The sequence below is a fragment of the Sturnira hondurensis genome, unplaced genomic scaffold (assembly GCF_014824575.4).
Source record: "Sturnira hondurensis isolate 20B ecotype Veracruz unplaced genomic scaffold, ASM1482457v3 Scaffold0000780, whole genome shotgun sequence".
Classification (NCBI taxonomy): Eukaryota; Metazoa; Chordata; class Mammalia; order Chiroptera; family Phyllostomidae; genus Sturnira; species Sturnira hondurensis.
The window spans coordinates 1,919,865-2,064,043 of NW_028073411.1; the positions used below are offsets into that span (position 1 = coordinate 1,919,865).

Here is a 144,179-nt window from a genome sequence, read left to right on the forward strand (position 1 = left end):
TATTGACAGGTGCCTATATTACCCGTCAATGAAGAATGGGAGAAAAGGAAGTGGGTGGCAGGTAATTTCCAAAGGTATAAATAATCTTTTGTTCCTTGTCTTTTGAAGAAAGAATTCATAGCTGACAGAAGCGTTGCAATTTTCTATGCAATTCACCCAGGGTTAGTGTGATTCTAAGAGAAGAGAACAAATCAGATCTCTTGTATTGCCCTGGAAGTATTTTAAAACATGTCTTCTCCATTAGGTCACCCTATCAGGACATTTCTGATTGCTTTATTGATGTGCCAAACAAACAAACAAATGAAAACTGAACAATTCAGTAAAAAAAGATGTGGGGAGGGGGGTAATAAAAAACAGTCTTCTTTACAAAATGTTCAACCTATATGTATCTGGTATGTTTTTCAACTGAACACATCAAAGTGTTTTTTTAATTTCCTTTACAGAGTTTATTAGAGCATTTACAAGAAATTAATAACTAAAATAATAAATACAATAATTCAATGTTATTGTTTATTAATCTTCCATTTATCTCTTATAACTTAAGGGAAAATGCAAACCACAAAATCAACAAACTCCAACTACATTATGTTAACTGGAGAAATTAATATATGGGCTCTTTCTATATATTCTTAAATTTTTATTTCAAATTTATTTAAAATTTTAAATAAAAAATTTAAATAAATAACCAGATTTATTTACTTATTTTTAGAGAGAAGGGACGAGAGGAAGAAAGAGAGGGAGAGAAACATCGATGTGTAGTTAGCTCTTGTATGCCCTTTACTGGGGCCCTGGCCCAGTAAAGGGGTCCTGCCCTTTACTAGGGTCACTAGTTCAATTTCTGGTCAGAAATTGAACTAGTGACCCTTTGGTTCACAGGCCAGGATTCAATCCACTGAGCCACACCAGCCAGAACTATGGGTCCTTTTAAAAACAGAAATAATCTACCCTATTGGAGACAATGCAATGTAGTGGAATGTATGTTGGAATTTATGAGATCACGTCTCCAGTCCCCTGATCCTGAGACTGGTTTCTCCTTTCCCGCTGGTTTCTGCTCAATTATTACATTCTTACAGAACTTGTCATCAAAACCCGGTCTCAGGCTACTTTGCCTAGTTCAACACATGTACACATCACTCTGTTTCATTGTTCTTTGTACCCTTTTCAACTTAGGAAATTATTACATTTACTTGTTGATTGTCTTATTACAATGAAAGAGTAGAGAAGCTGACTGTTCATTTTTCTTCTATGTCCTCAGTTCATACAGTAATGCCTGGTCCAGACCAACTGATTCTGTCGAATGGCACAACTGTTAGTAAGGTTTTATTAAAAAACAGAAGCTGATCTGACAGTAAATTGGATGGACTCATCTTGACTTTATTCTCCCACCCCGATTTAGGCTAATCACAAATTAAAAAGAGAGGTCTAGAATCCTAAAATCCTTTACTCTTGGTTGCCTACTGTTATTTTCAATTACATGGGTTAAGACATAATCCTTACTTCATTCATATCATTCATTAAAAAAAAGTTGAAAATGATGGCAACCATCAGAATCATGTGTCCAAAAAGCTCTGAACAGGTACAGTGAGGGAGTGAAAATAACAAGATGGCCTGAAACAGTAAAAGGGTTTGAGTGGCTTTATGCTTAAAGCTCCAAGGCAGAAATTGCCATTTTAATTGAAGACTATTTATTATATCATTACATACGTAATTTATTACTTAGTTTATAGTTCTACTTTGTATCATTTGTATAGTATTTATTATACTATATACAATTCAAATTTAAATATATATATTTAATGTGATTCTTTCATATACAAAGAGAGAACATTTGAAGTGCAAGAACACTGTTTAGAAGATAGGTAGAACTGGATGGTGGGAAAACATTTTGACATTAAAGAATGTTAACATTGTACCCGTGATCCATTATGTAAAATAGAAAACCCGCAAATGGGAGAAGATGTCTTATTTTCCACTACCTGACTCAAAATATGATTTGTATTAGATTTAGGAGATGACATATTTTTTTTATTCATCTCATTTTTTTCTCAGTAGGTCATATTGTTTCCTCTCATATCCTCTGTGGTTAAGAATCGAGGCACAGGTCCTTTGGTTTTCTACATTTCATGATAAAATAGTAAGAATAAGTATGTATATTTTGTGAGAAGTTGTACGTTCTTCATTGCATAGAGCTTTCTGGGTCACATGACCACCGTGCCAAGGAAGTCGACAACCATAGGGGTTTTGAAGCACAGCGTATTGGATATTGTCTTTCTTGTTTATCCCACCCTTTTCAGTACCAGTAAACAAGGAAGTAAGGATGCAAAGAAAATGAAATTATAGTACGCAATTTTAATGTAAGCAGTGTTGTTTTAGCTACAGTTATGAAAATGCAATTAGAAAATCGGACAAGAAGAGTAGGCAAACCGACTCTGAAGGAGGGGTCCAACCAGGAGAACATAAACTGTATGACATTTCCAAAAGGCACAGCGCAAAACTTCCTCCTAGAAAGGCATTTAAAGTATTTAAATTGTTGGGTGCAAGGTTCTGCTTAGCGATTCAATGTTATCATGATAGCTCTCTCATGCTTTCCTCTCTCTCTTTTTTTTTTTTGCAAAGTACTATATGTCTATGATCTACACATTTGCTGTGCGTGTATCTTGGTCATAAGCTCTAACTTCTTTATAACACTCCATGGGGTCATCTGACACATTTTATCTATCTACTCTGCCGACAAGGGACAGCCAAGCTGCTCCCAGTCCCGTTCCCTGACCAAGAACTTTGCTGCATGGGTAACCTTGCACATGTCCCCCTATGGCACTGTCTAGGGACTGCCAGTCCCCATAATCGTACCACCAGTGAGACTCACATCTCCACTAACACCTTTTCCATACTTTTGATTATTGCTAGCAGTCTGATAGGCTAAGCTATAGCTTATTGTTGCTTTAATTTTCTTTAATTACTGATGAGTGTGAACAGTTTTCATATATTCATTAGCACTGGTAGCTTCTTCTCTAACCTGAGTTTTTACTTCTTCCCAATTTTTAAAATTTTTATTGCTTGTTGACTTGTACTAGTTCTCTGCCTATTATTCTACATGTGAAGCTCTAGTAATTTCTATAATATATCTAGAAGATATTTTTCATATCTGATAGTACATATTTTAATTTTCACCATTCTTCCACTAAACAAACAGAAAAACAAAATTGTGATATAATGTTATTATTTATTTTGTCTTTATTTTTGTGCTTTTAAATTTTTCCATCATTTGCCCTGGGTGGCATAGCTCTGAGGATTGAGCACGGGCCTGAGAACCACATGATCGTGGTTCGATTCCCAGCCAGAGCACATACCTGGGTTGCAGGCCAGTTCCCAGCAGGGGACTCAGGAGAGGCAACCATACATTGATACTTCTCTCCTTCCCTTCCTCTCTAAAGATAAATAAATAAAATCTAAAAATAAATAAATAGATAATTTTTCCATCATTAATTTTTATTTTTATTTTTAATTGAATTCATCAGGGTGATGATTAACAAAATTATATCAGTTTCAGGGGTACAGTTTTATAAATACATCATCTGTATATTGTTCATTTACGAAGAACATCATACTGTTCTTCTCTATCCTAGGACAGAAAAGTATTTTGCATGTTTATTAATTATATGTTAAGTCTTTAATCCAACTCAAATCCAATTTTACGTGTGTTCTTATAAAGGAATCCAATATTACTTTTTCTCTGTATGCTAATTAGTTTTTAACACCATTAACTAAACTTTCTGAAACTTCCCCAGTACATACTGTTGGTGCCTGCTTTAGAACATTAAAATTTCCACTTGTGCCTTTGTCTACTTAGCTCTTTATTGTTCCAATAGTTCAGTTATTTCTTTTTTAGTTAATCCAGTTTATTATTGTTATCATTGCTATATATCATAACTATGAATTTGAAGTATGAAAGTATGTTTTTGTCTCTGTGCAAGTATCTCTCATTATTATGTTACAAAGTTTATTTAGCTACAAATTGTCTGTGTGTGCGTGTGTGTGTGTGTGTGTGTCACCAATTACTTTGTGGAGATAAATTATCTTTTTCTATTAGTAGGGTATCTCCTGTAAGAGTACACACTCTCTCTCAATTTATTTAGATTAGTGCAGTTTTGATCCCTTGGGGACATTTGGTCTTATCCAGAGATATTAGTTATTTAATATTTTGGCTACTATAATGGGGGAGATGCTGCTGATAGCCAGGTAAAATGCAGAAAAATCCTACAATGCACAGGGCTGGATGTGGGAGTGGAGAAACTGATTTACATAATGACTCTCTTCTTTAATTGTTAGAGTTCAAAATCCCCCTGCCCCCACCATGAGGTGTCTATTTATTTTCAGTAACATAATCCCTAGATTTTAACATATTTTACATGCTTTTATGTATTGTACCTGAATGAGTTGACATTGAGTTGAGCGTGTTTTTATTTTATTTGTGCAGTCTTGCTAAAATGTAATTAGTTCTAATAGTACATTGATTTTATAGGGTTTTCTAGGCAAATTATTCTATCATGTCTAAAATAAGCTAAACTTTTATTTTGTTCATAAATAACATTGGCTGAAGCCTGAATGACAATGCCACAGGAGAAATAATATTGGGTATTCTTTTGTTACACCCGATGTTAAAGGGAATGTTTATAAAATGTCCTTTGAAGGTGCAATGTTTGTTACAGGTTTGGGTAAAATAAATTAGGTATTATATATTTAAGATTCTATTTTTCTACTGAGCATTTTTTAAAAATCACTAATAGATGATAAGCCTATTTGTGTTGTATTTTTCTGAAACAACTTACAAAACAATGTGAATTTTTCTCCCTTATTTTGTTAAAGTTACCAAATATATTACCATATTGTTATTTTTCTTTTGTCATCGAAACATTTTTACATTCTTAGAATTAAGACTCTTTAACAATAAAGTATGTATTCAGTGGACTATTAGAATTGCTTACTGAGCCCTGGCTGGTGTGGCTTAATGGATTGAGTGCCAGCCTGTGAACCAAGGAGTCACTGGCTTGATTCCCAGTCGGGGCACAGGCCTGGGCTGAGGGCCGAATCCCTGGGGGAGGGCACATGAGAGGCAAACACAGACTGATGTTTCCCTCTCTCCGTCCCTTTCTCTGGAAGTAAATAAATAAAATCTTTAAAAAAAAGAATTGCTTACTTAATGATTTGCTTTGAGTTTTAACATCTACATTTCTCAGTGAAATGGACCTATAATTTTTATTTATGTGTTTTATCTTAATCTGGTTTTGGAAACATGATTATAAAGGCCTTTTAAATTAATCTATAATTAGAAATAGAATAATTTTGTAAAAACATTTTTGCACAACATAAAAATCAAGTTAATAGTTCTTGAAGGCTTGATAATTGTAACTCTTAAATCCATTTGTGTTTGAAATTTTTGAATGGTTCTCATATATCTATTTCATTTTCTTTAATGTCAATTCATATTTTTCATATTCTTCTTAAATATCATATTAACAGTGAACCACAGATCTTGACAGTATTTTCATTATTATTGAGTTCTAAATATTTCCACATTTTATTTTTAACCTTAGAGTACTTTTGTAATATGTTATTTTGTTAACATAAGGTCTTTAAAGAAATTCTGCCATTAATTTCAAATTTGATTACCTAAGGTGTTCAAAAATACTTATATAATCACTACTCTGATAGACTATATTTGACAATATAAAGACAAGGAGCAAACAGATATGTCATGAGAATGACTGCTAGAGTGGACCATCCAAGAAGGCCTGTGTACACGTAGACACTTAAACAAGACATAGAAGTTAAAAACATACAAATAAAGCCAGCTTAAGGTCCATTATACACATAGGAAATAACAAGTTTTTAAGCTGGGAAAATCAGATTTTGTTGGAAGGAATCTAAGAGTAAATATTAATTAGTGACTGAGCAAAGGAAAGCGAGGAAGGAGATGAAATTGAAAACATGTTACCTAAACCATCTGTTGCAGTTTATGGTGCGTTTGTCCTAACTGCAGCAGAGTCCACCAAAGAGTCACATGCTGACACAGACATGGAACAGTTTTATATTTCAAACCCTCCTTCTGACTGGTCCCATGTGATGCCATGAGATGCACTGCCAGGATCAAGTTCAGAAAAGGACTCTGTCTTCTCTGATTCTCTGTCTTAGGATGAACATGATGTTGACCATGCTGTTTGTGTGAACTTCTCATTATTCTGTCCAGGACGGGTGGGTTTTATACACTCATTGGTACTTCACTACTTTCCTTTATAAATAAGCAGTAGATGACTCATAATTACTTTATTTTCAAAAATTTCCATTGTTATGTAATTTTATATCATTGACCTCAGATCATATTAAGTCCCATTAGAAATAATACTCATATTTCCAGTGATATATGCTCTGTTAGAATCCTGGTGCTAACAGTACACTTGTTTAGAGTAGATTCAAGTCCATGGCTACTTTGCTTGAAATTACTTTATAAAAAACAAAATCAATATACTGGGAACAGTCTTGTCAAGAATCAGTAAGGGGCGAGAAAAACATTCTATTTCTGAATAACAGAAACTGAGTGAAAATAAACTATGATCTCATGGTAGAGCATGGCAGCAATAGTATGGTGATGCAAACTCTGTGTTTTACAAGGCATTCTTGGTCATTTTACCGTAACATATTGTCATAGTCATGGCCTTCACAAGTGACTTCCCAGAATTGTTATTAAGCTCACAAAAGTTAATGGATGCCAATAATGAACAACAGTCTTCAGTTTCTATAACTATAAGGACATAGAGGAATTACATCATAAAACAAGCCTAATAAGCTTGACTTCAAAATGAATAAATATCTGTTAAGTTTTCCTATTGAAATAATAGGTTATTATTACAAGAGCTGCCATCCTGTAACTGAATAATCGCGGATTAGGGATAGCGCTGAAGAAGATTGTTTCAAAAAGAACATAGAATTTTCTTTTCCTCAAGATACACATTGCATTACATAATATGATACATGTGTAAAGAATCAAGATATCAAAAGAGGATTATAGAAGTTATAAGAGAAATTCCAATAGCTGTAGAAAAGAAAAGACTCTAACAATGCTCGAGATTATTCTTCAGCTACTCAACATGCAACAATTTGTTAAACATTTGTGATAATATAGATAATATAAATGGCTCTATCAAATGACTTGTTCTATGGGGTAAAGAAATTGCAGGGGAGTGACTTGCAAGGAATCTCCTTGCAAACCTCCTGGTACCATGTGGGAACATGTTTCAGAGTTTTGGCCAATGAAGTGAGGGCTGAATTGATGCATACGTCAAAGCTTGCCTTATAAAAACTCTGTATGGTCCCCCACTGTCTCACTCTTCCCCACTATTGACTAAATATTAATGCCGATAATTTTCTTAGAAGTCACAATTCTGACATGGCAGAGATCTGGTCCCCTTGAGTTCCTAAGTGACAGTGTGGAGCAGTTCAGTACTTTGCATCACAAAACTAATTAAACTTACTGGTTATTGCATTGGGTTTACCATAGACTTGTACACTTGAAACCTTTAAAATTTTATTAACCAATGTCACCTCAATAAAGTTAGTATTTTAAAAAATTTAAAAACCTTACTGGTTATTAAGATTAAGGTCAATATAAGTTTTCAAGTAATTCTACCTCTTTATGAATATATGCTCACACACATGAGTATTGTATGATGAATATAAGTGTGCCTGTATATATGTATATATATATATTTATAGATATATGTGTGTGTGTATATATAGTTACAATCTGATACATTCTTCTTCAACATACCCCAAATAAACACTTTTCATGAAGAGCACTTAATTTCAATTCTTCAGAGACCTTTGATACACCTTGGACTGAGAAGAAGCCACATTTTCCCATTTGTTTTCACTTTTCTTTGATTGACATCCACCCTTCCCTCCCCCTACCACACATCTTGCTAACTCAGAGAATTAGATACTTCAGAATAGAAACCATTTTATTTACCTTTTATTTTTCAATGGCCAGCACAATTTCTGGTCCCAGTAATTTAATAAGTATTTAGATTAAATGAATCAATGTGTGAACAAATTCAGGAATAAATCACGAGTCTACTTTAGTTACCTGTTAATTTGTTCCCACGTTATCTGTCTGTTTCTTGACATTTTCTGCACCTTGAGGATTGTAGAGATCTTCCAAAAAGTGTACGAGCTTTGTTCTTCACATTGGCAGAAGGGAGGCATATCTCAAAGAACGAATTCTTTAAGAAGACACAACCAATTCATCCTTCACTTTTACTACTTCCATGTCCTCTTTCTCAGAAATCTTTCTGCTTCTAACACTCTCGAAAGCAAGAAGAACTTCTCACAGGAGTGTCCAACCCATGGCCTAAGGGCCATGGGTGGCCCAGGATGGCTATGAATGCAGCCCAACACAGAATAGTAAATTTACTTAAAACCCTTTATTTATTTATTTATTTATTTATTTATGCTCATCAATTTTTGTTAGTGTTTGTGAATTTAATGTGTGGCCTAAGACAACTCTTTTTCCAGTGTGTCCAGAGACACAAAAAGGTTGGACACCCCTGTAGGGGTTTAGGTAGGCCAGTAAGATCAACTTATAGCATCGAAAGATAGAAGAGGTGCAAGTGTTCGCTGACTTCAAACTTGTCAAAAGGGGAAATATTGTGTCTGCCTATTTTCAGTGATATATGATAAATCCTAAAACTTCTTAAAATACTCAATTATAATATTTTCTTAAAATATATTGCTATTTTTATTTTTATACTTTTAAAATTTTACTTCTTTTACTTTAATTATCTCTTTTTTTATTTTAATTGTTGTTCAAGGACAATTTTCTGTCTTTTACTCCCATCCCAGCCCAGCCCTCCAGCCCTCCCCCCTCCCATTTCTACCCCGCCTTGTTTTTGTCCATGTGTCCTTTATACTTCTTCCTGTAAACTCTTCCCCTTCAGTGTCTGGTTATATTTTGCTTTTTGTTTGTTTGTTTTATTTAGGTTCCTGTTAAAGGTGAGATCATATAGTATTTGTCTTTCACCTCCTGGCTTATTTCACTCAGCATAATGCTTTCCAGTTCCATCCATGTTGTTGCAGAAGGTAGGAGCTCCTTCTTTCTTTCTGCTGCATAGAATTCCATTGTGTAAATGTACCATAGTTTTTTTATCCATTCATTTATTGATGGGTACCTAGGTTGCTTCCAGCACTTGGCTATTGTAAAATGTGCTGCTATAAACATTGGGGTGCATAGGTTCTTTTGGATTGGTGTTTCAGGGCTACTTTTTAAATCTGGCAAGCTGTTTTTATAGAGCTTTAGTATATAATGTTTTTAACTTTTTATGTAAGTGAATTACACAAAAACCAAAATGTTAATGGACCACTTCAGAACAGGGATCCATTCCTCCTTAACCTCTTGGCTAAGGTCAAGTGCAGAGCAGGGGTGGGCAAGCCTTTCTGTAAAGGGCACACAGAAAATATGTCAGGCTTTATAGATGGTAATGTCTCTACACAACTACCTGCAGTGCCATTGTAGTGAAAAAGCACAGATACATAAATGAACATATTGTTTATGTTTCAATGAAACTTTATTTATAAAAACAGGCAGTAAGTTGATTTGTTGCATGGACCCAATTGGGCAGTCCCTGTTCTAGATAAGTTTTAACATGAAATGATAATAGTGGGTACAATTTATGGCTGGTAATATTATGACTCATCTTGAAGTTCAAATATATTAGATTTAATTAGTGCAAATAGGCTTTGTTGTATCAGTAGTTGTAGGAAAACATTTATTATTCACTAAATGTTCTGACAAAATGAAGAAAATGAAAACAACTTAGGGTTGTCAGTATACTAAGCCTGTAGGAGTGAGGTCATCGAGTCACACACATGACATCCTATAAGATGAAGCACAGAGTCCAATTTCGGACATTTTGTTCCAGTCTCAACACTGTGTGTCTAGATTACAAAGCCTTTACACATGTTAATGCTATTATAGTGAGAAAAACTTCAGGCAAAGAAAGTATTAATTGAAGACAGAGTAATGTATTGTCTTGACAAATTCTACCTGGGGAAAGCTTAGTGAATATGTTTCAAGGTGTTACTGAAGTGAAGAAAATACATTATAAAAGATGACAAATTGTAAATAAAAGACATTGAACTTATCATGTGAGTTTATGAACATCTTTGGCAGACCTGCCAACCCCTCACTGAAATGGTCCTCAGGTGGCTAGGTATCAGGGCATCCACTTTGCCTCAGCTGTTCAATATGGTAACGTTACTACATTAGAGTTGTCTTCTCAGCTTGGTGGATGTTGTAAATTAGTTTGTTGGGATATCGGCAATAGTGAAATTTTGCTACCTTGTCGTTCCGACTGCGTATCGCTGCTACCAGAGAAGGTCAAGTCATCTCAATGAATTTCAGAGAGGCTGAATAGAGAATCAACAGTAAATAATTAGCTTAACATTTAGAGTTGTAAATCTCTGCTTGTCATCCAGTTACTCTGCATTAATCTGAGATGGGAAGTCACTAGGATAAAAATCCAAAGAGAATAAATTGCTAAAGGGGTTAGGTTTTTGATTAATGGCAAGAGAGTGCTCTATTAATATCTGTCTTCTTGAGTGCCTATGCTACCTCTTCTTCCAAGAGACAGTAAAAAGGTCTTGCCTGCTAAGTTTTGCTTTTATATAGTGATGATTAAATAAAGATTCATTCCAGGTCAGACAGAGTTCCTCCTTGATAACCTATCATGAATCTTGAAGGCTGCTACGATTATTTCCCACAGAAGTAATGTGATCATTTCTCTTCTCAAAACCCCCCTGCTGTATCAAAATCTCATTCAGTAAGTGGCACACTGCACTGGGAAGAGTTCTGAATTGAGAATCATAAAAATAGCTTCTTCTTCCAGCTCTCCCTTTTACTATGGAACCTTGTGAAAAAGGAACCCAAGTCTCCTGTTGACTGAGTCAGCCAACATTTCTTAGTGCCCAGTATGTCCTGGGCAAGGTGCCCTAGTCACTGCCTTCAAGAAACTAAATATAAAATAAACGATATAATATGTATAAGTGATAGTCTTAAAATATTATTGGACTATGATGATATTCAAGGGCTTTGCAGCATATTTTCATTTTTGCAATGAAAACATCACTTGCCTTTATTTTACAGATCTTAAAAAAGTGTTATCCAAAAATAAAAATTCAGATGAGTTCAAGTTAGTAAAAAAACATCATTTTGAAAGGAAAATCATGATGTAGCTAACTTCACATAAGAACAGATGAAACAAATGTCTTGCCTTCAACAACAATGGTATCGTTACAGTTAAAATGTAAAATTGAATACACTGAAAAATGAACAAAACTCACCATGAAAAGCAGGTTGAAAGGGATAAACTCATGTTTTTAGGAATAAAAGGTTATGGTTTTATCGCACAAATATATGTGTAGAAGAAAATTATTTGTCAAAACATTGCTAAGCTCTTGTGTGTCATTTCTATTATAAAATGTGTTCTAGCTGAAATGACCTTAACAGCACAACATACAGAAGTATCTGAAAGACAAGGCATTGCATCTGTGTAGGCTCTTTTCTACTCTCACGGTCAGGGAGACAGAATGTTCTGTCAGTTTTTTAGGGAACGAGAAATGAGACGTGCAAAATTATTTTGTTCAAGAATCAAATATATATAATCTAGGTATCCACAAAAATAATTTTAGAATGTTCACAGTTACCTCTAAATGTGTATCTCTTTATGTTTAGACCCCGAAGGACTAAAAACATACAAGTCTTGAAAATGAGTAGTAATTCTTTGGTGTAGTTTTTTCCTTTTAAACTATAAGTTTCTATTCTTACTTGGGACCTCAAAAAGTGGTATGTATCTTATAGAAGTAAATATGGAAGTGTAGCCATAGATAAAAGCACTGAATTGCTTCAGGGGAATTGGGTATGAAATGGGGTTCTCTAATATCTGTCATTCTTATGGATGGGCTAACAGCATATATTTTGTAGACTGATGTATGTAGTATGTATACCAAAGCAGTTAAATAATCTGCATTTTGTTGTTCTATTATTTTATTAGGGTATATAGAGATTTAGTATAAAATAAAATACTGTGTTTTAATTTATGAAATTAATCCACTAAGACAGGTACAAGATTATATTTCCTTTCCAAATCCTGCACATATTAGATTATTTGGATTATTGTATTGGATTATTTAAAAGTTATATTATAATAGAAAATCTATGTGACGGAAAAGATACATGTGGTTGAACAGATAGAAAAAGCATGACACAGGGGTGTTCAAACTTTTAGGGTCTCTGTGCCCCCCTGAAAAAGAAGAGCTACTTTGGGCCACACATTAAATACATTGCGACATATAATCACACACAAAGTCTCACAACGTTTTAAGCAAATTTATGATTTTTGTGTTAGGCCTCATTCACAGCCATTCTGAGCTGTTTATGGCCCATGGGCCACAGGTTGGACACCCCCATGAGTTGAATTTTACATCTAATAACCTTTAAACAGGAATCAAAGTTAAATTCATAAAGTTTTATATCTAGGACTAAAAACATGCCTACTTACTTGATTAGCTATAATAATAAATGTTCAATCATTCATTCATTGCCACATTACCATGTGGTTCTATAAACCATTCTCTATGCTTTTAGAGTTACGTTCAGAAACACAGGACTCCTAACTTCCCTTTTTATATAATGTCATTAAGAGATTTCTTAAAATATTATTACATAGCATATTTATAAAATTACTATTCATGAAAAACTTTTTAGAAAACTCACTACTTGCCAGGATCCAAGGAAAGAGAGAAAGAGAGACACATACTTCCTACTAAGGGAGTCCCAACTTTCTAAGAGAAAGAGAGATATTGGGGACAAATTCAAGCTTAGGCTCTAACAGTTAACTGTGTGGGAATAATTAAATCTCCTTGGGTTTAAAATTAAAGAACATTTTTATTTCAATTTATCAAGAGCTTTCTATATATTGCAAGTTCTATTACCATGTTTAATATATAATCTCACCTAGTACTTAAAGCCATGTGAAAAATGAATGATCACATCCATTCTACAGGCAAGTAAAATGAGATTTAAAGAGCTAACGTGTAGCTTACCTGAGGCTTCATAGCCAGTTAGGGACAGAGATGGAATATGAATTACAGGTTATCCTGACAATAAAGCTTATGCTCACAAAATCTATTCATGGATTACTCTTTCTCAGTTTGAGAAAAAAAGTTAAAGGGTGAAAGCAATTTATGCTTTCTTGTTGCATGGTGGGGTGGTAGTATTTTTCATCTCCTAAGATAGAACTGCTTTTGAGATAGATGCAGAGAAATAATTGAGTATGTAATTTTCTGTACAAAATTTAAGACCATTCTCTGAAGGAAGAAAACCTAAACTCAAATACAGGTGTAAGAGTTTCCCGACCTGTTTGATGAAGTCATGTTCTTAATCAAGAGTGTTGAGGGAGCAGGAAAACCACAGCCAGTTGGAACAGTGTCGGAACAGGTGCAGCAGCAAATAGCCTGAAAATGAGCAGAACTCATTTCAGAAGTTTTTGATTATCCTGAATGCAGGTCCTTTCCAAAGTAGATTTTCTGATTCAAATCCCTAGTGCTGCTGTATTTTGCCATACACCTAAACAATGCAAATGGTACAGAGAAGTGGTCAATTTAGCACAACTGGAGTCATTTTATTTGCTTACCAATTATTTCAGATAACATACTAGAAATAAAAAATAAGTTTTCATCTGTGACACAAGTTTACTTCCGATCTGTTTTATGATCTTTGGGGGATTATTTGTCTTTATAACATAACAGGGTCGTTGTCTCAAAGTAAATTAAAATTGCCAATGACTTCCTTACTTTTTAAATATAAATGTCTGGGTCAATGTATAATCCACCCGAATCATGAAATCTGAGTCCTTGTACTCACAATTTTTGCTCTTATAAAAGGAATGAAGTTTCTTAGATGTTAGTGATTCTATTTCTTGTTCATGATTCTGACAACAATGAGGATTTATCCAAACTGATCAGACACTGCAGTGAACAGGGAAAGAAAAAATTCTGCCAAGACACTACCTATCACTGCATGCTGCAAACACACTGCACACTGAAATGCTTTCCTGAACAGGGTTGAAAACAACTGATACAGAAGGATTCAGCTGGTCAGATTGATTCAGAACACTTTCTTTAAGTATTGCACCCCAGATACTCTATACTCACTAAATCATTACAGGTGCTCAAAGAATAACTAAATAAACTGCCCTGAATTTTATTGCAGTCCTGGTCTCAATTCTCAGTGTTAACATATTCTGTGAATGCACGCATGTGTGCTCATACACACACAAAAGACAAAAGAAATAAGGTTAAACTAGTAGAAACAAACAAAAAAAACATAGAGTGGTGGATACATATTTTAACTCATTACACACTTTAACTTGAGCCTCCAAAAAATCATTAGACTTTCCACCCCTGAAAATGTTGAGTCGTTGAATATAAATGTAAATGGGTAAATTTCTTGGGAATTACCACAACCCAACAAAGGAAGTACCTATAAATTACTACGAGGATATTTTGAAGTGTTTTTTGTGGATATATTGTTACACCATTAAAATTGTGCTTTTTTCTTTCAGGATCATTATTTTTTTTGCTGTTTTGAAACAGCATATCTTGTGAACTATTGTGAAAACAAGACTATGCTTCATAGTTTTTAAATAACTTAAGTAATTCCATAAATCCTGCATGAAGAATCTGAACATATTGGCATGATATACAAGTTCACTGATCTCAATTTGGTTGAATGGATTAGTGGAAAGAGCTTGAATCTATAAGTCAGATGGACTTAGGTTTAATTTAGTGATGATATTTAATAAATATCGACCTTTAGAAAAGTGACTTAACGGTTCTTGAGTCTTAAGTTCCTTATTTGTAATACAGACCGCAAAAGCCCCTGCATATGATCCTTGAAGAGAGTGTACCTCCCACAAATTTGGTGGTCCTCTGAAACTGCTTCCTTTGTCTCGCTACTATTGTCCCCACTCCCTGAGTTTTTAAGGTTTCAGTTCCTAGACTACAGTGCTCTGCATGCCAAAAATAGCAAACTACCTTCTCATAAACATGCTAACTATGCCTGTATCTCTCTAAAGTTACTCCAGTCTTGAGTGAAAAAACTTTAACTACCTACTAACCTCTACTTTTCCCAATGCCAGTTCTTCAATGAAATTTTTCCTAGAACCATGGAAACTCAAGTGATATATTCCTTTTAATATTCTCACAGTATTTTAAAATATGTGTATTATACCACTTATGTTATTGGGGAAAATTATTTTATTTTTATTCCCTAACTTCCGGTTATAATGTGAATTTTAAAACATAGGAATAGAATTTTAGTTTTAATTTTCTTTTCAAATAAGAACTTCCTTTCACTTTGTTCTTATTTGTTGACACTATTACAGATGTCCCCATCTTCCCCCCTTTGCCACTCCTGCCCATACTTCGTGCTGAGAAGAAAGTCTAGTCTTTGTCCTCATTGACTAATAGCACAGTTATTGGGAATAAACTAATCATTTCAAACAAATGATTACCCATAATTTATGCAGATCTTCAATATTATACTATTTTTCAAAATAATTCTCTTATAATGTGATGTCATTAGAAAAATGTACCAAAAATATAAAATATTTAACAAAGTTTGCTTCTGGATTTCCTATGTTTAATGGTGAAAGTACAGCTCTTACTTTTAAACAGATAGTATCAATACTATAATTTTCTATTAACACTATGATTACTTGAATTATATTTTTAAAAAGGTTTTTATTTTTTAACTTCCTTTTGAATTTCCTTATAAGTAATTAGTTATCTTAGTTTGTGTCATGTTGCTAACATGTTATGTTATCTTATGTTATGTTATCAACATAAAATATCCTCTGGTTATTTTTAGGGTTAACCCAATAAAATACTGTCAACTATAGTACCACATTGTATGTTAGATGCTTTGAACTTACTGATCTTATAACTAAAAGTTTACCCTTTGACCAATATCTCCTCACTTTTCCCCATCTTCCAGCTCTGGCCTCCACCAATCTACCTTGTTTTTATGAGTTTAACTTTTTTTAGATTCCACATTCGTGTGAGATCGTACAACATTCGTCTTTCTCTGTCTGACTAATGTCACTTAGCATAATGCCCCCATGGTACATCCATGTTGATGCAGATGGCGGCATTTATTTTCTTTTTTGTTACTAATTTCTGTATGATTCTTGTTATAGTTTCTGCGTCTTTGTTGACATTGTCATTTTATTCATGCATTGTTTCACTGACTTCATTTAGCTGTTGCCTATCTCTTTGAGCTCATTGAGACCTTTTAACATAGTTATTTTAAATTCTTTCACAGGCAGTTCATAGATCTGTCATTTCTTTAGGGTTTAGAATTTTATGACCAGGTTATTTTTAGGGTTAACCCAATAAAATAAATATTTTCAAATATTTATTTGAAATTTTTGAAATTATTATTTTGTTTTGAAATTTTATTTTGTTCCTTTGATTGGGTCATATTTCTCTGTATCTGTGAATATGTTTTTTCCCCCCATGATTTGGGCTTTGGAATAAACCACCACCTTTCTCGTCTCTGAATCCTCATTGTACATGGGGAAACTCTGTCTTGCTGGGCACTGTAGGACCTCATGAACCTTTCTGATACATTTTTATCCCTAGTGTCTACCAGCGAAACTACACCTCCCACGTGTGGAGGTGGTCAGCTGTTCCCAGTAGCTTGCAGACTCTACAACTGGTCTTGTCAGGGCTGTGAGCAGAGAGAGAGGAGAGCAGCACCCACACAAGCTAAAGCATGGGGCTCGGGGTCAATTCTTTTGTTTTTGTCCTGAAGGAGGAGCCGTACAGAAGGTTTCCTCTTGGTTGCTTGGCTTTGCAGCTCGGGGAGGGGAGGAGAGGATGTGCCACGTGCAGATAATATTCCTGCCCCATTCACTGGACTCTCTGCTTGGTTTTATAATCGCCTGGGCACTCTAGCTTCTTAGGTCCATATATGGTTGTTTACTTGGTGTCTCTGTCTTGGAAGAAGGTAAACCATTCATGTTTAATTGGTTTTACTTTGGGTTATTTTTGTTAAACCTTATTTTTAATACAATCGTGTTAATATAAGCATTTCAAAAACTATGTGCTTAGAATATTTTAAATGGGTGTATTTTATTTATAAGCTTTTCCTTTTTCTCTATAGGGCCTGCATCATTCTCCATATACACTATGAATACAGTCTAGACAATAATACATTGCCATTCCTACGGATTATCATTTGGCATGTTAATAACTTTTGCAAAGAATACCTCCTTGATGAGTTAAATGTGCGAGACATTGAAGATCCAGTCAGAGCTGCCTCTGTCCCATGACTTGCAGCTTTTGCCAAAATACTCCCTTAATAAAAGCTCCTGCATAATAATCTCCATCCATAACCTCTGGCGCTGTTTCTCAAAAACGACTGGGACATTAATGTTAAATGGACAGAGTTCAAAGTAAATAGAAAGAGCTCAGAAGAGCTCAAAATTGGGAACGGTCGTTGCCTTTTTTTTTTTTTTTTTGCAGGGGGGCAGTGATAAATGCTGTATAGATATTTGATTCAGGACTTCATCTAGTCATGTGGGAGATATTATTTAAAATAACATTTTAAAAGTTATAGAGGCAGCAAAAACATTATATTGTGGAAAAGTAATAAGTTGAGTGGATCAGAAAATAACGTGGGAGAAAGCAGTGGGGAGAGACGACATGGGATGGAAGTTAAGGAAAAACCTGCGAACCTGAACCGACATGGCGCAGAGACTTAGAAATTGTTTGAGTTCTTATTGACATGATTAAATTTTTAAATTAGAATGCTATCTTGGTCGAACCTTTCTGTTCTGGTTAGAGAGTTTCCAGAAATATCGACGTCCTAATTCAGAAACAACCTTGCCCTGAAACTGCCTTTGGCAATATCGTTAAAACTCCTGTTTCCAACAGTTTTATTTCTTGTTGAATAGAATTTGTTCATTCCATGCTTCATGTTACTCTTATAAATATTATGCTCTATCTTCAAGTAAGGAGGTTTGCTGTTTAAGAGTTCAGTTAGGGTTTTTTAGAGAGTATTCCCACTGTCTCAGAACTCACACACTGCAAACTAAACCATAAATAGCAAGTGTTACGGGTTTTGCAAATATTTTGAGTGCCTTAAATTAAAACACATCATTCAGAGGCTGCAATAAAGTGATTATTATAGTAGCCCAACAATATATTTTAAAAATCCAAAGTATTGGAGCAAGAATTAAAGAAATAAATTATCTAAATAGAGTTTAATAGAATTATAGTTGTCAAGAAAAAAAGTAATGTTTTTATCCTTTTAAAATGTTTTTATCTGTATTTTAAAATATGTGTGGAAACATTTTTCACATCAATTTTGTATTAAGGACTCCAACTTCGAGACTTGTATTCAGCCCTCCCAAGGGAGAATTAAAAGCCCCAAGAAGTGTATCTCAGTAGCTGAGAACTTTACAGGGGCCTGCTTCACGTTTAACCCTGTGAACCCTGCATGAGTAACTGATATTCACCAGGTCTTTCTGAGTAATACTGCTCTTTCAGCTTTATCTTGATAAAACGAAGCAAAGAAGATCATGTCTATGTCTCTATGTTTTTCTGAGGTCTCATTCATTGAATATTCCTGACTACTTTTACTATTTTACACTAATTAATCAAAATGCATAACTTGTATATATTTAAATTATCATGGGTATTGTGTCTTGCAACTGTTCTTGAGGCACATAGCAGTGCCTCTACTCTGGTTACATAGAACATGGGTGGCGTGAAACGGTGTGTCTGTTGTATGTTTGTGATCAGGGGTTATTTTGTTGCTGTTCAAGTGCCTTAGTAGTGGGGAGAAAATTAATGTAAACTAGTTCAAAGCATGAATTTTTAAAAAATGGAAAAATGCATAGATTTGATTTGAATACCACCAATAGTGTGAAAAAAAGAAAAATTATAAACATATTAAAATTGAAATCAGGTAAAAATCTGAAGAAAAAATTTTGGCAAAATTTATGCCTCTTCATTTCCAAGTATATAACTGTTCAGTTCACCGCCTCTGCAGGTATCTCAAGCATTGCCTGCTCAAATGAGAGCAATTAAAACAGTCATCCTTATCTTAATGGGAATTAATGTATTTGTCTGCTTCCAGATTTACCATAAAAGCAGATATATAAAAAGTCCTAAAGGAAATGTATGTTCCAGAGAGAAATGGAAGAACCAGGGCATTTTTCTTGGATGAACAAGTTGATGTCGAAAAAATATTAGGAAAATACAATTTTAGAAGCCTGTCATATTTTAATAAAACAGAAAAGATTCACATGCTTCAGTAGCTGCCCTCGATATTTTTTTCCTTTTCCACAAAAATATTTGTTGATTATAATAAACCTATATCAGTAGATAAAGATATATTGTGGTCAATATGTATTTCAATAAATATTTAATTTTATAAAATGTTCTATTGCAAAGTGCTCGTGACATTTCTTGGAATAAGCATTATTTATCTGCAAGATTAAAGGCCAAGAATACTTTGTTTCCTTTGAAATGATCATCTATTTAATATTAACATATAAGTAATTTTTTCATGGTCATATTATGTTTCAGTGAACTGAAATTAGAAAAAAAGTTAAGCATTCAAGAGAGGGGGATATATCTAATTGACTCAGCAGTTTTACTTTTTGAAACATTTTTTTCTTAACGTAAAATTGTTTGAATCATAACGTGGAATGTCAACCTTTTCACAAATACTATAGATGGCAACTAAGATGTTAGTTTGCTAAGGCTGCAAACAGACTACCACAAACTGAGTAGCTTAAACAACAAAATTTGTCTCGCAATTCTGGAGGTCAGAAGTCCCAGATGGAAGTGTGCACAGGGTAGGCGAGGTCTGGGCTACGCAGCGAACCCCTTCTGAGGGCTGTGAGAGAACATTCTTTCCACATCAACCTGCTCTCCGTGGTGTCTGTCTCCAAATTTCCCTTTCATGAGGACATTTGTCATACTGGATTGGCACCCACCCGAATGACTTAGTTTTTGCTGAATTATCTCTTAAAGACCTTATCTCTGAATAAAGTCACATTTTAGGCACCGAGGGTTAGGACATCACCATATAAATTGGGAGTGATACAATCCAATCCCTAGCATTTAACATTTTATGTAACTAAGGAATGTGTTCAATAAGCCATCCTTGCTTGTAAATAAATTGTGTGTTTAACAGCCTAAATATACAATATTCTATAATGTTATATGTCAGAGTGGTTAAAATGTAGTTAAGAGAAAGAAGCTAGGCAAAATATAGAAATCTAGGGGATGATGACCCTGGCTGGTATGTCTCAGTGGATTGAATGGTGGCCTACGAATCAAAGGTCCCTGGTTTGATTTCCAGTCAGGGCGCATGGTTGGGTTGCGCGACAAATCCTCAATTAGGGGAATGCAAGAGCAACCAATCTATGTATCTCTCGCACGTCGATGTTTCTCTCTCTCTTTCTCTCTCCCTTCCCTCTCTCTAAAATATAAATAAATAAAATATTTGAAAAAGGAAAAGAAATTAAATCCTGCTGAGAAAAAATATGCTTTTTATTGTAAGAATCTCATTTTACTTATTAAATAAATTATAATGTCTGCATATGAATTTATTCAAAACAGAAAAACAAAATTAAAACAATTCATTCCTTTATGCAATATTCACCTTGATGTGGTTTGGTAGTTATTTTTTAAAGGTCTAGCATTGTTTTAAATTAATACACTTTCAACCGATCATGTAAATGTCAAAGTAAAAGTGTGTTATTAACATTTAATTTTGAAAAGTGATTTCTATTCTGACAAATCATTGCATGTATCAAATTTGATCATAATAGTTCATATATCAGCTATCTGAATTCATTTTAAAATCTGGTTATAATTAAATGTTGTTAAAATAAAATTAAAGTAACTCTAATAGTTTTGGTGTTTTACTATAAACATTACCTGTCCAAAGTCAGAGTGTTCCATTGTTACACATATGCATTCACTAGACTTATCATTCCTGCTTAATTGTAACTTGCAAACATGCTTTTTTTTACTGCCAGTGAAATTCTTTTTACATCTGACAAATCAAATGTGCAGTCTGACAAAGAAAATAATACTTGACAAGGAATGTCACATAGATATGCCATTAAATGAGACGTTATGTAATTCAATCTTGATAAGGGCTTTATGCAAAATTCATAACCTCCATTTGAGTCAAGCGCTTGTATATTCATTTATCAGATAAGTACCACCTTGAGCAGTCTGTTTTTTATGACTGCGATCTCTGACCTATTTCTCATTTTTTTAAATTATGGTGATAGAAAAAGACTCCCAAATACTTAAAAACATTTTATCCTCAGTGACATTTTAAAAACGGTTCACTATTGAACAGTTGCTAAGTAGACTGTTCCAGAGAGGTATACAGGAAACTAAAAATAGCAGAATCTAGGGGGGTGAGATTTGCATGAAGTTCAATCAAATTTAATCACAGCAGCACCACCTATTGGTGATTTTTATCAGTGTGAATTCTAGAAATGCTGATTATGTTAAGTAACAATATATTTTGAATTAATATTCACATATTTTTCTTATGCTCAATTCATAGATTTTTTGCTTAAACAAGGCAATGATTATCAGGTGCATCTCTGTTTAATAATGATATCTACCTAAATATTTCTCTCTATATGTATGCCCTTCAGTTTAATATTCTGAAAGTACTCAGTATGTATTCTTTCTCACAAAATATTGTGGAGAGGCACATTTCAACATAAACTCCAGCATAGGATACTTTTTCCCCTTAAAATAATGCCATTGTCTCATTGTACTTTTGAGGGACTAAGTAATTTCATTTTAGAATAATCAAAAAGAGTTTTCTTATTTTTTTAAAAAATATTTCTTTACAGGCCTAAGTCACTGTTATCTCTCAGGATGCTAAGCCTGTTGTATGCAAAAATATTCTGACTGAAAGAGGGAGTAGAATTGAACATAATTGCTTCTGTTAACATAGGGAATAGTATCAGTGATGCTTATTTGTCATAATGTAGTCAAACTATAATAAAAGGCTGGTAAATCTCTGGTTATCTAAATATGGAAAATTATAATATAAAACATTATTAAATACTAAGGAAGATAATGTGAACTGCAGACACATGGACATTGCTGGACACTGCATGGCACAGAGGGAGATGGAGCCATTCTCACACAGGAAAGTAGAAAAAGAAGCCCAGTGACATTTCGTGAGACGACTCCCACTGACCTCTCTCCGTTACAGGCCATAGGGCCGAGCCACTGAGACTTTCACACACAATCGATTCGGGACAGATTAGTGTTCAATTGATAATCACGGGGTGATTTCATCAACCCTCATATTCCAAACTCATTTACAGGATTGGTAAATAAAAAATCACTTCTTCTTTTGGATGGTTGAACGACCCCTAAAAGAGAAACATTTTATTTCATAATCACAAAATATATGATCTATGGCATAAAAAAAAGCTATCACAAATTTAGAACTTTAGCTGAAGAAGTGTAATTACAAAACAAGTACAGATGACTCTTTTCTAGATCATTTCCTCTTTTGGTAAGTAAAGAAAAATCAATAATGGGGTTATAGAGCTGGAAAGTTTGCCTAAAATAGAATGTCACACACTGAAGCATTGGAAAGTCCTTGGCTAAATCCGAAAGGCTCTGCTTAGTTCAAAAGCCAGAAAACCCGGATAAGGTGATATTTTTTTCACGTGCTACAAATGTAGGTTACTAGTTGGCATACTTATCTAAATATTTTGTTACCATGTATTTATGAACAAAGAAATACTTGTTTCCTGAGGAGAACTCACTATTACACATCCAAATATTGGATCGTTTTCAAAAAAGGAAAACAAAATGACCCACTATTACTGACTGAATTATGTCTCCCTCAGATTCATAAGTCATAAATTGTGCTGCTATGAACATTGGGGTGCATATGTTCTTTGAGATTGGTGTTTTAGGGTTCTTAGGATACAATCCTACCATTGGAATTGCTGGGTCAAAAGGCAGGTCCAATGTTAGTTTTCTGAGAAAATTCCATACTGTTTTCCATAATAGTTGTACCAGTCTGCAATCCCACCAATAGTGGATCAGAGTCCCCTTTCCCCCACGCCCTCTCCAACATTTGTTGTTTATTGCTTTGTTTATGATAGCCATTCTCACCAGTGTAAAGTGGTATCTCATTGTGGTTTTAATTTGCATCTCTCTGATAGCAAGCAATATTGAGCATCTCTTCATGTATCTCTGGATCCTCTGTATAATAGCCAAGAGTTGGAAGCAACCTAGGTGCCCATCAGTAAATGAATGGATCAAAAAACTAGCCCTGGCTGGTGTAGCTCAGTGGATTGAGCGCGGGCCTGTGAACCACACGATCGCGGTTTGATCCCAGTCAGGGCACATGCCTGGGTTGCAGGCCAGGTCCCAGCAGGGAACTCATGAGAGGCAACCATATATTGATGTTTCTCTCCTTCTCTCCTTCTCATCCCCTATAAAGATAAATAAATAAAATCTTAAAAAATATGGTACATATACACAATGGAATTCTATGCTGCAGAAAGAAAGAAGGAGCTCCTACTTTTTGCAACAACATGGATGGAACTGGAAAGCATTATGCTGAGTGAAATAAGTCAGGTGTTGAAGGACAAATACCATGTGATCTCACCTTTAACAGGAAGCTAAACAACAAAACAAACAAGCAAGCAAAATATAACCAAAAACACTGAAATAGAAAACAGGCTGACAGTGACCAGAGGGAAGAGGGGAGGGAATTTCAGGGGAAATAAGGGAGGGATTTAGAGGAACATATATAAAGGATACATGGACAACAACTGAGAAGGGTGGAAATGGGAAGGAGGGGGGAGCACGGGGGGTGGGATGGGATGGGAGTAATAGACAGAAAACTGTACTTGAAAAATAATTAAATAAATTAAAAAATAAAAATTAAAAAATAAAAAAATTCACAAGTCGAAGCCTTAACCCTCAGTGTGGCTACATTTGGAGAGGGCTTTAAGGATTTAATTCTGGTCAAATGAAACCATAAGGGTAGGCCCTATTCCCTAATCTTATAAGAAAAGAAAGAAATGGCAGAGAGCTCTTTCCTCCTGAGAGAGTTAAGTTACATTGTTTTCCACTGTGTGTATATTTTCTTGGAAAAATGCATATTTATTTGAAGTATGCAAGTTTAGTCTTCACAAATAACACCGTGATGTAGATACGATGTTGTTTCCACAGTCCAATGGCCCTTACACAAGCGCTCCTGTGTCCCTACTTGCACCTGCAGCTCTTTCACTCCCGCGTCTCCGTTTCTCTGCGCCTCTCCTACGCGCACACCCTTATAGTGCAATTCTGTTCTCTGTGCTCACCTCAATAAACAGTTATATGATCTATCCATGCTGCTGGATATCTATTTTATCACTGCCTGCTCCATGACATTGCTGGGAAACACTGCTGTCCCCTTAATACAGAGTAATACCTAGTGCAAAACTGATGGTCAATAAATAGCTATTGACTGATAAATAAAATTATATATACTCTCTGCTAGATGGCTCAAGTACCTGACTTTCTACTTTAAGAATAAACTTCAAAGCTTTGAAATGTTTTTAAATTTTGAAATGAAAACACACTGAAACTAATCCATGATTCGATTTGTGATATAAACTAAAGTTTCATGTTCATGCTGATGACTGATAATGCCACATTTTGAAAGCCTGTCCATTTTCTGAAGAGAGCACTGAAAGGTCCAGTTTCTTACTGGAAGTCCTGCCTGTATGGGCAAAGACCATCTCATGGTCCAAACGTACACACACACACAGCAGCATGTACACACATGCGCGATCATGCATGCCTTGATGAATTATTTTTCCCCGTGTTTGGTTACTGTGACAGTCTGCTAGACTAACTCCCTTTCTCTGGCTGCACATTCAGTCAAGTTCAGATATGCTTCCAGATATGCAGTTTGTTCCTGTGTTTCACTGCTGGACAACCAGACAAAGGGGTTCAAAAAAATTAAATTTGAAGAGATTTAAGGTATTGACAAAAAGATGATATGTACAGTGTCATAGTTAAAAAGACAACTGGTTGGGATTAAACATTAGCAAATTTTATAAGAATCATAATTAATAATAAAAACTAAGAGTGTGATGCCACTGATTAAGCCATTTTAAGGCATATGCTCAAGTTTGAGTCTCATTTTTAATCAGAAAAAAATGACTTTTTTTACAATGCTTCTTCTATTCAGATTTTTGGGAGAAAAAAATGGCAGGAGATCATTTTTTTTCTTGGGTTCTTCCCTCAGAAAGGAGAATAGATGGCTGCAGGCTGCCTCCTAATTCATTTTCTAAGACTTCCAAAATTAGATATTTCTAAAAAAAGAAAGGCATACTTTTTTCACCAAATGCTTCCTCAAAAAGTATAATTTTCTATCATACTATTTTGGTCTAAATTATACAATTTGTTTGACTCACATTATCTAAGTCAGAGGTAGGTATCACATTCCGCCAATGGAAAGTTAAGTATGCCCGTCATCACGTGGACTAGACAGAAATATCGACACTTACAGTCCTAATCTTAGGTGGCTGTCATTCATAAAATTGCTGAAAACAACTTTTGTGCTTTTAACTTTATGCCCTTAATTCTTGAGCCGTCACTTGTGTAACGGTGGAACCTGCTGTCCCCACGGAGAAGCGGAGCCAGTGTGACCGGACACCACGTGGCTGTAACCTATTTACTTTGGATTCGGCTACATGGACTGGAGTTTTCCTTCCCAACTAAGACTCTTTCTGATGTTTAGTGTTTCTCGGTGTTAAAGAGTCACACTGAGCTTTTTGGGGAAACCAAGTCAATTTTTTTCCAAACATCTAATCTTTGAGTAATTTCGAATGTCTCTTTTTTTAATAAGTAAAAATGCTTTAACCATTCTTTGTTCTCAAAATTCTAATTCAAGTCATTTTGCTTGAGTACATTTCGCCAAGCACCCTATATAATAAGCATGAGTTGCCAATTCCCTGCAATTCTGAGGCAATTTCCATATGTTATACTGTTATTATGTTTGTGTAGGCTAATTGGTAATTACGCCTAAATTGGGGTTTTAGGAAATGTTACTTAATTTTGAGAAAAATGTACCTTTAACTTTTCTTCATAACTTTTTCCCCACTTAGGTATTTTATAATTGGTTTACATCATATACAAGACCCTTTAAGCACAATATATTAATTTCTTAGTAATATTAATATTAAGTGAATATAATAAAGTCTTCAGTCAGGAAACAATTCTCCCTCCCTCTCAATCTCCAGATTCAACTCACAAAGATAATGTAAAATATGTCTTACTAAGAAGGCACATACAAAAAACCCAAAACCCTAGTGCTGTTCCCGTGTTTATATTAGATGTAAGAAATGGCTACCCTGGTCTCAGTGCTATAGCGCCCTCCAGCGAAGGGCCCTGGGAGCACACCTGCGGTTGAACACGTTGGGTTTACCACTCACGGCAGATGTAAGGGGAAGACTCACCCCAGAGTTCCTCTGCCCTTAGTGTCGCCAGGCAGAAAACACTCTACGTCCCACTGAGCTCTCCCAAATTCTCCCCTCATCGGAGGTCTTCTGGAGGGGTCACCATCTGTGTAATCTTAGGCCTTCACTCTCTCAGAAATTCAATTTTCTCATCTGTGAGATGGATTTAAAGTCACTTACATGTCTATCACTGTCCCCAGATGCACCAGCTCTCCGGGGAAGCCCAGACCCACTTCCATTAACCCACTGCCCCTAGATGAGAATATCTTTCTGGGCTCCCGGATCCTGCACCACAAAAGGAAAAAAATGGTCAAAGATGGCGAGGTAAGGGGGAAATGTGTCGAAGCCTGGGGCTGCCTTTGTTCTGGCCTTCCCTGCTGGTGTGTTCAGTTTGGCTCTGGGATCTTTCAGAGAGGTGGACACGCTGCTGTGGAGGCGCGGGGCTTGGCCTTGAGCTAAATGATGCTTGAAGTGTGACGGCAAAAGTGTGACATGCGATGGGCATTGAGGGACATCTCAGAGGTTGTTTAGAAGACTTATTAAATTTCCGTCTTGTGTGACACGATCTGGGGGCAAATGCAAGGACTTACAGAGATTTGCTCTAAATGAGACTGTGTTGGGAAGCAGGGATAATTCTGCCATTTACTATCCTAATAAATCAAACCTAGAAGGAAAAAAAAAAAACCAGCTGAAGCTGTAACTGGAAAAGAGATAGCAGTCACTCAAACTAGCAGGGATGGGGGTGTTTTGTCCTTTTGTCTGTGTGCACACATGACAATGATGAGGCTTCATTTTTGTCTTGACCCGCCATGGTGACCAAGGAGTCGCACTGATGTTGTGCGACATTGTTTGTGTTCGAACAGTGGCCAACACAGCCCAGCTGGGCACCGGTGCCTCTGGTGGCAACAGCATGTCTAGCTGGTGATATCCGGCCAGTTCCTACATGGCAGGGCTCCTCTTCTCTCTCTGTGGTCATAATCACATCAAGGTTTCACCCTTTCGTACGATAAGGTCACCCACCTCTTCTGGAAGGTGGAGATAAATGGAGAGACAGTGTGAAGCACTGTTCATTTGCAAAGTAGTTGCCCCTCAGACATTGGTTCTGTGGTGGCCCTCCTGACTTGCTTCCTGTCCCTCCACCACGCCCAGCAACTTCCCACCTAAGGAATTTTTTATTATCTCCACCCAGGAACCTGAAATCATATGCTCATGGTCACTATGCATGTCTTTGCTTCAACATCTCACAAATAACTTCTTCCATCATCTCCCCAAAAGGCAAGTTTCATGAAATCAGAGACTATGTAGACCATATTTACCATTTCTTCTAATACGTTAAAGGTCCATATTAAGTATTTAATAAATACAGAAACACAGAAAGCAAATTTCTGAAGTCCTGTGTCTTTTAATGTTCTCACTGTTAAACGTTCTTCTGAAGAAGGAAGTTTTCCTAGTTAGAAAGGTATTGTTGTAGCCCTGGCTGGTATAGCTCAGTGGATTGAACGCGGGCCTGCAAACCACACGATCATGGTTCAATTCCCAGTCAGGGCACATGCCTGGGTTGCAGGCCAGTTCCCAGCAGGGGACTCATGAGAGGCAACTATACATTGATATTTCTCTCCTTCTCTCCTTTCCCTCTAAAGATAAATAAATAAAATCTTAAGAAAAAGGTATCGTTGTGTAGCAAAATAAATTCAAATCCCCCCATCCTAACAGAGTGTTTAGACAGAATCTTGTATTCCCTGGGAAACAGTGGCAGGGGAGAGAGGATCACTGAAGCCGTGCTGTGTGGGTATAGTTTTGAGCACTATCCTAAACTCTTTTCCAGTGCTCTGTGTCTGAAGCAATTTAATGGATTTTACATTTCAAGAAAAGAGATAATCCTACGGCACCCTCATTATTGTAGGTTGAAGGTTTCCACCTAAGGACACTCGCCAGCAGAACTAAGAAAGCAATTTAGTTGATTGTAGATGATTCATTCTGACAAATGTCATTCTATGACAAAGTGACCCTGCCTAATCTTACATTAGGCAGCACGGTTTCATGTAGACAGAGATAACAAAACCAAAAAGAATGTTCTCTCCTGTGTGCCAGGAATTGTCTATTGCCAGCTTCCCTTTTGGCGCCAAGGTTAGGCAGGCTCTTAGGATCCTAGTACAGGATAAACTCAGGCATTTTTCCAGCTCACCCTTCATATGAAAGAAAGATAAAATGATGAAATTAATATTTCTGTAACTATGTAGCAGGAGAGTTGACCATTATTTGCTATTGCAGTTATATGATAGGCATATTTTACTTAGGCACACAGTTTTCAGACCCCCCCTTTTTTTAAGTATATAAACCTTCAATGTGGGAGAGATACATTGATCAGTCGATCAGTTGCCTCTCACACATCCCCAAGTAGGGACCTGGCCTGCAACTCAGGTATGCGCCCTGACTAGGAGTGAACCAGTGACCTTTTGGCTCACAGGCAAGCACCCATTATACTGAGCCCCACTAGCCAGGCTAAATGCATTCATTTTTATATATAATATTTGCTATTAGCATTTTGAGAAAATATTTGAAAAACTAAAAGAAATTCTTTTTAGTATAATTTATTGATTATGCTAATATAGTGTCCCATTTCCCCCTCTCCTTTATCTCCCCCCTTTATCCCACTTTGCCAATTCTTTCTAGCACCCCTCCCACCTTTAGTTCATGTCTATAGGTCATACACAGAAGTTTTTTGGCTTCTCCATTCCCTGTACTATTCTTAACCTCCCTGTGTCTATTTTGCACCTACCAATGTGCTTCTTATTCCCTATACCTTTTCCCCCATTTCCCCCCTCCACCCCTCCACTGATCATTTTCCATATGATCTCCATTTCTGTCATTCCTTTCCTGTTCAAATTGTTTGCTTAGTTTGTTTTTTATTTTGCTTTTGTTTTATTTTTAGGTTCAACTACCGATAGTTGTGAGTTCATTGTCATTTTACTGTTAATAGTTTTTATCTTTTTCTTAGATAAATTCCTTTAACATTTCATATAATAGGGCTTGGTGATGATAAAGTCCAGTAACTTTACCTTAGCTGGGAAGCATTTTATCTGCCCTTCCATTCTAAATGATAGCTTTTCTGCATAGAGTAATCTTGGATGTGGGTCCTTGCTTTTCACAACTTTGAATACTTCTTTCCAGCCTCCTCTTGCTTGTAAAGTTTCTTTAGAGAAATACACTGATAGTCTTATGGAAACATCTTTGTAGGTAACTGTTCTTTTCTCCTGCTGCTTTTAATATTCTCTCCTCGTCTTTAATCTTGGATAATTTAATTGTGATATGTTTTGGTGTGTTCTTCTTTGGGTCCAATTTTTTGGTGACTCTCTGAGCATCCTGATTTGAATGTCTATTTCTTTAGCCAGATTTCAGAAGTTTTCTTTCATTATTTTTTAAATACATTTTCAATTTCTTGATCTTCCTTTTCACCTTCTGAAACCCCTATATTCAGATGTTGGAACGTTTAAAGTGTCCTAAGTCTCTCCTCATTGATTTGAATTCTTCCTTCTTCATTCTGTTCTGGTTGAAGGTTTATTTTTTTCCTTCTGTCCCAAATCTTTAATTTGAGCCTTGGGTTTGTTCCCGTCACTGGTGGTTCACTGCAAATTTCCTTCATTTCACTTTATAAAGCCTTCACTCCTTCCTTTATTTCGCAGCTGTACTCAATCATTTGAGTGAGCATCTTGATTACCAGTGTTTTGAACTCTGCATCTGATAGGTTGACTACTTCCTCATGGCTTAGTTCTTTTTCTGGTGTTTGGATCTGTCCTTTTCTATTTCTTTGTCTCCATGTATGTTACCTTGTAAGGGGCAGGACCTTGGGTATTCACCTGGGCAGAACAACCCATTTTGCTGTGTTGTGGAGATGTATATGGGAGAGGGATCAGAGAGGGAACATTGCCCGTTGCTCAGTCCTTGCACTGCTTTTAAGAGACTGGCAGTTTCTCCTGCTACCACAAACCCCACAGATTTTTACAGCCAGATGTTCTGAGGCGTTATCTTGCCCTGACTCGAACCCCAGGTTGTGTGGTCTGACTTACTCCCCAGTTGTTCCTCTTTTCCTTAGATAAGTGCCTTTAACATTTTATATAATAAGGGCTTGATGATGATGAACTCCTTTAATTTTATCCAGTCTGAGAAGCACTACATCTAAGACTACTCTATCCAGCAAAGCTACCATTGAGATGGAAGGGCAGTTTCTAGCTCCCCTTGAAGATCATGTTGCAAATGACTCCTATGGAGAAACTATGCCTCAAGGCACTTCTGCATGTCCTATCTCAGCTTTTGTTTTGAACTAACCTTCTGAAGATTATTTACATAGCAAACAGCCTTGGAAGATACTAACAGAGTCTCCTTCTGGGGCAGGGCAGATTGGTGTCTTACCAGAATAATAAAGGTAATGGGATGTAAAGTAAAGCACAGGGAATATAATCAACAATATTTTAATAACTATGTATGATACCATGGGTGTACCTCAACTATTGAGGGAAGTACTTTGTAAAGTAGATGATTGTTGAAATGCTATGTTGAACACACCTGAAACTAATATAAAATAATATTAAATGCAAACCGTAATGGAAAAGAAAAGTATGTTTATCTCTGAGATCACTATAAGAGAGGTTTGCTATAGTTCTTTAAGAGTTAGGTCTTTAAGCTCAGCAGTCTTTGGCCATGATAAACTCCCACGGATATGTATTGTTGCCCACCTATAGATATAGCTGCCCAACTATAGACATAGTTGCTCACCTCCACATGATTTCTGTGAAGCTTGGGGGCAGGGTGCAAGGGGACCCAATGCTATCAGGAAGCTATGAACTCTGCTGTGCCATGAGTAATAAAATCCTTCGTCTCAGGTTCCATGCACCCATGTCTTCTGCAAGCATCTATGAAACTGCAGCTGGCTAATCTGAGAGCTGTCAAGTAGGGTAGAATACCAGACTCTCCGCAGCTCTTGACCGCCCAGCTCACGTTTGAAAACTGTGCCATGAAGTGCAGATAAAAAACAAATACAGCGTGCCCGGGCAGCGATGTGTGTTTTAACTCTGCCTTAGGCATGATTTTTCTTATACAGACTTATCTTTATTATGTAGGGAGAGCAAATAGCAAGGGTTATTTAGATTGTTTCAGTGTAGGTAAAGTCAGTCAGTGATTGTGCACAATTGCAGTTATAGGTCCACAGTTACAGGTTTAGCTATAACTCTATTCCTTTTTTTCTTCCTTCAGGTACATTTAGAGATATTGGTGATGAAGTAAAAAGGATTATTAGTAACAGTCTTAATTACTTCTGTCAGTACACTTAAAAGAAAAGCAAATGTATTAAACTCCAATATTTTAAGGATTTCTAGCTATAAATTACTTGTAATTGACCATGTAGCTAGTTATGCCATATGCCATTAGAGTTTCACAGAAAACATGTGGATGGTTAATATCTAAGGCTTCTGTCAAAACAATAATTACTCTGTGCACAAGTCTGCAGTAAAAATGCATGAACATATCATTTTCATAATTTAGAGATAAATGCATATCTCCTTATCATTAATTTGCTACCAAGAAGTGACTTTTCTTAATGGGATTCTAACTGGAGATTTACTGTGAACTCTGAGATCCTCTTCTGTGACTGACACCAAAAAATAAGACCATTTTTATGTTATGAGTGACAATGATTCATAAGCACGATGGCCAAGGACACAAAGCAGGAGGCCGAAGGTGAGTTAACAGCTACAGTGAGGCACTGCGTTATAATTTTTTAGAACGTAGAAATCACTATGTCAGTTATAATTTTTGGAATAAAGAAATTGTGGGAGAAGAGTGTACTGAAAACTGAGGTTTGAAGACACCAGTCAGTTTCCCAGTTTAAAGTGATATGTCTCTTTATGATAATTTATTCCTTAAGAAATCATTACATCTTTACATGAACTGTGAGCCATGGCACACCATTTAGGGAATATATGTCAAAGTATGAAGAATATAAATATGAATAGTGTTTCTTTTGAAAGAAATCATAAAACTAAGCTATGTAGTCAACATGAGGTTTTAAATAATAAAATGTTTGCTAATCTCAAATCTCTAATACATTCAATGGCAGAACAAATGATAAAGTTTGGCTCTTCATTTGACAAATATGATGCACAAATTAAAATTGCGCTGACACAGAACATATAGAAAACATAATGCGTCCCTTATGCCCATCTCTCTCCTCTTCCCCGTAAGGGCGATGTCCAATCCAGGGCCCTGGCAAACCAATCACACTAGCTTGGCTTTAGGTTACTCTCACTTTTGCAAAAAGTACCCACTCAGTCTGTATACTTTCATGTTTATTAGCTTCACATGAAGGTTACTTGCCATTGTACTTATTTTTCTTTATTTTATTTATACCTTAAAATTTATTTCCACCTGGATAAAGAAACTTTAAAAACAGTTAAGTTCCAGAGGGTTTTAGAACGTGTTGCTCAATGACAGGAATATTAATGCCAAGTATAAACAAAGAAAACAAAGAGGAACTGACATCTAAAGAAAAAGAAAACAAAATCGGAGTGTCAGTTAATTGCACTAATGCCAAGTAACAGTTCTTGTGTAAATTCTGTCTTTCCAATCATCCATTGGTAAACCATTACAGAAGGATACACGCGTTAGGGAAATTTTTCTGGGTTGGTGAAATAGGTCCATCTGTTGAACCACGTGACTGAGGAGAATCTTCTGAAACCAGCTGACAGCCTTTCCAAGAGTTCAGTGCCATGAGTGACACTCACTTTAAATCTGCAGGATGCTATAAGGGTGAGTGTGACTAAGTACAATACTTTGCTATCTTCATAACAAAGTATAATTATTTGCTTCTTACCTGGGGTTGCCAGCAGCATAGTCCTCAATTGGATCACAGGAGAGTTGTTAACTGACACAATAGCAGACGCAGGTTAGTGCGTGTTCTCCGACAGTATTGGTTAATGACAGTGGGGACCACTTAACAATCAGTGCCTTAACAGGCACTCAGCCTTCTTCACATACATGAGTAGAAACGCTGCTCCAAGATACGTTGTTTTTATTTTGGTGATTATGCTGTGTTCCCCCTGTTGGATAATAAATTGAACTGGCAAAAGACAGTTCTCTGGAAGGAAAAGTCTTGTCTTCTGTTTTAAACAATAATTTGTCTTCTAAAGCAATAATTGTGTGTTCTTTTTTAGTAGCCCAACTACAATAATGCAGGGGTCTTATTTGAAAGACTACTTTATACCCCAGTGAAATGCATTTTAATATTTCATTGATTAAGCTATTCTGTGTTTCTCAATATAACATACCAGTGTATAATTTAAAAAAAAATATTTCTTCACTTATGCTTTATTTTGTTTAAAATATATACTACAATTACAAGGGTATAGTTTGACAATGTGAAAAATGTTAAACTAATAAAGATGAAACACTGAGAACCTAAGAATAAAAAAGAAAGTGATTATCTACACATTATATTTTATGAGTTGTTATAAACACATATATTAGGCCACATTTTGTCTCCAAGTTTTCTAGCAGCCCGTGGGATGAAGAAGCCCAACATTTCACAGAATGCGTAAGGTGTAGAAGAAGAAGAAAAATCTGCTCATACAAATCCTAATGGTTTATGAACCTAAGAAAAGGCAAATATACTTCCTAAGGATTCTTCTAGGTAGACATTTTACAACGTGTTACATAACACATACATAATGTATTTATAACTTAGTATAACCCTAAAAGATACGTGAGGCCCTAGCTTTCCCAGGACTCCCCAGTTTTAAAACTGAAAGGGCTTCATCCCTAAGAATTCCTAAACCTCAGGCAATAAGGATGGTTGCTCCCCCTAGCAATGATCAGTAACAAAGTGTGTCCTATGCCTGGAATTTTTCCTTAGTCTTTTATTTTTATCATAGACCAGCAAACCACTGTTCTGTAGATATTTATTACAATCCAAGTAGTGATTCTTTGTACCTCCAACAGATACAGTTTCATATTTTCATAGATTTCCGTTTATATTTCTGTTGCGCATTGTTTCATTCTGGATTTTCCTATGTAACCCAGTCATAACTTGTGAACTCCATAGAGCATTTTGAACAAAAAAGAAAGTTCTACAAATGTTAGATAAAACAAATTAATTTATTAATTCATTCTAAAATACATTTTTCTTTTAAATGTGTTAAGAACTACTCTGACTAAAGCATTTTTGGAAGAACTGGCTGAAATAGTCGTATAATCTATGAGCACAAATAGCTCTGGAGTCACCAATCATTTCTCCTCTTCCACTTGCCGGAGGCTGTCCATGAGTGCTACAGTTTGAGCTTGTGAGATAAACATACGCAGATGTAGAATGATCTGAAAATCCATAAACAGTGCTGTACCGTCATGTACATGGGAGGAAGGCCATCACGTGAGATGCCCGTACTATATAAATAGGGTAATGAGGAATTTCATCAAGAAATGAATTCAGCACTGACCTCTAAAAAAGAAAAATGGTTTTTGGTGGGGCATTTGGATTCACAGATTTATTTGAACAAACGTTTGGAAAGAACATTTTCTAGACAGGACCGGGAACGACCCCTGAAAATATGGATGTTTCCTGTCAAGCACAACACAAAATATAAAACAAGGAGTCATTCTCCTGTCTCATAAGCCAGTTCTTATATTAATTAATTAATTAACTAATGGGAGGCAGCAGAAGTTGGATTGAATGATGTAGGAAGAATTCCCTGATTTTTAATTATAAATGTGTCAAAATTTGCATTAGGAAAGTATTTTTCCCTAATGCATTTTCCTTTAATATTATAGTTTGCATTAAAAAACTATTTCCCCCAGCTTTGATTTATTTTATGTTTGTCAAATTGACTCAGTAAGCTTTGAGTAGCTACTATATGTTAGACAAAATGATGGATACAATAAATACACAGATAAGTAAAAAAGTGGCCTATTTGGGAGAAACAGGTGTGTAATAAAAAGACAGTTATGAGGCACACCCGGTACTCAAGGACCAGTCACATCATGACTTAGGTAATTTTTATACACACAAACATACAGACATAGATACTGAGACAGTTATCACTGTTGTACTCTTTATATACTTGAAGAAACAAGCATAGAAATGTAAGTGATGTAAAAATAAAGTTTACATAGTTTTTCAATGGTAGAGCCGGGAGATATTTCTGGTGAAAAAGTAAAATGGTGAAGCTAGTTTGGAAAATAATCTGGTTGTCCATCAACTATCACACGTATAATTACTAGTCATATATTCAACAGAAATAAAACTATATGTCCACAAAAATACTCATATGTTTCAGCATTATCATAATCATCATAAAGTAGAACTACAAAAAACGTTTATCAACTGATGGATCAATGAATAAAATATGGTATATCCAGCAATAGAATATTAATTCAGAAATCAATAGGAATGAATTTCTGATGCATTCTAAAATGTGAAAGAACCGGTAAACATTGTCGTAAATGAAAAAAGTCATTTAAAAAAGAGCTGATATTGCATTATTTGATTTCATTTGTATGAAATGTCCTGAACATACAAATCTATAGCAACAGGAATAATATTCATGATTGCTAACGGCTGGGGTGGAATGGGGGGGAAATGGGACTGACAGTTAATAGATATATGGTTTCCTTTGGGAATGACAAAAATGATCTGAAATTTTAGAGTATATCAGTAACCCATTCCCATTTATATCTGGTAATATACCATTGTTAGATATGCCATATTTTATTCATCAATTCATGCATTGATTGGAAAGATGGCTGTGTGACTTTATGAATATATTAAAAACTACTGACCTGTGCTCTTTATAAAGTGTTGGATTACAATGTATGTGAATTATATCTCAATGGAGCTCTAAGTAAATACATGAAGACGGCTTTAGAAATTAAGGAAGCTAAATCTTCCAGAAGTGATTAACTTGATAACAAACGATTTTCAGCCCTCAGTTGGTTAGGTAAACAAAGGTACAACCCTCTAAGACAGGGGATATAGGAGAAGGTACAAGAAAAGATTGGGCTTGATTTTTCAAAGTCATCAGTAATCCTTAAATTCCTAAAAAACCAGAAAAACAAAAAAAACCCACAACTTTTTGCATAGTCTTTTAAATATTTTCTTATAGCTGCTGTTTGGGTTTGATTTCCGATTTATAACACTGGACAACCAGTATCAACAGATGTGTTCATTGATTTTTAGAGGGAAAGGAATGGGAGAGAGTAGGCAGAGAGAGAGAGGCATCTATGTAAGGGAGAAGCACTGGGCCAGGGTGACATCTTCATTATTCTTACCATTAGTCACAAGAGATAGCACTACTCATTTAAAATGTGTATGATGAATAGAACTTTGGAAATTTTTATTAAAAATAGGCTACATACAAAATTCTCTGTACTTGAATTCACAATTTCTGGTAGATATAACAGTAAAATATTTTACTCAACTTTCAGCAAACTTAGGTTGAAAGTTTAATGAAGATGTAGTCATTCATGTATCTTTACAAGTGCCTGATGTGACAGCCCTCCTGCTTTCAACATTTAATTCCGGTGTTACTGCTTGAAATCTTGCTAAAATCACCTTCAATTATTTGTCCTCTTCCTCCTCCTCAGATGAATATAGAAAAAGCAGTTATGAGCTTTCTCTTGAGATTTCTCATGAAAAGGATCTGGAGATGAAAAGGACGCTTGTTGTTCCATACTTCTTTTTTAGCAAAGTTTTCTAAATGTTAAAGTAAAACTTTCAATGTATTTCTGTGATAGACCAGAGAAATTGATCATTTCCCCTTCCCCTTGGTGGTTACATATCTCCCAATGACATATAGAAGGTGAATTAAATTGTCTTTAAAGACGTTTAACTTTAATATATCGGGCTTTATTTCAAAGAAAAGGTATCATACCAGTTGAAAGAAAATTCTAGGGAGGAGAAAAATAATTGAGGCACTTGATAATTTTAATATAATTTAACAAATGAAAAAGGTTATCCAGACATTAGTGGATAATTAACTTAGACTGTACCACTTACATGGAATAATTTCCTTCCCACAAACCACCTAAGTGCTATTCAGAGCTCATGCTGTTAGCAGAACAGGTACCAGAGAGAAAATGAAGACAAATCAGACAAGAAGGCATTTTGCTTAAATAAATGAGTTTGCTGCTCGAATTGTATTATCATGCCTATGCCATTATTTCCTAATATACATAAACCTGGCATTTCCCACATTAGTTTTTTTTCCCAGACCACATGATGTAGAATAAAAATATTGGCAAACTACATTCCAAATGTAGTTGGAGAAGATAACCCAGAAAATAAGAGGTAGGTCTCCCTAGATACAGGGATTACTGTATGCAAACTGCTGTGGGGTTCAGCACAATTTCCCCTGTGTGTATTGGAGACCGCTGTGCCATAGTCAATGTAGTCTCCAGTGGTTGCCTACCATAAGTAGTGCAAGCTTGGTGGCTCGGCCCACACATGTTGAAGTCGACTAGCCGTGAGCTGAATTTGCTAGTTATATGATTTCGGGCAAGTTGCTGGACCTCCCTTGTTCATATCCTTAAAACATTGACAATGATTTTATTTCTTCTTTAGATCTTAGAAAAACAGTGCTGATTTACAATCACTGGTTATTCAGTTTTAAATATCATGCATGCATGCTTTAAAATAGTGATGAGAACCATTAAAATATGCATTCGTTTTAATTCATATTAAAAATGTACTAGATTAAGTTTAACGAGTAAAGGTTGGAAAACATTGAGGAAAAACTCAAAAGATAATAAAGAGAGGACCACAGATTATTTACATCATTATAGCCATAATAAAGACCGATCTATTTAATTTAGCTATGCTTTTAAAGACAATGTTGTAGAACAATGAACCAAACTTACATTTTATGTGCACTGGAAAACATCAGGAGACAGCTATGTATTGCTTGGTCAGATAATTCAAAGACTGATGCGCAGGAGAACCAATCCTGATTCACTTAGTGACTGGATCCCGCCATCATGATCACAATACAATGAGAAGTTTCATACAAAGGAGACAATGAGTTTGCAGAATTGAATCCTGTGATTTGGGTATCACTATTTATGGAAAAGAATGAAGAGTTTGGGATGTTTGAGAAGTAAACAATAGTTGAAATCATGAGAGCATGAGCTCATGTGCAAACTACAGAAATGTACTGGGTACCAGTTCAGAGATTTTTCATATGTAATACAACATATGATTATCACAGTGGTAACAGTACAAATAACTAGAGGAAATAATAGCCAAGCTAGCTTTCACCAGTTACTTCTTCTTCTTCTTGAACAGCTATCCTATATAGTCCTAGCCTCTTTCTCAAGTAGATTTGACCATATGACTAAGTTCTAATAAATTTGACGTGAACAGAATTATTGTGCAGCACTACAACTCTGGATATTTCCATGTGTTATTTTCTTTATTCTTTCATTCTAGGCTACTATGAATGCCAACACTGATTTGAAAGCTATTTATTAAAGGTGATAATCTATATCTATAGATATAGATATGGATAATCAGTCTTTGTCACTGCATGACGTTTTGTATTGATGTCCTCCATCTCCCTGAAAACATCTTGGAATAAATCTATATCTATATCTATATCCATATTCATATCCATATCTATCTATCTCTCATCATCTATCACACATACTTCCATTATAACTGAGCTATAACACATAGGTAGATCAATTGTTGGGCAGTTGGAATGTGACCTTGTTTATCAAACTCCTATTCTGAAAGAATTAACCAACTGAAACAATAGAAATGATGCCTATGTGACATTGGGTGCCACCTGCTGCCTAGGTGCCCTATGCCACACTATATATTGAATCTTTTTCACTATTTACATCTGCACAGAAATAATCAGGACAAACTTGTCGTGGCTAATTTGGAAAGTATGCAATAAGCTGTTAGGTACCTTTTAAGAATGAGCTTATCACTAGGTATGCAAAGCTCTGTCCAGAAGGTGTCCAGCCATTTTAATATGAAAAATAGAGAACTTTATTGAAGAATACACAAGAAATATTTTTCATATGACAATGACTAATCAGTTCCCATCAAAGTAGGCACCTTGGGTCCTCACACAGTTCTTCCAATTGCCATCAGCTGCCTTGTGGTATTTGCTTGAGTCTTACTGACAGCCTGATACCTGTTCCTTTTCCAAGGTGATTTTAGTTTGGGGAAAACCAGAAGTTACTGGGCCCCAAATCTGTCTGTAGGGGCCTGAGTCACCTGGGTGATTTGATGTTTTGCCAAAACCTTGCACAAGATGTGATGCAAGAGCAGGCATCTTGTGATGAACCTGCCAATCACCAGTTGCCCATAGCTGCAGCCTTCTGAGTCATCAACAGTTTCTGTGGAGGTATGTTCAAACTTAACACAAGACTTGATGTAGAATCATTGCTCTACTAGCTCAGTCATTTTGAATGTGACAACCACACAGTATACGTGCTCACTCACTCAATAGTGTTTACCGCCCTCACTGACTAGTACTGTGAAGTTATCATTGTTCATACATGCACATTCTGGTCCATTCTCCTTGGCTGCCAGATTATATTAATGTCACACAAACTGCTTTCATTATATTAGCAATGGCTGGAGTTTTTCCTGACAGACCTTGACAGGCCTCACACACACACACACACACACACACACACACAGGACATGTATATATTTCATAGTTTAGATAAATGTCTCTCGTTGCATTGAAAATGTTCTCTCCTGCACTGTGGGCTATCTTTTAATTCCCTCAGTATTATTGTGTTTTGGTGAATAAAAGTTATTAATTTAATGAAGTCAAATGTATTTAATTTTTCTATCGTTAATTCCTATTTGTGCTATAACTTATTTAAATCTAAATATGTTATATATATATATATATATATATATACACATATGTGTATATATTTAGGACAATTTAGTGTAACTGTTGATAGAGTGAACTGAATGAAGGATTAAATAGCATCAATGGGTTTGTGCTTTCATCAATTTCTTTGATAGAAAAAGATATTCTCAAAACTGTGAAGCTATAATAAAATTCACTTTATTTTTTTTATTTTGAGAGACAAAACTGAAATTTTCAAAAGGCCTTCAAAAGAGCACTTATCATGAAATAAAAGTTTCAGTTTAAAAACCTCTAACAACCTCTCTAAATGTATTTCTTTTGCCCCCAAATGGGATAATATTGTCTAAATCCTCTATACATAGACGTTGTCTCTGTGTTCATTTCAATTATCCTAATACCTCATCAAAATAAAGGACACAGTTTGAAAATTATAGATTAGGATGTTAAAAGATATGCAATAATTTGTTCATTTATTCATTCAAATATTCATCCAAACATTTAATAAATACTATTTTTAAAAAAACATTTAACAAATAATTAATGAACATTTGCTATGTGTGAGTCATACTTCTTAATACCAGAAATATAAAAATCAAATACGTGTAGAACTATTTTGGCCCATGATGTCTTATCAGACAAAGAAAAATAAGCAAGTATTATTATAGCCCAGGGAAATAAATATAATATTAAAAGTATAAAATGAAAGGATAATAAAGATTATTTTCTGTGTCCAAGGGAGCCAAAGAAAGCTTAATGATATAACTCAACACTTATGTTTATTTTTAAAATATTTTTAATTTATCTTTATTGTATTTTTTACATTACCATTTAGTCTCCTTACAACCCTTCCCCCCAGCAATCACCATACTGTTGTCCATGTTCATGAGCCTTTTTCCTTTTTTCTCAATCACTCTACCCTCTAACCTCCCCTCCCCACTAGCTCTCATCCTGCTCTCCATGTATGAATCTGTCCCCATTTTCCTTATTAGTTCAGTTTGTTCATTAGATTCCACATACGAGTGGTATAGTATACCACTTGACACGAGTGTTAAGACAAACCATATGGTATTTGTCTTTCTCCAAATTGTTTATTTCACTTAGCATAATGTTCTCCAGGTCTATCCATAGTGTTGCAAAGGGTAAAATTTTCTTCTTTTTTACAGATGAGTAGCATTCCATTGTGCAAATGCCCTATAGTTGTTTTATCCACTCACCTGCTGATGGACATAGGCTACTTCCATATCTTGGTAATAGTACCTAATGTTGCAATGAACATAGGGATGCTTATGTTCTTTTGAAGTAGTGTTCTGTGTTCCTTCAGGTATATTTTCAGAACCAGGGTCACTGGGTTGAAAGTTAGATCCATTTTTAATTTTTGAGGTATCTCCATAATGCTTTCCACAGTGGCTACACCGGTCCGTATTCCCACCAGCAGCATACTAGGGGTCCCCTTTCTCCACATCCTCATTAGCACTTGTTGTTTGTTGATTTGTTAATGACAGGCATTCTGACAGGTGTGAGATGATATTCATTGTGGTTTTAATTTGCATTTCTCTGATGTTTAGTTACACTGAACATATTTTCGTATGTCTATTGGCCATCTGCATGTCTTCTTTGAATAATTGTCTATTCAGTTCCTTTGCCCATTTTTTCAATTGGGCTGTTTGTTTTTCCATGTCTTGCTTTTTGTAAGTTCTTTATAAATTTTGGATATTAACCTCTTGTCAGATGTATTGGCAAATATGTTCTCTCATTTGTGGATTGTCTTTTTATAGAAGTTAACTATTAGTTGGCAAGGTCTGAATAGATTAGTAGGATCAAGATAGATGAGTAGGAGTTAGAGATGGAAAGCATTTAGTGCAAAGAATAGTATGCACACAATTGGATATGGTAATTTAAATGGTTAGATCATGCATTCAAGAGACTGCAACTAGGTAAGAAAATAAATGATAAAGAGTTCACACATTATCCTGTGAGCAAAGGAAAGCCAGAATTCTTTTTCTTAACAATATAATAACTTGATCAGGTTTAGTTTTAAAGAGATTAATTAGGACAAAACAAGTTTGCAGAAGATGACTTTTCTAAATATGCTGTATTAGCTCTAGGATATGTAAGCATTAGTAATGTCAGGTTATTCTATTCTACTATGTATATTTTACAGAGGAATTTTTAAAGGCTATCTTGAATTAATCTTTGAATGACCTTTCATATAATTTTCATAAAATTCTAAACATCTGACAAGATATTATTTATCTGATATCCTATATTGAAGCCTTATTTTCTTATGACTAATAAAGGAATTTTGCTTCCCTTACACACCCAGTGACCATTAAGATTTAAAATACATCCAATTATAAAAATGTCTTTCAACTTAGATTTTGTTAAAAATTTTAACATACCTAACTACAGAGAAAATGTCTTCTACTCTACAATAATTCATATTCTTTTATTAAAATTTTATTCCAAGTAACTTTTTGTATCTGCTGCACCTGTTAGGACTTACTTAACAATTGTTCTAATATGAACATTCAGTTTTCAGCAACTAATGTAATTCAGATCTCTCCATATATAAGAGTGGGAAAATGTTTGGTATAATGTTGAATTGCTACTTTCCTCTCTTTTTATCTCTATGCTGTTGAATTAAATAGTTTTTTTGGTTTTTTGTTTTTTTAAATATTTTATTTATTTATCTTTAGAGAGGAAGAGAAGGAGAAAGGAAGGGAAACATCAATGTATGGTTGCCTCTCATGCATCCCCTGCTGGGAACTAGCCCCTTCTGGGAACTGGCCTGCACCCCAGGCATGTGCCCTGACTGGGAATTGAACCCCGATCATGTGGTTCACAGGCCCGCGCTCAATCCACTGAGCTACACCAGCCAGGGCTAAATTAAATACTTTTAAGAAGTAAACAACTCTATCTACGTAATTCTATTTTGCTCTCATATTATCTCCTGATAGTTTTTTATAATAGATCCAAGTCATTTGAGGTCTTCTGAACATTTCCCCTTTTGATCAAAACTATTAAATTAACAATAAGTGTTTGAGTTAGAAAACTTAAACACTTTTAGTCTGAACTAAACCTACCCACATATGTGATATAGTAGCTTTTACATATTCATATATATGTGTATAAATTTTCATATATAAAACAATCCCTTATTCAACATTTGTGTTTTGGTGATAGTGTAACCATATCTATATTTTTGTTATGCATTAGATTACATAGTATTTCTTTTCTACTGACTAGTTGTGAAATATTAGTCATTTAAAATAGCCAACAATAAATTCATGATCAATACATTGGGGTCATCATAAGTTTTTAAACTGTGCCATAGAGCTTGATGAATGGCTGACTGAGATAACTAGTAGAATAGTATTTGGGAAAGCAAAATGTTCTACAAACATGGAAGATCACATCTATTTGTCATTATTATGGAAGACTCACTTCTTTGAAGATCAATTAAATATGCTGCTCTGATGAATAATTAAATGAATATCTGCATATAACAGTTTTCGACACTAAAAATTCTCCTAGGTGATGTGACAAAATTTTCTGAGTCAAAAACAAGAAAACAAAAAGCAAATGGCCAATGTGCTATGAAATATTTACTTAGTAATTTGTTATTTTTTCCCCACTCAGCTTTTTTAATTAGGACATTTCAATTACAGTTTACAGTCAGTATTATTTTGTATTAGTCTCAAGTGTACAGTATATTAATTAGGCAATAAAATACTTTGCAAAGTGTCCCCCCTGATATTTCCCATGCCCAAGTGGCAACTTATATAGTCACAAATTACAGTATTATTGACTATACATTTCCAATGTTGTACTTTACATCCCCTTGACTATGTGGGTTGCATATTTATAAACCAAAAATGAACTATAAGAAAAGAAAACTAAGTGAAAAATTCTATTTACAACTACAATAGAAATATACCCAGGAATTAATTTAACCAAAGAGGTAAAAGTCCTATATTCAGAAAATTATGACACTGAAGAAACTAAAATAAATAATTAGATAGATAGATAAGTAAATAAATAAATGGAATCAGATACTGTGCTCATAGAAAAAAAGAATTAACATTGTTAAAATGTCCATACTATCCAAAACAATCTATAGATTCAATGCAATTTCTACGAAAATACCAATGATGTATTTCATAGAATGAAAACGAACAATCAAAAAGTTTATGTAGGACCACAAAAGACCCCAAATAACCTCAGCAGTCCTGAGAAAGAAGAACAAAGTTGTAGAAATAATGCTACCTGATATCAAATTATACTACAAGGCCATAGTAATTGAAAAGAGCATGGTACTGGGATAAAAACAAACATACAGATCAATGGAATAGAGAGCCCAGAAGTAAATCCATGCCTGTATGGTCAATTAATTGAGTTCTTTAATTAAATTTTAATTTAACTAAGATCTTTTAGTTTCAAGTGTCAGAAACATAACTCTAATTTGAACTAAATGATTAATTAGTTTCCACTATCAGAATATGTAATATTAGAGAAGTGTGTTTAAATTAGATTGGCTTTCAGAGATCCAACGATTCATTAAGATTCACTATCTTTCCCTGACTTATTTTCTGCTTGTTTTATTCTGTAGCAAACGTGGACATGAATGAATGCCCTACATTGACTTCAGTGACAAGAATTTTAGGAGGAAATTTCTCTTTCCTGAGAGATCCTAGAAAGCTTCAACTCCCCCCACTTTGCCTGAGCCCATCATTAAACCAATGACTATGACCAGAACAATTCACTATTCTAATTGGCCACAAAGAAAGTGTATGCTTTCCCCTAACCTGGGGATGAAGTGGGTATGACCAGACATGGAGGATGGGTGGAATAACAAAGCGATGTCAGGCAGAGTAATGCTTACACACTTCACAGGAAAATGAGCACCTAATAAAGGAGAAAATAAGACAGCACAACCTGAGTTCATGTTACTCCCAGAATTCTAGGAATCTCGGGGTTTGGGATCAGAAAATCCTTGCTTCAAATTTTACTTCCATCACTTTATTAACCAGCGTTCTCAGGATGATGATAATGATAATAATTAATAATAGTAGTAATAACAATAAAGATTATTTTAAAAGAAACAATAGGCCCCAAATAGAGTCACTGGTGCTAAGCCCCATGTCAGCAAACTAAACCAAGATTTAATATTTAACAACCCGGTTGCAGTTTCAACCTTTCCAGGAATGTCATCTTAACCAGTCAGTCTAGAATATCCTGGTCAGCACTAGTGAGATACTCACCCAATAGACCCCGTGGGAAAGCAACCTACATCTGAAACTCTCCACTCTTTGCTATAAGAGCCTTTTCTTTTCTACAGCTGTTTAGAGTCGGTTTCTATCTGCGGGATGGGATGCTGCTTGATTCGTGAATTGTTGAATAAAGCCAATTAGAAATTCAAATTTAATCTGTTAAATTTTGTGTTTAATAGGGTGTATATAGTCTCTCTCTCTTCTAACTACTTATCTATCTATCATCTAGAAATAGGTGCATACCATTTTGGAGCCTGGCAAGTTCAAAATCAGCAGAGTAAGCCGCCAGAATGGAAAATGAAGGAAAACTTGCAGTCTGAGTTTGGAGGGAGTCTGCTGGCAGAGTTCCTTCTTCTTTGCGGAAGGTCAGTCTTCTCCTAAAGGCCTTCAGCTGATTGGATGAAGTGTATGCCACGTAATGGAAGCAATCTGCTTTACTCATAGTCGAATGATTTACATAGTAATTGCATCCAAAATGTAGCTTCACCTATACATCCAGAATAGTGTTTTGCCAAAAATTGGGATACTGTTGCCTAGCCAACTTGATACATGAAAGTAGTTTTTAGTCACTTAGTGTTTATCTACCTTAGAAGAAAAATTTGTTTTACTTAGCTTCGGTTTCATTTCCTATTTAATAAAATTGATGTAATCTACTTGTAAAACTATTAAGAAAATTAAACAGCTATGTGCCCCATTAGCACAGTGCCTGACACATAGTAAATGTTCAGTAAATTGTTGCTATTATTACATTTTAATTTCACTGGCACACTTTTTACTATATAATCTAATGGCATAAAAATGTATGTGCACTAGGTATCTGTTGTACATTTGCATACTTAATCTTTCTATGGTCTGTACTATAAGACAGAAGCATGAAAAAAAGGTATTGGTGACAAAAACGCAAAATGATAGTATATGTCAATCAATGCAAATGGTCATTATTGGTGAAAAGGCCACTTCAAGTACTTTCCCTATTGTTATCTGTGGGAATGAACTATGACCTGGGGGAGAGAATAGCAGGATGTACCAGCTCCAGCATTTAAGAGGATGCATAACCTAATAAAATCAGTTAAAGAGAAAGGAAAAAATGACCCTACTGGAGCAGCAAGTATGAAGTCTATTCATTATCATGAGGAACATTATGAGGGATTTTTCAAAGGAAATAGTAAAAAAAAAAAAGATATATAATAAGTAAAATAGCAAAAACAACAATATCATAATTTACTTAACTACCATGTGTGTCTAGAACTCTATCAACGTTTTCTTAAGATATTATAGCACCTATATTCAGTTTGCAAACATCGATTGAGTAGGTACTTCATTAAATATACAAGTTTCACAAATGCAATGGTTAAGCAACAAGCATGGTGTCCTGCAGATACGCAGGATGAGTTATCTGACTGCTTTCCTTTAAGTGTAAGAAGGGGAAATACATGAGCAACACATAAGCAAACCCCAGTGCTTTCCTTCACAGGACCACACAGTCAAACTCCCACAAGGCATAGCAAACTAAGAGGCCATCTCTCCCTCTTAGCAGGGCCTAGAGGCAGGATAACGAAAGGAGGCAACACAAAAAGGCATTTCTGTCCTGAGGCAGCTTCAGGCTATTGGGCCTGAACAACACACTCACCTACAGCCTCAAGGAACGAATCTTGGCAAAAACAGCCCTTCAGAAATAATTCAGAACTGACTTGACACTAAATGTTACAAAACATTTTCTCCTTCATGGACTAGAGACTTGCTGTTTTTTGTGAATTTTGGTTATTCAATTTTCAGCATTTGAAAGCATCGAGATTCTTTGAAAGCAGTAGAAATTGACCAAATGTGAATTTGTGTATGTGAACTTTTATTCTTGCTCTTAATCGTGGATGCTAAATTATTCCAACACCGTTTTTGAACCTTTATTCTGCAGGAGGACCCTATCTCTGTTTTAACGGACTCCTGTTCACCCTTGTTGAGGCAGGGGACCTGCCTCACAGCACTGTGGGAGTGACCCATTTTCAGGCCACGCAACACTAAGGACATCAAGAAAGGTTTGCCTCTCATAGCCCAGAGGATGAACATGCCACACAGGGCAACGTGAGTGTGCGGCTCAGAAACAGTGACCAGCAGGGCGGGGGCTATAGGCAGCAGTCTTTGAGGTATCAAGAGAAGGGGGTTGCCACACAGAGTGCGATCAGCTTTTTTTAAATAAATCCACAGCCTGGCAGGGAAGTGCACGTGTTGAGGAGTCCACGAGGAGGGTTGTTTCATGAGGGACCTTGTTCTTAGGAGCAGAGCAGAGAAGAAACCATGTGGCTGGGCCCAAGTTTCATCAGATGTCAAAGCACAACCTAAAACCAGGCCCCAACTGTGCACCTTAAACCACAGCTTCACATCCTCTCTCTTCTGTTTGTTTGTTAATTTGTATCCCCCAGCAAGTGCCATCAAAGGCTGTCTTTTTAAATCACTTGTGTAATGTTGAAGTTTCACAATGTCGGCCTTCAGCTGATTTGGGGCCACAGACGTGTTTGCTTCAAGCTTTAATGAAATGTTTAAAACCGAAGTTTTAGCAGGGATGGGTCCTTTCTGGTTTGCCGCACACAAGGTCTCTCTAAAGGAACCCTCCGCTTGTTTATCTTATGTGTTGCACTTGGCATGCACTTGAATTTGAGGCTCTGAGTACCACTGATAATGGCATGACCCACAAGGCCTGTTTCTCTTCGTGGCGTATCAGTCAAACAACACAAAACAAGTAACCAAAGTTACTTTCAAAGGGCTCCCGTTTCTTACAGGTATTTCCCAAATAAAAAGAGTAGAAACACAGAACACAGTGGTACTTCTTAAATAGCTATGATGATAACACCAGGTCATCACATACGGCGGAGCTTTTTTAGTCCTTCTGTCTTTTCAAAATCCACCTAGTTTATGTGACCATTATTCTTCTGTGTCCTTTCCCAAATAATTGGCCACTGACCTTTTGTTGAGAGTTCTTCAGCTATAAACCCAAAGGAATGAATAAAAAAGGCTGAACTTCCTAAGAGATTGGCAGGGAAGGAAACAGAACAATGAAACTTTGAATCCTTTTTAGAAGGATTCAGAGGAAGAATAAAGGCTGGGTTATCTCAAAAATTAATGATAAAGGTGGCTTTTTATGTTTAATAACAATGTTAATTAGTTCATATTAGGAACGCTTTTATTACTCTCACAGGTAACTGGGAGAGTCAATGGTAACAAAAGGAAGAGGAAAGGAAACAAAAAGAAATTAAACCAAGAAGAAAAGAGAAAAAGGAGAATGTAAAAAATCAAGAGCAACAGTGTAATGAAACACAAGATGAATAATGTTTCAATACCTTTTCCTTGCTCTCTAAAGTAAGGAATTAAATGAAAATTTTTTGAATGTAAATATTACTTTGTTCCCATCATTTTACATCCTAAACAAGTCTTAAAGAAATTTAGGATGCTACTTTTTTCTAAGACTGAATTTGAAAGACACTATTAAGCCCTACTACACTATTTTGTGAAATCCAAGCTGTACATCTTTGCATTGAACGTTGATGAAATCCAGCACACTTCCCAACCAGCACCATCCAGGCAGCGGCCCCGAAGCGACTCTCGTCGGAGAAGCGGGTACTTGCAAACTCAGACTCGCATAGTGGATTTTATCAGCCAGAAAAAAAACTCTGAAGAAAATGGCGGCACACTCATGTAAGAAATGCTGCTTCTATAGAATTGTAGACTTGAAAGATATATAATCTTATTAACCAATATCACCCCGATAAATTCAATTAAAAAATGCTATGTTGAAGATGCTTTGATGACACAGAAAAATGGTGCTGCGTGGACAAACTGACATTAACCACCTTGGGATTAAGTGTGATTCAGAAAGACAAAACTCTGAAGGAGCAAATATTTTTGGAAGCTTCAAACATTTTATTTTATTTATGTTTTCATTTGACTTGTGCTCAAGTTGGCTATATGATTAAAATGTATCTCAGACTGAGCCTAATAAAGTTTATTCAACAAATGGGAAATAAAAATTCTAAATGATAAATTCTCAATTCTTATCTAAACAATAAGAAAATATTGCTTTATGTTTTAATTGACAGTGTTTTCTTATAATTACCTAAAAATGGTGAATCACAGAATCAATCTTTACTTCTCTTTGAGGAAAGCGGTTTCTCTGAGCCTTCATCTTATAACTACCATCTAGGTTAAGATAGAATCAGATAATATGAGTGACTAGAGAACAATAAAAGAGCTACCACACTTTTGAAATGGACACATTTTTGTATTCTGTGAGGCATAAACATAGACTTAAAAATTTTGGAGTACTTGACATTACTGTGTATATACACATTATTCTATCTGCAAGTCAACAGAAAATTTTCAATTTGTTCTTATCTTTACTCTGGGAGAAATACATATTTTAAATGTTTGCAAAAAGGTGAAAAGTAGTCGTACATACTTGTCACTCCTTTTTATTTATTCTTTCTTCTTGTCTATGCTTAAGTGGACATGCGTTTGGCTATTTTTTGAAACGTGCTCAAGTGCTTTTTCTTTCGTTTTAGATGGCTTAAGGAATGTTGTTGACAAACTAGAGATCATAATGACAGCAACATATTTTTAATACTTCTACCATATTTTCCAAGCCACAACTCTCAGATAAAAAAAATTCTGAGTTTGCTTTTGGGGTAAACAACACAAAATCAGCACTCTTAACCTTTGAGACTGTGTTGTTCTCCAAGATTGGAAGGATTTTTTGAATCCTTGGAGTTTGGGTTTTCCAAATAAAACTAACTTGGTTTGCAAAATACAGCAAGAAAGATATTTGTCTTTAAACAAAATCCTCTTTTTTTCTACTTCCCATATATCTAAAATATAAAATCAGTCATTATAAGCAAAATTTTTTCCTTAGGGGGGGAATAAATGCTACAGTTTTGCTTGATACAAAAAACCATGTGTAAGAAACACTGAATGAGTAGTAATTTTCCTCTGCAATCTTCCACCGGAAATTGCATCCTGCACCAGTTTCTCCCAACCCCTCTTGCATGTGACATTACCATCTAACTGTTTCTCTTTGTCCCTGTTGATAAGTACCGCCCAACTGACAACACTTCTCAAGAACAATTCTTCCAGGCCCATTTTTGAAACTAGCTGAGCATCCATGGACATCCTCCTGCTGGATCCCCATATGCTTCCCCTCCCACCCTGAGCTCTGCCCTGGAGCATTTTCATGCCCATCATTTGCCAAAAAAAGATGCTATGCTAAAGGTGTTGTAGTTGATTTTCTTTCACACTATTTTCATTATCGCCTAAGACAATGCTTTCCATTTAGATTTAAATTTAAAGAAGATAAAAAATTTAGATTTAAATTTGAAGAAGATAAAAAATGTTAAGGACTTAGCCCAGTAAATGCCACATTATAACCATGATTATACACACATTGAATGAGTTGTGCCTCATAGGAATCAAGCAGGAAGTGACTTTTGTCCTTTCCTGTGCCTGCTGTATTGCTCTTGCTCATCATTTCTTCCCTTCCTCCTCAACTATTCAGGTCCACTTCTACTCCTCCGATTCTTGGCAAGTCTGAGAAGTTTTCTCATTACCGTCATTTAATAAGAAAAATCGACTCTCTTCCAGGTACGCATTTCTGTCCAGGAAAATACACACGCTCCACAAGCTCATCCTCACACTCCATCTCATGCAGTTTCAGCCAACTTCAGCCTGAGAAACCTACAGCTAGGAAGCCAGCAAAGGTAGCATCTCCCTTTCTCTATGTCTCAAGTCAACTCCTAAACAAGAGTAGAACAGCAGGGAAAGAAAAAGAAGACACGTTTACCAGATGGCTACAGGTGTGCCGCTGGAATCTGAGTGTGGTTGATACAAAAAATTGACCCACTGTTTTAATGCACTTTATAATATTACACTCACACAACACACACACACACACACACACACAGACACACACACACACACTACTGGGGACGTCTCTTCCTTCTGCGGCTCCTATGGCACTGGGGGTTACCACTTTGAAGGGTACCTTACAACCTATCGGCTCTGTGTTAAATGCTCTTCCTCAAGCTGATTTCTTGTGAGGTCACAAAGATCATGAAACTGTCACTGGACTAGTTCTGTGCAAGGGACTGTCCTGCCCTGGCATGATCCAGGACCTTCTGCATGCTAGGCAACCTCCAGGTTCTTGACTCAACCAGGAAAAAAATTAAGAGTGAGTTATTGGTGGAAGTGGCGCCTTTCATGGGATTCCAAGAAAAGCATTTCATGAACCCACACATGGGAGATTGTGGTGTGGCAAGATTTACTTGGGTGGAAATAAAAGGCCGCTCCTCTGTCCCATCTCCAACCACCCCACCATGGAAAAAGTCCAATCGTGTCTTTGACTAGGCCAAAACAAAGGCCAGTGTCCAGAGTTGCTGTTTCGTTGTTCCAGCATTAGCAGTTTCAGTCCCAGTCCAGGTAGCTTAACACTATTCCGAGCTCTTCTGCTGTACCCAGGCTCCCGCTAGGAGCCTGTGTTTGGAGTTCACGTGACAGCCAGCCACAAGGCTGCTAGATGTGCTGGGTTTCTATGCAGAGAACACTTAACAAATGGGGTGAGTGCGTGTTCCTGAGTGAGGAGAGATTTTTTTTATTAATCTGGGTTATATTCTCTGAGGCCTGGGAAACACCAGGAGCTTTCTCCAAATAACCAACCAACGTCCCAAGCCTTCAGGGTTTCTGATGGGCTACTGCAGACCAATCGGTCCCTTTCCCAGGTTAGACTGGCAGGTCTCTGTGGTCAAGCAGCTCCCTCTGTGCCACTTTGACTTTTCTTGCATATGTGCTGACCTCCCCACGTGATCTAGGCAATTGGACCAAGGAGATTGAAAAGCCAGTCCTTCTTCCCTATTTGGAAGGGGGTGGGTTGTTGATCCCTTTTGCCAGGCAAAGCGGTGATCCCCTGGGAAGTGTATGAAGCTGTAACTTCCTGCTGAAACAAACAGACTTGTGCTCCCTGGTTGATTATGCTCAATGTCTGATCCCTTTAGCTTCCTTCCTTTATTAATAACTAGTTAACTACCTGTGGCCACAGAAAGAAGTGCAAAATATGTAGCATGGTGGAGTGAACACTGGCCAATTCAATAATGAGTTGTGAGTTGTGCATGTGGTCACTTAGTTTTGGGGATTTTATGTTTCTGTTTTTTTTTTAAATTTTATGGTAATGAATTCTGTGTTCACCTTCCGTTTGGGAGGATGCTTGTTCTTCATATGGTCCATTCAATAACTGTACTGGCATTTGTTCCTCTTGGCCCCCCTTCTAGTGGAGGTATAAATTTCCATTATAACGATGGTACAATGAGCTTTGGGGTTGGTTTCTGGTCAATTTTTCCTCCATCTTGGACTGACTTGGTTTTAGCCCGTGCTTGTTGCTGAGTTCTGCAACCGCGGCAGGGGTTTCCTGCCATAAACCGTTTTCCCTTTGAGCATGCACAGAGGTGAGGGCTCTGGTGAGAGGACGTAGGCGTGGGACATCGGCTCCTACTTCCTCACTCCACCTGTCCGGATTTTTTCCTCACTTCTTTCTAACCTGCCTCAAAACTGTCGTAGAGAGGATTTTTCTTCCCAATGTAATTCACAGTGAGTTCTGTCGTATGCTTGGTGCTTCTCCTGGCAGCTTTGCCCAAACACAGCCCTATCTCTCTTTTCTCTGTTCAATCAGGCTGAGTGAGCCAGGTCACCCGGCTGAGACCTTTTCCTGGCACATACCAAATGCCGCTTCTTGTTTCCACAAACTCTACAATGAGGTCCCATGCACTTCAATATGTCTAAAGAAATTCTCTCTACCAGTACCTTCAAACTTCCAGTGAATGTTTTAAACTCTGTAATGTTCTCCTTATAATATTTTATTAACTTTGTAAACTCTGACAGCATTGCCGTCAATGTCCCTTTCACCTAATCATGCCTTCTTGAAGTAAAATCTTAGTACAGGCTACTCTGTCAGTGTGACATTTTCACTAGCTTTGTCATTTTTGTTGTATTTTTGCCATTACCAAGCAGTCCCCATACAGTATTGTATTCAGTCAGTACCCATGTAAGTTGCCTCGATTTGGGTAAAGAATATTGCTAGCAAAAGCAGTCATCTTTACTTAAGCCTGTTTTTCACGGATATAATTCAAACATATAATCTTAGGGTGGGAATACTTGGCATCCACTGAATTACACTGAGCTTTGTAGGACTCGACAGAACAGTGAAACAACAGAATAGCCTGGTTTATGTTTCTACTTACAATCTATCTTTATAACGATTTGTACACACGGGAGTGTGTAGAAAAGCAGGTAGAGATAGAAAAACTAGGAGGAAAAGGAGGATGAGGAGGAAGAGAAGGGCAGGAGAGAAAGGCAGATGGAGGAATAAGGAAGAGAAGTGGAAGGGAGAGAAAGGCATATGGGGATGGTCTGGCAGTTCCCCCATAAAGAAAGCCCTCCATACCCTCTTACCCCATTTTATTCTTTTCTCAAGAAAATTGGAAAAGGCTTGTCACATTGCATGTCAGGCAAAAAGTACATTCTGAAAAACTGCTTCACAGGTATAGATATTGTAGGCAAAAAGTCTTTCCACATGATCTGAAGGAATGCATTCCACAGACCCACGTATGGGAGACTGTGGAGTGGCAGGGTTTATTTGTGTGGGGACAGAAGCTGCCCCCTTGGTTTCTAGCATCCCCCTTCCTCCATTTGCCCCACCACAGAAAGAATCCAGCTGTGGTTTCAGCAAGGCAAAGGCAAAAGCTAGTTCTGAGTCTATACTTTATAGTAAAGTACAGTCTAATCCAGAATCTGGCTAATTTGCTGTGTGTTTCCAGCTCCTGTCTCTTTCAGGCACCCTCCTGGAGGCCATGGACTGCCTGGCTTCTAGGGCCACATGGAGACAGCAGGTGAATGCACTGTGTGAGTGCAGGTCATGAGCAAAAAAGAGAGCAAGAAGGAGAGCTTCTCTGTTCCCCTGGGGTTACAACCAGGAGCTTGAGTTTGGTCCAATCACCAGGTGCCTTTTTCAAAATGAGCAATGAAGCCCTGGCTGGCATAGCTTAGTGGATTGAGCGTGGGCCTGCGAACCAGACGATTGCAGTTCGATTCCCAGTCAGGGCACATGCCTGGGTTGCAGGTCGGTTCCTTGCAAGCTAACTACTAGCAGGGGACGCACAAAAGGCAACCATACATTGATGTTTCTCTCCCTCTCTCCTTCCCCTCTAAAGATAAATAAATAAAATCTAAAAAAAAAAAAAAAAAAAGAGCAANTGAATGCACTGTGTGAGTGCAGGTCATGAGCAAAAAAGAGAGCAAGAAGGAGAGCTTCTCTGTTCCCCTGGGGTTACAACCAGGAGCTTGAGTTTGGTCCAATCTCCAGGTGCCTTTTTCAAAATGAGCAATGAAGCCCTGGCTGGCATAGCTCAGTGGATTGAGCGTGGGCCTGCGAACCAGACGATCGCAGTTCGATTCCCAGTCAGGGCACATGCCTGGGTTGCAGGTCGGTTCCTTGCAAGCTAACTACCAGCAGGGGACGCACAAAAGGCAACCATACATTGATGTTTCTCTCCCTCTCTCCTTCCCCTCTAAAGATAAATAAATAAAATCTAAAAAAAAAAAATGAGCAATGAATTTCCCAAGCTTCTATGAGCTCCAGATGGGGCCACCTCCCAACCAATCCCTTTTTCTCCACACTAGACTGACAGGCCTTTTGGTCAAGCACCTTCTCCTGAACCATTTTGACTTACACACTGTATGCACCAGTCTTGCCCTACTCCTACCTGGCAACCTGTTACTAGAAGGGGGCAGTGGGGAGGGTTACTTCCACTAGAAGTGGATGTAAAAAAAAAGAAACACTTATGTGCCCGCACACTTGCTTATGCTTATTTGTGAAATTAATTGTAAGAGAAATAGAAAATACTAACTTATATTTCCTCTATTTTCTGAAATCCAATGAAATACTAATCCCCATGAACATCTTGTTAAAAGCTGGAAACAGAATTACAAATACAGAAGCAATTTACTTCTGATTTTATTTCATAGCACCCCATTTGAGAAAAAATATGGTGAAATAAACACACTCCTTTGGTTGCATTCAGATTGAAGAAAACACAAATTGTTTTTATTTTTAAATACTAGAGAGAGAAAGAATAGGAATAATTTAACCAGAATGACAATTTCCAAAATTCTTTCACATCAGTTCATACACCAAAAAGTCTTAAATACATTATAATTAACATTGATTAATCTATTGAAGTCTGGAATCCTTCTTGGAACAATTCCTAGAGATGAATGAGAGTTACTCTTGAAAGAGATGTGTCTTCAAGACATTGCATCCTATTTCTAAGAGCTTGCTTCTCGAAATTAAGTGATAGACATTATGCTGTGAAAAGCTTAGAATTTCCACTTTGATATATATTTTTCAATATCAAATTTTTATCTATAATACCATTGTACTAAATTCAAAATCATAAAATGAATTTACATAAGGAAACATATTGGATGGTGAGATAAAAATTTGTCCACACATACTTACTTTTCCTTTTAAATTAAATATTTAATTCTTAACATGTTTCCAAAGTTGATATCAGTCATCTTAATGCTTTCACATTTTACGCATACTGACCAACACTCAATTGACATAGGTGATCATCGTACCAGAGAAATCTGAATACCAATGTGCTGTGGAAGTAGAAAGGGTGAACAAAAGGTGCAATTCTTATAAATAAATTACTTAGTTATGTATTATTTATGTTACACAAATTTAAACAATGTATAATACATGAGGAGAAATTTACTATATTTGGAGGAAAAACAACTGAGCTGTCTCCCAGGACCTTTATTAATATTTCAATATCAGTATTATTCTGCTGTATAATTGATTTTTGAAGAATATTTTGCATATGTTTTCTGAAATCCAATGACTAAAACTCAAAATTGTGAGAATACACATGAGTTTGATATTACTTGTTTGGGGGCAAACTTCAGTCTAAAGCCAAGGTGAGAGCCTTGTCAAGATGGGAGCCACTTCCAACAGCTTTCAGAGTGATGCCCATTAAGAGTTCCTCCCCACACATTTATTCTTTCCTTTATGTCCCTTGCCCTAAGGGAGATATCAGTGAAAATATTGCTGTGTGAAATACCTGAAATTTTCCTACTCATGTTCCCCTCTAGGACTCTTATGGTGTTGTGACTTGTATTTAAGTCTTTTATCCATCTCGAGTTAATTTTTGTGTATGGTAGACAAAAAATTTTGTGTTGGTGGTTGAGTTTCATTTTTTGCACGTAGCTGTCCAGATCTCCCAACACCATTTGTAGAAGACGCTATTTTTACTCCATTTTATGACCCTGCCCTTTTTGTCTAATGTTAATTGACCATAGAGGTTGGGGTTTATTTCTGGAATCTCTATTATGTTCCACTGATTTATGTGTCTGTTCTTATGCCAGTACCAGGCCGTTTTGATTATAGTGGCCTTATAATATAGTTTGATATCAGGTATTGTGATCTTTCCTACTTTGTCCTTATTTCTCATAATTACTGTAGCTATTTGGGGTATTTTATGGCTCCATATAAATTTTTTAAATGTTTTTTTCTGTATCTGTGAAATATGTCATTGGTATTTTAATAGGGATTGCATTGATAGATTGCTTTGGGTAGTACAGACATTTTGATGGTGTTAATTCCTTCACCTCCTGCTCACAATCAATTGTATGAATGGAAAAAGGATCACAGTCTATTATTTTCCCTTGTATTCTAAGCTTCATGGGTTTTTTTAATTTCCTTTGAGGGGAAAGAGAGAGAAGGAGTGTTGTTTTCAATTTCTTTTAAGGAAGGCTTGGCTTCATTATTTTATGAAATAATGGGAGAAAAAAGGAAACATAGTCTAAATGATCTGCCTTTGATTAATGCTCTGGATTACTGAATTTATAAACAATCCCAAGAAACTTTTTCCTTCTTTAACTAGTATTTGATCTCTCCTTTGAAAGAGCAGGAAGTAGGATTCAAAGTTTTATTAAGCTAAGGTGAAATCCTTTATGTATGTAAAAAGGAATTTAATAGCTATCCGTGTAAAGAATGACTAAGTACAATGATTTTTTGTGCCTTTATTCTATGAGAAGAACTGTGCTAAATTTTTAAACAGACCTAAAAGGAAATAATCGTATACCTTTATGGTATACAGCCTTTATGGCAAGATTGAGATCATGGAAACACTGGCAAACTCGTATTGAGTGTTAGACATCCATTCTTTCTGCGTTACCTTTGTGAATTCTCAGAACAAACTTATAAGATACACACTTTTATTATTATTATTAACAGTATTGTTACTGTACTTTTACAAACTGAGACTTATTAATCTTATTAATTGTTTGACTTTGAGCAAGTCAACCTTTCTATGTTTCAGTCTCCATAACCTTAAAGTGGGGGTGATATGGGTACCCCCACTCTGTGTTAGGTATGTATTTATTATTTATTTTTTCATAATTAAAACAAACAATACACAAATGTGTGACATATGGTTACTATACAACACATGTTTATGAGACTCAGGAAAGCTAATCACTCTATACTCAAAATTTGTATGTAGGCAATTTTGTTTTAGAAGAGATGTATTTATTGCCTGTGCTATGTTGCTTCTCATATCACATAGCATTACTATTATTTTTGACAGGTGAAGTTATTGTTTCCAAAAATTAAGTTTCCAATTCAGAACCACAAGATAATAAATAAGTAGGTCAGGGATTGAATTGTGGGAGGCTTATAGAAACTTAGAAAGGTTCTTCAAGATAGAGGGTAGGCTTAGCTCTGCATCTCTGAACATTCGTTATGGTGGTCATGTGGAACATTCCAGAATGGAACAAGAAAGCCAGAAAAAAAAACTACTTAAGGACAGAGGAATGATAAAAAGGATGTTCCAATGGAAGTAATGTGACTACAAAGGTGTTTTAGGACTGTGAGAGCATCATGCTAAGTGAAGTGAGCCAGAAGGTGAAAGACCAATACCATATGATCTCACCTATAAGTGGAACCTAATCAACAAAACAAACAAGCAAGCAAAATAGAACCAGAGACACTGAGATAAAGAGCAAACTGACAGTATGCAGAGGGGATGGGGGAGGGAAATAATGTGGAAAAGAAGGGAAGGGGTCACAAATGAACATGTATAACAGATTCATGGACAAAGCCAAAGGGGGTAGAATTGAGGGTGGGAAGTGAGGGTGGGTGGGGCAGAGGAGAGTGGTGGTGGGAAAATGGAGACAGCTATATTCAAACATTAATAAAAATATATATAAAATAAGAGGAGTGTGTGAACACTGGGAATCATGGTGGATGGGTCAGTCAAATAAAAGCTTGGTTGATAGACTGCTTCTCAGAACAGTTTCAAAATTTGTTCTATAAATTTTCACAGCAGGAGGTATACCATTATGTCAAAGTAACTGCAATTATAGATAAACCATAGATATGGGTAGGAACATAGATATAGATGTATAGATACAGATAGTTTCCCAAGTGTCATATGAACAATGTTTTCTAGTCTATCCAATTAGGTAAGTCAACACTTGAGTTGTGATTTTAAGACACTATGATTCGTGGTATAGTTGACACATCTATCCAAATAATGTACCCTTTCATCTCAACTAACCATATTAGGATAAATATAATTTGAGGAGAAGACATAACTTTCTTTTGTTTTTAATCACAAAAGGTAGCTCATGACATGTCTATAACCAGGAAGCAAGAAAAGAAAAATACTGTCTTTATTTATTTTTTGACTAAAGTATAGCTATAGGGGAGGGCAAGGCAAACCATTTAAAAATATTGAAAAGAAATTGAAAAATAATATTATATTAGTTTCAAGAATACAACATAAGGATGTAATATATGTAAATACTGTGAAATGGGCACCATGATAAGTCTAGCACATGTCATTCTTGCTCTAAGAATGTAGGGTTTCCCAAAGGGCGGTGGTAACTATAAGCCACCGACTTGATGGGGGTACTCACGTGCACCTCATGTGCACCTGTGTGCCCAGCTCTGTTGTTCAGAGATGGAAAACACTCCTGTTGGTGAGTTCCTGTCCAAATGAGATCATTACGTAGCTTCAACATTGCCTTTATATTTGAATTCAGGACGACTCTTGCCCTTACATTCTCAAACACGAGGTATAGCCTTACTTCTTTCCCATTGTCATCAGGAAAAGGGTAGAAGAAATAAGAAGGATGGAGGAAGTATGATTAAGGTTATCCTAAATCTGTTTTGCATGTACAGTATAAAGCTTTGTGACTAGAATATTTCTAATATGCTGGAGGCAATAATGACATGTCACTTTATAACTGACACTGACAAATGAACCCCCCCGATATCCCCAGAAGTTTCTAATAAAATCTTGCTTTTTGTTAACTTTTTTAAAAGAAATGTAATGTGACTGATACTTGCTTTAGCTCTATTATGAATCCTAAAAGAAATATGAAAAAAGAATAAAGTGATAACATTAAAAAATAGCAAACACCATTTCTTTCAATCTTTCATGTTATCTCCTGAGATTTCATATTCAAGCGATAGAGGAACTGACCCTAGTCAGCTTCTAAGAACTGACAAGATCACAGCTCAAGAGAGTATGTCTTTAGAAAAATGATACTTTTTTTCTTCCTGGTTATTGTTAGTACAAATGTCTCAATAAAGTTCTCAGAGTTTCCATGCCTCTCCTTGAAAGTTCTCAGTTCTCCATGTTCTTTTGAAGAATGAATTGTGCAGGCGGACAGGCCAAAAGTCAAAATGCGTGCACACACACAATCTACATATTTCGATAAGCCATGCCGAATAACTTATAAGCCTAGTGTTTAAAATGTTTTGCTGAAGACTGCTAACTAAAATTTAAAGACGCAATAATATAGAAAATGATGGATACATATTGGAGCTAATAAAACTTAATTCTCTGGACCTCTTACTTGCATAGACCTTTACAAGGCTCTGAATCTCATTTTGCAATTTATAATTATAATATTTTCCATTTATTTTCTAAAGGAGAATACTCAGAATTGTATCATTCTCCAGCCCACAGAAACTTGATATGCTCTTGATTATAAAGAATTACCAGTTACGAATAATGTTTTCCTCCTTTTCTAATGCTGGTGGNACTAAAATTTAAAGACACAATAATATAGAAAATGATGGATACATATTGGAGCTAATAAAACTTAATTCTCTAGACCTCTTACTTGCATAGACCTTTACAAGGCTCTGAATCTCATTTTGCAATTTATAATTATAATATTTTCCATTTATTTTCTAAAGGAGAATACTCAGAATTGTATCATTCTCCAGCCCACAGAAACTTGATATGCTCTTGATTATAAAGAATTACCAGTTACGAATAATGTTTTCCTCCTTTTCTAATGCTGGTGGAATTATTAGTAGTATTAGCAGTAGACTAACACTCATGGGTGGATTATTTTGCCACGGTTAATTACATGAATGGGTAGATGGAGATTATATATATGTGTGTGTGTATATATATACACACACATACATTCACTCTTTATGTATGTATATATATATAAAGTCTAGCAACCACAAACATTTTTATTTCCACTACTACCACATAAACCCCCCTTGCCACCCCTATCTACAACCCTCCTTCTGCCTCATGTCTTACATGCCAACTTTTGGCTAGCCAATACTATGTTCACAAATGATGCCTACACAATGCAGAAAACCAGTTCATTGACACTCAGGGCTACACAGACACTCAGAAACCAACTTTACATTCAGCTATTCCCGAGAAACTACTCATCATATGCCACATGCTCTCCTACAGACTTTTACTGCCCACTTAGCTAATCACTGCAATTGCAGTAGCCACAATAATTAGAGGGTGTCTGATAATGTCCCAGCTTTACCTTGAACAAAAATTGTCTCATTTTTCATCATGTTCACATGATTACTCTGAGTAATGCACCATACGTCTTCTCAGGAATGTTGCCCTAGTTCTTGATCCTGTATGGTCTCTTCTCAGCCCAACCGTAGGAAATGATGCAGTTGCAAACTGAATAATTTTGTGTTACTCTTTATCAGTAACCATTCAAAGGCTATCTGATTTCGAGCGAGGTCCAAAGTGCCTGAAATGGCCTGCAATCCCCTGCCTGTGTACAGCACGATCCTCACACCCTGCCCTCTTTCCACTCTACCCCAGCCACATGACCACCTGGCACTGCCTCCAACAGTCAGAAATGCACACTTGCCCAGAGGCTTTGTAATTACTGCTCCCGGTCCTGGGATTCCCTTCCCCTGGACTTTGAATGCTTACCCTCAGCTCTTTGCTCAAATGTCATCATCTTGGTGAGATGTTTTGGTTCATATTTTTGTTTAAAGTACAAGAATGAAAGCTCCCATATGCCTGTCATTGTTTCATCATTAATGTGTAGGAAATAGCCTGGCTTGTAGTAGGAACACAATTCATATTTATTAATAAATGAATGAGTTATGGTTATATATTTCTGTACAATGAGGAATCATTTTTTTTAGCTTTCATCATTTGACAAACATTTTCCCTGATAAAACTTTTTAGTTAATTTAAGCAATTTTTAAGAAAAAGAAAGCACTGAGAGAGGAAAGATCTTCACAACGAGACAGAAGAAAATGTGTGAAGGTTAAAGCAGAGATTTAAGATGGAAGAGTTTAAAGTCTCCTTCTAATCTTATTAATTGTTTGCCTTTGAGCAAGTCAACCTTTCTATGTTTCAGTTTCCATAACCTTAAAGTGGGGGTGATATGGGTACCCCCACATACCTGTGTTAGGTATGTATTTATTATTTATTTTTTCATAATTAAAACAAACAATACACAAATGTGTGACATATGGTTATTGTACAACACATGTTAAATATTAATATCTTCAGTATAACATGTTGCAGAATATAACAAAAAAAAGAACAAAACTCTTAATGGTCAGTATCCTGAATGGGTTTGCACACTAGCAATGAACAAAATCCCACCCCTCAGGTATTGTTGAACATTGGTCTCAATTATGACTGTTCTGTACTAGCAATTGCAGTAATATTAGTAATTGATAAACACAATTTCTGTAAGATGTGCAGATACTGATTTATTTAATCTCTATAAGACATTTAAGAAGTAATTACTATTGTTTTCCATTTTTTTACAAATGAAGAAATTGAGACATAGTTTTTTTAGCTTATCTTAGCCAGGATTCAAACCCCTGTAGTATACTTAACTACTACTTTGTATCTACTACATCTTCAGTTATACTTAAGATGCTTTGTCTGGGATTGTGCAGATAAGAAAGGTATAATCTGCTTACAGATTCAAGATTGATTGTGTCTGTCCATGTGTGATATGCCTACTCTTTCAGAGGCTGACTGTTAATTTCTTCTGCCCTTACCTGTTGTCTACAATGTTTTTGGTAGGATTTTCAAGTGATTTCTAAAGATCTACAGAAAGACAGGAGGATAGTTCTTAAGAAATTTTATTTGGATAACTTCTACTCCTAATTTTCCTTACTTTTTCCCTTTATCTGTATTTTTAAATATTGAATACCAGTGAGACATTAAATGTACTCTGGTGACTATTTCATATTGTAAAGATATGCGTATGTACTTCAAATAATTTTATGTGTTATCTAAAATCAGGGATATGATTGTCATCTCTCATTTCCTTGTCCAGGAAAGTTTGACCTCTGTCTGCAAGTTTCGCACACAGATATGCTTTCATTATTTTTACCAGATTGAGAGTGTGAGATTGGTTTGGTATCCTCTTTCATCTCTCCCCCCTCACTCTTGTTTGTGGTTTCCTACTGGTTAGGTTCATACAGTGCTGAGTAAACTGAATACCTAAAAATTATTTTGAATCTACATAATGTTACCAAGGTTGTTAGTGACCATAAAAATCTCACACTTTAAAAAGATTCAAAACAAATTATATAAAAGCCATAAATATTTATGTATATATTCACTGCTATGGCAAAAGTAGAGATACATTTCTTCACTTCTGGTGCATTACAGAACTTCCATGTTCTGCACTGGAAATGCATTCGAATAATATGAAAAATGGCACTGCTAAATAAAACAAAGTTGGCAGTCCTGAATTTTCAGGAGTCAGGTATTTGGGGATTTTAGTTTTATTAATTCATTTATCCATTCATTACATGATCTTTATTGAGTGATTGTGATGTACCCAGCAAGCTAAACGTAGGGATTTCCAGATTATTAGAGGTTAAAGGGAAGCTGACCTTTAATAGTGGAGAGTATGATGACTGTAAAATACATAGAAAAATCAAATAATTTATTTGGGAGAATAAAATAATGTTTCCCAAGAGCTAACACGTTAATAAGAATTAGCCAGACAAAGGCATATGAAGAGATGGGTTGAGAACTTAAAACCAAGTGGAATAGGCAAAAATCTGCTTACCAGAGAGAACAAAATTCAGAGAGCTGGGAAAGAGAATATTAGGGTCAGGATTAGAACTTTATAAAATCCCAGAGTGTAAAACCAATGCATCTATCTGACTAGCTCTTGAAACTAATGTGGGAAAGACATTAAAAGTCCAGTATCTACCAGTGAGGATGTGGCTTTGACTTCATTTTGCTGCCTAACGCTAGTTTCTGATGTTCCTAACCTAAGTGATTAGCAGTCATGTGCCACTAAGCTACAGCTTCCTGCCCCAAATACTTGTGTCCAACCTTTATACCATTTATTCACTAATTTATTCATTCATTTGCTCATTCATTCTCTCACTCCTTCATTCATGCACTAATTCGTATAACACATACTGCTTTTATTAAATTATTCACTCATTTTATGAGTATAAAGCAAATGTTCATTGAGTTTCTACTATGAGCCACATAAGATAGAGAAAATTCCTGCCTTCGTGGAATATTTTAGTTTTAGAGAATAACATAAGCAGGCACAAGAATTAAATGTATATGAATATTTGATATCATTATAAATACACACATATATAAATTCTACTATCTCACTTCAGGTAGGAGACTGACTTAAATCCTAATCTATATAAATGAAAGCAGAATACTTTCTCTCCTCTTGCCACTTTCTGTTCCCAAGAAAATAGACTGGTGTTGAATGGAAACTTTTCCTAGTTTAAACTTTCTTGTTTTTTTATAGCAACTTAGTTCAATTTCCAGTGATCTTTAATACTAAATATGACCCCTGGGACCAACCTACTTTATAATGTGTCATCTTAACCACTTCTATGCCATTTTCTTGTTACTTAACTATCCAGTCCTTTTGTTCCTTGAAGTCCAAGCATGCTTAACATCCAAACTCGGTTAGGTGTCTTCAATACAGTGATTTCTCTTTGGTCTGGACACTCAACCAAGATTGTTTCTAGACAATGCTTCCATCATTTATAAATGTGTATTTATGTTATAAAGCCAAATTAACTTCTAAATCTCAGTGGCATAAAACAAAACTTTGTTTCTCACCTCTCTGCTTGTGTCATCCAGGTAGTTGGGAGCTTGCTTGGCTACTCAATCAGGGACCCAGGAAGTCAAAGAACCCACCATCTTGTTATTCCAACATCTTAACACACAACACCATGCCAAGCCAAGGAAAAAGGAGCAAAAATCATGCCTGTGCTTAATTGCCTGAAATCAAGGATATGTATTTTATTTAAACAAATCTAAATTTAGGCAACTCAAGTTTTATTTGAGACCCAGTTACATTTGATATATAAATGTCCACTTGTTACCTTTATGCAGTGTTTAAAAAGTGTATTTCTATGTTTTCTCCAATTTATGCTTTAATAAAAACATATTTACCAAGAATTATTATACCCTCTTTAAAGAGGAGAAATAGCAGTCTCATTACACTTGTCAAGTCTAAGATCACAAGATCAGAAGGGATAAGATCTAGCAGACATAAAGATTAAAACAAGGTCTGTTTCATTCTGAAATAAATTCACTTCTCTTCCCATTATATCATTTGTACCTTACTTAGAGTTTGTTTGTTAAACATATGTAAAGCAACATATTGTATGAAGTTTCATGAGAACTTTCAGACAGTATGATTGAATGTCCTCATTTGATAGATGAGAGCACCAAAAGCAAGGAAGGTTAAGAGTCTCAGCCAATGTACTCAACTAACTTCAACTCATCTAACTTCAAAGCTCACGCTTTTTTCTACTACTCCACAATACCAGTAGGTTAAGTGTTATTGAGTATGAAACACTCAATGTATTTATAGTCAAAAGAGGTTTTATCACTGATGTATTATGTAACATCTTACTAGCCTGGTTGGAGACGTTCATTCACACCTTATGAGATTTCCATTATCACTTTATTGCCAAGGTTACGGACCAAATTAACACGAAAACATGCTGTTCTTCTCTCTTTCTATCCTTATATGCCTCCGATTCTGCCCTGCTGCTAGCAGTTCACCTGTCCATTTCTGTTCTAAATTGGCTCTTCACTAAGAAGTGATTCATTGATGATCATATTCTTAGTATTTCAACCTGCTAAAAATTGGCAGTCCAGTCTTTTTATAAGAGGGCTACTGAAAAGAGCCAACACAAGGCATATTCTGAAAAACATTTAACTCCCCACTCCATCACTCTCTCACCATTTTTTTCCTTCCTAAATTCAGAATTATTTCAAACTCCTGACTCCCGGGATGTACAGAGCTGATAAGAGAGTTGAAATCCTTCAGCTGAAAATTTAAGTGCTCAAATTTGAAGATTCTCCAAATGTAACCTTGATCTTATCCAAGGATGCTAAGATGCCATCTCAAGGATATCATCCTCATTTTCTTGCTTTATCTTTTCTTATTTTTCTATGATTAACTTAGTCTCACTTGGAATCACTGAAGTGTTACTTTTGGCTAATGGTGGAGGGACATGATATGTAATTCACAGTTTTTCTCATATAATTGTCCACTTACAACAAGCTGTATTTGTAGCACTGTATATTAGAAAACTATTAGCATTAGCTGGTGTAGCTCAGTGGATTGAGCATGGGTCTACAAACCAAAGGGTCACCAGTTTGATTCCCAGTCAGGGCATATGCCTGGGTTGAGGACCAGGTCCCCATTAGGAGGTGCATGAGAGGCAACCACACATTGATGTTTCTTTCCCTGTCTTTCTCCCTCCTTTCCTCTCTCTCTAAAAATAAATAAATAAAAATATTAAAAAATATTAATTTTATACTACAATTTAAAAAATATTAATAATAATATCCAAGAAGCATGGGAAATAACATTTTAAGGTAACAGAAAAACATGATAAAAGTAATAAATTTGAAAGCCAGTGATGGTATTTGTTCAAAATGTAATATACCAAATATCTTCTGTGGGTAAAATTTGATATATAGTCACAAGTGAGCATTTTTGTAAATTCATTAATATACCTCAGTTCCACTGGACATTATTACATAGCAGTTATATAGTATTGTTCTTAATAAAAGCTCTGATTAGATTGCATCTATTCTTTGCAATATGAAAGTTACTTTCCTGGAATAAATACTTTCGTTGGGTATGTCCTGTCCACATCTTCTATAGAAACCAAATCTTAGTTATATTTGGGAAGGCTGAGTAAATTTAAGTAGTATACAGAAGAATGTTCCATATAGTATAACTAGCAGGTAATTAGTGACATCCAAGATTTATTTAGGTGTCACAGATATGAGGACCTTAGAATTATAAATTATAATCATAAATCTATTTAACATTCATTTAAAAAACATAATATAAATTAGCCAAGGTTGTGGTAGGCTATTAACAGGTTAGTAAAAATTGTTTAATAAAAGAAACATACAAAGTTGTGGACAGAGTTAAAGATGAGAGTGATAAAGTACTCACAGCTGAGCAGGAGTGGGAATGCCTTCCCTCCCCCTGGAACTGGTGAGGCAAGTGCGAGGAAGGTGAACAGAGACCTACTGCTTTAGAAGAGAGTTGTGACCTTGGGTATAGGAATCTGGCAGCTGACTTCTTGAAAAACGGTAAAGCAAATCAGGGCAAGAAATAGCTATACCTTACCCTTTTCCCATTTTTACTCTCCAAAAACTGAAGCCATACAGAAACAGAAGTAAAAGGAGTTTAACTGATATGGTCCATCACCACAAAAAAGGGTAGAAAAGAGTAGAGAGTAAGTTAATATGATCTAAGAGTATTAGCTAAAGAGGCAAATTGAGAGTATCAAGCGCATCAGTTTTGTAGTTTTAGGAGGTATTGTTGCTTTGATAGACATATAAATGAAAATGAATCTTTATTAATTTCGATTGGAAAGAAGTTAATTTCATTTTCAAAAGTTGCAGTGAAAATTGTAGGGGTGAAACTTTAAGAAAAATACAATTCGCTGATATTATTAGAATCAATGAATGAACTCAGCTGTATTGCTGGGCAAAATAATAAAAGAGAACCCTGGAAATGAATGCTATATTTCATTATTAAATGAAAAATGGTTTGAAAATATAATTTTTATAATGACATTACAACAGCTGCAAAAACATGAAATATCAGGAAGAAGTTTAATTTAAATATATGATATTTAATAAGCAAGTTTTAAAAGTATGATACACAAACTCATTTTTATGAAAGATCAAAATCATTTTTATGAATTGGAAAACTCATTAAATTTATTATTGAAAAAATTTTGTCATAATTCACTTTTAATTCCAATGCACTCTAAATTAAAATACACATATCAGTATTTGTCATACTTGGAATGCTCATTTAGATTTTATATTGATTTCAAAGGGACAAGAGTAGCCCCAGTCGCACTAAAAAAAGATGAAGTAGGAAGACTGACGTATCAAGCAATAGTGAGTACCTAAATTTGTGAGAGAGAGCTATAAAGTTTTGTATATGATATAAAACAGAGGATGATTGTTTTAATTCTTTTAATCCTCACTCAAGAACTTTTTTATTTGCTTTTTCTTAGAGAGAGGGCGAAAGGAAAGGAGCGACACACACTGATATAAGAGAGATATATTGATTGGTTGCCTCCATACCCACCCAGACCAGGATCAAACTCACAACCTAGGTATGTGCCCTACCCGGGAATGGAACCCGCAATCTTTCTGTTACAGGAAGGTGCTCCAACCAACTGAGCCACATGGGCCATGGAAACGTAGTAAAATATTTTTTATAGTCTCACTTTGAAAAAGATTTCTTATGGAAGACAAAAAAATTACTAATCATATTTCAAAGAATGTATTTGATTATGTTACAAGCAAGAACTCTTGATAAAAATTATTACTAAGGAACTAAAAAGACTTAGTAACAACATATGTGGGGGGAAATAAATAAAACACAAAATGACTCTCAAGGAAATACAGTAGTCACCCCTCTCATTTGCAGTTTCAAGTTACCCACTGTCAATCTCAGGCTGAAAATATTAAATGGACAAATCCAGAATTAAACCATCAGTAAGTTTTAAATCCTGTGCCATTCTTCATGGTGTGCTGGGATCTAACGATAGTCTGCTCTGTTACCCTCAAGGTGTGGATCCTCCCTTTGTCCAGGGCACCCACGCTCCACGCACTGCGCATGCGTCAGTCACTCAGTTTACCAGACTGACTGCTGCACTGACATGGTGCTTGTGTTGAGGTAACACTTATTTTTTATTAATAATGACCCCTCAGCATAGGAGAAGTGATGATGGCCCTTTGGACATGCCAAAGAGAAGCTTTAAGTGCAAACTTGAGGGCAGTAGATAGAATAAGATATTTTGGGAGATAGATACTATACTCATGTCACTCTTAATACATTATTCTAATTGTTCTATTTTATTATAATTACCGTTAATCTCTTACTGTGCCTAATTAATAAGCTTTATTATAGGTATCGATGTTTAGGAAAAGATACAGTATGTATAGGGATGGTGCTATCCTCAGTTTTAGGAATCCAAAGGGGGTCTTGGAACACATCTCATGCAGATAATGAGGGAGGGGCTACTCTGGACAAATAATCCACTAGAATAACAGGTAGCAGAAAACTCAACCAGGCACTTCACAAATGGGTAATATAAATGGCCCATCATTTCCAGCCTCATTAATAATCAGGTATATACATATCACAACTTCCAAAAAGTACCATTTTATATTGTTTTAAGAAGTTTAAAAGTACCAAATTTTGATGAGACTGCAGACGTGTTACAAATTACTGGCCTCAATGTTTCACCCCTTCCCATCCCTACACCTTTTGCCATATAACCAAGTAGTATCTCCCACTAAAGGTAGAGCACCTTTCCCCACTTTTGATTCAGTGATTAACCAGGTGGTCTGCTTTGACCAATGGGATGTTAGTGAAGGTGAGATCACCAGACGCTCCTGCTTCTGCGATCACCAGGGAAAGAGCAGGCCCCTGTAGCACCCTGATCTAGAAGGGATGAGAGGAAAATGGAGCAGACATGGGCCTCTACTACTGCAGTGTCAATCAGACACAACCCGCAGATCATATAGAAAATCAATGAGAGCTGTGTTTAGCTACTGAGTTTGCAGTGGTTCAATGAACAGCATTGCTACAGTGACAGCTGACCAATCCAGATGCAATGGGACCTCTCACGAACTTGTGGTGATGGTATAAATTGGCACAGCATTGTGGAAAATAATTTTCCATTATTCACCAAATATAACTAAGTATTTAGTCCCCTAAAATGCAGAAATTCTATCCCTAGGCAAATTCTTCAGCGAAAGTCAAGATACATTTAAAAGAATGTATAAAACTTCTGTAGTAATCAAAACTGGAAAATAAATAGAATAAATATATACATTGTAATGTATTCATAAAATAGAATAATGCCACTCTGGAAATCAACCTATTTGGCTATACATATCAATATGCATTCTGTGAACATAATGGTAAACAAAAGAATGTTGTTCCAAAACAATATACTTCAATTCTGTTTTATAACATTCCAAGACAGGTCAAACTACATTGCTCCGGAATGCATTATAAGAGATAGGTCATCATCTTGACTGACATGCCTTTTGGCTTCCTTCTATTCAAGGGTGTTTCCACCATGAGAATCCTGTTGAATCCAGCCCCTGGATGAGTAACTGAATACTTCTGCTTCCATCTTGACACCTAGGTCATGAGTATCCAGCCCAGGCTCAGATGGTCAAACTTATAGTAGAAAGTGAAGGTCGGGCAGTGAAGAAGTTAAGCTGCTATAAAGTGTCTTTCTTAGGCAAGGTTCTGTCTAACATTCCAGAAGGAGTCTAGCCTCCTTTGGACCTTGATGTATTTTTTACTTTTTTTAATGCTAGTCCACTAAGCTCCTGCAACTTTTCTGTGCCAACCACTACAGATCCAATGAAGGCTTCGCCTTAATGAGCCAGAGGTGATCCCTGGGTCTCCCCACTAGGAAATCTGTGAGGTACAATCTCCCAAGATCTTAAAAGAGACATAGACAATTTAGGATCTGTCTTTTAAGTCTGGGTCAACAAGGTACTTAAAAAAAGAAGACATTCACCTAACCTTACTACCAGGTATGTGAGGTCCTGGGCAAATCTGGGTCAGGGATGGATTCAAGTTTTCATGAAAGACACTATTACATGAATTACTTTGAAACTATGTCAGTGAGAAAAGAGGCCTTTGTTTTCTTTCCAGAATGTGCCATGAGGTTTGCTCCATGCTGTTTTGTCTTTCCACAGGAAATTGCCTCATTAATTTCTGTGACATTATAAAAGCAACCACATTACCTCATGTGGTTGGACAGTATATCCAACCAGCATTCAATTGCTTAACTTAAGCATCCTCTGTGACTACTAAAAGGGAATTTGTCCCTTTGAAACTGTTACATACTTTTAGTTTTCATATTTAGTAATACAGAACCCTTTGAAGAGCCTGGAAGGGTTTATAAACCATGATAATTTGTAACAAACAAAAACATAAAAGAAAAATGTTGCGCAGAACAGAGTAAATCCACATGAGACACTGGTTTCACATTCATTTTGACTCTGGCAGCAAATTAAGAACACCAGAGAATCAACAAAGGGAAAATAAAAGGTAGGAAAAACCAAAGGGCTGACAAAAGTTCTGAACATGAAATAAAGACAGCAACACAGAGGGAAAAAAACAAAGCTTAATAAGGCAAATAAAATGAAAAACAAACAAAGGTACCTGTCAGGAAAATAATTGACCAGAGCAGAAAATAATCAAGTGAAGCTGAATGATAGAGAATGAAAGGAAAGGAAGAAAACTTCAAATTCAGGTTTAATTCTCTTGAACAAGAAATGATACACTAAAATAATGAAGGGAAGAGACCTTAGGAAAAGAGAAAAACTACAATAGTGTGTGCAAGTTCTACTCCTTAAATCTTAAGATAATTGAGAGATCTGAGATATGCTCATTTCTTATTAAATACTCACAGAGACATATTTTGCTGTTCTCAAAACCCTACTCACTCACCAGTACCCTGCACTTTTTGAGTGTCATAGGATATAAAGGACTCAAAAGCAGAAGGAATCCCAGGTTGAGTTTTCAGGGTTAAGCTTTCCTAAGTGCTTTTGTATGGGCATGAGACTGCTTTGAGAAGAAGCACATGGTAGCATAGCACATTCTCAAAATCACGGACTTGTCAGTCTAGAAACCTTTTAATAGTTTATTCAGCAACATATTTAATTGACAGATGCTTTCCGTCACACTGGTGTGGGCCACTCTAATCGTAGGTCATTTCCAAGATATCTGATTGAACACAATTAAATTTAAATAAGTATTTATTTGTAGTGCATGGGGATTTTCAAAAGAACTTCACAGATATTAAAAGTTTCTCATTATTTAGGATCTCACAGTGCTACCGCATATTTAATGGGAAGAAGTAAGGGGTATCTGACTTCATACTGAGTTAGTTTCTAGCAGCCTTTGTCAATTGAATATAATCATCCATGGCAGCATCTGTCTCCATGTCTGCTGAAGTATGAGAGAGGAGAATAGTTTAACATGGATGGAGTATCAACTGAATCAGTAAAAAAAAAGATAAAATAAAAAGTATAAAAAGGACATGTTCCAGAGCTGGAATGTATAAAGAATGCAAGTAATCTTTCATCCCAGGCCAAGTAATCTGATTTTTTCTTTTCTTTTATGGGCAATAGAAAACCATCAAATTTGAGAACAGCTTGAAGAAACTAAGAAGCATTGAAGAAAAACAAATGCGAAATACTGTTGCTGGCTTTAAAGAGAAAAAGAATTAAAGATAAAAGATGTGGTGAGTGATGCATTTGTAGTAGAGCGAACAGATAAAATAATAAGTCCTTCTGAACTATGTTGAAGGCAACATCAGTTTACTTCCCTAATTTAACTGAAGGCAGCTCTGAAACCAGTTGGTACCCCAAAAACCCAGGCCTCGCTGACAGCAGCCCAAAGTTCTGGATTGGCCGTAGCATTGCAGAAACTAATCTGAAATTTTAGGTGTACTGCAAACTCTATAGTTCAGGTACAGTATATTTTCCTCTCTTGGAGGAAAGCTATTGTTCACTTTATGCATGATTGATTGATTGATTGATTGATTTATGTCAGGGAATAAATAAAATTATCAGTTAATCAACCTGAAGTTCAGATTTTTCTTGAACAGTTAAGTTGAGAGTATGAGGTATACTGGGAGAAAGAGAGCTCATTATTTACTCATTTACTCACCAGAAATTTAACATGTTGAGGAACATCTTGTATTATACCTAGACACCATCCATCATTAAATTAAAGTGAGAAAGAGGCTATGATACACAAATGTGCTAATGCCAAATGGATACAGGTATTAAAGGCAGTGTAACCATCGAGACTCAATATGGGGCCTGAAATGGTCCTACTTATCAAATTATAACCTCCATAAAATATTTTATACTTGTAATTCAATGTTGATAACACAGAATTGTTTTCAGTTTTTCAAAGTGGGCCTCTGCAATAGTGTAGAAAGTTAACACCTTTATCAGAGAGGGTAAAAAATTGTGGAAGATGGAGAACTTTACTAAAATCTCTTTGGTTTTGTAGCATAAGTAAGTACAAGGACAAATATTAGTCACTATCCAAGGAGCATCAGAAAAAAGAATAAACATATTCAAGGATTATTCTTATCCCCAGCTGTTTGAATTCATTTCCCAATCTTCAAATTGTTTTCCCTTCTCATTATTTACTTGAATATTAAACTGATTTCAAAGTTGAATTCAAGCTGCATCTCCCCCATGAAACCTTCTTCATCATTACCATCTACTCCATAATAATAAGGTCTCCCTTCCTAAAACTGGAAACCAATCAACTGGTTTTTAACACGTGCTATTAACATGTGCAAGAGAGGTCTTTCCTCCTTTCTTTCTTTTTTTCTATCTAGCTAACACTAGCTAACAATTTCCTTCTCTTTTTTTTTTTTCCCTTGAGGAATAATTTCTGTTATTCAAAATTGTATATTAAACATAAATAAAAAATAAGAATAAAATAGAGAAAGAGCAATAAGGTTAGGTCCTGTACCTAATCCAGTAGGCTTGTCTTGTACTTGGAGTTTCCCCATTAAAACCTCAAAATATTTCAATAGATCAGTAACAAAATCTGGAAAAAATGAATTAATATAAATCATTCTGTTTTAAATATTGACATTATCTTTACTTCCTGATATTGCTAGTTAGGATAACCAATATTCCATTTCCCCCTGTTCTTGGATAATTTCTGGCAAGAGTACTCATTCACAGGAATATTCAATCTATCTGGACTCCTTAGCTCGTCTAAGGGCTAGTCCAGAGAGAGATCTATGATGGAAGAATTAAATGTATCTATCAACCTGGAAAGCAAAAGAGAAGTTGAGTGAATAATCAATCCCCCAGAAGCTCCTTCTAAGATGCCCTAGAATTTCATGGCCAAATTTCCATAATTTCCTAAGTCTTCTTGCTCCCTGAAATATGTCATTTTTTCTTCAGTCCCTGAGTTTCTCAAAGGCCAAATACTAGAACTCAAAGTTTCAATTCAATGTAATTACCACCAAAGCAGTTATCTGGTTTTTATCATATTCTCCATTGTATTTCCTAATATATTAGTATATATTAATATTTTTAATATATAAAACATTTTTATTCCTAGACATTTATAATAGAGAAAGTAAGATAGGGCAGGAAACTAAATCATGTATTTCTTGCCACTATCATATTCTTTCTAGGGTTAAAATCTATTTTAAAGCTCATAATGATAATGTACTTACAGAAAAAACAATTAATTGATATGTATTGACTACTTAAAATATACTATGTGCATCTTTCTGAGTGGTATACATTTTATATCACATTTTATATGCATTTTATGCATATAAACCAAATGCATTTTATATCACATTTATAATCACTGTCATCCCACACAGAAAATATGGTTTAACTAATTGTTCACTGAATGCATTGGATGACATTGGTTAATAAAATTATAAAGGTTTCAGGTGTACAATTCTATAATACAACATCTACATATTGTATTGTGCGTTCACCACCCCGAGTCCAGTCTCCCTCCATCACCATTTATGCTCTCTCTTCCACCTCCTCCACCCCCTTCCCCACTGGAAATCATCATTTTGTTTTCTGTGTCTATTAGAGTTTTTTTTCTCAATCCTTCCCCTTTTTCACACAACCCCCCACCCTCTGACAGCTGTCAGTCTGTTCTAGATGAGTCTGTTTCTATCATGTTTGTCAGTTTATTTTGTGCATTAGATTCAACATATGAGTGAAATCAAATAGAAACTGCATGTCAGAGAAGTTAAGTAGCATTTTTCAAAGTAACATTTCCCCTCTTAATAGAAGAATTAGGTTTTGACTTCAGACTTAGGCCTCTTCAAAGTCTATATCCATGTTAATGCATTTATAGATGAGATTATGTCACTGAATTTAATGCCAAAGATAAGGGAGGTGAAGCCTATTGAAAACCATGAGCTATAGACCTGAAAGGGGCTATTCTTCTAGTTCATCAGATAAAAGTGTAAGATTAGAGACTAGTTGAGGAAATTTGCAACACTCACACATACTCTTTCCTTTTTGCTGGCACCTGAACTTTCTTTTTCACAGCAACATTGCAAGGCATGACAACTGATATCACTAGCATTTTCAGTGTTCACTGACTAACTAAATTCCTATGTGATACTGAACCTTACATGCCAACCAGTGAATCTACAAACATGGTCGGTCCGTTAGCTGAGACAGCCTACTATGGCAATTTTATTTTTATAAAATATTTTCCATTCTGAATTTTAAATCTTTGAGGACTGATCTGTGTTACATATATCTTTGAACAATTGCCTGTAACAGTGAATATCTCATAATAGACTCTCAGTAATATAAAGTCTTTAGATTGGCATCTAAACACTTTCTTTTATGACAGAATTTTAAAATTTCACTTGGTACATGGTAAGGATGGGGTTTCCTATATGAGGTCTGCCTAGAAAAAGTCCAGCCATTATTAACGTAATAAGAATGGTTTTGTGTGACATCATGGTAACCTGGCAGCCAAAGAGAGTGGACTGGAATGAGCATGTGTGAACCATGACGACTTCACTGTACTAGTCAGTGGGGTTGGTAGATGTCATTAAGTGAGCATGTGCCCTGTGTGGTCATCACATTCAAAATAACTGAGTGAGTAGAGCAAAAAGAATCTGCATGAAGTTTTGCATTAACCTTGAACACTTTTTTGTGGAAACTATATCGATGATTCAGAAGGCCACAGCTATGGGCAATTGGCGATTGGCAGCTTCATCACAGCAATGTCCCTGCTTATGCGTCACATCTTATGCAGAGGTTTTGGCAAAATGTCCAGTCATCCAGGTAACTCAGAGCCCCACTACAGCCCAGATTTGGTGGCCTGTGACTTCTGGCTTTTCCAAAAACAAAAATAACCTTTGAAAGGGAAGCTATTTCAGACCATCAATGAGGAAAATATGATGGGGCAGCTGATTGCAATTGGGAGAACTGTGTAAGGTCCCACGGTAAAATTGAAAATTCAAGGGGACTGAAGCATCATTGTGGACAATATTTCTTGTATCTTTTATCTTCTTCAATAAATGTCTCTATATTTGATATTACATGGCTGGATACCCTCTGGACAGACCTTGTATATGCTGAGACAGTTGTGATGTTTAAAATATTTATATTTGTTTATGTGTCTTTCAAGAAGTATATGAACAGAATTCATAATATTTAGAATATTTTCATTTCTAAACATGTGTCAAAAGGGGTATATTTTATTTTATTTTTATCAAAAATAATTGCCATATAACATTGTATTAGTTCAGGTACACAAGAAAATGATTCAGTATTTGCATATGTTGTGAAATAATCCACATAATAAATGTAGCTGACATCTGTCCCCATAATCTGACTGTAGCCCAACTCTCCAAGCAAGCTTATTTCTGTTGGATGTTACATCCTTGGGCAGTGCTGGAGATAAGACTTGGGGAGTTAGAGCAGGGCTTTGGGGCTCTGAAAATAGGAGTGAATAAAGTCTGGGATGCATGATCAATTGTGGGTGCAGGTGTGAGTTGAGGGGCCAGAGTGGAGGTCCTTCTGATTGAGCAAAGAAAAGGGTCCTGAACTCAAGACTAAACATGGGTTTGTTGAGAAATACTGTCTTACAGTACTTGGAATTTAATGTGGCCCGAGCCTGAGATGGCACCTGATATGCAAAACTGGGTGACTAGCCCACCATCCAGCCTCCTGCCTTGGGATCATCGCTATCCTCAGTTGACATCAGCAAGGTGCAGGCTCTAGGTACTGCTCACCTTCATACTTAGCAAGAGTGAGAGAAACACACAAGTAACTGTTGGTCTGCTGTGGAAACCTCAGTCTCCCAGCAGCGGTTGTGGGGTCCCAGCCAGCAGAAACCTGTAGCGCAGGATCTTACATCAGTGCTGGGTGGGGAGGAAGCCTTCAGCCCTGGCACCTCTGAGAATTGACATGACCTAGGAACAACTGCTCTGGCCATTCAGGGGTCAAGACATACCCTTATGTATCTTATATCCTTAGGGGGTTCTGCGTCCCCCATGACAACTGAGCAGCTGGAACTCCCACTTATACCACACCTGGTGTCCTCTCAGGCCCTCAAAAAAAGTAAAAGAATTAGATAGATGTATTTTTAAGAGATGATCAATTCAACCTCATTGGCTACTCTCAGACTCCAAAGGTTTGGTCCTAAGATTAATTTTCTTTTCTTTTTGTACTAACTTCCTAGTTTTCTTATTTACAGAGCACCCAAGTTTAAAGGTTTAAGTTCAAGTTGAGCTAGTACATCAAAACTGAATTCCAGACAGGTATATGCAACTGCTTTTTCAATATTTCCTTTAGAATATATAATTGGCAACACTATGAAACTCCACCCAAACTGTGTATCCTACAAATATTCCTCATCTTCATAATGGAATCTCTTTTATTCCAGTGTCTCAGGCAAAGATTTCAGAGATACCTTTGATTCTTTTCTTTTTCTTCCATTCGTTATTCAATCCATCAGCAAATTCTACAGTTCAATCACCAGAAAACTTCTAAAGTCTGCTTTGCACCAATAATACCTAAGCAACAACATATTGAAATATGACCATTAAAATTTCTTCTTAAATGGCCTTTCATTTCCCAATTTTACCACCCCTTACACATATAAACCTCTAAGCCCATGTTTTTGAAATGATTATTTTAATATGTGAGTCTCTTGCTTATACTCTTGTAAATAAAGTTCTCCAATGGCTTTGCAGCATACTTAAAAACTTATATACATTTTCTCCTTGGCCTATAAGTTCTGACGTGAGCTGGTCTCTGACAGCCTCCCCTTCTCATATCCCATCACTTCTTTTTCATGAAGTTCTTGTCACACTTCTAGTATTTAAAAAAACTCTCCTGCGTTGGGGACACTGCACGACTTCTCCCAGTCTTCTTTTTTCTAGATAGCTCATGACTGCTTCCTCTTTCATACAGATGCCGGGTCAAATGTTTTGTCACCAGCAAGGCTTTTTCAGAGATCTCCGCAACTACACAGAGATCTTCTAGAATAAAAAAAAAAGTTCTTCCTTTAAAAAAAAAAAGTTATCTTGCATGTGTTACTTTATAACAGCATATAAATAAAATATATATCTCTACCTACACATAAAAATGTCCTTTGTGTTTCTCATCTTCTAATTTTTCCAGGACAAATCTATGTTAAAATCCAGTTGATTTAGGAGATTGAGAGTGATCAAATGGACCGCAATCTTATGTTTACTTAATCTGAAGTTTGAATGTGGCCCAGGGTGCTGTGTGGTCCATGCATCTGACCAGGAGGATCATGCATGGGAACTCCAACCACGGGTCTGGAGAGGATAATATATTATTAGCTCAGTGTTGTCACTTTCTCTGCTTTATCCAACATCTTGCTTATTTGCGGGGCTGGAAGGATGTGGTCTAAAGCAGAATTTAGATATTTTAAGGTTTTCTCAATCATCATATAATGGAACGATGAAATCTCATATTAAATCCAAATATTTTGTGTGTATGCTTATCTGTTTGTATACCCAAGATGAAAAAAAAGTCAGAAGGCATAGATATTTGGTATATTAATTAATTGAAAAAATGAAAGTTACTGTAAAAGACATAAGCATTAGATCTCCAACTAAAAAAATGCTCATTGAGCATGAAAGAAAAAAGAAGAAAAAATCAATCTACTAATGCTAATGCATATCTTCATCAGACAAATTTGTGTCATGTCAAATGGCAGTTAGACTTACATTTGCTCTTTAGGAAATTCAACTTATTCTTTAAAGCCTGGTTCGATTTTCCTAAAACTGGGTCTAACTTTTCCATGAGAACATGTGTCACTCAAGTAATTTCAAAGTTTGCTATATGACATCTTTCTTTATTTTTTAAATTTTCCAACTGTTATTCGATTACGGTCATCCCAGTGTTTCTCCCTTTGGCCTCCTCCAGCCAGCCCACCCCCCTCTTCCCAGTCAATTCCCACACTGTTGTCCACGTCCGTGGGTCATTCATACATGTTCTTTGTCTAGTCCCTTCCCCTTCTTTCCACCATTATCCCCCTCATCCCTCAACTCTGGTCACTGTCAGTCTGTTCCATGTGTTCATGCCTCTGGTTCTATTGTGCTCCTTAGTTTATTTTGCTCATTTGATTCCTCTTACAAGTGAGATCCTATTGTATTTTGCTTTCATCAACTGGCTTCTTTAATCAGTTCTTTTAAAATGAATTTAAGTCGCCCTGGCTGGCGTAGCTCAGTGGACTGAGCACGGGCCTGCGAACCAGAGGATCGTGGTTCAATTCCCAGTCAGGGCACATACCTGGGTTGCAGGCCAGTTCCCGGCAGGGGACACACAATACATTGTGTGTCCTCAGCAGAGGCAACCATACATTGATATTTCTCTCCCTCTCTCCTTCCCTTCCCCTCTAAAAGATAAATAAATAAAAATATTTTAAAAAAATAAATAAATAAAATGAATTTAAGTCATTCTTATGTTGCCAAATTAATTGAGTTTGTTGGAATCATTTATTCAAGAGATAGGTAGCTAGATAAACAGACAAATAGATAAAATGTATTTAAAGAGAAAAATGTATCTCTCTTTCTCTCTCCGTCCATCTAGATATATAGCTAGTCCTTTCCCACTTCTATCAAATATTTCTTATAATTATATATTTAAAAACTGATCACTTTTTTTATCACACTCATTAGTTGTTGGCTTATTGAGAGTGATTAAACAATGTGTTTTTGTTATCTTTGTACCTATTAGTACTAAATTGCCTTTAGCACAGTAGGAGCCAGGTAAATGTTCTTTGAATAAAAAATAAGTGAATTGTTACTGCAGCATCTTTGCTCAGACTCTTTAGCAGAAGTTTCACCTTCATTCATTTTCAAGGAGACCACATTTCACCTGAATTTTTTTCCTTTCCCTACGAATAGTAATCAGAAAGAATCTTTCCCTCGGGGTCTTTCTGCACCGACTCACTAATAAGTATCAATTGCCCGTAACTGCATAATATCTTTGCAAGAAAACACTTATAAATTTCTCAAAATCTCAAATGAAATACTTATAGACATCAAACACTGTTACTGAGTTAGAAAGGGGGATTTTTAAAGGAAATCCATGTGCTTTTTGGTGCTCTTGTATTATAGATCACAGGAAAGAGTCTAAGCTTTCTACATGTAAGGTGGCTTAGTCTGAAGCTAGTCATAATTGAATTACTGATTCATTGAGAAAACTTCAATAACAAATGAAATACTCATACATTGAAGGTAAATGATGCCAATGAAGAAAACTGTCATCATAACCTGCAAAAGAAAAGTTAAGATTCCTTTAAAGGGAAACACTGTCCAAGTTGCCTTAATAAATTTGCCTGCCTGTCAGGTACTTCTCCAACAGGAATTGAAATAAAAAAAATGATACATGAAAAAAATCACAGAAAGTATCATTGATTTTGGCAGAGAATAATGATAAGGGAACGTAATTCTATGCGATAGAAAACATAAGGTGAAAAGAAATCGAAAGGAATTAGCCCTTCTCAAGGCCTAAATATGTAAAAGGGAAAATAGACATCTATCCACTTTTAGCAAATTTCAAGTATATAATGTAGTACCATAACCCTCATCACCATGCCATACATTAGATCTCCAGAATGCATGCATCTCGCATAACTGAAACTTTGTATCCTAGGCCAACATCTCATTTTCCTCTTTTAGCTCCCAAACTTTGGCAACCACCTTTCTAGTCCTTGGTTCTATGACTTTGATTGTTTTCTATTTTACATGTAAGGGAGTTCATGCAATATCTGTCTCTATGTATCTGGCTTATATTTAATCTTCTCACCATATATCTACACACATGTGTACACATACACACTTTGCTTGTATTACACAGGAATAATTTAACATTTCTGACTCTGTGTGAAGAAATGGCTGCTGGGACATCAAAAAAGAAAAACAAACTCATTTTGAGGGAGATTGTGAGAGGGACAGTATCTTAAGATTAATATTCAGAGTTCTTGGAAACTTTAAAAAATATAAAATGTTATCAGGCTTCATTGGGAAAGGAGGTGCTGTTTCACGCTGTATGTAATAACACAAGAAACAATGGAGGTTTAGTGTGATTAAGTAACTTCTCATGTGTTCTTTCTGGTGGGTTGAAGTTTTGTTGTAATCCCATAGCTGATTTCAAAATCCTTGCAAATTAACATATTATTTTGATTTTTATATAAAGAATGAGAGCATATATTTCCATCATTATATTTTAAAGCTGTTTTTCTATATAACAATGCATAACGACAAAATCATAAGGAGTTTGATATTAGAGACTTAGATTTGCGTCTGAGGTTTGCTGTCAAAGGCTGTGGATCTTAGAAAAATCTCTTAGACTCTCAAAGGTTTAGGTTCCTCATGTGGAAATTTATACAGCAAGATATAGTCGCAGAATTGTCAGGGAATAAGAGATGATATGTTTAAGAAGCACTTTTAAACTAGAAGGTACAAAATATACTTTCTACTATGTCATATCAAAAAGTTACTTGGGAAGATTTCATCAAATGCCTAGTTAAATTTTTTTAAAAAGTCAAACAGAATGATTTATTTTGCTTTTAAAAAGGCACTTCATATCCAAAAGAACTGCTTTCCTAAATGATGCTATGAACTCAGAATTATACCCAGCGGGGTGGGTTTCTCCAAGAGCTGCTGCCTCTGCAAGACGTTTGATAGGTGTGAACACATTTGAGCCCTGCTCCTAACTATATATAAAAGACAGGAGAGAATGGCAACATCAATAGGCTCCTTATTTCTCTTGCTTTCTAATGGCACTTTATACTGTTGAGATAATATTCAGAGCTGCGGACAAAGATGGTATTTTTCTCTCACAATGAAAAAAACCTCAGCGTCAGACTTTGACAGTACTTAAACAGTCTCTTTTCTTGACTGACAACTTTTAAGCCAACACTACTTTGCCCAAGGAATGACTGAGATACCGGACTTCATAGTTAAGGATGTTATTTAGGAAATCCATGGGGCTGGGATGTTCTTACTGTTTAACAAGTGTAAGCAAGAGATCCCACAAGGCTGCTGTACAAAATCCCTTTTTCATTCCACTTAATCCCCTTCACCCTTTCTTCTCCTGAGCCTTAGCTTCACGGCCACTTTAGTTCTTTGAAGATTGTTTCTCTGCTGTCCATCCATGCGAATCACTGCAGGCCAAATTTTGCTCTTACAAATACAGGGCAGACGAGGGGAGCTGCCAGTCTGGATCTAAAGGCTGAATTTAGCACCATAGGTGGTGGCTGTTCTTAAACAAGTGTAAACAAACCCATCAGGAGTAGCTAAACCAGGCAAGTGTTCGGGGGTCTTTGGCGGAGGAGTCAGATAAATATTTTTATAAGACCTTACAGAATTCATTGCATTTTTTCTTATTTTTTATTTTCTGTATTTTCAGGTCCACTGTGATTTAAAGAAAGAAATAAAAACTCTCCAGATTGCTTAAAAGGTTGTAGAGTTCTAAAAAAAATAACATCTAATAAAACAGTAATATCACTCTAGTTTATATTCAAAAATATTTTCAAGGTCTCTTTTCATGACATACTTAGGGTGGATTATAATATTAAATAAAGTTGATACATTTAATTTTATGATTATAAAAGTATGGGCTTCAAAGTATTTGTCAATGAAAGAGCTAATTCAATTATAAATCAATCTGATTGCATTCATTGTATTCAACAAATATGTGAAGGATTATTTTAAATAACCTAATGGGACTCTTACTTTGAGTTAATACATTTTCAGTAGCTTATTCACCCCCTTCTTACAATGTGGTAGGTAATAATTTTTTTGCTACATGTCCAGCATCTGTGTAATGCTCTTACTCTACAGATTTTTTCCTATTAGCTCCAGGAATTCTAACACTATATATAAATTGGCAATAAAAAGATATTTAAGCATGCCACTTACAGCAGAGAAAATAAATTAACTTAATTGCATACATCTTGAAAAGAGAACAAAGGTATAAATCAATATTTCCCCCCAAAACAACTCAAGTACAGCACTAATTCAGTAAAAGCTACCAGATGCTTTGTCTAAAAGAGGGTTGGTTCTATTATATTATAAATTTATAAACTCTGAATTAAAGTCAGAACCATTTTCCATTATTTCACTTTGCATAGCCTTCACTTTTTCATCTATTTTACAACTAGATTCAACCATTTCTGTGAGCATCCTAATTACCAGTGTTTTGAACTCTACATCTGATAGGTTGGCTATCTCTCCATGGCATAGTTCTATTTTTGGAGCTTTGATCTGTTCTTTCATTTAGGCCATATTTCTTTTTGTCTCAGCACACCTGTTATGTATAAGGGGCAGAGCCTTAGGTATTTGTCAGGGTGGGGCCACCCACATGTCTGTGTTACGGTGCTGTATGTGGGGAAGGGGTCCAAGAAGGAAGAATGCCACTTGCTTGATTCTCTGCCATCTTTTAGTCACTTCTCCCACCCCCACAAGCAAACTGGGCCCTTCTGGTGCTAATTCTCAGGTGTATGTTCTAGAACCCTGTGAGTCTCTCCAACGGACTCTCCTATGGAACTGAAAGCTTCTCCTGCAAACCCCACGTTGTTTCAGTCAGAAGTTTTGAGCCTTTATTTCCCCATGCTGGAAACCTGGGTTGCAAGGTCTCACTCCTCAGTCGTTCCTCCTGGTTTATCCGCATGCAAATGTGGCACTGCCTGGTCCTCCAGCCATTGCCTTGCCGTGCATCCTCTCTTTCTTGGCTACCCATCTCTGCCCCTCCTACCAGTCTGGATGAATGTTTCTCCTTTAACTCCTTAGTTGTCAGATTTCCATACAATTTGATTTTCTGGCAGTTATGGTTATTTTTTGTTTTTAAATTTGTTGTTGACCTTTTGTTGGTTGTGCGAACAGTCAAAGTGTATCTATCTATGCCTGCATTTTGGCCACAGTTCATCATCACCAAGCCCTTATTATGTGAAATGTTAAAGAGACTTATCTAAGAAAAAGAAGATGGCCAAAAATATATGAACAGTAAAATGGCAACAAACTAACAGCTATCAACAACTGAATCTAAAAACAAAAACAAAAGCAAACTAAGCAAACAACTAGAACAGAATCACAGAAATGAACATCATATGGAGGGTTATCAGCATGAAGGGGGAGGGGAGAACATACAGGGAATAAGAAGAACAAATGCTTGGTACAGAATAGACAAGGGAAGATTAAGAATAGTATGGGAAATGAAGAGGCCAAAGAACTATACGTAAGAACGTGGACATGAACTTAGGTGGGGGAATGCTTGTGGGAGGGGTTGTGCAGGGTGGAGGGGAGTAAAGGGGAGAGAAAAATGGGACAACTATAATAGCATAATCAATAAAATATATTAAAAGTGCAAAAAAATAAAAAGAATAAACATTTTAAATCAGATGAACAAGTTAAAAACAAACTTTAAAAGGTTTAATATTCTAACATTTGCCAGATTTTAATATACTAATAGGCATTGTGAATATCTAAGACAAGAATGTAAAATCCGTTGTTTCTTTAAATCATTCGTTGTTAATACCCCCACTTCAAAAGGAGGGTTGGGTGAAGTGACATCATTGCTAATATCCATTAGCAACGAAATATTCATTGCTAATATCCATTAACTCGTGAAATTTGTGTTGTATAGGAAATATCTTCAGAAATGTTGCTTTATATCATGAAAGCCTTTATTTGTCTATTTGCATGAAGTCATTGCTTAAGGAAGCTACGTATTATGACAGACCAGATATATTATTAAATATACACATAGTACAGTCATACATATGAACCTACATGTATAGCATGTTGATTTATCATGGATTGTGCATCATTCCATCGTGTATCCTTGTCATCACTGGACTGCCCCTTATGGTTTGGTTGCAGTCCTCTTGCTGTACCACATAGTCATCTTTTCTTGGGTAGGTTGTTATCAATACTGAAGCTTGGTTTCTGTATTTACAAAATAAAGTGCGTAGATTGGATTAGCAGAAACCTCACCCAGGGATTTTTTAAAAAGTAATTTCTAAACTTTGCCTCTAAAATGTTTTATTTCATTTGTCAAGGTATTTTGCAAAAGGCCCCCAGGAGATTCTAATGTGCATCTAGGCAGACACACACTTAGATACTATGATGATTTATATCTCTCAAGTATATTTATATCATTGACCCATTTAATTCTGTTATTAATCCAAACTTATTAGAATATTTATTATGTGTTTCCACAAAGCTTTTGATGTTGTTCAAGGTCCATCTAATTTCTACCGTTTGGATGATAACTATGTGAAAGTAATGAACCAAAGATAGTTGGTTGAATATGACAAAGCCCCTCATCTCAATGTGTGCGCCAGAAAATTGACTTTCTTCTGAATTTTGAGCCATGACATATGGAAATATAACTAAAAGAGCTTCACTTGCAGCCTTGACTCACTGCTGTTGCTCAATGCTTTTTTTTCATTCATTTTCTAGATTCATAAGGAGAGCAACCTTTAGTTGCTTGTTAGCAACCAAAGAGTCTATTCTGACCCTACATTGATTTACCATAAAACGCAAGGAGGTTTGCCTAAAAGAAGGAGTGGTCAGAGTTTGAAGAGAACAAATTTTAGCTCTCATGCAGTGACCTAAAGGGATCCATTGTCTTAAAGGTGGTTTTCAGAAACCTTGGAAATAGTTTTTGGAGGAGCCTAAAAGGGAGTGAAAAAGCAAGACCAAACAGAGGCAAAAAGGTGGGTTTAGAGTAAGTGTAGCTGTTACTGTAGGTAGTTAACTAGGGAAGAATTAGACATTGGGAGCCTTGTAGCCAGGAAGCTACAGCATTTACGGAGTCACTCAGGCACTGCAGTGGTGCCGCTGAGGACAATTTCTTAGGATCCTAGGAAATTTCCCCAGGTGCACTGTCTGTCCTCCAGTACTGATTTGTTGGGGGAAGCAGGAGAAAGTGCTTGACCATAGAGGCCTGTCAGTCTCACTAGGGAGTGGGCCCATCATAAGTCCACAAAATCTTGGGAAGTTGATTGGTTATTTTGGAAAAGCTCCTGGTTATAACGCCAGGAAAACAAAATCTCTCTCTTTCACTTGGTGACATGCACTTTCCCCATTCATTCTTGTGTTCGTTCTTGATCACATGCTAGTATCTGGGTATAGCAGCCACCAGGGTCCCGGCAGACTGAATAGGATCGGAAGAATTAAACGTTAATATGCAGCAGAAATTACAGACACTAGCCTTTGCTTTGGCTTTGCTGAGAACATAGTCAGACTTTTTCCATGGCAACACAGAGGGTGATGGGACACTGGAAACACAGAGGCATCTTTCAACCCAAACAAATCTTACCGAAAAACCACACCTCCCATACAGGTCGCTGCAATGCTTTCCTTGTGTTCTGTTGGAAGAGTCCGATTTACCCTGACAACGTCCGGCTGGCCGGCCAGGACTGGGGAGAGTGGCGGCCTGTGGTAACTGGTCGATCTCCATTCTATTCGTCTCTCACCACCTTTCTGTTAGCAACGTAAGCCCATCTTCACGCAGCAGGAATCTCGAACGCATCAGTATCACCAGAGTTGTGTCTTCTGTTGAGAGAAGGGGCCAGGCTGTTGAACTCCTTTATCAGTGCATCGCTGACCCACACGGCTTTGGGATTGAGGGGAGTGTGAAAAATCTCACAAACATCTCTGAGAAAGGTGGTTCTAGGCCAGAGAAATTCTCCAAAAAGGAGTGAAGGCATGAACTATCAACAATTACTACTCAGCAACAGAGAGGATGGACGGTGTGCTCAGGAAGAATAATCTAGACGGGGCACTAAAGCACCTACAATAGTCAACAAATAGCTTTGCTCCTGAACTTCAGGATTCTAACTGGTCATAGTTTCTATATATATTTTTAACTAAAAATTGCACAGTGAGATGGGTTGGTATACATATACACAGTGAAATGATTACTATAGTCAAGCACATCACCTCCTTGCCGTCACCATTTTCGTGTGTGATGAGTAAACCTGAATTCCTACTCTTTTATCCTGCTTCCAGTATTTAATACAGCAGTATCATCTGTAGTCATTGTGCTTGTATATTAGCTGTCTAGAATTATTCACACCGCCTAACTGCATCAGTTCATACTATCTGACGAAAAACACTCATTTCCCCCGCCTCCCTGCCCCTAGTAATCACCGTTTTACTCTCTGCTTCTGTGAGTTTAATGTATGCACCACCATTACAATATTATTCTGAATCTGATTATATTCTTACCTCAGAGTTTTATATTTTATATGTTTTCATGTTTCAGTACTTTTATTTCAACTTTAAAATTCCTTTTAACATTTCTTTCAAGGTAGGTCTAATAGCTATGAACTCCCACAGCTTTTGTTCATCTATGAAAGTCTTTATCGCTCTTTCGATCTTTAGCTCTTCTGAAGGTGGCCAGAGATGTTGCTCAGTATTCTACAATGCACAGGGCAGAGTTCAACGTCCACAGTGAAAAAATGATCAATGCCAAAACATCAACAGCACTGAGACTGAGAAATCCTTGTCTACGACTTTTGAATAAATATAGTCAGCTATTCAATTTTCCAGAGCTATATGGTAGATTTTTTAGGGACTCCTATTTTTTTAAGATTTTTGGTATCTTCCTCCAAAGTGGGTCATGGCAGGACAGGAATCTCTACTGCATTTAATGTGCACCATCCCTTTTCCCATTCTTTTAGGTGTCATCTCACTAGTATGTTAAAACAAGATCCAGGTACCCCTGCCAAAATGTTGCATCCTAAGGCATGAAATAGTGTAACTATATCAACCAAATCCCCTTTCTCCACTTCCACATTCTGTTCCCCTTTGATCCAGTACTAAAGGATCCTTAGCTAGTCTTCCTCAGACACACCCTCCAAGCACATGTTAGCTATATGCTACAGCCTCTTTAGCGTAAAATCCCTCTTTTAGCAGAACCAGCACTTTCCCAGTCAGATCTTGCTGAAATCTGGCCTTTGCTATTGCTTTTATGCCATCAGAGAAAGGGAGATGTGTTTAGGAAGGCTGGGATTGAAAGACATTCACCTTATTTGAAGCTTCTCTTTCATTATAGGGTTGAAGAAGGCTTGTTTTTTTTTTTTTTAACAATTGTTTAACAAAGCAAAGGAAGTCACTTTTGTTAACCCAGAAGGTTCAGAAAAACACTTTAAGGTTCTCACATGCAGCTACACAGAAATCTCCATCAACTCACCCTACTTCTTCCCTATCAGAACCATGACTTTGGCAAGAAACAGTTGCCTAGACCAGCGATTTTCAACTGGTGTGCCACAAGAATTTTTAGAACATGCAATACCTGACTGGTCGGGGGCACTGACCTCTTTTCACTTACATTGTCTGGTTAAAAAATAGCAACAGCCAACACAAATATAGCCACTGGTATAAATGAGCCAAAATTATACCTATTTTTGGTCAGATCAACTAAAGATACATTTTTGGTGTGCTGATGAATTTGAGCAATTAGTTTTTGTGTGCCATGAGATGAAAAAGGTGGAAAATTGCTAGCCTAGACTGTGATTTGACCTTTTTTTCCTGTCGATCTTCCAATAAAGCACAATTTTTCAGTTTAGTCTTCTGTGATAGAGACCGTGAATCAAATGTTTTAAGTCTGCTGACATTTTTCAAGCCTAACATCTCCATTCCTTCCTTTCTGCCCACCGTCTTGTATGAAAGCTTGGGTGCCGCCTTAATTAGTATGGGTAGGACTCAAGTCATATGCATGACTCCACGGCCGAACTGCAAGAAAGCTTGGAAACCAGCATCTTCCCCTGATCTCTCAAGACATTTTGGATCTGCTGGAAAGCTATACTGTTTTCTATGCAAAGTCCTATTATGCAAATAATAAATTTTTCGTATTTTCTTGGTGTGTGTATGACGTCATCCATCTCCATACGCAAACCACATTTGGGGTAGTGATACTTTCTACTTATGTACAGAGGCGGTCATATCTGCCCTCCAGATATACAAAATTAATGTATATTTGAAAGTTTTCAAAATGCCTTTGATGCTCAAATTTTTAAAAATTGTGAAAATAGATGCCAAAAAAAAATCCATGTCCTTAACAGTATCCACCCAACTCCATAGCGCTTGTGGGAATTATTTCCCTCAGACATCTCCAATGTTAGCAACGTTGCACAAGGTAGAATATGTCTTCTACTTTGATCTCATCCTGGTTTACAAAAATGGAATGTTTCCGCAGTCACACTTCTAGAGCGTGCCAGTGACTGTCAGTGCTTGACCTAGTGCCCCTCCTAGGGTGGTCATGGCCATCCAGGAAACAAGTTATACAAATCTAGAATTCCCTCCTTAAAGTTCACTTTCTTGGGGTATGTCTAGTACCAACCCTCTCGGGGCATATTCTCTGAGCAGCGTCTCAGATGGAATTTCTTACATGAGTTCTTTTCAAAACTGTGCTGTACGTGAAACAGGAAACGGGAGGGAAGAAATAAGAGTTGGTCAGGATAAGAAGCTAGGTACAGCCTGACCCCACAGCTTCGTAGCATGAATGTCTCTCCAGGATTGTTACCATCTTGAGGCCCAAGGGCTGGACTTCATACTCCCATATCAGTAGTCATTGGCTGAGGCTGTCTCTCTTGGAAAGCAGAATTACCACCTGGCCATATATGGGCAAAGTGACTTCCATTGCTAAAGACAATTTTTCAGAATTAACAGCTAAACTCCAAAGTGGCTGGTGGATAGGTGAACCAACCTAGTAAAGGGGAATCTGTGTGAAACATCAAGAATATGTACTACAGCATTAGACAAATGAAAGTGAGACAAACACTCCAGCTAGTTATTGGAAAGACATATGTTTTACCAGTTCCAAGAATAAAAGGCACATTGTGCTAAAGCCCAATGGGCTAAGGGAGAGTGATCTGAAATGAAGTAGAAAAGGTAGGTAGGGGTTATTCAGTTAAGCTATTTAAGGCTAAGATGAAAGAGCAAATTTATCTTAAAGGTGAAAGGAAGGTATTAAATGAATTTAAGAAAGGAAAAGGAACAATCTGATATTACTCTTTTATAGCTGATGTATTGAAGAGAGTCAATAAGCCTTTGTCAGTGACTTCTTAGCCTGATGAAGAATATTAAAAAGAATTTTCAAAGGAGAGTTAGGGAGTAGGAGTTGTGACATACTTCTGAAATTGTTAATGTTTTGATATTAAGATAAAAGACAAGGTAGGAAATGATAAAAAATAATTGCAAAAACAAAAATGTGACAGACTTCTTACTTAGTTTGATGAGGAGAGATCAAAAAATGTTTAATGAGAAATAAATGTTTTTCAAAAATTTTGTTTGCACACTGCTAGTTGTAAGACAAATCACACTTATTAAATGTGGAAGTTACATCTAAAATACATGTCACTCCTGGGAGAGGCCTATGCTGTGTCATTCGGAACATCTCAAGAAGTTGTTGGCATTATACCTGTGACAGAAAGACAGGTGTTTCTCCTAGCACAGGGTCTCAATATGTATGTAAACTTGGTTAATATGATTTTATTTCACAGAAGACAGAAAAAAATATGAAAACATATTCTGAGGTGTCCCTATTATTTTATTTCGTGACACTCATTACCATATACCTTCTTTACTAAGTTTAATATTATGCTGACCAAACATATTTTTAAGAAGTACTTCCCCATAAAGTGGCAAATTTCAAATAATGTTATATATAGCTGCCTATAGTTTACTTTAATAGAAAATGATAGTTTTTATACATTGTTCTCATTTTAGTCTAATCATTTATAATATGTCAATAGTCTTACTTTTAGGAAGAGAGACATATTATAGTTGGGATAAACTGTTGCAGTAATTATTAATGATGTGCAGTATGTAAGATGTTAACCATTGAATAAAATATAAAAAATTAATTTTTGACTTTTTAATTTATGTAGATAAATAAACTTATGGTTTCAGTGACATTGATGATAAATAAATGTCATGTTTAATGATAGAATTATAGTAGAATACAAAATGAATAGATGAAAAGTATACTGTGCTATATTTAAATATAAATAAAATATACCTTTTACATTTTATGTATAGTAATATGCATATATCTTATAGATACATTCAATATCATAATGATTGCAATCAGTTTTTTATTTAACTGGAACATTCCTACATTTAATTATTTGCAATTGCTCATGATTACATTCCAGTCAATTAAAACACAGGCCATAAAGATAAAAGATAAATAAGTTTTTTCCCCCTATGATATTGATATTCTGAAATTAATCATTCTGAAGGGGATGTGGGCATCCCAGGCTACAAACAGATCGATGGTCATGAATGTGAAATCTCAGCTATAGGATTTTGAATTGAACTGTGAAATGAGTGAAGATTCACAGATAATGAAAGGAAAACAAACATATATTTTGGAGCTTCACTGTTCCTGCAGTTCCTCATTATCACGTATGCACCGACTCTCTTGCACCATGCACTCACTCTAGGAAAAGATCTAGATTCCACCGCTAGAAAAATAGCCCAGATTTTTAGTTCAACTGAAATTTTATGTAATTCAGCATTAAAGAAAAAGAAAACTTCTTTCCAAGATGATTTTTATAACACATGTTTCCATAGACAACACCCGTAGCTCTCACCCAGCTTTCCATCTCTTATAATTTAATTCTGTATAGTTTTATGTAGTTATGGGAAATAAAAAGTGAATAAAACACTTACTACTTGTGTTTAAAAGTGTTTGAGACAGAAAAATGAGACAGAATAATATTAAGTATTATCAGTTGGATTTTATCCTTCCCACCAAAAAGAGACATGCTGAAGTTCTAATCCACAGTACCCCATTACCCCAGAGAGGGAATTCACTTGGAAATAGGGTCATTACAGGGGTAATCAAGTTAAAATGACATCATTAGAGCAGGCCTAATACAATGGGACTGAAGTTCTTTTAAACACAAGAAATAGGGATGCATAGATACACATAGAGAGAAGATGCTATAGAGAGACAAAGGTAAAACATCATGTAAAGATGGAGAGAGATTAGAGTTACGCTGTCATAAACCAGGGGACATCTGGGGCTACCAGAAGCTAGAAGTGACAAACAAACATTTTATATATAAATATAAATATATACCTATATATAACTATAACTATAACTATATATATATATAATTTTTCCCTACAAATTTCAGAGAGAAGTACTTGCCAATACCTTGGTATCTGATTTGCAACATCCAAAACCTAAGGAATAAATCTCTATTGTCTTTAGCACCCAATTAACTAATTAGTAAACTAATAGGAAGAATATAACTCTGATGATTAAATGATGAGATTAAGGTAGAGAAATTCAGACCGAAATAAAGAAAGCAAGTGCATTAGAAAAGGAATAACTAATAATAAAATACTTTAACTTTTTCTTATTTGAATTAACAAATAAAAGTTGTTTAGAATAATAACAGCAGCAACTGATTTAATGACTGTAGCTAATAAGTAAAATGAGTAGCAGTAATGACACTAGGGAAGGAAGGTAGGAATTAAGAATGTAATTAGGAGGAGCAGGGCTGCAGGATCAAGTGGAGGAGGAGGAAAAACAACAGGAGCAGGACTGGGCGGTAGTCGGGGAGCTGAGGGGGGTGAGGTCAGGGTAGCAGGGGTCCATGATGGCACTGTGGTAGGGATCACCACCATCAAGGCGGTGAAACTCAAGTTCCAAGTCCTACAGCAGTAGGCCCATGATGCAGAGGAGAGGTCCGAGCACCTCCCGTGGGAACTGGAGGGAGAAAGGTGGGTCCCGCAACACCCTGAGGCTAAGGTGGCCTCCTTGACCTGCAGGACCCAGCTTGTTGAAGAGGAGTTGGACCGTGTTCAGGAGGGCCTGGCCTCTGCCCTTCAAAAGCTGGAGGGAGCTGAGGAAGCTGCTGGTGAAAGCGAGAGAGGTATGAAGGTCATTGAAAACTGAGCTTTAAAAGATGAAGAAAGGATGGAACTCCAAGAAATCCAACTCAAAGAAGCTGAACACATTGCAGAAGAGGCAGATAGGAAGTACGAAGAGCTGCCTTGTAAGCTGGTGATTATTGAGGGAGACCTGGAACACACAGAGGAACAGCTAAGCTGGCACAACCCCAATGTCGGAGACAGACGATCAGATCAAACTGATGGATCAGATTCTGAAGTGACCGAGTGCTGCTGAAGGAAAAAAATACATATATATATAATAAAGAATGTAAATAAATAAATAAATAAATAAACAAACAAACAAATAAAATCTTAAAAAAGAAAACAACAAAAAAGCACAGACCTGTGATAAGGTTGGTAGCCAAGCTGGAAAAGACAATTGATGATTCGGAAGGTAACCTGAAATGCACCAAAGAGGAACACCTCTGTGCACCATGATGCTGGACGAGACTCTGCTTGACCCAGAGGAGATGTACAGCACCCCAGTCCTGCCCTGCTGCCTCTCCACCCTCTGACCCTGACTCTGCCTGGGGCCAGCCTTCCAGAAGCTGACCTTTAAACTGAGGGCTGATCTTCAACTGCAAAGCTGCTTTCTCCTTTCCCTTCCAGCCACACTGGCTCGCTCAACAGTGTCTACCACTGCCCGCTGACAGTAAGGTGAAGTTGTCATTGTTCACACATGCACATTTCAGTCCACTCTCCTTGGCTGCCAAGTTACACTGATGTCCCACAAACCATTCTCATTATATTAACAATGACTGGACTCGTTCTGGACAGAACTCATATAGTGTTTATATATTTTATACTATGTGTTATTGGTAATTATTTTACTCATATTTTATATGTTGTGTTTTGTATTTTATATTGTTATGGTCAATAACCCAAGATGTCTCCTAGAAAAAAAACTTTATTACTTAAAAATGTTTTATTGAAATAATAGTTCTGAGTTGTCTTGAAATGCCACTCAAGGTATTCAATCTGCTTTTTTTTCTAGATTTTCAAGCACACACATTTTGTTTCACTGTAATTGAGAATTAATGCAATAATCACAAGATATTTCCCTAAGTATTGTATTTGCAAAATGAAGGTGTTAGAAATAATTATCATTGTGAACATTGTCAGTTTTAAAGTTATTTTTGCTATGCTTTGCTTTGTATTATTTTCAATTCTTAATAATGATAATATTTCATCAACAAAGTGCTCAAAATGTTAAATTTATTATCCTCATTTTAAAGATGAAGAAACTGAGGACTTACATAGTTCATTACATTAAATATTTGAACCAGCATTCAAATTTTGCAGCATAAACAGTAATAGCCTGCTGTATAGTAAGTGCTACAGGACAAGGGAAATAGAAATAGAGGTCATGATAAATATGAGTCCAGATCTTGTGTTTTTCTCCTAATTAGATGTGTCCTTAATCAAATTTTTAATCTCCCTAAGCCTCAATTCCTTCACTCTTATAAGCAGACATTTACAGAACAAATCTTTGTTTTTTATTTCCTTCTAAATAAGTTAGAACTCAGAGTTGATTATTTGCCGAGGAATCTAAGGGGATTTATTCAGCTGCAGAATAAATAACCAATTCTTCATGTTTTTTTATCATGCAAGTGGATTTTATTGGCTTCAAAGCAGAATGGTTTTAAATGCCCGAGTTTTTTTCCAAATTTAAATTATTTTTAAATTGCTAGCATATGGATTTTTCCAGTTTATGCTCAGGTTAGTAATGCCATGACCAATGTTTGTCATTTTAATGGCTTCTAATTGTACTTCGGTCAATATTAAAATATGTTAAATGTGACTTTTTTGCAATTGGTCCACATGTAGTCATCATTACTGGAACATTCAAGTATGTAGAGAAAGCCGAATAGCAGAATCACAATCAATTACTTCCTTTTATTTTTTTATTTTTAATTATAGTTTATTTTTAATACTATTTTACATTAGTTTCAGGTGCACATTTGTATTTTACTCCTGCTTAAATGTCACATGTAATATAAGTCACAGAATTCTAAAAATAACTAGTCTCATAGAGACCACTAACTCTATGAACTTCTTTGCATAGAAAACAGGTAAAGACAAATGTAGGAGTTATATTTAATCACAGAATGAAGAGAAAAATACAGAATAATGCATCTGTTTCTGTACCAGCCTCCAACATTTTATTTATTGCATATCCCATATTTCAGCAACTTAACCCCAAGAGGTGTGGGTGAACCTAAGATGTGACTTTGACACTTCCCTATGAAAAGAAAATACAGTAAAATAGTAAAACATATACTTAGTGATTAAAACAAACCATGACTGTTTAATGGATAACTAACCTCTATAGATTATTACAAACTACCATTCTGACAATGCCGTCGAGAATTTTTCAGCAATTAAATTAATATTTACCTCTTACTAGTTTACTGATGACAATATTTTCTAGTTCCAGGCGTTAGCAGGGTTGGTTTCTCCAGAGCCCTCTCTGTCTTCTAGATGGTCATCTTCCCCCAGGGTTTTCAGATGGGGTTTCTTCCATGTATACCTGTGTCCTAATCTCATTTTCTTTTTTTTTATCTTTTTTTTAAAGATTTATTTATTTATTTTATCTTTAGAGGGGAAGGGAAGGAGAGAGGGAGAGAAATATCAATGTATGGTTGCCTCTCGTGTGTCCCCTGCTGGGAACTGGCCTACAACCCAGGCATGTGCCCTGGCTGGGAATTGAACCGCGATACTCTGGTTTGCAGGCCCAAGCTCAATCCACTGAGCTACACCAGCCAGGCCTAATTTCATTTTCTTATAAGCAACCCAGTTACATTGGATGAGGGCCCACCCTAATGACATCGTGTTAACTTAATCACTTCCTTAAAGACCCCATGTCCAAATACAGTAACATTCACTGGGGATTAAGACTTCAATTATGAATTTGAGGACTGGGGATACAATTCAGCCTTTAATATCTGGCTACCTACAATAGCACAAGTAGGTACAAGTGGAAATTCAGTGAGGCAGAAACTGGGGTACAAATGAACTATTGCTGCTGGGAGAAAGTCTGAGTGGGTGTCAGGAAATAGTGTTTAGGAATTAATGCTAGTAAGTAGTTGTCATTGGGAGGGAAAAACAATTTTAAAATGAGTCCGGTTCAGTGGTGATAATGTGGTGAAGTTCACACCAGAGAAATTAGTTAACTTATAAAAAGATACAAGCCAAAAGCAAGATTTCATATGCAGGACTAGAATTCTCTAGACTTAACCTGGCAAAAACAACTTATTAAACCAATTTTATATGAAAAATACAACAAAATTAGTCCATTTATAAGAAATGGGATATAAAATTAATACTGGATATCAGGAATCATGGCACATGGGATTCATTCATTTATTCATTTATTCACTCATTTATTTAGTGAAAGTTATCAAAAATATCTACAAACCACCTACTATTACTATTATTTAATTGTTATTATAAGCACCAGATTGGACAAAAGGTCTATTTTTTCCCATAAAATAAAAGACACATTTTTCATTTTCACCAATAACTTTATTGACTTGGGTATTTTGAGTATGTCGACAATCTTCTGCATGGTATAACACTGATTGTTCTCAACGTCTCGATTTGATCACTCTCGACTTCAACTGGTCTCCCCAGCCATGGAGCATTGTCAGGTGAGAAATCTCTAGCACAAAACTTTGCAAACCACTTTTGACACATTCGATCAGTCACAGCACCTTCTCCATACACTGCACAAATCTTGTTGGGGGTTTCAATTGTGTTTTGGCCTTTCTTGAAATAATAAAGCAAAATGTGTCAAAACTGTTCCTTATTTTCTTCCATTTTCAATATTAAAATAGCTACACAAAAATTCACAAATTATGCTGTTTTTTAAAAGCACACTAATATGACAGCTGTCACAATACAATCTAAAAAAATGTTTCAAATGAAGTTAAAGACAACTAAGTGTTACTAGCACCATCTTAGGGAGAAAGCAAATGAACATTTTGGCCATCCCAGTACAGCTGAGGCATTTATTATTATAATAGACAAGATGGATATTTGCATTCTCATTTAACAAATGAGGAATCGGAGCCTTAAAGAGATCAGCCTATTGGTCAGAAGTAGCTGAACTGAAGGCTGATTCCTTGTCCTTATTTTGAATACTTTAAGAGGTTTGAAAGTAATTCTTCACATTGCTGTCCACCATTTTTTAACTATGTGTAGGTAGAAGTGAGGACCTAAAGCAAGTTTTCCCAAGGTTGTGTAACCTTTAGTATTAGCTAGGATCTAGTATAGGTTTAGTAGTTTTAAATATAAAGAGATGTCACCTCCTACCTGTTGGGATATCTATTATCAAAAAAAAAAGATAACAAATGCTAGCAAGAGTTTGGAAATAATTTCACAATGTAGGTGAGAGTGTAAATGGGCACAAGCTATTATGGAAAACAGAAGGGGGGTTCATCGAGAAATTCAAAGTGCAAGCTAAACTTACTTGTGTCCTGCCCTATAGATGGCAAATAATTTATTCATTTTTCTGGTATTGGTCACCGGACTTGTTTGTAGATTTTTGTGGGTGGAAACGGTGCTGCTGGGAACAACTTTGTGCACGCCTTCTGATGCATGTACAAAGTTTCTGAAAATATATGACTGGTGGTATAATTGCTGGAACATTGAATATATTAAAAATTTCACCTTTAAAAGATAGTGCCAAGTTATTTTCCAATAACAAGTTCTACCAATTAATACTGTTGTCAGTGGTGTTTAAGAGATATTTAAACACTTTCTTACCCTTGATATTATCAATATTATATTACAAACTTTTGTTTGTCTAGTGGATATAAATGTTATTTTATGCATTTTCAGATTGTTAAAATTTGAGTTTTTGTTCATATTTCTAGCACACAAGAAATGGAACTATCACATAATCCAGCAATCTTTCTCCTGGGTATATATTCAAATAAAATTAAACTTTTACCTTGAAGAGACTACACTCCTATAATCACCATAGCTGTATTCTCAAGAGCTAAAGTGTGCAAACAACCTAAGTGTCTGCCAATGGATGAATGAAATAAAAATGTGATTTTATATATACACATGTACATATACAATAAAATATCACTTACCATTAAAGAAAGAAGTAAATCCTGCTATTGCAACAACATGGATAGACCTTAACAGCACTAACCTAAGTGAAATAAACCAGACAGAAAAAAACAAAATCTACATGATATCACTCATATGTAGAATCTAAAAAAAAAAAAAACAAGTTGAATTCAAACAGAATAGAGAGTAGAGAAGAAGTTGCTATGGGTTATGGGTGGGAAAACAGAGAAGTTAGGAAAAGAGTATAAGCCTTTAGTTTCGATGAATCAGGTTTCAAGATCTAATGTGTAATATGGTCACAATAGTTGACAGCACTGTATTGTATAATAAAAATTTGCTAAGACATTAGAACTTAATTGTCCTCATCCTTCCCCCCAAAAAAGGAAACATGTGAGGTGATGGATGTGTTATTAACTCACTGTGGGGGATCCTTTTAGAGTTGATACATATATCAAATCATGTTGTACACTTTTAAGCTTCTTATAGTTTTGCCAAATATAGTTCAATAACAATACAATTTAAAATATAAATAAGTATAAAGATTTAAAAAATATGATAGGTTATAGGCTCCTTGTTTTGTAATTATTCCAGGGTAAGTTGCAGACTAGTACACTGGAAAGATGAAAATAACTAGTTAGGATATACATGTCATCTGTCCTTAACTATCCATCAAAATGTGATCTGATCCTACAGATGGGGGCAGGGAAACAGATGGGTGAGGATGGATTCTGCTTATAGAGAGGAAAAGGGGTAAGAAAAGAGCAAAACGAAGTAACTTATTAAGAACCAACCTTTACATTTAGTCATTTAATTTGTCTAAAAACCCAATGTTATTTTTTCAGATGAGTATTGGAAATCTGGGAATGATTAGAAATCATACAAATAACCAGGCCCGTTTTAGTTGTCATTTTTAACCCAAGGACATATGTCTCATTTGCTCATGGTCTTTTCAAATTATATGTCTAGGAATCAAGTAAAAAGTAACAGAATCTCTCTCACACCATCCTCTGTATATTCTGCTGCCAAACGTGACCTCAGTGTGACTGGAATGTAATGACTTCATGTTTTCCCTGCCTGGTGGGTTTTGCTTTTCCCATTTCACTCAGTGATAACCCTACTGATCAGAAATGCATTTTTTCAGTGAGATATAATCTTCTTTATAATTTCTAAAGTGTATTGGTAGAAAGAATAATATTAACAAAAATATTGATGATCAATCTGTTCTAGGCCCTCTTTTAAATGCTTTTTATTTCTTAATTTATGTAACCCCCTTACACTTTATGGTTTATATATGGCTTTTATACACCACACACTATGATGTATATACATACACTATGTTACAGATTGCAATCTGAAGTTTAGAAATATTAAATAACCTCTCCATGATCACCTCCCCGCTAGACTCCAAAGTAATGGAATCACTGTGTCTTTTGTGCTACCTTATTTTTTTTCTGGGGATTAAGAAATAAAGACATAACACAATTATCATTTTATTGTTAGTATTCTTTTAAAAACGGATTTTATTTATTTATTTGTAGAGAGAAGGGGAGGGAAGGAGAAAGAGAGAGAAAGAAACATTGATGTGTGGTTGCCTCTCACTCACCCGCTACAGTCAGGCATGAGTCCAAAGGGAATAGAACCAAGGACCCTTTGGTTCCCAAGGAGGCTGGCACCCCCATCCACTGAGACACACCAACCAGGGCTATTCTTAGTATTCTTTTGTAAACAAGATTTCTTTACTGAAATCCCCATGGTAGGGAAATTTATTGTTTCTCAGGAAACATGTTGTGTGCCTAAATAAACATAAAGCTAGAGTTTATGGCACATAAAATGCATAGGGAAATAATCTAATTAAAGAAAAATAATAGTTCAAAGAAGAAAGACATCAGTTTCATTGGAGTCACACTTAAAACTACCAAGATTTTCTGTTGAGTCCTTTATCATAGGAAAAAATCTAAAAAATTAAAAATTATTCCATGATGTTATTAAAGCTTCCCTTTTGTTTGTAATAATCAGTCATTTCTGTGTTATACCTAAACATCTATTTGAGGGCTGGGAACAAAAAATGTTTCTGGAAGCCAAAAAGTACTCATTATTCTGATTTTTTTTATGTTTGAACTTAACTTACAATTAAAATTTAATATGGATATTTTCTATTGATAAATGGACTCCTCCAATAATTTTAGCTATTGAAATTATATATCTTTTTCAAGACATCATTATCATAGAAAGTAAGCATTTATAGCATCATTAAATGAATGGCCAAGTAGAAATTAACTTTATCCATTCAACATTAATTAAGAAATAATTTTACTGAATGTTACTAGGTACTAAGTTACAACGATGAATAAAATAGATGATGATCCTTGTATTGCCACAGTGCCTTCAGCCTAATAGTCCTTACTTGTATGCCTAAAATTAAATCAATTTTAGGTGTCCACAATATGTGAAATAAGCTTCTTAGGAAAACATAATAATAATAATCTTTACTATTTATTAAGACTTTGGTAAGCAATTTTAAGTGTGTCAATCACATTACCTCATTCAATAAATACAGTATCCCCTCAATGTCACCATTTTTAGTGAGAAAAAATGAGTTTTGAAGTAATTAGGAATATTATTCAAAAATCACATAAGAAACAAATAGTAAAATTGGAATTTGAGCATGGGTTTTCATATTTCCAAAGTAAGACCTTTAAATCCCACTGCGATAAACTAGTCATATCATTTAACTTCATAAGCATTATAAATTATAATTTTACTTTAATGTCATAAAAACTATAAATTTCGTAAATAAAAGTGTTTTTTATATCAGAAACTACTCACACATGAAGTGTGATCATCTATATCACATTTAATAATCACCTTTTTTTCTCTCTAGAAAAATTAAAAAATCAGAAGAGTTTTCTACTTAGTAAAAAAAATAAAACATTTGCAAAATATGGTAGTCAGCTAAAGAGCTTACCTAATTTTAAATATAAATGAATTTACTACTTGAAACTGAAATCTACATTCTGGAAAAAGTTAGATTTGCTTGTATTCATTGAACTGCTAATCTAGAAAGAATATTAAGAGAAATCTAAGATAGGCTTTTTTTTGAAGGGAGATGCAAAAACTTGAGCTAATGTTGGAAGGCAACATTCTGATACCAGCATGTGGAAGTCAGCCCTACACTTCAATGCACAGAATGAGGAACCTAACCCACTCAACACTTTCAGAGTGGGATTCTTATGAGCTAAACCCTGATCCCACTAACTCATCTTCTTATTTTTTCTAGCACTATCACAAAAATTATCTGTACCCCTGATCTATCAATCATATACCGCCTTTAGGTCTCCAACCTGGAATGGAGACTCATAATCTTGGATAGAACACTTGACTTCATTTTAAAAATTAATTTTTATTTAAAAAATAAAAATAATAAAAAGATTGTTTCTTTCTTTCTTTCTGCCTCTTTCCTTCTCACTAACCAAAAAAAAGCAAAACCACAATTATTAGAATGACTTCCTTTTTTATTTTTAATGTCATTATTTATTTCTTTTTTATTTCAGTTCTTTTTTTTATTTAATTATTTTTCGAGACAAATACCATATGATCTCACCTTTAACAGGAAGCTAGAATGACTTCCTTTTGCCACATCCCACACAAATACAATTGACTGATTCAATTCAAAATATGTTTATATATCTTTTTTATTGAATGCATGGGTGATATTAGTTAATAAAATTATACAGGTTTCAGGTGTACAATTCTGTAATGGTGATGAAGAGAGACTTGGGGTGGTGAACACACAATACAATGTACAGATGATGGATTGTGTTCAAATGCTTTTTATTTCTTCTTGTCCTATCACTGTGGTTAGGACTTCCAGTACTACGACGTTGTATAAGAGTGGTGAAAGCAGACACCCTGCCTTGTTCCTGATCTTTAGGGAAATGCTTTCAGTTTTTTCCCATTGACTATAATGTTGGCAGTAAGTTTTTCATATATGGCTATTATTATGTTGATGTATGCTTGTCTCTATTCCCATGTTGCTGCACGTTTTTATCATAAAAGGGTACTGGATTTTATTAAATGTTTTTTCTGCATGTATTGATATGATCATGTGATGTTGTCTTTCATTTTGTTTATGTGGTATATCACATTTATTGATTTTCAAATATTGTACCACTCTTGCATCCCTGGAATATATCCCACTTTGTCATGGTGTTTGTTCTTTCTGATATATTGCTGGATCTGGTTTGCTAATATTTTGTTGAGGTTTTAACATCTATGTTCATCAGAGATACTGGCTTATCATTTTCTTTCTTTGTTGTGTCTTTACCTGGTTTTGGAATTAGGATAATATTGGCCTCATAAAAAGAGTTTGGAAGTCTTTCCTCTTCTTGAATTTTTTGGAATAGTTTGAGAAGGACAGGGTTAGTTCCTTAAGTGACTGGTAAACTCACCGTGTGATGCCTATGGTCCAACACTTTTGTGAGCCTGGGGTTTTCTGATTACTGCTTCAATTTCACTATTTGTATTGGTCTATTCAGGTTTTCTGTTCTTCCTGATTCAGTTTTGGAAGATTGTTTCTAGAAATTTATCCATTTCATCCAAGTTGTCCAGTTTTTGGCATATCGTTATTCATAGTAATTTCTTACAATCCTTTGTATTTCTGTGGTATTGGTTGTTACATCTTCTCTTTTGTTCTGATTCTATTTATTTGTGCCCGCTCTCTTTTTTTTTCTTGAAACATCTAGTTAAAGATCTTTCAATTTTGTTTATATCTACAAAGAACCAGCTTCTGGCTCTTTTGAATTTTTTTTCAGTCTCTGTGCCATTTATTTCCACTCTGATCTTGATTATTTTTCTTCCTTCTATTTGCTCTGGGCTTTACTAGTTTTTGTTTTTCTAGTTCTTTTAGGTTTAAGGTGAGGTTGTTTATTTGAGATGTTTCTGTTTTCTTTTTTTGTTTTTAATTTATTTATTTTTCAAGTACAGTTTTCTGTCTATTACTCCCATTTCATCCCACCCCCCGTGCTTCCCCCCTCCCTCTCATTTCCACCCTTCTTAGTTGTTGTCCATGTATCCTTTATATTTGTTCCTCTAAATCCTTCCCCTATTTCCCCTGAAATTCCCTCCCCTCTCCCCTCTGGTCTCTGTCCCCCTGTTCTCTATTTCAGTGTCTTTGGTTATATTTTGCTTGCTTGTTTGTTTTGTGGTTTAGCTTCCTGTTTTCTTTAGATAGTACTATAATGCCATGAACTTCCCTCTTGGGACTGCACTGGCTGTGTCCCATAAGTTTTAGATTGTTGTCTGTCCATTGTCATTTGTTTATAGGTAGTTTTTGATTTCCTCCTTGATTTCATTTTCCATCCATTCATTATTTAACAACATGTTATTTAGTCTCCATGTGTTTGAATGATTTTTTCTTTAGGTTGATTTCCAGTTTCAATCCATAGTAATTTGAAAAAATGCTTGTTATGATCTTGAATTTTAAGGCTTATTCTCTGTCTGACCATGTGGTCTGTCTTTGAGAATGATCCATGTGCACTTGAGAAGAATGCATATTTTGCTTCTTTGGAGTGAAATGTTCTATAGATACCAATTAAACCAATTTGATCTAGTGTGTTCAAAGACAAATACTACATGATCTCACTTAAAAGAGGATTCTAATGAACAAAATAAACTAGTGAGCAAAATAGAACCAGAGGCAAAGAATCATGGAACAGACTGACAGGTGTCAGAGGGGTGGAAGATGAGTGGAGTGGGGACTAATTGAAGGAAGGGATTAGTCAAAGAACATATATGAAGGACCCATGGACATGGACAGTGGTGTGGTGATTGACAATGGGAGTGGGGGTGGGCTTGGTGGAGGGGGTGAACGGGGAAACATTGGGACAACTATAATAGCATAAGCAATGGGAGGGAGGGGGGAGCACGGGGGGTGGGATGGGATGGGAGTAATAGGCAGAAAACTGTACTTGAAAAATGATTAAATAAATTTTAAAAAATACAGTTTTTGCATACTCACCATTGTAAACTTACTTTTGCCCCACTCTGTATATATGCACATACACACTCATACATGCATGTGTTATTATGTTTTTTTTAAATTTCGTGTCTTGCTTTATCACTACAATATACATATTATAAAAGGTCAAGTTGCAAAAAAAGCCACAAATTCCACTAATAATTTTTCCCATATTCCTTTTTCCCACATCCCTGTCAGTCAAAAGTGTTTGGGGACTATCTGTAACAGGTGCCCGCATATTTTGGCTTTTGCAAGACAGGTTCTCAAATTATCAAGGGTATGTTTGACTTTGAAGTTCTGCATTAGCTGAGCTATGTGAGTAACATATACAGAAAAGATCCTTTTAAGAACAGAGAATTTTAAGTTCTAAATAACTCCCTTTTGTATTATTTATTTGATTTTCACTAGAAACTTGTACTATAAAGAAAGCAACACAATTATGTCCACTTCACAGAAGAGGGCACTCAGCAGTGAAGAAATAAGTTTCTTACATAAAGTCAGAAAAATTGGAACAAAGAACCAAACCTTTGTTTGTACCCTATAACTATATATTCTACACACATAAAAGGAACAGTTTACCAATGCCAGAAATAGGAAATATCTCATGTAAAATTTGCATTTCATTCACAGTAAATCAGATATTTTATTTTTCAGTCTATACATATGTGTGTGTGTGTGTTTGGAAATTTATCTTTCTAATTATTTACAGAATATTAAATATACCAGGGGCATGAAAGATTTAACCTAAGCCTTGAATTCTAGCTATGGCAACATATATAGAGGCAAGATAGTTTTGATAATTTTTAACTAGTCAGTAGCTTACAGCATTAAAAAATTAGTTTCCTGACTCCAATGCCAGTGTTTTAATCCTGTTCCACCACTGACTTTTAGCCATTTAAAAAGGAAGTTATTTCTGTTGAGACAGGACTAAATAGTGAACCTGGTCAAAAAGAGAGCTGCTTTCACGTCTAAAGCATAGTGATAAATTTTGATTGACAACCTAAGAGAAAATGGGCCCCAATTCTATTACTACTCTAACAAACTACCCATTACTACACTAAACAACTTTTGTCTTTTAATGAGTCATTGTTCAATATGTCTACTAAGTGTGCATCTCATAGCATCACCCAGTTGACTGGATGCTACATAAAAATAATATTTTATTTTGACCAAAAAAAAGAATATAAATGTTTCTTTGGATATTTGTTGTCCCTCCAAATGAAAAATGTAATCATTTTATGTTAGTTTTATTTTTCAGTTTTTGCCCCTAAGGCAAATTTATAAAAATGACTTAACTAGTTCTACATTATTGCTGTAAAAGGCAATGACCAAACTCTTTAATTCTTTAACAAGTTTGAATATTTTCAAGTTGGAGGTGCTTTTCACCTAAAGAATTCACTTATCTAAAAATATAGTCAGAAAGAGCTTTTCCAACCTCGATGGGGCTGGCATACAGGCATGTTGTGCCCAAGGTTCAGCATGCCTGTCAGACATGCACATTGGGGGAACCAGTCCCTCCTATACCTTCCTGACAAAGGGGATAGAAATAGTCTGTATTTTAAAGGCCAAGGTCCTGGTGGTAACATTTCAGTGTGTGATTTCCGGTGTCTTGCAGCGATAGCGTCTCACTGGGCCCCACAAGAGCCATCTAATGGTATGATTTGGCCATTATTCCTGCCTGAATGGCCCTCAGGCCTATTTCTCTATCTTTTGGGGGATTCTGTGAGCTGCCTAACATTCTTTATCATATTCACTGTCTCAACAAACCAGCCATAGGAGCTTTCTACTTTTTTGCTAACGAAGATACCCATCTGATATGAAGAATAACAAATCAATAGATGGTGGCCAATGGAGCTATTATCACTTATCCAGATTTTCAAACAAGCTATGGAAGGTGGGTTTGTTAATATAACCATTTTTTAACCAGGTTCTGTGTTTCATGTGAAAATAAGAGTGAAACATTTAAAAACTGTCCAGTTTTCAAGTTGTTAACAGTCTACAAAAGTAGACAAATATGCAGTTCACTAATGTACAGCATGATATGTTCTATGATGATGCAAATATGAGTTTGTTGTGGAAGCACAAGAAGACCTTGAAAATTGTGTCTGGATTTTGATGCAAAATACATAGAAAAGGCATTTTATGAAGAGAGAAGAGCATGAGAAAATGCACATAGACTGGAAGTGAATATTGTACTGACAGTCCAATGTGTAGCCACATACGTAAAAGTCACAGGTACAGTTACAATATTCAGGACCGACAGGAGAGCAGTGAAAGGCAGTTGGAGACCAGATGCTGAGGGACCTTAACAATATGCTTAGGATTTGAATATATACTGTGGTAGGTTGTCTAATGGCCACCCAAGGATGCCTGCACCCTGATTTCTAAACTCTGTGTTACTCAAATGGTAAAAAGAACTTTTTGGATATGATTAAGTCCTTTGAGAAAGGAAGATCATCTTATATGAACAAGATATGTATTATTAATATACTAACCTGTACTGTCAATTATAATACCTGTAATCACAAGGGTCCTTCTAAGAGGAAAACAGGAGAATCTGCGTCAGTAGTAGGAAACGTGACTACAGGAGCCAGAGATCAGAGTGATGCTTTGAAGGAACCAAGAGCCCGAGATGTGAGAAGCCTCTAGAATCTGAAAGAAAAGGAAGTGGGTTTGTCCTTGAAGTCTCTGAAAGGAACAGAGATCTGTCACCACACTGATTTTAGATTTCTGCATTTCAGAACTATAAAAAATTAAACGTGTTGTTTCAAGCTGCTCGGTTAGTGAAAATGTACAGCCGCAATAGGCAAGTAATACATATAACCCAGAAGGAAAGGGGACATTATTAAAATGTTTGTAATTTGTATGAGAAATGTGCCAGTTCATCACTTTAGAAAGCAGACTTGAATGAAGCACGAAGGCTTAATTAGAGGGAAGTTAAGACTTAGGGAAAATAGATGGCCTTTGCAATAATTAGTATCAATTCTCCATAAGTGAGAAAGGAAGGGAAGAGAGAATTTAGAGAGATAATAGAGTGGTAGGATTTGTTGATATAAGGGATGTGGCATGCTAAAAAGAGGAAGCTCTTCAAGGTATTAATCATGTTATTCAAAATATAGTAAACATGTACAAGATTGCAGGTATTGCACTAAGAATTTTACAGGAACTGCCTTGGTTGACTTTTATATCAGTTCTATGAGTTAGATACTATTATTACCATCCCTGGTTAATAAAACTAAAATAAAATTGTACATTGGCTAGGCAAAGTAACCTGCCACAAGTCTCAGAGCAACTGAGCTTTCAGGTTAATTGATCATCACAAACAGAAATAAAGACACCATGTCTGGGACAAAAGAACTACTGAGGACATAACCATGCTCTTGTTTATTTCAGGAAGGAAATGGAATCTGCAAATACTCTAAGGGGATGGTTTGGCATAATGTCCCCTCGGTAATACAACTACTTAGGAATACATAACTTGGGGGGAAATATCAGTCTCCGGAAACAGAGTCCCAAAGGCCTGCTGAGCAATTCTCAAAGCAGAATTCATCTCTCATGCCTAAAGGAGCCGTACAGGAGTGTCTTGGGAGTGACACTCTGAAAGTTTCCTCAGGTTCCATTGAGCTACACACTTGCTAACCTGTACTTAGAAGCTATCTTCCATTGCAAACTCAGGCTGGGCAAGGGGTCACGTACAATTTGTCATATAGGAGTTTGCATTTTTTCTTGTCATGAAAGAACAGTGATGAAATTAGGAAATCTTTAAGGTTCATCCTTTGGCAATTCCGGGTTGCATTATGGTTGAAGATTTAATATTATAAAATAAATACATTTTAGTATCCTCATTTTCATAGAAGCACATAACACAGAGCTAACTACTGGTGGTAAGGCTCTGAATTTTGTTTCAAAAACTATTTGTGGGATAAAGACTAGTTAAAAGCAAGATGTTATTTTTTAATTGAATCAATGGAAACTTGATGAAATCTTAAAAAGGGAAATAAAATGTCAAACAATAAAAAAACTTTTGAGAGCTGTTTTAAAATTATATGGATCTTGTAAAGTGATTTTAATGTTTAAAATAAAAATGATTATATTTTTAATATATTACTTTAAGCACCATGGAAAAACCATCCTATCTATTTATGATCTTAGGAAGGATACTTATAAAGAAGTGCATGAAATACTTGACCTAGAAATCTTTTTTCTTACCAACCAATCAATTCTAAGGCAATAAAATCTGGCCAATGAAATTGAATAATCACTTCATGTTTTTACTGAATATTTGTTTGTGAGAAAACTAGAGTATATTTTTGGCCAGTGCACGGACATGTTTGAAAGGGCACAAAATGTTGACAAAAGCTGTTATTCTGATGGATCAAAGAATAGAATGCCCCAGATGAAGTAATGAAAGGATTTTTCACTAAATACATAAAACGCCTGTTTGGGAAAAATAATACACTTACCAAAATAACTTGAACATTGCAGTAGATTAAATTTGGCTGTGAATTCTTCATTAAAGTGTAAGATTCTCCACTGATCTCTTTCAAAGTTGGAAAGTATTCCACCCTTTGAAAGTGTATAGAGGACCCACGGACAACAGGGTGGGGTCTGACTGAGAGAAAGGCAGGGTAGGTGAAGGGGAGAGCAACAGGGGGAAATTTGGGACGATTGTAACTGTAGAGCAATTTTAGGTTCCTGTTAAACAACAAAACAAACAAGCAAGCAAAGTGTAATCAAAGACACTGAAATAGAGAACAGGCTGACAGTGACCAGAGGGGAGAGGGGAGGGAATTCCAGGGGAAAAGGGGATGGGTTTACAGGAACAAGTATAAAGGACACATGGACAAAAACTGAGGGGGGGTAGAAATGAGAGGGAGGTGGGGAGCACTGGGCGGGGCTGGGATGGGAATACAAAACAAAAAACTGTACTTGAACAAGAATTAAATAAATACATTTTAAAAAATTGTTAAAGAGATGAATAATAAGTTCTAATTTTTTTAAGAGCAATTTAAAAAATAAGGAAGACTGTGTGACCCCTTTGACCAACGGAGCACAGTGGCAATGATGCTGCCCCAGATCCAGGCTTTGGGTGGCTTTGTCCCGCCCTCTTGGAGCTCTAAGCCACCATTTTTGGAATCTGTACTTTTTGCTGCAGAGACCGTGTGGAAAACATATAAAACTACATGATAGATAGGGAGCCCATCTGAGCTTTATCTTTTAGTCGTTCCTGCCAGGCACCAATCCTGTAAGTGACACCATCTCCACGCCTCCAGGCCAGACCAGCTACCAGGTAAATACTACCGGGTCACCCAGTTTATGCCACATGAAACATCAAGATATGCCATCCTGTCCCTTCTGATATCCATGACCTGCAAAACTGTGAGAGAGAACAAAATGGCAATTGTTTTATGCCAGTAAGTTGTGGGTGCTGATGTGCAATTTGCTGAACTTCTCTGCTCCTCACTTCCTTCAGCTATAAAAAATGGCTCAACAGTCATGTAGGTTTGTTTTTGGCATTCACTGAATTAGTGCAAAGAAAAAGGTCAGACTGTAACCTATCGATTCTTATTCATTCATTTGGCACATAGCAATAAAGACGGATATTTTTGGAGAATTTCCTAATGCTAGACAGTGTGTGGAGAATCAGTATATGGTTGCCTCTCATGCCAAAAGAAGTTGCACTGCTAAATCTCTGTGGTTGAATATGCACTTCAATTTCCTCCATTTGTAGAATTGGGTCAACATTGATTCATCTGTGTCCAATCATCTTGTTTCATTTTATTATTGAAGATGTTGAAGAGCAACATTATTATTGAATGTTGAAGAGCAACATTTTGCAAAGCAGTTGATCATGGTTACAGGAAACCTAAACATTATGAATGAATATATGACTCTCACTAAATCAACAAAAATATTTTCCATTTGTAAGACTTTCTAACATGCCATGTGTTTTGAGTCTAATGAATAAATCCTGTGAAGCATACAGTGAAGAATTATTATTCCCATTTTGAAGGTAAAAAGCATAAGATTCAGGGATAAGAGTGATATGTGCAAATCAATGTTAAATGTATGAGTGAAATGAGAATAAGTTTAGACCATTTTCTGCACATTTTGCAGTAGTCTTCCTTTGTAGCTTCTCTAATGATTTTCCTCAGTTTTTGATATCCAGATTATTTTCTTCTAGAAAAATAAATACCAATATAAAATACTGATTTCACGAATGCAAGTTACATTTGCTTAGAAATCACTATCAGGTTCAGCATTTGCATAACAAATTCAAAGATAAAATTCCAAAACAATACTCAGAGCAAAAATCTGAGTAGACAATCAAAAACTTCTTCTGTAAGTGTAGTGCAAAGTTCTTTATTCTAAGAAGGAAAAAACAGTCTCATTTATAGTGCCTTAACATGGATGCTTAATGTGTGACAAGTGTCGTTTCCAGGCAACCTCTGGGGCAGGTGTTTACCAGTGTTCCAGCCTCACAATAAGGGACACTGTTGTGCCGTCACACACTCGAGACGTTCCGGTGGAGTCTGTGCCTTGAATTCCATATAACGCATGTAGAAAGGGAACACTCAGTAATGCATGCAACTAAACAAAGTGCCTCTTTTGAAAATCTTAGTGTACAATTTAAAATTAAAGTAGCTTTCATTTTATCAAATTCTTTGCTAAGAGTGAGTGTCTAGATTTAAATTACTGGGCTCATACTGAAAATGAAAAATAAATAAGTAGAAGAAAATATCTCCCTCTATAAAGTACCTCAACACCTGCAGTTTTTTAATATTAAATTGTAAATGTGTGGCAGTGGAGAGAATGAAGTCCTTCCTGTGAGTGCCCCTTTACATAACATTTGTTAGTCATATGACTGCTATAATGTAAAAAGTCTACATATGGATTTGCCATTCATAAGGCATGATATGTAATATTTAGTTCACTACATTTTATTTATGTGACTACAAATGCTAATGAACCCATTTCAGCTTTAGTTTTCTGTCAAACAAGACAAAAAATAGAGCCCAACTCAAAGGCAAGTAGTAAGTATGGTGTAAGATGCCCTCATGAATGTTCAGCATATTGTTAAACACAAAGCTTGTCTTACGTGAACGCAGAAAGCCTGCATGGACAGTGTTTCAGAACATGCATTCAAGGGGTCTGGATCTAAATCCACGTTCCACACCTTAAAGCGTGTAACTAAAGCAAAGGAGTTGTCCCTGCCAACTCATTTTCATCTGCTGAAGAGTGAGGAGAATAACAGTCTACCCATAAAGCTGGGATAAGAATTGAGTTGGAGCACATGCAACAATACCTGATCATGGGAAAACCCTGATAAATATTGTTATTTTAAGAGAAATAGTAAAAAAGTTTACTGAAAATACAGTTTTTACAAAAATATTTGATGCGTGGGTGACACTTAACGAATGAAAAGTGTACAGGCACAACAAGAATTGAATAGGTATACTAAAAATATATAAACATATTTGTATACATAGATATATAAACATTAGTATACATAGACACTATATATAGTATATATAGTGTCTATATATACACACATACACATTATGTCTATATATCTATTATCTATTATCTGTTATATCTGTCTATTACCTGATATATATATATATATATATATATATATATATATATATATATAGTTCTGGTGACATTAAGAGAGATAGCCAAGTCTGTGGCAATATTCAATTTCAGATTATAATTAATCTTTTCTGTATTTTCTCTTTGGCTTCTCATAGACCTAATATCTAGATACTGAGACTATACAATCACAAAATTGACATATTACTAAAGTAATGTTCACAATTTAAGTTACAGATGTAAACATTAATATTGCCATTTGTTCACTTATTCCTTTATTAAATCAAAAATATTTCATGAATACCACTTATACACTACAGACCTTGACACGCACCGGGATTAAATAGAGAGCGAAAATAAACCATCACTCCATTATTTGTTAATGATACCCAAGTGCCATGGGCTCTCCTACTACTCAAGGGGTCAGTGTTAGGACAATAGTAATTCATTTGAAATGCCCCTATTTGAAATATAAACCATTCTCTTTATAAGACTTGCAATTAAAACCATAGAATCTCCTGAGATGACTAAGTTCTTTCCGAATCTCATTTGTATCGCTAACAAAGTCCACCTACAGAGAAGAAGGTCATGACTTACATGATCATGTCAGAGATGGGTGTGCTTGTTAATGGCACCACACATGAGATCTCCATCTCGCACAGCGCCCAGTGCACAGGAGATGCGCATATAAACACTGATGAAATGGATTAATGAGTACATGCTTCTAATTACAATAGCAACTACCCTAATAATTTCTGTCCAGTAAATATACTTCACATATTTTATTTCTAAATCTTACGGTAACCATGATTATTAGATATTATTTAAATTTTATGTAAAATTAAACTGAGTAACATAGACCTTAAGAACATATGGAGCAATCCTTAATAATAAGGGATCAAGCTTTTCAACTTGCAGTTTGAGGAAAATAAGCAGAGTGAACTGTAAAGACTCTGGACACTCTCTAAGAATATGCTTTGACTAGACAATCATGAACCAGACTATAGCAAGATGGAAGCAGGTAGTAAGACAATCTACTGCAGGTAACCCTGTACCATCATGGGATCCTCATTTCAGAACATTAGCAAGAGACTTAGAAAACTACCAGAGTTGACCCACTGGCAGGCTCTACTTCCTCTCTCTAGGAGGCAATCATTCACTGATGCCAAGTTCTCTTTAGGTATCAAAAAAGCTAGATGTCTGTAAAAAGAAAAAGAAAAGTCACCCAAAGTTGACTGTATCTGTGATCCAAAGAATATTTCTCTGAATGTCACCCAGAGTTACGCTGCATGTCTGTAAGGCATGTCTCTCTCTCCCTCTCTCTCTCTCTCTCTCCCAATTTTCATGGCTACATACATGACTTTGTTACAGGGCATGTCTGTAGGGTGCCCTGTGACAATAAGCAGCCAGCCCACTGGGAATGTTCAGCATGGTGCATGGAATGTAAGGCAGTATACAAATGTGTTTTGGAGAATTCATGAGACTGCTGAAGTGCAATGCAAAAGTGGCCATGCATTTTCTTTTGAGTATTTTTAAAGGAAAAAAAAATCTCTTATTAAGAAGCTCCAATGATTTAGTACACCGAATGCAGTCTATTGGGAGACATATAGGATAAATACCTTTACATACAGAGCGTGATAGAAATGCACAAGGGTTGCCATGGGATTTGAGATTAGAGTCACCTGGTTCAGACAAAGACATCACAGAACAATTCCAGCAAAAAGTAATGCTTAAAATTACCTTTAAATGATGAGTGGGAGTTAACAGATTGCTGTAAGATGGAAAGAACACTTTTAGTGACAGAAAAAGTAAGTGCAAAGATACTGAATTGCTAAAGACCTTATTCTTCATGAAAATGGCAAATCGTTCACTATGGTCAGAATTAAGGGTGAAAATAGAATCACTGTAAAAAGTAAAAGCTTGTTTCCTGGCTTAACTGTTAAATTATTCCAGTTCAAATTCTTTTAAAGCACTTTTTAAGTGACCAAATCTGTTGTTATCTGACCATCAGCCTATGGCAGCAATTTTCAACCTTTCATGAGAAAAAGGAAAAGGTTGAAGACAGCTGGCCTATGGGGGAGGATGCTAAAGATCAATAACAAAATCCAGGTGGAGAGGGCAGGGTATCAAGAAGATGCTCATTTCAATTTGAGAAAAATACTCAGTTTCGCCCTGGCTGGTGTAGCTCAGTGGATTGAGCGCGGGCCTGCGAACCACACGATCGCAGTTCGATTCCCAGTCAGGGCACATGCCTGGGTTGCAGGCCAGTTCCCAGCAGTGGATGCATGAGAAGCAACAATATATTGATGTTTCTCTCCCTCTCTTCTTCCCTTCCTCTCTAAAAGATAAATAAAATCTTAAAAAAGAAAAATACTCAGTTTCAATAAGTATAGATAAGATGACAAGACCAAAAATTTGAATGAAATTGTAATATTAGAAAAGAGATATTTTAAAATGAATGAAATAAAATACTGACTTAACAAAGGTCAAAATACAGTAAAATTTCAAATGTTTTATAGTGTTCTTAGTAACAGAACTATGTAAAACTCAATTCAGTGATGTAGAGAGCAAATCTAAATTCATAGTTGAGAATCTGTGGTGGGAATTTAAACATAAAAATCATCACAAAGAAGAGATGACACCTTGAGTAGGTGAATAGTAGGTTTAGAATATTTAGAATATTATTTTGGGGGGATGGGAATGAAAATTAGAATTGGAGTAATTTATTGCAAGGGATAGGATAAAGTTAGGTTTTGAACGGCATGAACAGATCATTTAAATGAAGAGTGAAGAACAAATGGGAAGGGTAAAATATTCAAATTACTGTAAAAATATGTTTCTGAGTTGAAGAAATCCCTACTCTGCTGACAAAAAAGATCCTTGATTTACATGACGAATTAAAGGAAGGGAACAAATACAGAGTATCTTAGTAAAATACTTGGCTTAAAAAAAACTAACATGCAGGTAGAAGAAAAGTTCATAAAAGGATCTGAGCTATAAATTTTCATAGAATTAGTTAATTTTCATGTAATATAACTAATTCATTAATTACAAAATTTGTGGAAAACTCCCCCATTTGTTTTTTAAAATACACAGGATCTTAACATCAAAAGCGGTTAATAGTAATCATTTTATAATGAACTTGAATGGATTTAATCTGGCCTCACTGTTTATTTGCTTTGTAACAATGGGAAAGTTCTTTCACTTCTGGGTTGCTTACTCTATGAGTCACCTCATGACATTGGAAAAAAAATGTACTGGGTGCTTTACACAACAGAGGTTTATTTTCTCAAAGTTCTGGAGGCTGAAGACTGGGATCAGGATGCCAGCACAATAGGGTTCTGGTGAGAGCCTTCTTCCACACTCGCAAATGGCTATTTATTTGTTTTTATTTATTTATTTGTTTGTTTGTTTATTTATTCATTTATTAGAAAGAGGAGAAGGGAAGAAGAAAGAGATAGAAAGAAACATCGATATCTGTTTGCCTCTCACATACCCCACACTGGGGACCTGGCCTGAAACCCAAGCATGTGCCCTGACTGGGAATTGAACCCACGACCCTTTGGTTCTTAGGCTGGTGCTCAATCCTCTGAGCCACACCAGCCAGAGCATGTATGGCTACTTTCTCACTGTGTCTCTACATGGCAGAGACAGAGCTCTGATGTCTCTCCCTCTTCTAATAATAACACTAATTACATTAAAACTCCTACAACTTCATGCCCTCATCTAAATCTAATTATCTCCCAAAGACACCATCTCTAAATATCATCACTTTCAGAGTTAAGGACTCAACATAAGACCTTTGCAGGGATACAATTCAGCTCTTTTCACTCACCCTCTTCACATATAAAACAGATATCTATAGAACATCATTTTTACATGGCTGTTGTGAAGAGCAAAGGAGATAATAGATGGAATACTGTTAGAAAAGATGCTAGTGCATGGTTTAATGCTATATGAGTGCTGGCTAATAACTCCCAGACACTATTCCTAATAAATAAGCATAACCAAAAAGTTCAAAGACATACAGGTGACTTGAATTGACCAGTTATTTTCAAGGTTCCTGATTTTTATTTTTAATATATTCTATTAATTATGCTGTTACAGTTGTTTCAATTTTCCCATTTTGCCCCCCTCCACTCAGTACCCTCATTCTCTCCAGCATTCTCCCCTTAGTTCATATCCATTGGTCAAACATATAAGTTATTTGGCTTCTCCATTTCCTATACTGTTCTTAACATCTCCCTGTCTATTCTGTACCTACCAATTTGTATTACTTAATTCTTGCACCCCTTCCCCATCCCAACTCATAATCCTTCAAATGATGTCCATATCTATGATTCAGTTTCTGTTCTGCATGTTTGCTTAGTTTGTTTTTTAAAGTCAATTGTTGATAGTTGTGAATTTATTGCCATTTCACTATTCATAGTTTTAATGTTTTTCTTAAATAAGTCCCTTTAACAATTCATATAATAAGGGCTTGGTGATGATGAACTCCTCTAGCTTTACCTTGTCTCTGAAGCACTTTATCTGTCCTTCCATCGTAAATGATAGGTTCACTAGGTTGTAGTTCCTTTCTTTTCATCACTTTGAACACTTCTAGCCAGTCCCTTCTAGCCTGCAAAGTTTCCTCTGAGTAATCAGCTGACAGTCTTATGGGAGCTCCTTTGTAGGCAACTCTCTTATTTTTCTCTTGCTGTTTCTAAGATTCTCCCTTTATCTTTAACCTTTGACATTTTAATTATGACATATCTTGGTGTAGACTTCTTTGGGTCCATCTTGTTTGGGGCTGTCTGTGTTTCCTGGACATGTATGTCTATTCTCTTCACCAAGTTAGGGAAGTTTTCTTTCATTATTTTTTCAGATAAGTTTTCAATTTCTTGCTCTTCCTCTTCTCGTTCCAGCATCTTCATGATTAAAATGTCAGAATGCTTGAAGTTGTCCTAGAGGCTACTTACACTACCTTTGTTTTTTTTAATTCTTTTTTCTTCTTGTTGTTCTGATTGCTTCTTTTTTTCTTCCTTATTTTACAAGTCATTGATTTGATTCTAGGCTTCATCCACTCCACTGCTGTTCTCCTGTAAATTTTTCTTTATTTTACTTAGTGTAAACTTAATTTCTGCCTAGGTCTTTTTTATGCTGTTGAAGGACCCAGTGAGTTCCTTGAGCATCCTGATAACCAGTGTTTTGAACTCTGTATCTGATAGTTTGCTTATCTCCATTTCATTTAGTTCTTTCTCTGGAGTTTTGTTCTGTTCTTTCATTTGGTCCATATTTCTTTGTCTCCTCATTTTGGCAGCCTCTCTGGATCTGTTTCTGTGTACTAGATAGCACTGCTTTGACTCTCTGTCTTAGAAGTGTGGCCTATTTTAGAAAAGTACACTGGTATTTTGGATGGGATGAAGCATTGGGTAACTGCCAGGGCTTTGCATAGGAGGGCTCAGAGAAGGGCCAATGCTACAAACCGGCCTCTGGAGTTTGGGAGGAAGCTGTCTCCTGGCACTAACCCCGATGCCATGTGCTTCAGTTTCTCCCCGTATTCCACTGGTGACCTTCCAGCTGTTTCCCTGGTGCTGGAGCCCAGAGAGTGTAAGTCTGCAAAAGTCCTAAGTCAGTTGAAAGCCCTTTAAAAGGAAACTCCTGAGAATCCTGCAGTTTCTTCTACTGCCTCAACCCCCACTGGTTTTACAGCCAGAAGTTATGGGGACTTACTTATCTTCCTGGCACTAAAACCCTGGGCTAGGCAGTCTGGTGTTGGGCTGGGATCCCTTGCTCCCAAGGTATCCCTTGTGGTTTTTATACACCACACACGGGTGTGGGACTGCCCATTCCATGTCTCCATGCCTCGTCACATATCTCTGCTTCTCCATCCCTCCCACCCATCTGGATGAATGTGGCTGCCTTAATTCCTTGATTGTCTGACTTCCATACAGTTCAACTTTCTGATGATTGCCGTGATATTTGTTTCATAGTCTAGGTGTAATTTTGCTGTGGTTTGAATTCAGCAGTTGTTAAAACAGATGATAAAAATTATTTGAATTTAGGACATTTTAAAAATTTATTAAACAGTATCATTTTATCTTATTGCTATTTTGAAATATCATGCCTATATTATCACATTAATGGATCACAGAAATATAACTAAAGCAATTTAAATAACTACTTAGAGAGAATACTAAAGAACTAAGTCTGAACACCATGCATCATTCTGAAAACTCTGGGGCACTCTCATAAGAAGCAGAAACAAGGTAACTATGTCATCATTAACTAGTATGAATTATTTCTGCCTCAAATGCATCAACCCCTGAAATATTAGATAATAAATTGCCACCCCACTCATTCTATTAAAAAAACATGTCTAGGTGTATAATTATTAATATACATTGAAAACTTATCATATGTTCAGACAAAATTCTTATCATATTGGGAATCAGATTAACTTTACAAATTCTTAGAAATAATGAGATGGTATTATTCGATTAAAATTTTTTTAAAAGAAAAATTATTATTAATATGATACCAACATTTAAAGAAATACTGACCTTAATATATATCCAGTGAATTCATTTTTGAATAAAATTATAATGCATCTATTTTTTTTAGTTCTAAGTTATAATTTGAAAAAACAAAGGAAGAGGGTCAAAAGTCACCTTTTTCTCACTGTTGTAACAAATTATCCCAAAATAGTTGGTTAAAACACAACAGATATATTAACTTCCAGCTGTGCAATTCAGAAGTCTGGGATGGGACTCAGTGGCCTAAAATTAAGGGGTTAGCAGGGCTGAGTTCCTTTGTGAAGGTTTCCGGAGGCAAATTGTTTCCATGCCTTTTCCAGATTCTAGAAGCTGTCTAAAGTCTTTGGTTGAGGGTGAGGTTCAATACAATGCTCCACTTTGAAGTTAATTCACAAATTTCTTGACTGACATAATAAAGCAGTATATATCCTGAAAGTTATACATGTATTCTAGTTTTAAGGAAGCTTTATAATAACCATTTTTGATATGTGTTTTAAAAAGTATTTATTGAAGGAAATGACAATTCGTAAATTTGGCAAGTTGTTATATATTCTTCCTTTCACAGGGCTTCTATTCCTTCTTTTCTCAATTTTAACCTTGTTTAAAACCCCAAGACTGTAATATTCTGCTAGGACTTCTCCATAAGTAACTCTGAAATTGCACAGATGAGCCAATTTGCTTTACACTATCGCAGGTATGGAATGTGATAAACTGCTATCTCTGTAATACACTGCTTTCTAGTTTCTCTAAGAAAATTTGGCTACTGTTGCTATTAATGTATTTAGTCCCCCATGAGAACAATTCTGCTGACTATGTTGCTAACCATTTTTAGGAATAATCACCTGCATTAAAACCATAGCAGCCTGAGAAATGGCAGCAAGGTAAGTGGTATGCTTGCCTCAACAAGGTGAGCACCACGGTGCAACAGCCTCCTCCTTACGGTTAGTGAGACCCAGAGGTTACCTCCCTTTAGGGATTCTCAAGGTTAAAGAAAAATTTTAAGTAGGAGGAAACAAAACTTGGGAGCCATAGAAAAGAAACTGTTTGTGTGTCACAACATTGTTATATTTAACACTTGAACTGTTACCAAAACAATAGCAGCTTGGCATTGGTTCAAAGAATCAATGGAATATGTACCAAGCTGTGATATACACACACACACACACACACACACACAGCTTGGTACATATATATATATATGGTAATACTGACTATATATATATTCAGTATTATCTCAAGGAAAAAGTTAATTTTATATGTATATGAAAACATATACATATAATCATATGGAACAGAGCATTAGTTTTATTCTGTGACTGAAGTATAACCATCATATCAAGGAAAATGACTGGCCTAAAAATGAGATTACTCTTGTCTTTTTATTTACTTTTCCATTTCCTGGCTTTCAAAGTTAAGACAACGAACTTTTGACTGGAAAAAGATCTCAATTTTACCAGTAGTCAACATATAAAATGGTATATTGTTTCATCGCAGATTGATTTAGATAGAAGTGAGTATTGAAATGCTACTTTTTTGTATCCAGCTATTTATGGTTAAAACACATTGCTAAGGTATATTTAATACAGTAAAAATGACTAGATATATTTTAGGTTCAAAACAAGATAGTCTCCTTATGATGTTTGAGCAGACTGTTTAGAAACAGAAAAGGCAATCATGTTAACACCTAAAGAGCTAACTTCTGAACAATTTACGCTTGTTCCTAATTTTAAACCAAAATAAAGATGTTTTGTGACTGCGCTAAATATTAGTATTTTGCAAGTGAGTGAAGCATTTTAGAATTGTTCTCTGTATATTGTTATTTTCATCCCATGAAGTAAGAGAGAAGGTAAAATTCTAATTTGCAAGATATTTACATTTTTTCATACATTTTTATTAATTACATCTGTTAAGTCCTCTGATTTTCCATCATATATTTCAAAGATACTTATAACAAAACATGATGAAGATTTTTCCATATACATTAAAATCTTTCATTCCCTATTAAACTTTAGAGTTATTAAAAAGACTCAAAACAGTAATAATTCATTGCTACTCATAAAACCAATCGATATCAGTTCTGAAGACAACATATCTCTGATATATCTACTGTATTTTGCCATGTATAATGAGTACCCACATTTTTGGCCCAAATTTTAAGAAAAAAATTTCTGCCCTGGCTGGTGTAGTTCAGTGGATTGAGCGCGGGCCTGCGAACCAGAAGATCACAGTTCAATTCCCAGTCAGGGCACAGGCCTGGGTTGCAGGCCAGTTCCCAGCAGGGGACTCATGAAAGGCAACCATACATTGATATTTCTCTCCCTCTCTCCTTCCCTTCCCCTCTAGAGATAAATAAATAAAATCTTTTAAAAAGTTCTGTTATAATTTTTAATTCAATTTTTATTTATATATAAAAGCAATTATCATATTTCAGGGTATTGTTTCACATATAGATATTATTATTGCTCTCTAGAGTCACACTTTTCACCCATAACCATAAATAAAAGAACTGAAAACATTTATATAGATACAGAACTACTACTATCCATGCATAATATGCATCCTTATTTTTCCCTCAAAAATTTGGGCAAAAATGTGTGCATTATACACAGCAACATACAGTATATCTTTCCAACACACTAGATAAGCCCTTCATTACTCTTTTCTCTTTTTCTTTCTCTCTAATCACAGCTATCCTCTATCCTCTTGAACTCAGTAAAAATTTAATTTGCAAAGCAAAAAAAAAAATTAGCTTCACTTCTTTTTGAATTTATAGCTATTTCCAGAGTCAGGCCACTTACGCATTGTCCTTGGGAAACCATTCGTAGCTGCTGACCGCTCTTCGGGACACTGTACGGGGTCCAGTCTACTTTGACATTGCTGAGGTCTCTGGGTGATATGTTCTCTAAATTCGAATGATGAGACCATCTCCTTCGTGTCAAAAGGCCAGGAAAGCGAGTAGAATTCTGGCTTTTCTCTGGGCCCCTTCTTTTTTTTTTTTTTTTTTGCTAGCTAAATGCTTTTGTATATGAATTTGAGCTTTAAATAAATAGGCTTTATTGATAAGACAGAAGAGGCATCTCAAAGTGAGAAGAGTATGAGGGTTGGTAGTAGATAAGAGAACTAACATTTTTTTTTCTTTTTATCAAAGCAGACCCAGGCAGGAGAGCAAACAGATGATGTGGGTTCCAGGTGAAACTTCTATGTCATTTACCGGGTGAGACATACTGGAACCACATAACTTCTGAAATTGTGTAATTTATAGATGACTACTGGTACCTTTGGTAATTTGAAGAATTTTTTTTCAGTAATTATATGTTGTGTACCTAATTAATATATATTTTTCTGCTTGCATTCAAGATTAAAGATGTTTGTTATGCATCTGCTCATTAAAATGCTTCATGTCCATTAAAATATAAAAAGAAAGTCTTATGATTTATTTTCTGGCCATGAACACTCACTGCAGGACAAGCAAAATTGCTGTCCTGTGATTTATTACTAATTATAGTGTAATTATTGAAAGCCAAATAATATTGAGAAAAGGAAAATGTAAACATATGTATGTGGGGAGTGTATTTCATTGAGTAAACATATTGTAGATTTCTTCCTTGCTAGTTACCAAAGGAACTATATTATTTTTTCAGAAGACTCATAAATGCAATTTTTAACTTTTCAATCTAGGATGCTTATTGACACAAGTAACAAGAGTACGGATTTAACTGATTTATCTATTAATTTTTAATTGAAATGAAATTGACATAATATCAGTTTTAGGTGTACAGCTTAATGATTTGACATTTGTATATACTAGGAAATTATAACTGCATAAGTATAGTTAACATCCATCACCATACATAATTACAATTTTTTTCTTGTGAAAACTTTTAAGATCTACTCAGAAACTTTCAAATATGCAATACATTATTATTACTGCAATGATTATGCTTTACATTACATCCCTATGACTTATGTATTTAATAACCGGAAGCTGGTTTATTTATTTTTAAATAATCATTGAGCACACACTGTGAAATTTTTATTCCTGATTTCAGGGGCCAATCTTGGAAGCAACTTAAACTTAGCATTCACCTTTTCCAGAATCTTGTTTAAAAGCAGCACATATGAAAGGTGAAATTTGTAAGAGTGAATTAAAGAACACTACTCACATTATAAAAATTTCATATACTTTCAGAAAGTATATATTGGTGCAATTCTTACGCATGAGAGCAATTTCATTCCAAGTTTAAATTTCAAGGCTTCTGCAAGTCTATGGGGGGTTTAAATACTTAGGCTCTTCCAGTACAAAGTGCTGGGCTCCAAAAAATGGTTTATCAAAGAAAAATAAAGGTAGCTACAAGCTTTATTTTCTGCAATAAAATGCTGATTAAAACTGAAAGCTGATACCCTATGCTGAACCTCTTTAAAAGATCTCTCAGCACTCTGGATATGGTGAGCTGCAATCATTATGGAAGTAACCTGAGAGTTCTTCACTTCTGTTTGGCCTGTCTCAGTTGGAGTCTCTCTTGTGAACCACACAAAAGACAATGAATTGAATAACTATTTTTCAATTCTACTGGGGTTGATTCATAACTAATATTATACTAGAGGTATAAGAGGGAGTCTAATTTGGTATATGCAATGGACGTTTAAGAATATTACTGCTTAATTCTCTCCAGAAACCCCAGATGAGATATGCTGAGACCTTTATTTTTAAAGAGACATACTATTAACATTCTTTTGTCCTTTTTTTTATATAAAACTATGAATGATAAAGGCCATACTGTAAGTATGCAGAATATAGCTGTGGCCAAGAAGAAGGAAGGATTTATTGTCATTCTACAATATTTTAAATACAGGGTGGGGTAAAGATAGGTATGGAGTTGTGAGTACATGAAACATGGTCTATTCCTATATTATTATTTATTTTATTGTATTCTTTTCCATATGAACAACTGTGAAACTCCTTTTCCCCCATCCTATCTGTATCATTTATCTTTCAATGCCATGTCTACTAAATCTCTTACCCAAAACTGCAGTTGCTTAACTTGAACTAGTTTTTGTAATTGGTGAAATTTATGATCTGCTCTTCATTGTCAAAGTATAAATGGGAGGCAGAGTTTGGTGAGTATTTTCAATTCCATGTGTTGTTTTTTTCTTTTTGCCACCCTCTACCAGAATCAATTCATGTATTCTTTTTAAAACTGATGGAACACACACAATTTTACATGCACTATTCCATTCACTGAAGATTTGAGAAATAATAAAATAAATCTCTCTCTTCAAGAGAGAGAGTAAGGAGTGGAGATAATGAAACTGATAGAATAAAATGTAACAGGTCAAGGATAAAAGGAAGGAAGGAATAGAAGCAAGAGGACACAGATTTTGTTGAATACTGGGGAGAACCCATTGTGGCTTTGACTAGTCATTAAGGTCATGAGGAACAATCAAAAGTTCGGTATATTATGAAGGTGAAGTAGACCTGAATGCCTAATAAACTGAAAATGTGTTATAAAAAAATGAGAACAATCAATTAAACCATAAGAGTTTTTGAGTATAAGTTCCTTGTACATAAATGAGTATCTTCTGTGTCACAGTTTTCAGTTTTACTATTACAATCAACTAAAATAAGCAATGGGAATCATAACATCTAGCCCCAAATCTCCTTAAATGCAGAATTTCCTTTTTATAATGGTTAGATGGGAGTACCTGGAAATAAAACAAATTTTATATTGTAAGCATTATGCCCTTTAGGAGCAAAATGACCTAGTGATTTTTTAAAATTAATTTTGAATCTCAAAATTTAGGAGCAATCCACCAAGACTCTGAAGTTATCGTTTTTGTACTTCATAATTTTTATTTCTAAGCCGGCCACATGCTTAAAACTTCAATATTTCTAGGAGTGATTCTAATATGATCTGTTATGGATTCCACAATTTTCCTTCCTGATTTATATGCAGTATAATAATACAAATTACTGAATACACTACATTTGAAAAGCTGCAAAATGATAAATTTCAGCAAATAGTAAAATAAATGAATGATCATGACTTCAAAGAAAAGTCAGTTTCATTCAATAAAGAGGTTGCTTCACTGTTTCCTTTCACCAGCTATTTACTAACAGGAATTATTTGTTTTAGGATATTTAACTCCAAATTCTTATTTAATGTTCCAAGAAGTGCAATATTATTTTTATCAAATTGAGAGTCTGAAGAGCTCATCTAAATTCACTTTTTTTTAATATCATACTCTGAATTTTAGCAACACTGATATGTCTCATCTCCTCATTAGTAAAAATATCTTTACTGAACTTAGGGTTAGTAACTATTACATTAAATGCTGTATACTGATGATATTTAGTATAAATACTAATATAAAAAGAATGAAAATGTAGCATGAATCAGACAAAATACAACATTAAATACTCAGAATCAGTTGTGTGATAAACACATAATTATTTCCTTATTTTTCCCTTTTCAGAAGTTTTCTCTTTTGCTAGTAACAGCATTAATAAAACCTATCAGTGAATGCTTTTCACCAGAAGTTATTATCAGACAGAGACCAAATGTTAGATAATGAAGCGATGAGAAATGAGTTCAGTGGTAAAACAAAAACTCATAACCCTCAGTTTTTAAATGTTGACATAATATTAAAGTGATATATTTGTCTCAAGTTACAATCTAAAGAAGAAAGATTATTATTCTGATCCTAAAAATAAAAACAAGCCAGATAAGCTATACATCCATAGTGCTTTTTTCTTTCATTTGATATTTATTCTTTTTAATCTGTAGTGTTCTAAGGGTGCAATGAAACATAACAGAATTAAATGCAACAAGTATGAACTGTTGGGAGAGAGGAGACCAGGAGCTGTGCTGCGTGTGTACGACATCTGAGATGACACTGTGTACGACAGCATCAAAATACGTGAAATACTTTGGGGTAAATCCTACAAAATATATGCAAAATGTGTATTTCCAAATTATAAAACAATAATGTGATAAATGAGAGAAAGCCTAAATATACCTCACTTATGGATCACAAAAATCCACATTGTAAAGATTATCTTCAATTCTCCCTCACAATATTGTCAATTATTTCTGAATTGTTCCATAGATCCCATGCAGGTTCAATAAAAATCCCAACAAATTTTTTTTGGTAGAAGTTGCTGAAATTATTCTAAAATTTATATCATAAACAAAACAAAAAAACTTAGAGTAGCCAAAAGTAATTTTGAAAATAGGAAATAAATTTGGAATACTCATCTACCTGATTTCGAGATTTCCTATAAAATGTACAATGTTCAAAATAGGTTAGCACATGCTAAAACAGAGGCGAATGCATGGAATAGTCAGTAAAAAAATCCCATTTTTATGGTTGAAAAGAATGGAGAAAGAATAATGTTTTCAATATTCAGGCATCAATACTGAAAATAAAGTGAAGCATCCCTTATATAATTTCATTTACAAAAAATAATTTGAAATAGATTACAGGCCTAAAAACATAAAACTTGTTGGAAATTGAGTTAGGCAAAATGTTTCTTAGACTATAAAAAAGCACTAATAATGTGATTAAAATTCAAGAAATAAACATCAATCAAATTAAAATCTGTTGTCCAAGACACTGTTAAAACAATTTGAAGGCTAGACACAGACTGTAAGACATAATTTCCAAAATATATATCTCAGTTAAAAAAAACTTATGTTCAGAATATATAACACTCAAGGCATAATAATAAAATTATTTTACCTGGCTGGTGTAGCTCAGTGGATTGAGCACGGCCTGCAAACCACACGATTGCAGTTGGATTCCTATTCAGGGCACATACCTGGGTTGCAGGCCAGTTCCCAGCAGGGGACTCATGAGAGGCAACCAAACATTGATATTTCTCTCCCTCTCTCCTTCCTTCCCCTCTAAAGGTAATTAAATTTTAAAAAATTTAAAAAATAAAATAAAATAAAATCACAGTTTAATAAAACTATTTTAAATGGACAACAGATTTGAGTAGACACTTCATTAAAGAAATATAGTGCAGAAATGATTTCATAAACAGATGTTTGACATGATTAATAATTCAAAACACAAATTAATTTTCACATGAATTAATGCAAAGCCATACAGAAGCAATACAATGCACAACAACATATGTAAAATGTGCATGGATCATCAATCCATAGTGACATATCACTGCATTGGAACTACAATGGTCAACAGAAAAACAAATCCAGCACCGGCTTTAGCACTGTTGTCTGTTGGCAAGGATGTGGAGCCACTGGAATTTGTTGGTATTTTATATGAAAATATAAAATGCAATAAACTCTTCAGAAAAAAAATGGATAGTTTCTTATAAAATCTAACATCTATAATGAACCCAACCACCCAGTAAACCTCCCCATAGATATTACTTAAGAGAAATGAAAATTCATGCTCTCCCAAAAACTTGCACACAAATGTTTGCTACCTCTTTATATATATACAAAATATTCCAAATTAATGTATCTACTATGAGTGAACCATCAAGAATTTCCATACATCTATAAAACAGAATACTGTTAAAAATAAATAAAATGGTCCTGGCTGGTATAGCTCAGTGGATTGAGCATGGGCCTGTGAAACAAAAATAAATAAAATGACCAAACTGCTAACAATTGCAAAAATATAGGTAAGTCTCAAAAGCAGTACACTAGATGAAAAAAAGCCAGACACAACTTCTTACACATTATATGGTTTAATTTACTTGACATTCTGAATAGGCAAAACTGTAACAGTGCAGAAATCAGAAAAATCTACACAATACCCTCAGATACCTTCAAAATACCTAGAAATATTAAATGTTCTAGGAAATGAGGAAAGAGAAGGTGGCATATCAATAAATAAAACATAAACTATCTGCTTTATTTAGTTGCTTTATGTAAACCAACCAAACTAATCTTTCCTCAGTTTTAGAAGAACTAGCGTATATTTAATCATGCAAAGAAAGTGTCACCAACATAGTTTTAAAAAATCATTGAATTTAGCCCTCACTTTTACTGAAGACTTCCCAGTTAAATCAGCATTTCCACCTTTTAAATATTTTATTTCACTTTCATTGTATAATTCTTGCATACAATTACTCCAGTTTATAACATTTGGGCAGTTAGAAAATTTCTGTGGATTAGTTCATTAATTTAAACCTTTTGCAACATCATGGATGGAACTGGAAAGCATTATGCTGAGTGAAATAAGCCAGGTGTTGAAGGACAAATACCATATGATCTCACCTCTAACAGGAAGCTAAACAACAAAGCAAACAAGCAAGCAAAATATAACCAAAGACACTGAAATAGATAACAGGCTGACAGTGACCAGAGGGGAGAGCGGAGGGAATTTCAGGGGAAATAAGGGAGGGATTTAGAGGAGCATATATAAAGGATACATGGACAACAACTGAGAAGGGTGGAAATGGGAGGGAGGGGGGAGGGGGGGTGGGATGGGATGGGAGTAATAGACAGAAAACTGTACTTGAAAAATAATTTTTTAAAAAAAGGATGACATACTTTAAAAAAAATAAAGAGAATTAAAAATCAAAAAAATAAAATAAAATAAAATTAATCATTTTAAATGTGTAACTAACTTTCAAAGTATGAATGAATATATTAAAAAATAACTGGGATTAACGTTATAACCAAAGTGATTTGTAATAGGAGATTATGTAATGTCAAAAGAGACTGGACTGTGGTTGGTTTTGTGGATTGATTTGAAGTATATTGTCAAAAATTTTTGCATCTTATTATCAATGTAAATGATTACTTTTTAGATTTCAAAAGAAGTATTTTCAGTAAAAAATGTTTACTATGTTGCTGCATGTTTTATTAATTCTCATTTTTCCTCTCCAAACCTGCATATTTCATTAATTTTACTTATTTTTCTCAAAGACAATATAATACAATCTAAAATGCCATGAATATAAGATATTTACTTCTTGATTAAATAGGGTGAACATGACTTATAGCAATTTTTTTAAAATAACATTTTACACTTATTGGACCAAAGCATTTTATCATAAAAATTAGTGGTGTGCCAAAGCCAGCCCATCCTGGCTCATAAGAGCTGAGCATTCATTTTTAAAGAATATAAGACAGAAAACTGTACTTGAACAAGGATAAAAAAACAACAGCAACAACAAAAGAACTTTGTTTTTGACTGTTAAACACAACCAGTATTAAAGTTTAATTACAAAAAAAATTACCAGTAAATATATAACATTAAAAAATAAATTCTCAAAACTCATCATTTCCTAAGCTGTTTTTCTATGTTTTACTATTACTTATGTCCATGGTTATTTACATATAATTTATATGTATAAAGGAAATCATATATACATTGTGTCATTGCAAATTTCCCAATCTCGCTTTCCTTGGTACCTGGAAATTGGCTATGGTGGTAATATTTACATTATAGAAAACAGAAAAGTCCACTAAAAAAAAGAGTCCTTCAACGTGTACTAGCATGCAGCTACATAACGTCTTGCTTTAGATGTCTGTTATGTAATAAGCACAGGTTTTAAAACATAGAAATAAATGAATAAGGTACATCTATCCTAAAGACAAATACAGAATAAAAAGAATATCAGGACTTACTGCGGGCTTGTGAAAAATGAACTCTTCCAAGAGTTCACATGGAAATAGATCATACAAAGAGGGTTCGTTTTGGAGTCGGATCCTAATACGTAAGTAAAAAGTTCATCAAACAGAGAATGTGGGGAAGGTAATCCCAGGCATGGGAAAAAACCTACTCAAAGGAAAGGGACTTGAAAGAAATAGCCCCCTATTCTTAGAAACCCTAATATTTGTAAATCTCCACAACAGAGGGTGTGCTAATTCCATTTTCCTCTCTCTTATAAGAGCTCTTATGACATTAGAATCATCCAGATATCCAAGGTAATCTTGGATTACCTTGTCATCTTAAACCTTTAGTTACTTTTGAAAATTCCCTTTTTGCAAAAAAAAGAACATACATTTCAAGGATTAGAATGTGTCTTTGTGTAGCCATTACTCAGCCTACTGCAGGTATAGTTTATGCAGCAGTAAAAGTGAAACTACAGTCATAGAAGAAATTACAAAGAAAAAGCTCATAGAAAAAGAGATAGTGGCTCAAATCAGTATCCCAGCAGTCCCCAAATCACATGGGTAAACAGAAGAGAAACCAATGATAGACATCAAAAATGCCTCGAGAGCTATGAGGAAAGAAAGGCAAGAAAATAAAAGTTGGAAAATGGATCACAAGGGAATAGAAAGGATACAAGGAAAAAATAAAGAAAAAAATAGCTGAAGTAATTTAAAAATTGAAATATAAAATATAAAAAACTTAATATTTGTAAATGTATTTTAAGTATTTGCACATATTTATTGTAATCCTAAATCAATCCCATGGTCATCTAGCCGAGTATTCAGTTGTGTACAGATTGGCCATTGAAATTATGTGACTGTCATTTCTGAAGCTAAATTGTAGTGCTTGAGGCAATGTTAAAATCAATTTTTAATTTATGAAGTATTCTGCAGGTGTGAGGTATTATACTTAACAGCACCAAGGGGATTCCTCCTCAAACTAACCATGCTTACTAAGTAGATGCTAAACTTGACTGTTTTTATGCTGCTGAAAAGTTAATGTGTAATATGTCAGAAGGTAGAAATAATTAAGTATGAAAATGACACAATTGCTTAAATTATTACTGAAAGACTGTATACTGTTTAAATCTTGGTTGATTGTGGCAAAACCATGTAGCTACAACTTAGTTAAGACTCTCTTTAAATATTGGGAATATTCCAACTTTTATTCCTAACTCTCTAGCTGTGATTCTTCAAGATGTTTAATTATTTTACACACCTGGTTTTATTTTTTCAGTGCTACCACTTGTAGAAATATGCATCATCAATGTACACATCTATATGCATTGTATATGACTGGCATCCTAAACTTAATGCTTGCATGTTTTGCAAAGTGGTCTTCCTGCCCTGGTATTTCAAAGCTTGATTTAAAAACAGGGTTTAAATGCACTTGAAATAATACCTTTGTAATATTTTTTAAAGATTTCTATCCTGTCTGGTCTTAGTTTTCAACTTTTCAAATTGAGAAATCCAATTCTCTTTGGTATATTCTTACGGGTGACTCCCAAGCAGAGGCTCAGACTGGACATAAGTAAGAAACATTTTCTGGAAAGAGGAATCTCTCAGGCACCGCTTGAAAACATAAGCCAACTTTGGGTTGCTGTAGAGAGCAGGACTAATAGAATGGCATTGATTGACCAGGATAGCATAAAGCACATACATATCACAAAGTAGAGTCACTCGTGTCAACCAAAATGGCTGTCAGTCAGCCATGACGCTTTGGTTCAAAAAGTCAGAGTAAATACATCTGGCAAGGAGACACACCTAAGATACTTGCACATGTGATCAGAACAGCCACATCTGTAGGGTGGGACCACCCACAGATAAGCTCCTGGGCAATTTCCACACTTGGCAATAAGGATGCCAAGACATTTATCTGAAGGACCCAGAAGGGTGGAGTGCACCACTCTCCAGGTACAACTGAGGCAGGCTTCAGACCACTGCTGAGACAGCCTAGCTCTACACACCAGAGTGCTCCTCCACATCTCCCCAATCTCCCGTGACATTGGCTGCCAGAGGCTCTGCCCTGATGGACTGAGGACTTCCTCTGCCCTGCTGCCCACCTGGCTCCAGAGAACCTTCCTTGTAAGATGCTGACAGTTCCCTTCCCTGTGGTGCTCTCTCTAGGACCTGCAGACTGAGACTCCGGGACTCGGGTTCATTATCCCCCACTGATTGCTGTGTGTGTGTGTTATATTACTCTAAGATTGTTAGAGTGTGAGTAGGATATTAATGTATGTTGACATTCTGTTTTAAGTGAAACTACATTCAATAAAACCTGAGTAGCATAGTAACTGTGTGTATCTCTTACCTATTCCTGGGTTCCGGGTTGCTCAGCAGGCAGCTAGCCAAGCAGTTGCAGGGCTGACTTACAGGAAAGACTGTTGCAAATGTACACTTGTGACAATTGCTCAAGTAACAAGAGAACTGGAGACAGAACCACTGAAAAGGTTAAGTTGCATGAAGGTTAGCAAGCCTCTGAACATTTCTGTTAATTATCTTATTTGCCTTCAATACGTAGCAGATGACTCACAAGAATAGGCACGATAAAGCCTCGGCAAAATCCAACACTGTAGCCCACATACCTGTCTGCTATCACCTGAGGACAATGGCTTGTCTATAAAACCCAGTTTTCAAATCTCACAATGGCCTACTATAATAAGAACCCTCCTGGTACGGGAGTCTGGAAAATGCAGTTTCCAGGTTTTTAATCCTTAAAGTATGGAGAATAACTTACAGTATTCAGAAGAGATGCTGTGATGATATAATTCGAGATATGATAATTAAACGTTTTTAGTCCCATCATAACAAAGAGTGAATTATTCTCCTTTGTCTTAATTTACCCTGATCAAAATGTGATTTTACACAACAGAACAAAGACAACTATGGCACAGTTGCAAGACATAAAAAATTGCACTTTAGAGAGTTTTACAGTATTTTACATTATACATACTTTATATACGTATCCTTGTACTATTGGTCATTCTGTATATTTATCATCTCTACTATGACTTTAAAGTATCACTGTTTTAACATTCTATAACAAGTTACTAAATTTTAAAATATTCAATGATCCAACTGTTAAAAGTCATAAGATGTGGATCAAAAATCCCTAAAAGCTCCAGACCAAATTGTTTTTTTAAGTTAAGTATGGCTTGATTATTTTTGGAAGAGAACACAAAACTTATGCCGAAATGAAAAGGAAAATACAAAAAATATGTTAAATCACACATGAATATGAAAATTTGCTTTGTGAGCCTGAGTATAACTATCTTCTTTCTCTTTTCAAAATCATCTTTAGTTTTCATTAATGAACTACATAGAAGAAATATGGACTCTGCATTTTTAAGTATTTTATATATTCTATATCTTGTATATACATATACTCATATTTTTCCTCTGACATACTGTTAGCCAGATGTCCAGAAATGGTGTTTAAAAGGAGATGACATTATATAGGAAGATGAAATTATAAGTAGTCTATGATCACATGGTAAAGGAGGCTGATGATTCATTTTCAAATAATTTTGCCACCCCATGAATGATTATGCATACAATCTAAAACTTCCATTCAACATAGTATTGAAGTTCTAGACACAACAATCAAACAAGAAAAAGGAAAAAAAGAAATCCAAATTGGAAACAAGGAAGTAAAACTGTCACTGTTTGCAGATGACATGATAGCATACATAGAAAATCCTACAGACACCATCAAAAAATGACTCAACCTAATAAGTGAATTTGGCAAAACAGCAGGATATAAAGTCAATATTCAGAATCTGAAGGCATTTTTGTACATCAACAATGAAAGGTCAGAAACAGAAATTAGAAAAAGATCCCATTTTCTATAGCAACAAGAAAAATAAAGTACCTAGGAATAAACCTAACCAAAGAAGTTAAGTACTTGTATCCAGAAAAACACAGAAAACTGTAGAAAAAAATTAAGGAAAACACAAACACATATACCATGTTCATGGATTAGAAGAATTAACATAAAGTGTGCATACTACACAGAGCAATTTATAGACTCAATATAATCCATATTAAACTAGCAATGACGTATTTCTCTGATATAGAACAAACATTTCAAAAATTTACATGGAGCCATAAATGACCCTAAATAGTCCCTAACAATTTTGAGAAAGAAGAACAAAATAGGAGTGATCACAATACCTGATATCAAACTATATTACAAGGCTACTATAATTAAAACAGTTTGGTGCTGACATAAGAATAAACATATAGATCAATGGAACACAATAAACCCAGAAATAAACCCATGTCTCTATGGTCAATTAGTATTTAACAAATGGGGCAGAAGCATAAAAACAGGCTCTTCAACAAATGGTGTTGTGAGATCTGGAAAGCCACACACAACAAAATGAAACTTGAACACCAACTTACATCCTACACACAAAAAAAACTCAAGATTGATAAAAGACTTAAAAAGAAGCTGTGACACCATAAAAACATTCTAAAGGAGAATATAGATAGGAAAATTTCAGATATTCCATGCAGGAATATTTTCACTGATATGCCTACTAGAGCAAGAGATGTAAAGGAAAGAACAAACAAGACGGACTTCATCAAATTTAAAATCCTCTGAATGGCTAAAGGAAACAGCAAAATGAAAAGGGAACCAACTGTATGGGAACAAATATTTGCCAATGATGCTTTGGACAATATTTGCCAATGATACTTTGACTCCCCAAAATACATATAGAACTCACACAACTCCACACCAGGAAGACGAGAAATCCAATTAAAAAATGGGCAAAAGACCTGAACAGACACTTCTCCAAGGAGGACATACAGAGGGCCCAGAGACATATGAAAGGATGCTCAGCATCACTAGCTATCAGAGAGATGCAAATTAAAGCTGCAAAGAGATACCATTTCAGACTGGTCAGAATGGCTATCATAAACAAATCTACAAACAATGCTGGTGAGGTTGTGGAGGAAAAGGAACCCTAGTACACTGTTGGTGGGAATGCAGACTGGTACAGCCACTCTGGAAAACAGTATGGAATTTCCTTAAAACACTAAAAATTGAACTGCCTTTTGACCCAGCAGTTCTACTGCTGGGATTATATCCTAAGAATCCTAAACCACCAATTCAAAAGAACCTATACACCCCAATATTCATAGAAGCATCATTTACAATAGCCAATTGTTGGAAACAGTTTAAATAACCATCAGTAAATGAGTGAATCAAAAACTGTGGTACATTTACACAGTGGAATACTACACAACAGAATAAAAGATGGAATTTCTACACTTCACAACAGCAGGGTGAAAGGGTAGTATTGAACTGGAGAGTGCTATGCTAAGTAAAAAAAGCCAGGCAGTGAAAGACAAATACCATATGATTAGGCTCCTATAAGTGGAACCTAATCAACAAAAGAAACAAGTGAGCAAAATAGAACCAGAGACACGGGAATAAAGAACTGACAGTGACCAGAGGGGAAGGAGGGGGAAATAGGGTAAAGAAGGAGAAGGGTAAAGTCAAGGAACATGTATAAAGGACCATGGACAAAGGCCAAGGGGGAGGGAGGATTGAGAGTGGAAGGTGGGGGGTGAGTAGGACAGGGGAGAGTAATGGAGGGGAGATAGGAACAACTGTAACTGAGCAACTATAAAAAACTAAAAAAGAAAAATCTAAAACTTGTGAAACAATGAGTGGATTTGTGACAGAATACATGCATATGTTGTAACAATTCATTCTTATCTTTGGGTTCTAAAGAACTAGTGCAAATCTCAAGACCAACATGTAAATAATTTTAGATCCCTTGTTGATATAAATTTATTGTTTCAGAAGTAAAATGACTATGAACCTAAAATTGTTCCAAACAATGTTTATTAAAAACCATACAAAAGTGTCAGCATGCATTATCTTCTCAACAGTAAATTTCCTTATCCCATTGCATGTATTTGAATGACTAAAGTACCCAAGGTATTGTATAAATATTAAAGATTAAAAAAGTGACAGTGTATTAATAAGGAGAACACATTTTCTGTTAAATGGAGACACAGAGATTTTATCACAACTGGAAATATTTGCTGTATCCTAACACATGTCAAATGTAAGTTCCACTCCCAAGCCATGTTAGGATGTCCTGTAGAAAAAAATAATAAGAATTGCAACTAATTATAATTATGCTATGTCATATTTCTCTTAATTCTAAGATACATAATAAAAACTTTATGATGCCACACAAACAAACAACACTAATCTAGAGTTCAAATTCTTGACTGCAAGAAAAAATCACTTTTTTCTATCCAGGCGAATTTTATGGAACAATCTTGTCTGTTAAATGAGCTGATACCTGTGAAACTACATTATAAATATGTGGCATATAAAAATGAAATACATTTTTAACTTTTCTGGTCAGTAACTGGACAAATAGAAGTGGGTTCCCAACTTATTTTAATAGCTATTCAGTCCAAGTAATGGGCTGTATTGCTGGGATTATTTAACGGTTTTATGTAACAATGGAGATACAGAAATTGCACCTACATAGGATGAATTGGTAAAAAGGTAATCCTTACCAGAGCCATGTGGTATTGGTCACATTTGACCCTCATCTGCTAAAAATAAAATATAATTTTATTAAACCTAGTCCAATTTCCAGGAAGTCAAAATGAGTTAAACACTTTCTAAAGCAAGTTCTTCATACCTGAAAGGTAAATTGCCTCTCTTGAGGCCCAGGGAGGAACTGATATACCTGAGAAAAGGTAATTGGGTAATTTCTCAAGAAGTTTTTTTTTTAAAGAAGAGTTGGTTAAGCAATAGAATATTTTATAACCCAATCTCTTCATGAAATCAAGTTCAATAAAGGCAAAATTTACACTATCTTTCCCTCCAAAGCACTTGAAAGCCTATGTTCTAAAATGAGAGTAAATATATTTACAAATAAGCCGTTTTGGATGGTACTTTATGTTCAAGATATAGTGCTAATCACAGCTGATGACACAGGTCTGAATCACTAGGGAATGCTGTCCTCAAACGCCATACAAGCTTTAACGCCATGTTGAGGCAGACCGAGACCTGCACAGGTGCGTGATATGCACATTGCCTTTCAGGGAATCAGAGTCTTTCATACGACAGGCTGACAGCCACCGTGTGACACAGTTTGCTTTACATTATGTTCTCACTTCTTTCTCCTTGCAAGCTTCTCTTTAATTATGTGGTGTCTTAAGTCTTACCCAAGTGTACTGAATTAACTGACATATTATGACTAAATGAAAGTTTCTGCATAAGATTAGAAAACACATACTTGAATATGTGTATGTGTGTATACAAGCATGCATATACATGCTTACACATACCTACAGATAGACATACCCATACGTATGTAAAAAGACACACACATATGTACAGATGTGTGTTCTTTCAAGTTCACAGAAAAATCTCTCTGTTAGAGAAAAAATGAATTAATGATTTTTGAAATACTAATATAATTTGTGGTGTCTAGTGGTTAAGAAAGCCTACTAAGAAACATATTAACATTCCCTGGCTGATGTGGCTCAGTGGATTGCGTTCCAGCCTGTGAACCAAAGGGTCACCAGTTCCATTCCCAGTCTAGGGCACATACCTAAGTTGCAAGCCAGGTCCCCAGTAGGGGGTGTGCTGGAGGCAACCACACATTGAAGTTTCTCTCCCTTTCTCCCTCCATTCTCCTCTGTCTAAAAATAAAATAAATAAAGTATTTTCAAAATAAAAAGAAATATATTAGTAATACTGGTTAAATATGATGACATATTCTGAAATAAATATATTTAAATTAGATGGACTTAGAATTTTCTAACTTGAATTGTTCAAGGTATTGCAGGTGAGAAAAATTTGTACCATGACTTCAGGTATAATATATACCACCTGTGAAACTCTTTGTTACAGTCATGGAATTTAGCTTCAAGTAGCAAAACACCCTATGAGGCAACAAGGACTATGTATATTTTAAAGTAGATTTAAAATACATATTTTGCCATATTAAAGTCTAAATTATTCTTCTGATATTCTAGAATACACTAAGGAGTTTCAGTTGTGATGCAATCACTGAGTACCCATCTAACAGAGAATGTGTTCTCTTTATTAACATACTGTCACTTTTCTTTACCTTTAATATTTTTACCTCGATATTTTAGTCATTCAGGTACATTCAAAAATGATAAAGAAATTTACTGTTAAGAAGACTTACAGGCTGACACTTTTGTATGGTTTTTAATAAATATTATTGTTTGGAGCCATTTTAGGTTCAGAGTCATTTCACTTCTGAAGCAACAATAAATTTTTTATTAATAAGGGATCTAACATTATTTACAAGCTGATCTTGAGATCTGAAATGTTTATTTAGAATCCAAAGATAGGAATGGATTGTTACTATATATATATATATATATATATATATATATATATGAATTGTATCAAAAATCCATTCATTGTCTCACAAGTTTTAGATTTTATATATACTCTATAAATGAAGTGGTAAAATTGTTTGGAAACAAACCATCAGCCTCATTGACCATGTGATCATAGACTACTTATAATTTCACCTTTCTGTGTAATGTCATCTCTTCTTCAACACCATTTCTGGAAGTATGGCTAACAGTAAGTTGGAGAGAAAATATGTTTTTACATACATATATATAAATGGTACTTAAGGCGCAGGTTCATATTTCTTCTGGTTCATTCATTAATGAAAGCTAGAGATGATTTTTACAAGAGAAAGAAGATCATTTTACTCAGGATTGCAAAGCAAATTGTTCGTACTCTTGTGGGATTTAATACGCAGCAGGTAGCTGTAGTCCACAAAAGTGAATTCCTTTATCCTTCAGGTAACTCGTTAATTTCTTGTCCTCTAAAAACACGCCTCCTTGCTTCTTCACCCCTGTAACTTGCTCCATAACTCCTCCCACACCTTTACTAACAGATAAAATGGAAAGGTGGGAGGATCAAGGGGGCAGGAAAGGAGTTGAGCAAAATAATTTTGACCTTATTATTTTAATGTTTTCTAATTAATAAAAAGAAAAGTCTAATAAAAATAAATATGAAATCAACTCTAAATATCTGAAACACACCACTGACCTATATGAAGCTTCCTGCAAACTGAAAAACTCTGTTTTTAGAGGAACACGATTCATGACAGATGGATGATAGATAATAGAGCCATTCACACAGAGCACAAAAAATGTGTAATGCACTCAGCCAACATATAAATAAATTGTATCTGCCACACAGTTCTTGTGTTTCTGTATTCTGTAGTACATCGTGTTCTCATTTTTGTGTAAATTCCAAGGAAGAGAAGTTTAATTCCTACCTGGTCTACACAACTGTCTTGGTTAGCCTCTGTACCTAGGCTGAAATAATGGATTATTTACTCCAATATTCTATCACACTGGTGAGATAAGGAAAGATTGGTTCTTATGATTAATAAAATTGTGATAGTTTACTTTCATTGTTATGAATTATTTTAGAGCTTTAGCTTAAATGCTATATAAATAAATTGTTATTTTTTATTCCCTAATCAATGTCTTCTCCTCTTCTTTCCAGTAAGAAAATGCTTATCAGGGAAAATTGGCCAATACTACCTGCCCCACTCACATTACTGTGATGCATTTTTATGTGATTAATTCCAAATGTATTCCTGTGCCATGAGCAGCATCCTAACTGGTTTCTTAGAAGAACTCTAGTCTTCTATTTACATCTTTCCTTCTAATAGAAATGAGTACCTGATGTGCAGTCAGAATGGTTCATGAATGGAAAGACAACGAGTTAAGAAAAGTAGAGACTAAAGATTGTTATAATGGGAACACTTGGATGACCGTTGGAGCAGATTCATTATTTCCTCTGATCTTTGTATTTCCAGTTTGACATCTATGAGAGATATAAACTTAATATAAATTGTAGTTATTTGGCCCACAGTTATATCTGTAGCTGAACATATACTAACTAATAAATAATACCTTATCTTTTTTTACTAACCATCTATTAAGTATTAAAATATATATTAAGGCAACTAACTGATAGTCAAAGTATTATAGAACAACATATACAGACTTTTGAAACTTCTGGAACCAACTACCAGTTTACAGGAAATACAGGGGATAGAACTTGGTAAACAATTCTATGATACCTTCAGCAAAATATGCAGTTTTGAAACTCAGATGAACACCTAGTTTAGTGAACAAATAAATGGTAAGAATAAAAGGTGAGGGTGATATAGCTGTAGTAATTGAAAAATATATCAAGCACATGTAATAAGTGGATTTTGTTTTGAATCTTGATTTCCGCAAGGCATCTATAAATTTTATGTGAAATAATTGGGGAAATTTAAATAATTACTAGACATAGGAAGATAATACAGAATTGTTGTTTATTTTTGTGGGGGGTATCATAACAGTATGATAGCTATGTTAAAATAAAGCCATATATTTTAGAGATATAGCAAAATCTTAAAATGAAACTATGTAACATATAGGGTGTTTGAAAATAATACAGAGGCGGTGGAGGGCGTGGTTTGGTGGAGACAGAGATGAAACAACAGCGGTCACCAGATGGGACCTGCTGAATCTGAATGATGGCTACATGGGGACTAGTTAAGCCTGTTGAATTTTGTACTCATCCATACGGAATTTTTACATGACATACAATATATGCTTTGAAGTAAGATCCAAGTATTCTAGTCTCAGAGGTAGAAATCTCAGAAGCTCTGCGCCCTTGGACAGGTTGAATACCTCTCTATTTTTCATTATTTGTTAATGAAAAAGGAATAATTATACTCATGTCACATGATTGTTATTAAGATTAAAGTAGTTCGTGTTTGTAAAGCACTGGGCATATTATAAACCAAGAAATGTTAACTGTTTGTGTTTACACAGTGTCATGCACAGGCATTTCTGAGCTAGTTTAGGAAGCTAAAAAGGCATTTGACATATTTTTGTGTGGTAAAATGGGTTCTGAACTCACACAAATCAAGCTGGAAGACATAGCCTATTTAGAATTTGGGAATTGCTAGGATCAGAGGAACTGGAAATGAGTAGTTAATATATTTTCCCATGTAAATTGAATCCTTGATTTATTAAGGCTTCTATAATTATCCCAAGGCAATAATAAATAAGCCCCTTAGCAGGAAAATTATGTTAAACCTAAATAATGATTTAATAGAACTAACACTGACGTGAATGTTTTAACAAGAGAGTGATGCAAATAAATTTCTGTTCCATACATGTCTGGAGGACTTGTAAAAAAATTAATGCACCTGATGTTTTGTCTCTCTGTCCCTCTCTCTCTTTCTCTCTTGGTCTCTCTCTTTCTCAGTCTCTCTTTCTCTGCCTCTCCCTTGCCCCCTTCCCATCCCTATGCCTCGCTCCCTCCCTCACTTCCTCTCTTGCTCTGTCAAGTAGAATCATCAGGGTCTATGAATCATCCACAGCAGAAGGATTAATGCTGCGATAGGCCTATTATGCACTGATATATTTTTAATTCACATTTAATGATTGTATCCGTTTGTTTTTATGAGTAAAACAGCAATGAAAAGTTTAATATCTTTTTCTCTCATTAAATAAGCACCTTTTCATAGCCGGCAATGAAAAAGGTAGTTATATAAATGTGAGATTTCCAATAAACTCTTATTTTTAGCTGCAGTACTTTTCAACACTTATGTAATTTCTCATTAGAATTTAATCCTGAAAATGTTTCTAAACCACGTTCTTCTGTTGACTTCCACATGATCCCTTAACCCTTTTCTCCCACCAAACTTGTCAATCCTTTTCATGCTGCTTCTTTGTTGACCTCTTTATCTGCACCACCTTTAAATGATGGTGTCATTTTCTGTAGGAGACAATATCTGATTCTCTTCTGTTTCTTCTCTTGAGTTGCTGCTGGGGCAACCTAATCACAGCCTGTGGTTTTTTACAAGTATCCCAACATACGCCAGTGATTCTACATCCTTATCTTCCACCAAGACTAGATTCCAATGTTCCCAATTATATATTCAAGTATAGATTCCCAAATAATCACCACATTTTCCCTAAAATAGCAGTTTTATCTTGACTTCTCCCTGTTTATAAACAACACCTCTGTTTGTGTATCACTCAAGGAAGACGATGAGAAATGCACACCCTTGATTTCTGGCTTACAGTAATTTTCATGTCTAAGGCCTATTGGATCACAATTTTATGTCCACATATCACACTGGTCTCTTCTCTACACTTGTCCAGTTTCCAATTCAAGCCCATATACCTTCCTATCTGGATATATTAGCTCCACAACTGGTCCCTCTGAATTTGTTCTTACCTTTTTCCAACCTGCTCATTGATGTGTTGTTTTCTTAACTGTAAATCTGTCAATTGCCTGTCTTACAACCCTTTATTGACTTCCAATAGCTTTCAGAATAAAACAAAATTTTCAATCAAGACCTTGTATAATCCAATGTCTGGATATCCTTTAATGCTATTGAACTAGGCAGGACATATTTGTCCTTCCGTCAGTGTGCCCAGCCATTTTATATTCTTGTGCTTTCGTTTACATGATTCTATTACCTAGAAGAGTCTTTTTCTTCTCCTCTTTGAAAGCATGTACTTTTTTTACTAAGAGCTTCAGCAACATTGCTGTCTTGGAGTGTGTGCTTATTTCTCCCCAATGAGGTAGGTAATCTCTAGGTTTCCCTTCTCTGTCCTCCTATAAAGGCTATCGCAACACCATGACTCATTATAAATGCTGACTTCTGCTTTCTCACACAAGACTAGAAGTAAGAACCTTTACTCAATCTTTAAATATGTTTTACCTTAAAAAGCACTTGACTTAAAATTAGGTTTTGTCATATTTGGAGATCTAAAATCATAGCAATATGGTTTGTAAAAGAGATCTTCCTGTCATTAAGATTACTCGACCAGGATTCAGAATTCTTAGATGATGTTAATAAGGTCAAACAATAATTTGAATCTAAATTCTACAACATTGTAGAATTCTATCTTAGTCTGGTAAATCTCCTCTGTTTATCATGGTTTTTTTTTGCTGAAAATTTCTCAAGTAGTGTCTTCTTGTTTTCTTTTTGTGTGTCATTTTTAATACTAATGTTTTCTCTTTGAATTGAATTTACTCTTAGCTGAAACAAGGCCATGCTATCTAAAAGTCTAATGCTTTCCTTTGAATAGCAGAGTTAGTTACTTGTGTAGGACTCCAACATAACAGATGAGTATATCAACCAACTCTGCTTTTGAAAACTCAATTTGCCACACAGGAAGTTCTCTGTCAGTGCAATGGAGTTCCATTGGAGAGTTTACTTCACAAGACTTATTTCTGAAGGAGTCAAACAGAATTCATAATAGCAGAGCCAGAAGTGATGAAGAACAATGAACACAGTACCCAGAGAAGAGAAGCGGCAGTTTTTTTTTAATCAACGTTAGAAGAATTCCATATTCTGTGTCCAACAAGATTCTAGAATTACTATGGATCAGCACCCTCTTGTATGATTCCCATTTTTCCTTTTTTCCAACTGGAGTTTGAAGTCATTATCTGTCGGGTGCATGTTTGAGCAGTGGGTGGAGGGATAAAGATAATTTGTCTTTTTACTCTACACAATGCCAAGCCACAAGAAGCAATATATGATCGGTCCCTATAAGACCTTAGATTTTGAAATGACTGCAAGGACTTAACAGGATTTTTGTCCTGTGCCAACTGCTCTCTGTTGCTATCTTTCAAATTCATATGCCTTCTCCTCCTTGTCTTTGTGCCATAGCTACACGCTTGGAAATTATACTGCTATGCCTCCCTGTCCAGTGAGAACTGGTTTAGATTCCATGAATAATAAGAGACACTTTTATGAAAAACAAACATGTGTGAGCAAAGAGCCGACACAAATTTTGGGCACTTTTGAGTTAGCATCTACAATCACTGGTGCTATGGTCGGCTGCACCCAGGAGAGGGTCACCTCCTAACCCAGAATCTCTCCAGTACGGCCAAAGTGATCAGCCATTCTTCCTGATATTTGCTCTCCCAGTTCCTTAAGTGCATTCTCCCCAAGCATGTGCCTCCTTGTATTAAATACTTCCCTTTTATAAATTCTGGAGCCCTTCCTATTATCTGATCGGCCCTGATTGATACATCTCTTGGGTAAAAGGTGTTTATTATGTATGTACAAGATGCGGGATGCAGGGATTTATGTCAAGAAAGGTGGAATGTTGCAGACTATCACAAATTGTTCAGCAAATCCTCCTTTTGCTCTTAAGAACAGAGCTAATCTGCATTTCCCAGCCATCTTGCTTTTGGTTCCGTCCTGAGACGGCTTCTGGCCCATCAGGTGTACTGGCCGAATGTCATGGATTCAGTGAAAAACTGTAAGATCCCAGGGGCTGGAAGATCCAAGAGCTGGAAGAAGCCTGAATTCTTGGGTGACTGCTTGAAGGACAGCCACTCTGTCAGGAACCTCTGTGTTAAACTCTTCATGAGTAAATTAACCTTTTTATTTTACTTTATTTTTTAAAGATTTTATTTATTTATTTATCTTTAGAGGGGAAGGAAAGAGGGAGAGAAACATCAATCTATGGTTGCCTTTTGTGCATCCCCTGCTGGTAGTTAGCCTGCAAGGAACCGGCCTGCAACCCAGGCATGTGCCCTGACTGGGAATCGAACCGAGATCGTCTGGTTCGCAGGCCCGCGCTCA

At 35.6% G+C, this 144,179-nt stretch overlaps 1 pseudogene; it reads left to right on the forward strand.

Moving 5' to 3' along the window:
- The first annotated feature begins 32,347 nt into the window (after positions 1 to 32,347).
- On the forward strand, positions 32,348 to 94,188 carry LOC118989542 (tropomyosin alpha-3 chain-like; annotated as a pseudogene).
- Positions 94,189 to 144,179: the final 49,991 nt, after the last annotated feature.